Genomic DNA, 142,500 nt, shown 5'->3' on the forward strand with positions numbered 1-142,500 from the left:
ACTGTGACAATACATAGAAGGTTAACCCTTTTACTGCCACACAACAGCAGGTTAACCCTTTCACTGCGACAATACACAGAAGGTTAACCCTTTTACTGCCACAAAACAGCAGGTTAACCCTTTCACTGCGTCAATACACAGAAGGTTAACCCTTTCACTGCCACACGACAGCCGGTTAACCCTTTCACTGCCACACTACAGAAGGTTACCCCTTTACTATCACACTACCGACGGTTAACCATCGGTAGTGTGATAGTAAAGGGTTAACTTTCTGTAGTGTGGCAGTGAAAGGGTTAAGCTCTCTCCATCTCAGCAGGTCCCCAACCACTCTATATTAGAAAGTTTTAAGACCCCTTGATCAATAGTGTGTGTGTGTGTGTGTGTGTGGTTGTTTGGTTGTTTGTTTGGTTGTTTGTTTGTTTTACAGCCCAAAGCCCATGGACAGCTTCTTCCTCCACGACCCAGAGAATGGAGCGGAGGATTCTAATGTAGCGCTGGAGAAACTACGAGACGTCATCGCACAGTGTATACTACCACAGGCTGGTCAGTACACACACACACACACACACACACACACACACACACACACACACACACACACACACACACACACACACACACACACACACACAGTGTATACTACCACAGGCTGGTCAGTACACACACACACACACACACACACACACACACACACACACACGCGCAGTGTATACTACCACAGGCTGGTCAGTACACACACACACACACACACACACACACACACACACACACACACACACACGCAGTGTATACTACCACAGGCTGGTCAGTACACACACACACACATACACACACACACACACACACACACACACACACACACACACACACACACACACACACACACGCAGTGTATACTACCACAGGCTGGTCAGTACACACGCACACACACACACACACACACAGTGTATACTACCACAGGCTGGTCAGTACACACACACATACACACACACACACACACACACACACACACACACACACACACACACACACACACACACACACACACACACACACACACACACGCAGTGTATACTACCACAGGCTGGTCAGTACACACACACACACACACACACACACACACACACACACACACACACACACACAGTGTATACTACCACAGGCTGGTCAGGTCAGTACACACACACACACACACACACACACACACACACAGTGTATACTACCACAGGCTGGTCAGTACACACACACACACACACACACACACACACACACACACACACACACACACACACTGTATACTACCACAGGCTGGTCAGTACACACACACACACACACACACACACAATTTACACCATAAAACCACTAGTATATAGTCACCCAAATTTACACCATAAAACCACTAGTTAGTATATAGTTACCCAGTTTACACCATAAATAAACGGTGTTCCCCACTGGGCATTAGGTTATTTGTAGTGGTAAACTAGGGTTATGGTTTTCTACAGGTCTTAGGTTATTTGTGGGAATGGGGGGAAAAAAGAAGAAGCTAATTAAAAATTTTTAAGGAATATCCGGTTAATTGAAAACGAGTGTCTAAGCGGATATCCTGCACATTGCCAGTTTAAGTGGTTTGATGGGGAGCGTATATCTGTTCCCCGGGTCCTACTGTATGTTCCCCGCTCCCGATAAAAAGGGTCCTATCTTCCCCAAGGTCCTATGTTCTTGTCTTCCTCTACATCAAATATGTTGGTCACGTAGCAGTTTTCTCTCCCAACACCGCCACCAAATATTCTGTTGGTTGGTGCAGTGTTTACGGTATCTAAAATTATCTAGAACAAATTCTTCCTTATCATTATCATAGCCAATGTCATTGCCCCCCCGGATCCCGTAATAACAAGGTAGGCTAATGACAGTGTGACCCGGGGAACATGGGACCCTTTTTTTGGAAGGGAGATACAGTATCAGACTTTTTTTGGGAGGGGGAACATAGGGATGACCCCGTTTGATGACCCTGTGTGTCCAGGTGAGAACGAGGAGGAGAAGCTGAACGAGCTGATGCACGCGGCCTGGAGGTTCAACAGGGACTGCAAGCTGCTGAGAGACGGACTGCAGGGCCTCAGCTGGGACGGTCAGTAATCAAATCAAGATTCAAGAGGTTTATTTGTCACATACATTCCAGGGCATACAGTGAAATGCGGGTGGCCATGCCCTGCTTTGATTGTGCAATAATACTAAATAATAAAATAGACATCATAAACGGGTAATAAAATGGACATAAAATAGGCATGATAAAATAGACATGCTAAAGTCCTGAGATAGTGCAATACAATGTTAGCTACAGATTAAGGCACTGGGTCCTATGTACACTACTATACAATATACAGTTTTTACTCTATATCCTTATGCTATATCTAAACTATACTATACAAGAACCACATCAGTTCTTTCCTTAAAGTGACCTTTAGTTTCCTTGTTCCTTTAAAGTGTCCTTTCCATTTTGTTTAAAGTGACCGTTTGTGTGTGAGCGAATGCAGCATGTGTGTTGTGTGTGTGTATGTGTGTGCTCATGTGTACTTGTGTGTGGAGAGTTCAATGTTCTGATGGCCTCGGGGAAGAAGCTGAGCCTTAGTCTCTCTGTTCTTGCTGCATGTATGTGTAGGCGCTTGCCTGACCGCAGCAGCTTGAACTGTTGTTGGGGTGGTGGGGGTCTTTCATTATTTTGCAGGCTCTGGATTTGCACCTCCTGTTATATAAGTCCTGCAGGGGTGGTAGTGCAATACCCGTAGTACGCTCTGCTGAGCGCACCACTCTTTTTTTTTATCTACTTTTTCTCCCATTTTCTATTTTTCTCCCATCCCAATTTCGTATTGTCCAATTCTACCCTCCCCTGTCTCGAACGCTGTTAGGCCATGCCTCCCACAGGCCGGCTGCAATGTGGACAAAGCCTTGCATCACGTGTCCCCTCCAGTACACGAGGAGGCAGCCGTCGCATCTTTTCACCTGCACAGCGCGATCTCTCAGCGGCGAGGGTCTGCGTGGGAGGGTCACGCCGCCCCGTCACTTCCTGATTCTGCAGCGCAGGTGCACCAACCGACCTGTAGGAGTCGCTTTCCACAACGTCCGATCCCCACCCACCAGCTTCCCACCCCTAACACTGCCAATTGCGTTAGTATGAACGACCAGCCAAGCTGGTAGCAATGCAGAGAGCTGAGCTCGAACCCAGCATCTCCTGCATTAGTGGCGAGCGCCTTGCCCACTGCGCCACTTAGCCGCAGCGCACCACTCTCTGTAGGGCCTTCCTGTCCTGGGCCGTGCTGTTTCCAAACCAGGCAGTGATGTTTCCAGTCAGAATGCTCTCTACAGCCCCGGAAATCAAGGCCCGACAACACACGTTAATGTCCCCATGGGCCGGACACGTCTTCTTCAAGGCCTGACAATACACCTTAATGTCCCCATGGGCCGGACACATCTTCTTTAAGGCCTGACAACACACCTTAATGTCCCCATGGGCCGGACACATCTTCTTCAAGGCCTGACAACACACCTTAATGTCCCCATGGGCCGGACACGTCTTCTTTAACACATTGAGCGCCATAAGCTTCCCCCATCCTTCACTGTCTAGCGCCAGCTTTTCATGACCCTTTTCGCAATATTTCACGATCTTTGCGGACACTATTGTATATTCTATATTATAGCTATGGAGACAATAGTATGGCTCATTTGACAGACACTATTTCTAGTCCAACATGTAAAAAAGAGTTTGTTTCTACACACTGTAGTTTGTAGTTTATTTCACGCTAAACATCGTCCATTTCCATGATAATCCAGTCTTTTCCCATAGATCGCGAGATAAAACGCGTTATATGCAATACGCCCAAACCGTTCTGATTGATCACCTAAAACCCCAAATACTCTCAAATCAAAGGTATATACCATGTACATACCGGTATGTGCATTCACAAAATCATCAAAACTCAAACTCAAAACTGTGATCGTATTTGTCGAGCATGTTTTTCGTCTGGTGAAACACAGAACTGTGATCGTTAGAAAAACACGTTTCAGATTCAGTAAAATAGACATAGAATGTACCTTACCTTAGCCAGAAGGTATTCCAAGAAGAATAATTCCAAGTGATCGCATCGCCATCGCTATTACCAGTGTATATGTCTATACACGTTTCGATGGTCAAATACGCTTAGGCAATGGAATTTCGAGGCAATCGATGTGAATTTCTGTTCAAACGGGAGGAGGGGCCACTACCAAAAAAAAAAGAAGTGAGGCTGTGTATCAACACCAAGCCATTGCAGTTCAGACACGGACGATACTGCCACCTGGTGACAGTCGATCGGCATTGCAGTTCTAGTGTATGTGAATGTGCCACAGTGATGCAGATAGCTCCGGGCAAGTCTGTAGAGTGGGGATCAAAGTAAAAAGACCAAACAATCCAAAAACGTAATATCTCGTTTTTGGCACTCAACGCTTGTCGAGCATACACGTAATTTTCCGTTTTTGGCACAGAATGTGTTAATGTCCCCATGGGCCGGACACGTCTTATTTAACACATTGAGTGCCATAAGCTTCCCCCATCCTTCACTGTCTAGCGCCAGCTTTTCATGACCATTTTCGTGATATTTCACGATCTTTGCGGACACTATTGTATATTCTATATTATAGCTATGGAGACAATACTATGGCTCATTTGACAGTCACTATCTCTCGTCCAACATGTAAAAAAGAGAAAAAAAATTCATGTATACGTTTCGCGTGTTATCCCGTGGTGAATATTGTATAGTTTCAGAGTAGGGATGTTCGATATTGGCTATTTTACCGATATACCGATATTGTCCAACTCTTAATTTCTGATAGCGATATCAACCGATACTGATATATGCAGGGTTCCCCCCCCAAAAAACGGAATAATTTCAGGTAATTAACATTACATATCTCTTGTTGTGGAATTAACACAACATTATGCATACTTTTGACAATAAATAAAATAAGAATTTGTTATTACTTGCTTGCCTGGGTAAATAAAGGTTAAATAAATGTAAAACCGATATTTTCCCATATTACATTTTAATGCCAATATCGGCCGATAATATCTGTAGGCCGATAATATCGGACATCCCTATTTTAGAGTGATCCGGGCTAATTCCTGGAAGCTGAGTTATGGAGTGGTATGTGCATTTTGCGAAAGTCGTTCGCGTTGCTCGCCTGGACACGATACTATTTCCAAATCAAAGGTATATAATAGGTATTATGTTTCATCATGAAGGCATCAAAGGGGGGGGGTCGTTTTGTGATGCTCTGATCATCAGCAACGGCATACGTTGCGATCGATGTGAAATCATTGTAGGATCAAAGTAGGATTGATGTAATTATAGTCCTTACCTTTGCTAGGGGTTATTCCAAAATGAATAATCCAATTGTCTGATCGATTTCCAGTATTGATGTCCATCGGGTCCCTGACATGAAATTGCACAAACTATGCATCAAGTGTGCTGGACGCGTTTCAAGTGGCTCGAATGAAGCCTTTCACTTGCCCGGCGGGTACCATTTCTCCGCCTGGACCATATAAAATGTAACACACAGTGTGAAATAACGTTTCAAAGGGTAGGCGATACTGCCACCTAGCAGGATTCGGCCGGCATTGCATTCTCAAGGTCTCAGAATGAGTCCCAATGATACACGAGGTCCATGAGACTGTATAGAATATTAAAATTGAATAAAAGAAAAAACGATAAACGCTCAACCGTTGGCGAGATAACCCGAATTTTTACGTGATTGGCGCTGAAAGTGTTAATGTTGCACCCAAAACGACCAAAGCAAATTCCTTGTATGTGAAAACTACTTGGCAATAAAGACCTTTTTGATTCTGATTCTGACATGTTCCAATGAATTCCAGATTGTAGTTTTGATATAATCGTCTTTTCTTTCAGGTCGAACCTTCTCTGACAAAGTGGACCGTCTGAAGCTGGCTGAGATTGTGAAGCAGGCCATCGAAGAGAAGACCAACCTCCAAGAATCTCAGTAGCAAAAAAAAAAAAAAAACTGCTGTCTTTCTATCAATTTTTATATTGTTTATTATAACCCTTTTTAAGCCAATAACTGTAAAGAGGCTTTTTATAATGTCAATCGATTATATCAATTGAAATTGATTTTCCATGAATTCACTTGCAAAAACCTATTGTACAGCTGTAGATACAGTTCAAAGAGGACGCGTTGGTACTACTATACATTTTTTATGAACAACTACAAAGAACATCATGGAAGAAAAAATCTATATTTTAGTTTTTGCAGAAAAAAAAAGAAAAGAAAAAAAAAAGTAAGAGGAAAAAAATCTGCGAAAGAGAGGAAGTTATTTTCTGGGAGGGATTTTTTTCTAGCTGCTTGTCCAGGACATTGTTATCTCACTCGTTTTATTTCATTTTATTCGATTTTATTTTAATTTCTCTCTTTTAACAATTCTGAGAATTATATTTATTTAACAAAAAGAATTCCATTATTTTGTACCTATATCTCGTAGCCGGTCGACGGGCTCTAAAGTTGAGGAGACGTCTCCATTGTGACTTTGTTCTTCAATACTTTCATTTGAATTGTCTGAATGCTTCCCTCCCCCGTGACCCTCCCTGCTCGACCACCCCGTGACCCTCCCTGCTCGACCTCCCTGTGACCCTCCCTGCTCGACCTCCCCCGTGACCCTCCCTGCTCGACCACCCCGTGACCCTCCCTGCTCGACCACCCCGTGACCCTCCCTGCTCGACCTCCCTGTGACCCTCCCTGCTCGACCTCCCCGTGACCCTCCCTGCTCGACCACCCCGTGACCCTCCCTGCTCGACCTCCCCCGTGACCCTCCCTGCTCGACCTCCCCCGTGACCCTCCCTGCTCGACCTCCCTGTGACCCTCCCTGCTCGACCACCCCGTGACCCTCCCTGCTCGACCTCCCTGTGACCCTCCCTGCTCGACCTCCCTGTGACCCTCCCTGCTCGACCACCCCGTGACCCTCCCTGCTCGACCTCCCTGTGACCCTCCCTGCTCGACCTCCCCGTGACCCTCCCTGCTCGACCACCCCGTGACCCTCCCTGCTCGACCTCCCCGTGACCCTCCCTGCTCGACCACCCCGTGACCCTCCCTGCTCGACCTCCCCCGTGACCCTCCCTGCTCGACCTCCCTGTGACCCTCCCTGCTCGACCTCCCTGTGACCCTCCCTGCTCGACCTCCCCCGTGACCCTCCCTGCTCGACCTCCCTGTGACCTTCCCTGTTCGACCTTCCCTGCTGCGTCTCTACAATTCGTAGCCGCATTTCTGCAGACCCCTCTGATTGGTTGAGCTCCATTTCTGCAGACCCCTCTCTGATGGGTTGAGCGAAGCCCCTCTCTGATTGGAAATGTACTACGTTATTTCGCGTGACTTCGCGGTTTATTCATAACGTTATGCACATTTCACAACACAGCCAGCTGTCAGAAACTCTACATTGTAACGTTGTTATTTCGCGGCCTGCCCATTTGATGTTCCCAAATCATGTTCAGAAAGTATCACATCACAGAGACTTCTATTGACCAAGGAAGGAAGTAGTTATTATTAGTAAGACACAACATTTCCGTAGCAATTGACCACCAGACTCTCTCTTAAGGCATTAACTGGGTTAATTAATATAAATGTTATATTGTAACTGTCTAGTTACACATTGGTTCCGAAACATGTGTGTTTCTGGCTGCAATTAAAACTTTGAATCTGAGAGAGCTCTGGTCAGCGAAGCAGGCGAGCGAATATTATTAGTTTTTAATGACAAACCAATTACATAATCCTATCCAACATATGTGTAAAGGCACACACAACATATTCCAGTTAACGGTATATTTTTTTAATGATTCGTTATGGCGTAATCAATACTTCCATGCGTATAAATTGCGTTCGCGACCTCCATGTTTTGGGGCTATTCATCAGAAAACTCGAATCCGGGATTCGGCTCCCATCCGTCGGGCAACAACTGTGGGTTTTCAGCCTCTCTCTCTGGAGCTTAACGGAGTTTCGACTCCTGGCTAGAGGAGCTTGTCGCGGCTCATGCGCATGCGCGCGATCGGCCAATCAGAGAGGGGTCTGCAGAAATGGCCTCAACCAATCAGAGAGGGGTCTGCAGAAATGCGGATACGAATTGTAGAGACGCTTCCCTGCTCGACCGCCCCGTGACCCTCCCTGCTCGACCTCCCTGTGACCCACCCTGCTTGACCTCCCCGTGACCCTCCCTGTGACCCACCCTGCTCGACCTCCCCGTGACCTTCCCTGCTCGACCTCCCCGTGACCTTCCCTGCTCGACCTCCCTGTGACCTTCCCGTGACCTTCCCTGCTTGACCTCCCTGTGACCCTCCCTGCTCGACCTCCCTGTGACCTTCCCTGCTCGACCTTCCTGTAACCTTCCCTGCTCGACCTCTCTCTGACCCTCCCTGCTTGACCTCCCTGTGACCTTCCCTGCTCGACCTCCCCGTGACCTTCCCTGCTCGACCTCCCCGTGACCCTCCTTGCTCGACCTCCCTGTGACCTTCCCTGCTCGACCTCCCCGTGACCTTCCCTGCTCGACCTCTCCAACGAACAGGGAGGAGCCACAAGGATGGAGGAGCCACAAGGACGGAGGGGCCACGGGGAGGGAGGAGCCACAAGGAGGGAAGGGCCATGGGGATGGAGGGGTCACAGGGAGGGAGGGGCTATGGGGAGGGAGGAGCCATGGGAGGGAGGGGCCACGGGGAAAGGAAACAAAAGTTTACATTCGTTCCTGGTGCCCATCGTCTACCGTCTCGCGGCAAAGACATTAACATCCAAGAAGACCAGACGGACATAAAGACATTAACACCCAAGAAGACCAGATGGACATAAAGCAACATGGCGTTCTGTCCTCTCGGCTCAATGGAGGCTCGTATGGTTTCGGGTCAGGGGTCACAGAGGTCAGGGGTCACAGAGGTCGGGGGTCATTTTGGAATCGGAGAGTTTCCTGGTTCATTCTCGGCAGAGTGGTTCAGTGTCGGGGGAGAGGAAGCAGACCTGGCAAAACATAATGAAATTATTGTTCAATAGTTTTTAGAGAATGAGGTGACATCTATTGCAAGTCCACTTCTGGAGGGCCGTTCAAGTGTCTTGCGGCTTATAATCAAGTGCACCTTAATTAGTTGAATAATATATGAAATCGTTTTCAAATGTAGTTTTTGCCTGGTGCTGACGTGAGCCCGGAAGGTCTTAAGTTACTTTTCACTCACGGCATCGATGATGATCTGTGAAATGGCCACTGTTGTGGTCAGCCGATTTTGCTGCCGTTCAGTAACATTGGGAGTCTTGTGGAGAAGTGGGATGTGGGTCAGTTATCAAATTAAATACTCCTTTCCTTGTTTGAGTTTGCATACCGTGAGAGAGCTTGACCTGGGGGTCACGACCTTGGGAGCCTGTGACACCCCAAAGATTTATTTTCAAACCCGATCCGTAAAATTTGACACTACATTTCTGAATTCTCGCCGATCTTTAACCCTTTAAGCTATTAGGCGGGCTCTACTTGGCAAGATGTGTAGGGTTCACGCTGAGCTCCTCTACCATGCAAAATAAGGGGATATCGGAATAATAATTGAAACCTTTTCATTAAAAAATTCAAATCTAGGTCTCCTGGAATTGCAGCAGTATTTAGCCGGCTGTGATGCGGAAGGTGCCACAGTAAGACCACAGCTTATTTACGTGCAGCGAGCCCCATTAGCATCTGGACAGAAACCTGTTGATGTCTCAGTATCAATTTATTAATGTGGGATAATAAGTGGCACACTAATTTACGATGCTCACGGGCTCTAATTTGTCGGTGTTCTCAGTCACAGACATGAATGACTAACTGCGGTTGTTTCTCGCTATCAACTTCCCCATAGAGTTTAATCTGAATTATTTATTTATTATTATTATAATAACATTTTTATAAAGGCATTTCTGCTTCATTAGATACAGTAGTCACATGGCACATGAAGAGGGGAGGGCATCACAGAGTCAGACCCCCGGATGTCGCCATTGTTCCTAGCGTTCTTGTGTGTTTCGCCCTACACTGGTGCCACACCACAGCTCCTTGGCACATGGGTAGTCATTTAATGATGATAACCTGTTTTGCAAATTTGTTATTAACTAAACTAAATTGATATACGCTAGAGCTGGGAGGTATGCCATCATGGATCCATGCAAAGGCATGGATTTTTACTATACTATCAGCCACATATTGTTAAAAAAAAAAGAATCAACGTTTATTTTGTAATTGAAAAAAACATTTTTCATAATGAAAATATAGCATTTTGAATGAAATAGCACCATGACAATTATATGACACCAGACATATGATAAATTATATAAAGACATAAGTCATATCACATTGTAATTTGTACTGAAAAATGTAATGCCGTTCAAACCAGTCCGGTGGCTTTAAACCATGGGACCACAACATCCAACCTGTCCTGCTGCTTATGGAGTTCACTATATGACGTGTTGCATATTATATATACACATGTGGACGAGTTGTACCATCTCTCTGTGTTGTCCGTATTATGGTCTGGCAGAGGCCTCGCCGGATTCACTTCCTGCTTCGCTGTGGCGGCCATCACGGAGCGGCTCCCCGGTGGGATGAGAACACGACCTCCCTCCCTGCCTCTGAAGTGGTAACTGATCTGGAACATGTCGTCGACGCTCGGTCGGTTCCCGTCGTCACGTCTCGAAACCCTGCCCCCTTTTCTCGATCCTCCCCATCAAGAAAAGAGGGTGGGGTTTAATCGACCCATCAGTGATTTCTTCATAGAGGGTGAAAGGAAGGGGTTAGTTTGCAGGAATTTGAACGGGGCTACAACAGAGAACACTAAAATGCCTGTTAGGACATGACACGTTCTCTCCTTTTCATTACTTGATTAATCGTTGTATTTATGTTGATTTTTTTTCTGTTTTGTTTTGAAGAAAGAAAACGCTATCAAATGTATTTGTTTTCTAAGGTTAGCCGGAGTCGTAGCCTTACTGCGCGCGGAGGAGAAGCGGCTCGTTTTCATTCCTCCGCCTGAGCGTCTCTTCATGGAGTTCTACACATCGACCCCCTGTGCTTTTTTTTTTTATCTTGATGAGAATCCTGTCCTTTCAGACTGAGGAGCGCATTTGATGCAATATGTATGAACTGACATCAGGAACAATGTTGAAGCCTTCCTTTGTGCGTCTGTATGTTCTGGGTACGTTCAAAATAAAAGAAATGCAAAGCATGAAGCGTGAAGTTAAGAGATTATACTAGAGTCGAGACGGAAAGCGATGAGGTGGATCTGTTGATCCTTGTTCCACAGGTAGTGAATTCTCCAACCCACACATCAGACCAAAACTAAATATTTAAACAAAAAAGACAAAGCGGAGCACCAAGCAGAGCTTTTTTGCCTAGAGGTCCCTGCATTGTGAAGATCTTGGTATATATATGGCTGACATCCCTTATCCACCTCCAGCCTGGCAGGCTAGGGAGCGGTCAGTGGTCATCCACTGCTTCCTTTAAGTGAAATGCATCTTGGGAGGAAGGTAAACATTAGAAGCCTTACCCTGGGAGGAAGGTAAACATTAGAAGAGTTACCCTGGGAGGAAGGTAAACGTTAGAAGAGTTACCCTGGGAGGAAGGTAAACATTAGAAGAGTTACCCTGGGAGGAATGTAAACGTTAGAAGAGTTACCCTGGGGGGCGTCTACGTGGCGTAGTGGGCAAGGCGCTCGCCACGAATGCGGAGGCGCTGGGCTCGAACAAGCTCCACATTGCTTTCAGTTTAGCTGGTCGTTCATACTAATACACATTGGCCGTATTAGGGGGTGGGAAACTGATGGGTGGGGATCGGGCGTTGTGGAGGAAGATGAATGTTAGAAGCGTTACCCTGGGACAAAGGGAAGCGTTAGAAGAGTTACCCTGGGAGGAAGGTAAACATTAGAAGCGTTGCCCTGGGAGGAAGATGAACGTTAGAAGTGTTGCCCTGGGAGGAAGATGAACGTTAGAAGTGTTACACTGGGACGAAGGTAAACGTTAGAAGAGTTACCCTGGGAGGAAGGTAAACATTAGAAGAGTTACCCTGGGAGGAAGATGAACGTTAGAAGCGTTGCCCTGGGAGGAAGATGAACGTTAGAAGTGTTACACTGGGACGAAGGTAAACGTTAGAAGAGTTACCCTGGGAGGAAGGTAAACGTTAGAAGAGTTACCCTGGGAGGAAGGTAAACATTAGAAGAGTTACCCTGGGAGGAAGGTAAACGTTAGAAGAGTTACCCTGGGAGGAAGGTAAACGTTAGAAGAGTTACCCTGGGAGGAAGGTAAACGTTAGAAGAGTTACCCTGGGAGGAAGATGAACGTTAGAAGCGTTGCCCTGGGAGGAAGATGAACGTTAGAAGTGTTACACTGGGACGAAGGGAAGCGTTAGAAGAGTTACCCTGGGAGGAAGGTAAACAAGAGTTACCCTGGGAGGAAGGTAAACATTAGAAGAGTTACCCTGGGAGGATGGTAAACATTAGAAGACTTACCCTGGGAGGAAGGTAAACATTAGAGAGTTACCCTGGGAGGAAGATAAACGTTAGAAGCGTTACCCTGGGAGGAAGGTAAACGGAAGAGTTACCCTGGGAGGAAGGTAAACGTTAGAAGAGTTACCCTGGGAGGAAGGGAAGCGTTAGAAGAGTTACCCTGGGAGGAAGGGAAGCGTTAGAAGAGTTACCCTGGGAGGAAGGTAAACAGAAGAGTTACCCTGGGAGGAAGGTAAACGTTAGAAGAGTTACCCTGGGAGGAAGGTAAACATTAGAAGAGTTACCCTGGGAGGAAGATAAACGTTAGAAGCGTTACCCTGGGAGGAAGGTAAACGTTAGAAGCGTTACCCTGGGAGGAAGATAAACGTTAGAAGCGTTACCTTGGGAGGAAGGTACACGTTAGAAGCGTTACCCTGGGAGGAAGGTAAACGTTAGAAGCGTTACCCTGGGAGGAAGATAAACGTTAGAAGCGTTACCCTGGGAGGAAGGTAAACGTTAGAAGAGTTACAAAGGCGCCTCCCTCAAACTGAACAGTGACATCTCCTTAGCAAATGACCTCAATACCTTCTATGCGAGGTTTGATGCTGGTAATAACACCAGCCCACAAGCCACGGCAATGGGGGGGGGGGGGGGGGGGTCTGCTGCTGATGGAGACTCAGTGTTCAGGGTAACAGAGCATGAGGTGAGGCGGACCTTTAAAAAATTGAATATCAGGAAGGCAGCAGGTCCGGACGGCATCCCCGGCCGCGTCCTAAAAGTCTGTGCCGACCAACTGGCCCCGGTATTCACTGACATATTTAACCTGTCCTTAGAACAGGCTGTCATCCCCACCTGCCTGAAGAAGTCCACTATTATCCCTGTACCCAAAAAATCCAAGCCTGCTTGCCTCAACGACTACCGCCCTGTAGCTCTCACCTCCATAGCCATGAAGTGCTTTGAGAAGCTAGTAAAGGGCTACATCTGCTCCTCCCTCCCCATCAACATGGACCCCCTGCAATTTGCATACCGCCCCAACAGGTCCACGGAGGACGCCATAGCCCATGTGCTGCACACAGCAGCATCACACCTGGACAAGAGGCAGGGGAACTATGTGAGAATGCTATTCATCGACTACAGCTCGGCATTCAATACCATAGTCCCCTCCATACTCATAGCCAAGCTCAGGGACCTGGGCTTGAACTATGACCTCTGCCAGTGGGTCTTGGACTTCCTGACGGGCAGACCCCAGGTGGTGAGAGCAGGCAACTGCACCTCCTCATCCATCACCCTCAACATAGGGGCCTCCCAGGGCTGTGTTCTGAGTCCCCTCCTCTACTCCCTGTACACACACGACTGTGTGGCTCAGCGGAGTAGCAATACAATCATCAAATTTGCTGACGACACAGTGGTGGTGGGCCTGATCTCTGCCAACGACGAGAGGGCCTACCTGGAAGAGGTCAAGGTCCTGGCGGGATGGTGCCAGGAAAACAGCCTCTCCCTGAACGTCAGCAAAACAAAGGAGATGATTGTGGACTTCAGGAGGTCGGGGGTCAAGGACTACAGCCCCCTCAGCATCGACGGGGCACCGGTTGAGAGAGTCAACAGCTTTAAGTACCTCGGAGCCTACATATCCGAGGACTTGACATGGACCACACACATTGACAGTGTTGTGAAGAAGGCACGACAACGCCTCTACTTCCTCAGGCGCCTAAGGAAGTTCCAAGTCAGTCAGAAGATCCTTAAGAACTTCTACTCATGTACAATAGAGAGCATCTTGACTGGCAACATCACCTCCTGGTTTGGGAATAGCACTGCACAAGACCGAAGCAGACTACAAAGAGTGACACGTTCAGCCGAACGCACAATTGGAGGGGGGCTCCCCACCCTCCAGAACATTTACAACAAGCGTTGCAAGGGCAAGGCTAAGAGAATCATTAAAGACTCCAGTCACCCGAACAACTGCCTCTTTGAACTGCTGCGGTCAGGCAAGCGATACCGGAGTCTCAAGGCGAGCACAGAAAGACTCAGAAGAAGCTTCTATCCCCAGGCCATCAGGCTGCTAAACGAACAATGAACACTACACAACAACAACCATCAAACGCACATAGCACACACATCCACACGCACACACTCACTTTAAACAAACACACTGTAGCACCCACTCCACACACTTTATAGCACACACCCACTTTAAACAAACACACTGTAGCACCCACTCCCCACACTTTATATTTATTGATGAAGGATTGCACTACAACTCGTACACCTTACTGTAAATTGTACCTAAATTGTACCTCATCCCATTTCTGCTTTGCACTATATAGTACTGTACATTAGTACACTGCATAGTATTGTATATTATATGGTAACTCAGTTACGTCTATTCTGCATCGAACATTGTACATATGTCTATACTGAACACTGTGACCTCATTTTCTACTTCTAAATTACATGCTATACTATGTTATTTGATACTATCTTGTCTAGCACAGTCTCTGGAGCGTAACAGTAAGAAGCATTTTGTATGAAAGTATTCTGTACTTCTGTATGACAACTATTAAAGAAACTTGAAACTTGAACCCTTGGAGGATGGTAAACGTTAGAAGAGTTACCCTGGGAGGAAGGTAAACGTTAGAAGCGTTACCCTGGGAGGAAGGTAAGCGTTAGAAGAGTTACCCTGGGAGGAAGGTAAACGTTAGAAGAGTTACCCTGGGAGGAAGGTAAACGTTAGAAGTGTTACCCTGGGAGCAAGGTAAACGTTAGAAGAGTTACCCTGGGAGGAAGGTAAACATTAGAGAGTTACCCTGGGAGGAAGGTAAACATTAGAAGCGTTGCCCTGGGAGGAAGGTAAACATTAGAAGCGTTTACCTCTGAGGAAGGTAAACGTTAGAAGCGTTGCCCTGGGACGAAGGCACGTTAGAAGCGTTACCCTGGGAGGGAGGTAAACATTCGAAGAGTTACCCTGGGAGGAAGGTAAACATTAGAAGAGTTACCCTGTGAGGAAGATGAGCGTTAGAAGCGTTATCCTGGGAAGAAGATAAACGTTAGAAGCGTTACCCTGGGACGAAGGGAAGCGTTAGAAGAGTTACCCTGGGAGGAAGGGAAACGTTAGAAGCGTTACCCTGGGAGGAAGATAAACGTTAGAAGAGTTACCCTGGGAGGGAGGTAAACGGAACCGTTACCCTGGGAGGAAGATAAACGTTAGAAGCGTTACCCTGGGAGGAAGGTAAACATTAGAACTTGAAGAGTTACCCTGGGAGGAAGGTAAACATTAGAAGAGTTACCCTGGGATGAAGGGAAGCGTTAGAAGTGTTGCCCTGGGAGGAAGGTAAACGTTAGAAGCGTTGCCCTGGGACGAAGGTACACGTTAGAAGCATTACCCTGGGACGAAGGTAAACATTAGAAGAGTTACCCTGGGAGGAAGGTAAACATTAGAAGAGTTACACTGTGAGGAAGATAAACGTTAGAAGCGTTACCCTGGGAGGAAGATAAACGTTAGAAGCGTTACCCTGTGAGGAAGGTAAACATTAGAAGCGTTTACCTCTGAGGAAGGTAAACGTTAGAAGCGTTGCCCTGGGACGAAGGCACGTTAGAAGCGTTACCCTGGGAGGGAGGTAAACATTAGAAGAGTTACCCTGGGAGGAAGGTAAACATTAGAAGAGTTACCCTGTGAGGAAGATGAACGTTAGAAGCGTTATCCTGGGAAGAAGATAAACGTTAGAAGCGTTACCCTGGGACGAAGGGAAGCGTTAGAAGAGTTACCCTGGGAGGAAGGGAAACGTTAGAAGCGTTACCCTGGGACGAAGGGAAGCGTTAGAAGAGTTACCCTGGGAGGAAGGGAAACGTTAGAAGCGTTACCCTGGGAGGGAGGTAAACGGAACCGTTATCCTGGGAGGAAGATAAACGTTAGAAGCGTTACCCTGGGAGGAAGGTAAACATTAGAAGAGTTACCCTGGGACGAAGGGAAGCGTTAGAAGTGTTGCCCTGGGAGGAAGGTAAGTAAGTAAGTAAGTAAGTAAGTATTTATAAAGCACCTTTCATACATGTCATGTAGCTCAAAGTGCTGTACACAATTATAGGCATATATAACGATAAAAGCAATAAAGTCATAGTGATCAGTTAAGATCAATGTTTAAAAAAAAATAATAATAATAATAATAATAATAATAGTAACGTAAAAATAAAAATAACGTAAAAACAGTCATTTGCTTACCAGTTTGGGAGAACAGGTCCGCACAAACATTTCCGCTCAGTGGCAACCGGAAGTGCACTAAACCAATGCACTTGTATGGTAGGTAGCAATGTTTAGGTCTTATAATGCTAGTGTAGTTACGTTTTTATCAGTGGTCATAGTTGGGTCCATAGTGCTTTACCAAGTCCCATGGATCCATCAGTGGCCGTGTATTGTGTGCGTATGTACCCGTTCGCTCATGTGGTCAGTGGCCAGAGTTGGGTCCACAGGACTTATCCAAGTCCCATGGACCCATCAGTGGCCGCGTCTTGTGGTAGAAAGAAAGAAAAAGAAAAACGTATAAAGAAAACAGTCTAAAGTTTGAAAGTTTGGGAGGTCCGCAAAAACACGCCTTCAGCTCAGAAGCTGAGGCGTGTCAAAAACTTTTGAAAAACTGGAGGCGTGTCTCCTATAGTACCCATTCCTTCATCTAAAAAGTTTGAAAGTTTGGGAGGTCCGCAAAAACACGCCTTCAGCTCAGAAGCTGAGGCGTGTCAAAAACGTTTGAAAAACTGGAGGCGTGTCTCCTATTGTACCCATTCCTTCATCTAAAAGGTTTGAAAGTTTGGGAGGTCCGCAAAAACACGCCTTCAGCTCAGAAGCTGAGGCGTGTCAAAAACTTTTGAAAAACTGGAGGCGTGTCTCCTATGTACCCGTTCCTTCATCTAAAAAGTTGGGTCCACAAGGCTTATCCTAGCCTCATGGATCCATCAGGTTTTTCCAAGCCATAACTATTTGTAAGCTAGACTGTATAGGTACGTTTTTAATTTTCCTTTAAAAATGTGTATAGAGCTGGCGTTTCTGATGTGTGTTGGTAGTGTGTTCCATAGTTTTGGGGCATAGTTGGCAAATGCCATACTTCCTATCCTTTTTTGGTTTCTGGGCGTGTCTAGTAAACCTGTAGTGGATGACCGTAGCGTTCTTGAGGGCAGATAACTAACTAGGGAATTTGCTATGTATTTTGGGCCTTGCTCATTAAGAGCTTTATATGTTAGGAAAAGGACCTTAAAATCAATTCTATGAGTTATTGGAAGCCAGTGCAGAGTGGCCAGGACTGGAGTGATATGTTCTCTTCTCCTTGTATGAGTTAGTAATCGAGCTGCAGAGTTTTGGATAAGCTGAAGCTTCCCAATGGTTGCTTTGGGAAGACCAGTGAACAGTGCATTACAATAGTCAAGCCGACTTGATACAAAAGCATGAATAAGTTTCTCTGCATCCTTTTTATTTACGAAAGGTCTTACTTTCGCTATGTTTCTTAGGTGGAAGAATGACGTTTTCATGGCCTTATTTATATGAGACTTAAAGGTCAGGTCTGAGTCCAAGATGACACCTAGGCTTGTAACCTCAGTCTTTACATAGGATGACAGACTCCCCAGGTTTTTACAAAGCACTTCCCTTTTCGCTTTTGGGCCGATCAATAGGATTTCGGTCTTGCTTTCGTTTAATTTTAGGAAGTTATTGTTCATCCACTTGTTTATTGCTAACAGACAATTTGTAATGGACTGTATGGCTGTAGTGTTATTTGGTTCTGCGGAGATATATAGTTGTGTATCATCAGCATAACTATGGAAGCATACATTGTGGTCTCGAATGATGTAAACGTTAGAAGCGTTGCCCTGGGACGAAGGTACACGTTAGAAGCATTACCCTGGGACGAAGGTAAACATTAGAAGAGTTACCCTGGGAGGAAGGTAAACATTAGAAGAGTTACCCTGTGAGGAAGATAAATGTTAGAAGCGTTGCCCTGGGACGAAGGCACGTTAGAAGCGTTACCCTGGGAGGGAGGTAAACATTAGAAGAGTTACCCTGGGAGGAAGGTAAACATTAGAAGAGTTACCCTGTGAGGAAGATGAACGTTAGAAGCGTTATCCTGGGAAGAAGATAAACGTTAGAAGCGTTACCCTGGGACGAAGGGAAGCGTTAGAAGAGTTACCCTGGGAGGAAGGGAAACGTTAGAAGCGTTACCCTGGGACGAAGGGAAGCGTTAGAAGAGTTACCCTGGGAGGAAGGGAAACGTTAGAAGCGTTACCCTGGGAGGGAGGTAAACGGAACAGTTATCCTGGGAGGAAGATAAACGTTAGAAGCGTTACCCTGGGAGGAAGGTAAACATTAGAAGAGTTACCCTGGGACGAAGGGAAGCGTTAGAAGTGTTGCCCTGGGAGGAAGGTAAACGTTAGAAGCGTTGCCCTGGGACGAAGGTACACGTTAGAAGCATTACCCTGGGACGAAGGTAAACATTAGAAGAGTTACCCTGGGAGGAAGGTAAACATTAGAAGAGTTACCCTGTGAGGAAGATAAACGTTAGAAGCGTTACCCTGGGAGGAAGATAAACGTTAGAAGCGTTACCCTGGGAGGAAGGTAAACATTAGAAGAGTTACCCTGGGAGGAAGGTAAACATTAGAAGAGTTACCCTGGGAGGAAGATGAACATTAGAAGAGTTACCCTGGGAGGAAGGTAAACATTAGAAGAGTTACCCTGGGAGGAAGGTAAACATTAGAAGAGTTACCCTGGGAGGAAGGTAAACGTTAGAAGTGTTACCCTGGGAGGAAGGTAAACATTGGAAGAGTTACCCTGGGAGGAAGGTAAACGTTAGAAGAGTTACCCTGGGAGGAAGGTAAACGTTAGAAGCCTTACCCTGGGAGGAAGATTAGTTTAGGAGAGAAAGGAGACAAATATATTAGCAAATGGGGGAAATATTTGCAATTTCACTCACTATAAAAGGAGGGGGGGCACACTTGTCTAAGACAGCGACGATGCACATGAGTATATAATACCTGACAAATGCACCATGTTTATGTTGACAAGAATGGCTCTATGTTTTAAAGTAGATTTATTTTTTCGTTTGGTGTTTTCTTTTTGTTTTGGTATTTTTTTAATGGTAGTATTTTTCGTTTGTTTAGGTTTACTTATTCTTATGTCTTTATTTTTTATTTTTATTTAATTTTTTTCTTCTGTTTTCCGCCCCATATAGGTGTCTCAGGACTGACCCATGCTGATGCAAAATATGTAATTCATTGTATTGTCCTGAAGTACTGTGTGCAAAAAGAAAAAATATGCAATAAAGTATAAGTCATAAAAAAGAATACAGAGGCGCCTCGCCGAGGTGTTCTAAACGTAGTGAAAGTCAATTATTTTGCGACAATGACCGAGTATAGGCTATACATTATCCCGCTTATTACATGGCTAACTTACTAACAATATACCTAATTCATTTTACACCATCGACAAGACGAGATCAAATGCAGACGCAGTTCTGTTCTGTCGCTCCGTGCTGTCATCGCCGGCAGCTTCGCCGGCAGCCGGCAGGTGTGTGATTGCACTGATGCAGTGTGTGTCAGTGGGCTTGATTGCTTCAGCTGCGAACAGCGGTCATTATTGCTCGGCAGAGGTCCGTTATCGAGTAATAACGGACCTCTGCCGAGCGATATTGACCAATCACAATCAAGCATTTCGGCAAATGTTAAAACGCCATGTAATAATCTACTATATTCTTACCTGGCTGACGTGATGCCTCTCCCCTCCCTGCACGTTTTGTATGCGGACAAGCGAATCTCTTATATCCGATGTCTCCACACTCAAAACAATGCAATATGACAGCGCTTGTGTGCATTCACATGTTTTGGGATGTGTGAGATTAAAGTGCCCTTTTAATAAATCAAAGACTGTGTCACTTATTCTTTTTTTTATTCTATATAAAAAGTTTGCATTGATCATCCACCAGGCATCTTCCCCGTAGCCTTTTAATACACTCCGACAGTGATTGTTGTACCGTAGACGAGAGCTATTTTATTGCACTATTTTTTACTCTGTCTATCTCATGCTAATTGGTCTATTTATCTTATTCTGTCTATTTTATACTCACTTTATGCATTGCTTTTATTTAGTCAGAAACCTGCTAATAGTTTTAATTATTAATTTAATTAGATTTTAATGTCAGAAATCTAATACAATCTTTGTATGAAAGGTGCTATACAAATAAAAAGTGTATTATTATTATTATTATTATTATTATTATTATTATTATTATTATTAAGGTATTTCAAACTTAACAACAAAGTGAAGGATTAGAGCCCTTCTTCCACCACTGCTGTTTTGACTCATACAACCAGTGCTGGATCTTGTGCACCCCCTGCTGGTACATCCTGCTTACTACAACTGTACATGTGCTTAGCATAAAGCAATGACACATGATGGGACAATGAGGCAATTGAGAGATGAGCAAAATTGTCATTAAATGGGACATAATTTGGGATGAACTCAGCGAGGATGACAGTGGGGAACAAAAGAATATTGAAAAGACACCGCCATAATTGCCCAACCGTGTTGGGTCATGGGTCACGCCTGTGTCAAGGTCAAATGGTAAATGGCTGCATTTATATAGCAGCTTTTATCCAAAGCACTTTACAATTTGCTCCTCACATTATAATCATTCACTCACACATTCACACACCGATGGCAGAGTTCCAACTTGCACATCGGGAGCAATTAGGGGTTAAGTGTCTTGCTCAGGGACACTTTGACATGCTGCCCGGGAGGAGCGGGAATCAAACCGGGAACCTCCGGATTACTAGACGACTGCTCTACCTCTTGAGCCACTGTCGCCACCTTGAGACAAAGTCACCTTTATTTATATAGCACATTTAAAACCAACCGAAGTTGCACCAAAGTGCTTCACAGTACAAAGAAACAGACAAATTCAAAATACAATATAAAATGCACAAGCCAATGCAATACAATAAATACACTAAATAGTCACAACAGGACCAGGGATGTACGGCTTACCAAGCCTCAAAAAGCCCATGAAAACAAGTGCGATTTTAGCCGCAACTTAAAAACCTGAGGTCTGGGCAGACCGGATTTGTAGTGGCAGACTATTCCACAACTTGGGGACAGACACCGCATTATGGAACATGGACCTCAGATAGGGGGTGTTATGGAACATGGACCTCAGATAGGGGGTGTTATGGAACATGTACATCAGATAGGGGGTATTATGGAACATGGACCTCAGATAGGGGGTGTTAAAGGAACATGGACATCAGATAGGGGGTGTTATGGAACATGGACATCAGATAGGGGGTGTTATGGAACATGGACCTCAGATAGGGGGTGTTATGGAACATGGACCTCAGATAGGGGGTGTTATGGAACATGGACCTCAGATAGGGGGTGTTATGGAACATGGACCTCAGATAGGGGGTGTTATGGAACATGGACATCAGATAGGGGGTGTTATGGAACATGGACCTCAGATAGGGGGTGTTATGGAACATGGACATCAGATAGGGGGTGTTATGGAACATGGACCTCAGATAGGGGGTGTTATGGAACATGGACCTCAGATAGGGGGTGTTATGGAACATGGACCTCAGATAGGGGGTGTTATGGAACATGGACATCAGATAGGGGGCATTAAAGGAACATGGACATCAGATAGGGGGTTATGGAACATGGACCTCAGATAGGGGGTGTTATGGAACATGGACCTCAGATAGGGGGTGTTATGGAACATGGACCTCAGATAGGGGGTGTTATGGAACATGGACCTCAGATAGGGGGCGTTATGGAACATGGACATCAGATAGGGGGCATTAAAGGAACATGGACATCAGATAGGGGGTGTTATGGAACATGGACCTCAGATAGGGGGTGTTATGGAACATGGACATCAGATAGGGGGTGTTATGGAACATGGACATCAGATAGGGGGTGTTATGGAACATGGACCTCAGATAGGGGGTGTTATGGAACATGGACCTCAGATAGGGGGTGTTATGGAACATGGACATCAGATAGGGGGTGTTATGGAACATGGACATCAGATAGGGGGTGTTATGGAACATGGATGTCAGATAGGGGGTGTTAAAGGAACATGGACCTCAGATAGGGGGTGTTATGGAACATGGACCTCAGATAGGGGGTGTTATGGAACATGGACATCAGATAGGGGGCATTAAAGGAACATGGACATCATATAGGGGGTGTTAAAGGAACATGGACATCAGATAGGGGGAGTTATGGAACATGGACATTAGATAGGGGGTGTTATGGAACATGGACCTCAGATAGGGGGTGTTATGGAACATGGACCTCAGATAGGGGGTGTTATGGAACATGGACCTCAGATAGGGGGTGTTATGGAACATGGACCTCAGATAGGGGGCGTTATGGAACATGGACATCAGATAGGGGGCATTAAAGGAACATGGACATCAGATAGGGGGTGTTATGGAACATGGACCTCAGATAGGGGGTGCTATGGAACATGGACCTCAGATAGGGGGTGTTATGGAACATGGACATCAGATAGGGGGTGTTATGGAACATGGACATCAGATAGGGGGTGTTATGGAACATGGATGTCAGATAGGGGGTGTTAAAGGAACATGGATGTCAGATAGGGGGTGTTATGGAACATGGACATCAGATAGGGGGTGTTATGGAACATGGACCTCAGATAGGGGGCGTTATGGAACATGGACATCAGATAGGGGGCATTAAAGGAACATGGATGTCAGATAGGGGGTGTTAAAGGAACATGGATGTCAGATAGGGGGTGTTAAAGGAACATGGATGTCAGATAGGGGGCGTTAAAGGAACATGGATGTCAGATAGGGGGTGTTAAAGGAACATGGATGTCAGATAGGGGGTGTTATGGAACATGGACATCAGATAGGGGGTGTTATGGAACATGGATGTCAGATAGGGGGCGTTAAAGGAACATGGATGTCAGATAGGGGGTGTTAAAGGAACATGGATGTCAGATAGGGGGTGTTAAAGGAACATGGATGTCAGATAGGGGGTGTTATGGAACATGGATGTCAGATAGGGGGTGTTATGGAACATGGATGTCAGATAGGGGGTGTTAAAGGAACATGGATGTCAGATAGGGGGTGTTAAAGGAACATGGATGTCAGATAGGGGGGCGTTGACCCATAAAAGGTTGAGAATCACTGTTATAAATAAATAAAGGTGAAAATAAAACAGTCATCAATAGCAAGCATGCGAAACAGGAAGGGGTTGAACCACAATTGATCACAAATTATGTTGAATGGTTGACTTTTTATTAGTTTAGAAATAAAATATACACAACCAGAACTTCACCTCAACAGTGTTAACTGACCATAACATTTTATATAGATATTCATTCATTTAGCTAGCTATAAATAAACACATCTGTTATGTTCCAAATCATTGTCTCTTTCCAGATAACACACTTCATTCACTGTCACAATCCACAAATAAAAGAGTTCCATTCCTAAATTAGATATATCCTTCATATATATAAAAAAAAAAAAAAAACACATGTTTACAAAATGGTCACTAGATAGTAGGGGTGTAAAGGTACACATATCCGTACCGAACCGTTTCAGTACTGGACCCAAGGTTCAGTACAGCTGTGTACCGAATGAATACAACGGTATGTTAACCACTAACAACCGCCGACCGGGTGCTGTTTTTTTCACAATCCAATATAATTATTTAAAAAAAAATTATTTAACAAATCGATTATTAATTTCAATATAGAATATTCGTTGACAGCCCTACAAGTACAATTAGTTACTGCACACTACATCACCCCTGAGTGGAACATGGAAAGCCAAACTTTCCCCCACTGTACCGAAAACTCGTACCGAACCGTGACTTCAAAACCGAGGTACGTACCGAACCGTGGTTTTTGTGTACCATTACACCCCTACTAGATATGTAACCAAGCATATAATGGAAACTATTAATGAGCCATCTTGACACCTTTGTTTATAGAAATAGTGAGTGTCAGAGTGAACACTTTACAAAGTAGATATACAGTATACTTGAGAATTCTGGAATGACCCTTTATTTACTCACAACTTAACAGTCTTTTCTGCTTCAGCGGTTAAAGCCTTGGGGGAAAACAAAAGACGTGAAGAAGAGACGTGAGGAAGAGACATGAAGAGATATGAAGAAGATACGAGAGGAAGATCTAGTAAAATAAGCCTCACTGTGCAAACCCCGGAATGCCGTTTAGTCACATACTTAAACACCATTACTTTGAAATTACATTGAAAAGAGATTCATTCAATGTGGTTCTCTCTTCCAGAGTTGATTGAAAAAAAGAAAATACATCTTGCGAGTTAAAATTAAAATGATGGCTCCACTGAACTCAGGAAGTCAGAGATTAAAATACCATTCCGAACCCTAAATAGTAAAGCTGTGCCACTAACTCCACACAGCACAGCCCATTGAGTCCACGTGAGAGGATTCTGCAAAGTGTAACAAGTATTCCGATTTTATCCCGATTTTATCCCGAGGATAAAAGCGATGCCCAAAGTCACTTTGGATTCGGTTGACCAGATTCACAGGCACAGTGTGTACAGACTTGTTGGAGACTTTGGTGTAAGACTGTAGCCTGGTTCCTGCAGCGCAAGGGAAGTACTGTATGCCCCAACTACTATCGCTTTGGGCAAGGGGGTGAAGAGAGATGAGGAGCAGAGGAGAGGAGAGATGAGAAGAAAAGAGAGGAGGAAAGGAGATGAGGAGAGGAGAGGAGGGATGATGAGAGGAGAGGAGAAGAAAGGAGAGATTAATAGAGGAGAGGGATGGTGTTGGAAGGACAGTTCGTTTTTCCTCTGGAGCATCCTTTGGTTTTTGGTTGATGTTTAATCGTGTGGTTCAGGTGTAGAGAGGAGGATGTTTGACCGTGTGGTTCAGGCGTAGAGAGGGTGATGTTTGACCGTGTGGTTCAGGCGTAGAGAGGGTGATGTTTGACCGTGTGGTTCAGGCGTAGAGAGGGTGATGTTTGACCGTGTGGTTCAGGCGTAGAGAGGGTGATGTTTGACCGTGTGGTTCAGGCGTAGAGAGGGTGATGTTTGACCGTGTTGGTTCAGGTGTAGAGAGGAGGATGTTTGACCGTGTTGGTTCAGGTGTAGAGAGGAGGATGTTTGACCGTGTTGGTTCAGGTGTAGAGAGGGTGATGTTTGACCATGTGGTTCAGGCGTAGAGAGGGTGATGTTTGACCGTGTTGGTTCAGGTGTAGAGAGGAGGATGTTTGACCGTGTTGGTTCAGGTGTAGAGAGGGTGATGTTTGACCATGTGGTTCAGGCGTAGAGAGGGTGATGTTTGACCGTGTGGTTCAGGCGTAGAGAGGGTGATGTTTGACCGTGTTGGTTCAGGTGTAGAGAGGAGGATGTTTAACCGTTCAGGCGTAGAGAGGGTGATGTTTGACCGTTCAGGCGTAGAGAGATTGGTAGCCATTCCTCTTGACTCCTGTTTTGCAGGTGATCACACACACACTCAGCATGCCGAAGAACTGCAACAGGAAGAAACAAGCATGGCATTCAAATTGCGACCAATATTATGGTAATATTCTTACATTATTACAGTTACTTGGTGTCTTGACATGTGTACTTCAACCGTAGCACTATTATGTATGATCTGTACGCAGTTGTAGCTGTAGCTGTAGAACAAGGATATCTGGACATGTGTACAAAGTCAATCGGACTTACGATGTAGATGTTACCCCAGACCGATCTAAAATCATACTTATATTCCCCACGGTATAACGTGCAAATGTATGCATGGAAAAAGTATATTTTTTTTGCATCTTGACCGGAAGAAAGTCACTGTCAAATGACCATAGTATTGTATCCATAGCTATAATATAGAATATAGTTATAGCTCTACAAACAAGGTGGCGGACTCCTAGCTTTTAAAGCGTGGCAGTGAATAGATGGGGCCCGAAAAAGGCGTGGCACCCAAAGTGTTAAGGAGCCTTTCCATCCCACCAAGAGAGACTTCAGAGGCCAACAGCGTGCTAAAAGAGACTCTTCAGAGGCCAACAGAGTGCTAAAAGAGACTCTTCAGAGGCCAACAGAGTGTAAAAGAGAGGCTTCAGAGGCCAACAGAGTGCTAAAAGAGAGGCTTCAGAGGCCAACAGAGTGCTAAAAGGGGCCCTTTGTTCAGCTTGATGGCAGAGTGTGATAAGAGTCTGATAGGAGTGTTTACCTTGATGATGGCAAAGCCCAGGATGACCAGCAAGGCGTAACTCAACACGTCCTGCAGAAGCCGCTCCAGCCTGGCCTCACATCCCTGAAAGACACAGGAAAACACACGGTCACGCTTTCCCCACACATTTAGCTCTTATAAACAGAGCCGCATTCGCAGCCGCATGCACATACTATCAGCGCCTTTAAGCCCCGAATATACTCGAAAACTGACACGTACACGCACACGGCTGCAGACACGCAGCTGTTTTTCTCCTTATATACAAAGCACTAAATGGAACAGGACCAAGCTACATTGCAAATTCTCTAGTCAACTATGTGCCTCCTAGAACATTGGCATTGCGATCATCTACTACTGGTCTATCGAAGGTTCCAAGCCACAGTCTAAGGAACATCGGGGATGCAGCCTTTGCAAACTATGCACCAAAGTTATGGAACATACTACCTATGGACATTAACACATTGTAAGTCGTTATTGCCCGCCATGCGTTGAACCCCAACAACAGCGTAAATCGGTTTTGGGATCAATATAAAAAATGTTCGCCATGGCATTCATAATTCATCCAGCCTCCCTCCGGACTGCAGCGGCACCCTGTCTGAGATTGCAACGCCTCAATACCGCCACCTGGTGGATGGTCGGGCGAGTTACACTCATGCGAAACCGGAAGTGGCGATCGGTGCATCGAGGAAATTCCCCCGGCAGTAATATCTTGTTAGGTTGGTCCAGACAAACACTCGGGTGCATTTGGATCGCTTTCGAAACGCAATAATCGATATGATTTCGGCGTTTATTGCGCCATACAAACCAGAAATGGATCTTTTTCCTCCATGCTCATCGGCGAACGGTAAGAGGACACTAACGTTATTTTCTGCCCGATTGTCCATTTCTTTGTTTGCAATCAGTCTGATCAATATATCAACACATACTAAATAAAGCCGTTACTGATGATCAAGGAATTATAAACGACCCCCCCCCCCCCTTTCCTTCACGCATGATGAAGCATAATGTATACCGATCATATACATTTGAATTTTTTAATATAGCGTGTATAGGAAAGAAACGCCAATCGATCATATGCGTCAGGGCCTATAACTAGCATTTTTGGAATTACAGCAGAAAAGCTTAAAAACACTTATATTCTAGACCAGGGGTATTTTCAGGCCGGGACCCAGAAAATAAGGCGTCAGAGAGCCAACCCAATGCACATCGTCAGGCTTTTCTTTTTTTTTGCCATGCGATCGATTTTTTAAGCCAAATATCACTTCAATCCTATTAAGTTAGTTCAAGTTAGTTATTCATTTATATGTGCTATTTATGAGAGGGCTAACTTGTTGCAAAATAATAATGATAATAATAATATTAGCCTCATTAAAATACTATTGTTGCTTCGGTTGTTTTCAGCGTTTTATGTGCATAATCTGTTATTTAGTTTGAAATGTTCGTTGAAATAAGTAGATTTTTCGTTTTTGTTTATTTATTAAGTTAATATAAAACCATATAGTCACATTTTAGAATAAAATAGAATAGAATTTTATAATACAACTAGAAACACTGTCCTGGCCTGCTTCTAAGTTCAGTGGCCTGACAATTTATTTTTATTTTTTTTTATAAATCATCTCGCGGCCCTCCCGTGGCTGCTCGTGGCCCACCTTTGGGTCGCGACCACGACTTTGGGAACCACTGTTCTAGACGGTATTAACACAACAATGTATGAATGAAAAAATATAACGTTCCCACATCCGGAACGATAGATAATCGATGTTGAATGGGCCATAGTAATGCAGATATAGCTATAATATTTAAAAAGTTATAGCCCTGCAAAGAAGGTAAACATCTCCATAGGCTTACAGCGGTGGCAGACTGGGTATAATGATGGGCACAATGCCCGGCGCCCAATGTGTTAAGGAAGCTAGATCTCTTAATATTTTCAAAAATAAGCTAAAAACGTACCTCTTCACCATAGCCTTTTAATACACTCCGCTGTTGATTGTACTGTAGCACTATTTTACTCTGTCCATTCTATTGCATACTTTTACTATCTATTCTATTCTACTATTTTATTGCACTGTATTATCTTACTGTCTATTACTTTTTATTACAGGTTCAAAACTGTCAGGCTTTAAAACTGTGTAGGACCCAGGCCTAGAACTGCACGCTGAGAGAGGGAACTGACCCCTGAGAGAGGGAACTGACCCCTGAGAGAGAGAACTGCACCCTGAGAGAGGGAACTGAGCCCTGCGAGAGGGAACTGCACCCTGAGAGAGAGAACTGCACCCTGAGAGAGGGAACTGAGCCCTGCGAGAGGGAACTGCACCCTGAGAGAGAGAACTGCACCCTGAGAGAGAGAACTGCACCCTGAGAGAGAGAACTGCACCCTGAGAGAGGGAACTGTGCCCTGAGAGAGAGAACTGTGCCCTGAGAGAGAGAACTGTGCCCTGAGAGAGGGAACTGTGCCCTGAGAGAGAGAACTGCACCCTGAGAGAGGGAACTGCACTCTGAGAGAGGGAACTGTGCCCTGAGAGAGGGAACTGTGCCCTGAGAGAGGGAACTACGCCCTGAGAGAGGTAACTGTGCCCTGAGAGAGGGAACTACGCCCTGAGAGAGAGAACTGTGCCCTGAGAGAGGGAACTGCGCCCTGAGAGAGGGAACTGCACCCTGAGAGAGGGAACTGTGCCCTGAGAGAGGGAACTGCACCCTGAGAGAGGGAACTGCACCCTGAGAGGGAGGTTTGCCCTGAGAGAGGGAACTGTGCCCTGAGAGAGGGAACTGTGCCCTGAGAGAGAGAACTGCGCCCTGAGAGGGAGGTTTGCCCTGAGAGAGGGAACTGTGCCCTGAGAGAGGGAACTGCACCCTGAGAGAGAGAACTGCGCCCTGAGAGAGGGAACTGTGCCCTGAGAGAGAGAACTGCGCCCTGAGAGAGGGAACTGCGCCCTGAGAGAGGGAACTGTGCCCTGAGAGAGAGAACTGTGCCCTGAGAGATGGAACTGTGCCCTGAGAGATGGAACTGCGCCCTGAGAGATGGAACTGCGCCGTGAGAGAGAGAACTGCACCCTGAGAGAGGGAACTGCGCCCTGAGAGGGAGGTTTGCCCTGAGTGGGTAGTTCAAAGGGTCAAAGTGGGTATAAAACAGGAGGGAAGACTGTCAAGTTATAAACTGTGGATACCAAACAGAGAAGGTAAAGACGACTTTGAACTGTTGAACAGTAATCCAGAACTATTTTATTGCACTGTAATTATAATTTTTTTTATCTATTCTATTCTACTATTTTATTGCACTGCACTATTGCACTATTTTACTCTGTCTATTTTATCTCACTCTTTTTATTATTGTCTATTTAAAACTGAATCAAACCATAAACAAGGTGGCCTGTTGGGATGTTAGATCCTAATGTGAAAAACTGTGATTTTATATGTCTGCACTTTATGTGCTCATTTTATGCCTGTCTTTTTCTGTTGTGAAGCACTTTGAGCTGCAGTTTCTGTATGAAAGGTGCTATAAAAATTAAGTTTATTATTATTATATTATCTTACTTGCCTGGGTAAATAAAGGTTAAATAAATGTAAAAAGAAAATTATATATATATATATTTCTTTTTAAAACAGATAATTTTCGATATTACATTTTAATGCCAATATCGGCCGATAATATCGGACATCCCTAGAAAACACACAAGGTCTTCGTCACACATCCCTGAAACACAGGAAAACACACGAGGTCTTCGTCACACCGACGTCTGCTGCACACAGGCAGGTAAACAGCCTGTAAACAGGCTGGTTGTAATCGTGACCATTTCACAAACAGAACAGCAGGTCAAAGATGTGTTGTAATAACCAGGGTTGTTGTAGTACTCAAGTCCGAGTCCTGGACTGATTTTCAGGACTCGTGACTCGACTTGGACTTGAGCACTGATGACTCGGACTCGAGCATTGACTGCATTCGCACCCCGGACAGTGCAGACGAGGACTCGGGACTTGTTAATTGATAAATAAATATTATAATATTATTATTTTTTGGAATAGGCATAATCATCTGGCATAGGATATTGATGGCTAGTGCATTTGTTTGGCTATTGTGTCACAAAGTAAATAAACTCCCTTTGAAATGGTGACCGCTGTGTCATTTATGTTTAATGTAGACCTTTTTTTATTTGTATGTCCGCTCCGAGTGGAGGTGACTCAACCTTGATGACTTGGACTCGGACTCGGGTAATGGGGACTCGACTCGGACTCGACTCGACTCAGGCTCTTCTTTGGTGACTCAGACTCGAACACTGGGGACTCGAGACTCGACTCGGACTCGAGATTTAGTGACTCGACTAACACTGGTTGTAACACAAGGCTGGAGCTATGCAGTAGTCTAGATTCGATTAGATTCAGATGTATGGTCAACATACAGTGACAATACAATACAATAGTGCAGTACAAATTAAAAGAAGTCTGGCATCCAACCAGAGTGCAAATGTAACAGTAAAGTGCAATAGTAATATACAATGTACAGGTGATTAAACGAGAGAGAGAGAGTGTGTGTGAGTCCTATCAAGGACTTTGATCGCCCCAACCATGGACTGTTCCAGCTGATGCGGTCTGGAAAGCGCTACTGCAGTCACACAGCCAGACCCAACCAGCTGAAGAACTGTTTTTCCAGTTTTTTTTCCAGGGCAGAGGGTGAGGTAAGCCGTGCTCGGATGCAGCAATATGACTGACTTGTTCATAAGGGGATAATTCAATTTAATCCAATCCGCACATGATGCTGGGATCTGTTCTCCGGGGGCTCACATTGTAGTCTATACATTCTTTGGTTTAACAGGTCTGGCATTTATGAACTAGGCATACGAATTGGAGATTGGGGGGGCGGCTGGGTAGCGCAGTGGACTAAGCGCTCTCCTACCACCGCAGAGACTCTGGGATCTAATCCAGCTGTCAGCGGTACCTCCGGCTTGGTCAGTCGTCCCTACTAACACAATTGGCAGTGTTAGCGGGTGGGAAGCCGGTGGGGTATGTATCCTGGTGGCTGTAAACAGCAACTCCTACTGGTCGGTCGGGGCGCCTGTTCAGCAGGGAGGGGATCTGGGGGAGATAGTGTGATCCTCCCACGTGTTACACTCCCCCAGTGAGAGTCCTCGCTGTCAGGTGAAAAGAAGCGGCTGGCTGATGTGGTACCCTTGACTGAGATTTCATAATCAAAATGTTAGAACAACCCTGAAAACTGAAAATATCTGTGGTAATAGTAATTCATGCATTACATGGACTCTCAGAGCGCCATTCCAAACCCCCAAGAACCAAACACGTTCTAGAAATGTGACGGTTGAGCACAGCACAAGAGACCAAAAGCGGAGATGCCTCTGTGAGACAAGACCAATGTGGTTGAATCTATACAATAAGACCAATGTGGTTGAATCTATACAATAATAGATTACCATTTTAGGAATGCCAAAGCTGGTTCCTTTCATAGAGTAATACAAAGTGTCAGTTTGGTAGATGGGGTTTGGTGCTGGCTCTTGTGGACTGAATGGTATTAACCTAAGAAGCAATGACTGTACTGGGTTAATGCTAGATCAACACAAGCCCTATTAAGGGAATGTTAAAAGGTCTGAAGTCATCAGACCTCCTCGATGTTGAAAACTGGAAGAAGACACCAACAAGGAAGTCAGGGGGGGGGGGGCGGACCAGCCTCCCCCACACGGTCATCTAAGGAGAAAACGCCATGTATGGAAGCAAGGGGAAATAATGGGGTATAAAATAAGGTATTGGTGATAGAGAGAGCAGGCCAGCTCAGACCCGCCACGACCGTTCCCCAGGGGGTCTGGGGCTGCGTCTCCACCACTTCCACAGACCATGGTTCGACTTTGCCCTACGTGAGTAAACTGTATATGGAATCATCACTGTTTTGTGATAACTAGAGTAAAGATGCCTATCTTAGACCCAGGTTTAATCATGTGGTGACAAGGAGTACTATGGTCTTATTTCATAACATAACATGAATACTATTTATGTGCAAAACTGTCTTGATGTAGAGAGCCACCGTGTTAGGGATATTGGGATTTACCTCATCAATCCTTTTGTACAAATCATGTATTATGCTGAATACATTTCCTGTATGTAACCAATGCATTAACTCTTAGCCACGCTGCAAAATAAATGAGTTTGGACCAAAGCTCCTGGTTGTCTGGCTAATACAAGCTTATTTCTCAGCTGACTAAAGTCAGGTGAGGAGACCATTCTATCACTCTGTGATCTTTTCCTTCATCCAGTTAGCAACCTCATTGTGCTGTAATTAACCGTAGATATTCATTAGGAATATACGACACTGACTCCACTTGTATCGGAGGAGGCATGTGATAGTCTTCACCCTCCCTAGGCCGACAATAGGGGGCAAATGCGCGCAACAACCAGGAAGGGAATTGGCATAACGACTAAATTGGGATGGGAGAAAATACGGAAAAAATTGAGATTGGGAATTAAAATGTTTGGATGCTGGTTATGGCTGGTTGTGTGGATAGATCATGAGAATGAGCTGTACTTTTGGAGGGACTCTTTACTCAGGATATGCTACATCAGAAGGACCTGCCCCTTCCTGTCAGAAGGATCCTCCTGCAATCAACAGTCATGTCTCGCCTCGACTACTGCAATGCACTGCTAGCTGGCACAGCGGCCTGCCTGATCTCCAACCTACCAAAAGTCAGCCCACTTCTTAGAGAGTTGCACTGGCTTCCCATTCCTCGACCTGGCATACTGTGCAGCGAGGGGAACGGCTCCCTCCTACCTCCGGTCAATGGTCTCTAACTACGCTACTCTCTACATCTTATTATTGTTATTGAAAACCTTTATTTATCCCCGAGGGGAGATTCAGATGTCCATCACAGCATAACAGCAATTTAAAAACAGTTAATGGAAACAGTTAATACATAACATACACTTATTATTAGTATGTGTTAAAAACAAGATGGACAAATACATAGGGCTAAAAAGAAGAGCTAAAATAGGGCTAAAATAGAGCTAAAAGTGGTGAATGGAAGAAAAGAAAAGAAACAAGTCCAATCGTGATGTTAAATAATTAAATTAATTGGTTACAGTCCACAACCCAGCTCCTCCAGTCCACAGCAGTTGGCCCGTCCTGGCCCTGCCTGGTTGTGGAGCCTGATTGCCACCGGCACAAAGGACTGCCCAAAGCGCTTTGTGGTATGTCGGGGGGGGATAAGTCTGTGGCTAAACGTGGACCGCATTGCGGTCAGCTCATCATGGAGGGGGTGGCAGGGGTTCTCTAGGATAGCGTACAGCTTCATCCTCGTACTCCCCTCTGCCACCACCTCCAGACTGTCCAGGTCCGCTCCCACCACGGAGCTTGCTTTTTTTTTATTATTTTTTCCCCCCTTCTTTTTCCATTTTCTCCCCTCCCAATGTTAGTCGTTATGCCAATTCCCAATCCCCTTCCTGGTCATTGCGCACTCTACCCCCTACCGTCGGTCTGGGAGGGCGGAGACTATCACATGCTTCCTCCGACACATGTGTACCCAGCCCACCGCTTCTTTTCACCTGGCAGCGCGGACTCTCACTGGGAGAGTGTAACGTGTGGAAGGTCACACTACCTCCCTCCAGATCCTTCCCTTGCTGTGCAGGCGCCCCGACCGAACTGTAGGAGTCGCTGTTTACAACGACCAGATTACCACCCACCGGCTTCCCTCCCGCTGACTCTGCCAATTGAGCCAGTATGACGGCCGGCCAAGCCGGAGGCAACGCTGACAGCCGGATTCAATACCAGTGTCTCTCGTGTTGGTGACGAGCGCTTAGTCCGCTGCGCCACCCAGCCGCCAGAGCTTGCTTTTTTGACCAGTTTATTTATTTTGTCTGTGTTGGTGTTGCCCCCCCATACCACAGCGAAAAAGAGGGCACCAGCCACCACAGACTGGTAGAACATCTGCAGCAGTTTGACCTGAGCCCTCTCAGGAAGAACAGTCTGCTCTGTCCCTTCCTGTTCCTTCTGGCCGCCTCAGACCCACTCATATCCAAGCTCTGTGGCGTCATCAAAGAGAAGCAGGCTATCGCTCCACAATGGTGAAAAGAACTTCCCACCACAGTCAGGACAGCTGAAACTCTAAACACACGTCTTCAATCAATTATCTGAAATAAATGTTTTAAATAAAGAAAAACGACTAACCTTTGTACTGTATCTTTTACTAGTATGCACTCTGCTACTAAGTAATCTACCTTGCTTATATTATTACCTACTATGCTAATATGCACTCAAGACTAACACTGAAGTTCGACACTGTTTGATGAACAATGTTACTGCCCCTTAGCTGCCAGAGTTGTACCCTTCCTGCTGACTTGTTGGTCATCAGACAAATCATTTTTTTTTTTAATTATTATTATTATTTTATTTTTTCATTACCGAAATGTGGCACCGGTGGATCTCACGTGAATCAGTACTCTGTAGTACTACAGACGTGATTCGGTCGATACCCTTAAAAGTACCGGATCCGGTACCCATCCCTAGTGAACAGACACAATGCTGGATGTGAGAGGTGGTGTTACAGACACGATGCTGGATGTGTTACAGACCTCTGTGTTGAGCAGGTCCGGCTGGTCCACTCGACCGGTACACTCCATGCTGGTGCTGTTCTTGCAGCAGGACAGAGGAAGCGTGTTGTTATGGCTGAAGTACCAAGGAGTCATGGTCCAGTTGGTGTAGGTATGAACGCCACAACACTGAAGCTATAGGAGGGAGGGAGAGAGAGAGAGAGAGAGGGAGAGAGAGAGAGAGAGAGAGGGAGAGAGAGAGAGAGAGAGAGAGAGGGAGAGAGAGAGAGAGAGAGATAGTTTGGGTTTTGGGGACAGACAGTCCCCCCTGAGACATATTCAACCCTAGTTCCACCTAGTGTCTATAGTCCCCCTTGAGACGTATTCAACCCTAGTTCCACCTCATGTCTATAATCCCCCTGAGACGTATTCAACCCTACTGTAGTTCCACCTCGTGTCTATAGTCCCCCCTGAGACTTCATATGGCTGGACGTACCGAACCGTGACGTCAGTAGCACGAAGTAGAGAGAAAGAGAAAGAGAGAGAGCGAGAAAGAGAGCATGGCTCAGAAGAACAGTTGAGTTACTGAGAGGATTAAAAGAAAGGGCTTCAGCAGGTTTGATGACAAACTGAACTGAAGCCCAATCCTTGATCCAAATAGAAACCATGGTAACTAAGGATGTTCGATATTGGCTTTTTTTACAGATATCCGATATACCGATATTGTCCAACTCAGCGTTTCCGTTAGCCGGTAATTACCGGTATTTGGCCGGCAAAATCTGTTGAAGTCCGACAAATTTAATCTCTCCGGTCATAGTGTCCGGTGAAAATAGTTCCCTCTGGGCACAGTTTGATTATTTGAATTGTATTTGGATGGGCTGGAGTTGGGTGGCCTATGCGATGAACGAAACAATCATTGCGTTTGTTGTCGTTGCTTCGCCAAGCAGCCGGTCTGGTAATGACGACGCTGTGTCAGTGAGAGCTTGCTGCTGGATTTGCGGAAGGCATGCAGCTGCAGACCCACAGAACCCACCAGCTTTGCTGGCACAGTGCGGTCCCCAGACCTGGAAAGCTGCTCTGCGGGTCTGCAGCTGGATGCTTCTTGCAAACTAACTGCAGGCGGCTGGCCGGCTCGCGCTGATATTGTTGGACCGGCTGCTTGGTGGAGCAACGATGAAACGAATGTAATGAATCGTTCGTCGCATGGGCTATTTAATTTTGGCCTGTTTTGGTACGGTTCGGGTGGTCAAGTTGTGCTTGGAGGGAGTTGTTTTCACCGGACATTATGACCAGCACCAAGTCGTTGGGAGGTGGAGATATACATCACGCAAACCCACGATAATGTTGCCGTCTCTCTGCCAAATTTCTCAGTTCTTCGCTTGATATAATTAATACAAATGTCCAATATAACGGAATTCGTTAGCTCATAAAAATGTGATTATAACAGACTGCTGTTTAGTGTAGTGTTTAGTGTTACCCACATACGCGGTCTATTTTATTTCAAGTCAGCAGCAGCACGGAGTATCGAGGGACTTATTTTATTTGGAATATATTAATGACTGTATACGCAAAAGTAGTCTAGTTTTAAGTAATAATATTATAAATCTACATGCCTTGAGGATGACATTCTTTATATAGCCTGCCTATCAATCGTTTTAAAGCTCAATAAACTATGACCGGAATTAATCTCATTTGTCCGGTAGATTGAAATCTTGCAGGTCACGGAGACCGGCAACAATTTTTTCTAACGGAAACCCTGGTCCAACTCTTAATTTCCGATACCGATATATGCAGGGTTCCCCCCCCCGCCCAAAAACACAACATTATGCATACTTTTCACAATAAATAAAATAAGAATTTGTTCTTACTTGAATGGGTAAATAAAGGTTAAATAAATGTAAAAAAAAAAAAAAAACAGATATTTTTAATATTTTTAATGCCAATATCCGCCGATAATATCGGTAGGCCGATAATATCGGACATCCCTAATGGTAACCCATGTAAGACATGTTGCCCTTCTCAAGCCAATCAACTGAGCTCTTTATACAAGGACTAAATCCAAGGTAAATATGAGTATTGAAATTGTATCTGCTGTAGTATCTGCTGTATTTTGTGACTGTAAACAGTTTGTTTCCAGTAGTGATGTTTGTTAAGTTTGACTCATGACTCATGGTTACTTTTACATCAACACTTAAATAAAAAAAAAAATCTTAAATCAAAATAAAGGTTTAACATTTATTACTGTACATTTTACTGTATATTTTTGGCTGTATATTTTAGAATGTATATACATATTTTAGAATGTATATCCCCGACTGTATTTAGATTTTTATTTGTGATTTTAGATTTTTAACTACCTAAATGTTTATTGTGAGCTATCTGTAGTGCTGAATTTCCCCAGGAATCAATACAAGTACTTATATTCTATTCTAAAACAGATCGAAATTAAGAAATTACATGTTCCATCCACACATCAAATATAGACATAATGTGTCTATATGGTCCATTTATATCCCTAGGCAACATATTGACCTGAGTCTGCAGGTAGTCCACTGCATTGGTCTCAGAGCTTTCTCCATCGTACTTCATGAAGACGTTGTTCATAGAGTTCTCCAGGTCTCCCTTTATCTGGTGGGACAGACGGAACACACAGAAACCTTTATCTGGACGTGTGGGACAGACAGAGACACGTGGGACAGACGGAACACACAGAAACAAAGATCAATTTCAAACAATGCATCAAACTTGACCTGATGCCATTGTGCATCCCTTCCTTGGGAGGAATTGATCCATCTCAAATCCCGAGTTTGACATAGGTCCCAATTAGTTTAATTACATTTGGGATGCCAGGTGGCACATGAGAATGCACCCATACGCTCATTGATTTTAATTACCTTAATAAAACAAACTAGATTACAATTCGAAGGGCCACTTCATATCTCTGTCAAACGATAAATTCAGCTCAGGCAATTCAGGGGGGGTTGCTTGAATTGAACTTTGCGAGCGTCTAGTGGCTGCATCTTTCGCCGAACATATAAATTACAGTTAAAAAGATTTATTTATTGCCGTTCGAACGCCACCTCATTCGACCAAAGCCGTGCCTTGGTTCTCGAGTTACATGACAATATGTCAGGCGAGCGTGGAGCGTGTTTTTACACGCCGGGTGTCAGATGACCACCCCGGACTCCCGACGCTCCAGAACTGCCAATCTACGCTGCTGGCAAAAATGATTGGTCAGCGTTGTAGCCAATGAGTGTACCTTTCCAATGATACCCCACGTATGTGAATAAGGGATCTAGGTGAAAGTTGACAAGCTAAAACCAGAAGTGAAAAACACTTCAGAATGAACGGCCGTGGATGAGGAAATGGATTTTTGAGAGCTATTTTCTTTGTCGCACGGTTTACCCGGATAAGACCATGGCTTAGAGTAGACGACAGAGTACAGCAACTTGCAATGGGCCTGGTCTACAAGATACACTACACCACTAAGGTACCCATGTACATGTCGAAATACTTCCCAAAGGTCAGTGAATACCACGACCACAACACCAGAGGGAGTTCCACAAATCATGTTAAACCCAGATTCGGCTCAAACAAGGGTCTAAACACGTTTCGCAATTATGAATTGTGGAACGCCCTACCCACAGCTATAAAGGAATGTGAATCACTACCCACCTTCAAAACCACTCTCAAAGAGCACCTACGGGAGGGTGCAATTCAAAACTGGCCCCTGTAAATGTTTCTTGTGTTGTGGATGTGCAGTGGACGGCAGACTGGGACAAGCTCAGTCAGTCTGTGATTCATGTTGTTGACAACTTGATACATAATTGATGCGTTTTGGTGTCTTAATCAGAGTTTCCAACGCCAGGGTCTATGTGACAGGCATTGTACTCTTAAACAGTACTGTATATTTGTAGATCTGGTATGTCTGGATGTAACAGTACTGTTTATCTGTATGTCCTGTATGTCATAAATGTCATTGTGAATTGAAAATGGGGGACCCTGATGTAAACAAGACGAAAGTCTTTCTCTGGTCTGCATCCCCTTAACAATTGTGTGTATTGAGTCGTACTGTATTGTACCCATTCTGCAATCTGTTAATAAAGTTTTCAACCAATCAATCAATCAATCATCTCTCTCAAAGAGCCATTCCTGAACGTATTTTTCCAAAATGTTGACCTGTACTACATAAGACGTCAGGCTACGGAACCACAGTGTTTTCCAGCTTATACCTCTATGCTGGAATATTGGAATATGGAATCTTTCAACCACTACAGAAAAATGTGAGTACACAAGTTCAAGTTAAACTCAAGTTCAAACCTCTGTTACTCTATTTCATTAGCACTAAAAGTGATTTTCCTTTTTTGCACTAGTAACTTCAGAATGTTATCTTTCAAAAGAGACTAGGCTCATGCATGTGCTATACGTATAAAAAAGCAATGCTTTGCAAAAGTATGCAAGTTCAAGTAAAATAAAACTGCCGCTTTTCTGCCCGCCTGTTAACACATCCACCGCCATTCACGTTATACAGCGTTATTGCCCGCCATGCGTTGTCTGCCAAACCACGCTGTACAGCGAGATTGAGATCATATTTAATAATATGATAATATAATAACTAAGGCTGTCAAATATATCGCGTTAATATCGCGTTAACTCCCGATTCTATTAATGCCACTAATTTTTTTAACTCAAGATTAACTAAATTTTTTTTTTTTTTAACTAGACTTCACTCATTATTGATGCTCTCATTGATACTATGTTTGTTTCTGAAGTGTGTGTGTGTGTGTGTGTGTGTGAGATATAGAGAGAGAGGGGGGTGAGAGAGATGAGGAAGGGGCAAAAGAGAAAAAGAGCTGGGAGAGTGTGTGTGTGAGGGAGAGAGGGGGGTGTGTGATTAATCAGCCCTTGTGTGTGTGAATGTAACAAGTTCCTAACGTTTTCTTTCCCCTATTATTTCATGCACACTTTATTCATTGTTTTAAAATTATTTTCTTTTAAGTTATTTTGTGCATCACTCTGTTTTGAATTTGATGCAAATTTGCATCCTTTTGTGTTAAATGGCTGCACAAAGCAAGCATTTGTTGACTCGCATGTTGATAAGAGTATTAAAACTTGGAACTTGAAAAAGATCTGTTTAAGGTAAAAAAAAAAAATGCGATTAATTTGCGATTAATCGCGAGTTAACTATGGACAATCATGCGATTAATCGAGTTAAATATTTTAATCGTTTGACAGCACTAATAATAACATAATTCAGCCACCCAGTCTCTGGTGATACAGTGGGACTCTGCACAATATTGCAACGCCTCAATACCGCCGCATGGTGGATGATCGGGCAAGTTACAACCGGAAGTGGAAATCGGTGCATCTGGGAAATCCGTCCGGCAGTCACATATTGTTGCGGGACTCCAGACATACACTGGCGTGCATATGGATCGCTGCCATAACTCAATAATCGATATGATTTGGGCGTTTATTGCGCCATACAAACCGGAAATGGATCTAGGAGATCGACGTCAAATAAGTGGGGTCTTTTTCCTCCAGTCTCGTCGGCGAACGGTAAGAGGACGCTGACGTCATTTTCAGCCCAATTGTTCATTCATTTCACTGCAAACCGATCTGATCAATATATCACCCATACTGCATAAAGCATTTACTGACGATCATGCAATTATAAATGACCCCCCCCCCCTTTCCTCCGCGCATGATGACGCATAACGTATAGGATCATATACAGTCGAATTTTTTAATATAGCGTGTATCGGGAATAAACGGCAATCGATAATCTATATATGCATTTAGGCCTATAACTAGCGTTCTAGGAATTACTGCAGAAAACGATAAAAACATACTTATATTCTAGAAGGTATTTTTGTATGAATGTGTGAATGAAAAAGTATAACGTTCCTACATCCTGAACGATAGATAATCGATGTTGAATGGGCCATAGTAATGTCAATTTAGCAATACAATTTAAAAAGTTATAGCCCTGCAAAGAAGGTGAACATCTCCATAGGCTTAGAGTGGTGGCAGACTGGCTATATTGATGGATATAAGTTATGGCAGGGAATGTGTTAAGAGGTTATTGGATAAACCGATGGATGAATGAATGAATGAACGAACTAACGGATTAATGAACGGATGAATGAATGAACGGATTAATGAACGGATGAATGAATGAATGGATGATTGACTCACCCTGCTTTGGTAGATGAAGCCGAGGACCACAGCAGCCACCTCTGCTACAAATATGGCCATGATAATCATCAGGAACTGAAACAGACCAGAGTGACACATAATACCACTGAACACACTGGAAGAGTGATACATAATACCACAGAGACAGGAATAATAATAATAATAATAATAATGGATTGGATTTTATATAGCGCTCTTCTCTGACTCAGAGCGCTTCACAGAGTCCATTATTCGTTCATACACAGTCATCCCGGTGGTGGTAAGCTACAATTGCAGCCAGAGCTGCCCTGAGGCAGACTCACGGAAGCGTGGCGAATAATCATCGCCTACGGCCCCTCCGACCACCACCAACATTCATTCACATGCATACACATTCATACGAGGCGAGTAGGTTAAGTGTCTTGCCCAAGGACACAATGGCAATGGGATGTACATGGGCTTGAGCGGGATTCGAACCACCAACCCTTTGATCATTGGACGCCCCGCTCTACCCCTGAGCCATAGCCGCCCCACAAGGTGTCACTTCTGGAAGAGTGATACATAAGACCACTGAGACAGGAAGTAACACACTGGTAACACACTGGAAGAGTAATACATGAGATCACTGAGACAGGAAGTGACACACTGGAAGAGTGATACATACGACCACTGAGACAGGAAGTGACACACTGGAAGAGTGATACATAAGACCACGGAGACAAGAAGTGACACACTGGAAGAGTGATACATACGGCCACTGAGACAGGAAGTGACACACTGGAAGAGTGATACATAAGACCACGGATACAGGAAGTGACACACTGGAAGAGTGATATAAGACAGGAAGTGACACACTGGAAGAGTGATATAAGACCACTGAGACAGGAAGTGACACACTGGAAGAGTGATATAAGACAGGAAGTGACACACTGGAAGAGTGATATAAGACCACTGAGACAGGAAGTGACACACTGGAAGAGTGATATAAGACCACTGAGACAGGAAGTGACACACTGGAAGAGTGATATAAGACCACTGAGACAGGAAGTGACACACTGGAAGAGTGATACACACAACCACTGAGACAGGACGTGACGCACTGGAATAGTGATACATACGACTACTGAGACAGGAAGTGACACACTGGAAGAGTGATATAAGATCACTGAGACAGGAAGTGACACACTGTAAGAGTGATATAAGACCACTGAGACAGGAAGTGACACACTGGAATAGTGATATACGACCACTGAGACAGGAAGTGACACACTGGAAGAGTGATATAATACCACTGAGACAGGAAGTGACACACTGGAAGAGTGATACATATGACCACTGAGACAGGAAGTAACACACTGGAAGAGTGACATAAGACCACTGAGACAGGAAGTGACACACTGGAACAGTGACATAAGACAGGAAGTGACACACTGGAAGAGTGATACATACGACCACTGAGACAGGAAGTGACACACTGGAAGAGTGATATAAGACAGGAAGTGACACACTGGAAGAGTGAGATAAGACAGGAAGTGACACACTGGAAGAGTGATATAAGACCACTGAGACAGGAAGTGACACACTGGAAGAGTGACACATAAGACCACTGAGACAGGAAGTGACACACTGGAAGAGTGACACATAAAACCACTGAGCCAGGAAGTGACACACTGGAAGAGTGAGATAAGACATGAAGTGACACACTGGAAGAGTGATACATAAGATCACTGAGACAGGAAGTGACACACTGGAAGAGTGATATAAGACAGGAAGTGACACACTGGAAGAGTGACATAAGACAGGAAGTGACACACTGGAAGAGTGATATAAGACAGGCTTGAACTATGACCTCTGCCAGTGGGTCTTGGACTTCCTGACGGGCAAACCCCAGGTGGTGAGAGCAGGCAACTGCACCTCCTCATCCATCACTCTCAACATAGGGGCCCCCCAGGGCTGTGTTCTGAGTCCCCTCCTCTACTCCCTGTACACACATGACTGTGTGGCACAGCCAGCGGAACAACAACACAATCATCAAATTTTCTGATGACACAGTAGTAGTGGGCCTGATCTCTGCAAATGACGAGAGGGCCTACTTGGAGGAGGTCAAGGTTCTAGCGGGATGGTGTCAAGAGAACAGCCTCTCCCTGAACATCAGCTAAACAAAGGAGATGATTGTAGACTTTAGGAGGTCGGAGGTCAGGGACTACAGCCCCCTCAGCATCGACGGGCACCGGTGGAGAGAGTGAACAGTTTTAAGTACCTCGGAGTCCACATATCCGAGGACTTGACATGGACCTCACACATCGACAGTGTTGTGAAGAAGGCACGGCAACGCCTCTACTTCCTCAGGAAGAAACTAAGGAAGTTCCAAGTCAGTCAGAAGATCCTTAGAACTTCTACTCATGCACAATAGAGAGCATCCTTACTGGCAATATCACCTCCTGGTTTGGGAATAGCACCGCACAAGACCGTAGCAGACTACAGAGAGTGGCCCGCTCAGCCGAACGCACAATTGGAGGAGGGCTTCCCACTCTCCAGGGCATTTACAACATGGGCATGGGCTAAGAGAATTATCAAAGACTCCAGCCACCCAAACAACTGCCTCTTTGAACTGCTGCGGTCAGGCAAGCGATACCGGAGTCTCATGGCAAGCACAGAGAGACTCAAAAGAAGCTTCTATCCCCAGGCCATCAGGATGCTCAACGAACAATAACACTATGTAACAACCATCAAATGCACACACATCCACACGCACACACTCACTTTAAACATACAACTCACTGCAGCACCCACTTTAACCACTTTAGTACACCTAAGCACACTTTATATTTATCGGTAAAGAATTTGCACTACAACCCATACCTCATTACACCTTACTGTAAATTATATTGTACCTCATCCCACTTCTGCTTTGCACTGTATAGTATATTGTATGGTAACTCAGTTACTTCTACTCTACATAGAGCATTGTATGTATATATGTATATACTGAACATTTTGTCTACGTACTTGACTTCTATTTTATAGAGTGATATAAGACAGGAAGTGACACACTGGAAGAGTGATACATAAGATCAATGAGACAGGAAGTGCCACACTGGAAGAGTGATACATACGATCACTGAGACAGGAAGTGACACACTGTAATAGTGATACATAAGACCACTGAGACAGGAAGTGACACACTGGACGAGTGATACATAATACCACTGAGACAGGAAGTGACACACCGTAAGAGTGATACATAAGATCAATGAGAGAGGAAGTGCCACACTGGAAGAGTGATACATACAATCACTGAGACAGGAAGTGACACACTGTAATATTGATACATAAGACCACTGATACAGGAAGTGACACACTGGAAGAGTGATATAAGACAGGAAGTGACACACTGGAAGAGTGATACATAATACCACATATACAGGAAGTGACACACTGGAAGAGTGATACATAAGATCACTGAGACAGGAAGTGACACACTGGAAGAGTGATACATAAGACCACTGATACAGGAAGTGACACACTGGAAGAGTGATATAAGACAGGAAGTGACACACTGGAAGATTGATACATAATAACACAGAGACAGGAAGTGACACACTGGAAGAGTGATACATAAGATCACTGAGACAGGAAGTGACACACTGGAAGAGTGATACATAAGATCACAGAGACAGGAAGTGACACACTGGAAGAGTGATATAAGACCACTGATACAGGAAGTGACACACTGGAAGAGTGATATAAGATCACAGAGACAGGGCATGACACACTGGAATAGTGATATAAGACAGGAAGTGACACACTGGAAGAGTGATACATAAGATCACTGAGACAGGAAGTGACACACTGGAAGAGTGATACAAGATCACAGAGACAGGACGTGACACACTGTAAGAGTGATACATAATACCACTGAGACAGGAAGTGACACACTGGAAGAGTGATACATAATACCACAGAGACAGGAAGTGACACACTGGAAGAGTGATACAAGACAGGAAGTGACACACTGGAAGAGTGATACAAGACAGGAAGTGACACACTGGAAGAGTGATACAAGACAGGAAGTGACACACTGGAAGAGTGATACAAGACATATACGACAGGAAGTGACACACTGGAAGAGTGATATAAGACAGGAAGTGACACACTGGAAGAGTGATACGACAGGAAGTGACACACTTGAATAGTGATATAAGACAGGAAGTGACACACTGGAAGAGTGATATAAGACAGGAAGTGACACACTGGAAGAGTGATATAAGACAGGAAGTGACACGCTGGAAGAGTGATACAAGACATGAAGTGATACACTGGAAGAGTGATACAATACATATACGACAGGAAGTGACACACTGGAAGAGTGATATAATACAGGAAGTGACACACTGGAAGAGTGATGCAAGACATGAAGTGACACACTTGCATAGTGATATAAGACAGGAAGTGACACACTGGAATAGTGATATAAGACAGGAAGTGACACACTGGAATAGTGATATAAGACAGGAAGTGACACGCTGGAAGAGTGATACAAGACAGGAAGTGACACACTGGAAGAGTGATATAAGACAGGAAGTGACGCACTGGAAGAGTGATACAAGACAGGAAGTGACGCACTGGAAGAGTGATATAAGACAGGAAGTGACGCACTGGAAGAGTGATACAAGACAGGAAGTGACACACTGGAAGAGCCAGACAGGAAACCAAAATCCTCAAAAGGTTCTTTCATCACCACATTATACAACAGTGAACACTCGCTGACACACAGACACACAGACACACAGACACACAGACACACAGACACACTGACACACTTAGGGCTGGGCGATAAAACGATAACGATAACTATCGCGATAAATTATTTCCTCGAAATAAACATGAAACGTGGTCGCAAAGTTTCGATATATCGATTTTCCAAGCTTGGCTCCGTTCAGCCTCGGCTCAACACACTCACTAACAACAACCAGCGTTACGTGATGACGTACTTACGCACAACAGCTAACAACCAATCAGTGAAGGAGATGGCCGAGACCTGGAAGGAGGTAGGACTCACTCAACAACAAGGCTTGCTAGGCTAATTAGCTTGCACGGCATTGTTTTATATATTTACGTGCCGAGTATGTGTGTGTTTTGAATTCTGAGGCCACGTTTATGGTAGTGTGGGATATACAGTGGACGCCGTTTCAATATATTGTGGCGGAAGAGAGTATTTTAGTGTCATATTTAGCACATTGTCATGGAATACTCCGCTTAGAACCAACAGGCTGGCTAGGATAACTAGCTTGCACGGCACTGTTTTATATATTTACGTGCCGAGTATGTGTGTGTTTTGAATTCTGAGGCCACGTTTATGGTAGTGTGGGATATACAGTGGACGTCGTTTCAATATATTGTGGCGGAAGAGAGTATTTTAGTGTCATATTTATTGTCATGAGATACTCCGCTTGTCGGCTAACGTGCGCAGACTGATGACGACATCAACTCGACTTGAGACATTCGCAGCAGCATAAGAAGTTAATTAAACTTGACGGACATTATATCGACGATAATTATCGATATCGAATTATATGAAAATAATTTTATAATTTTATCGCGATAACGTTTTTGGTCATATCGCCCAGCCCTAGACACACTGACACACAGACACACACACACACACACAGACACACACACACACAACTTACACAGCTGAGGCCCACTCTGGACTCCTTGAGGGTGGCGCAGCAGCCCACCAGGCCGATGAGGAACATGGCCACGCCCACGGAGAAGATGATCGCCGCCGGGATCAGCGTGTACCTGTCCTCCAGGAAGTTGCCAAAGTTGTTGTAGCTTTTGATCACGTAGGCGCCCAGGCAGGCCAGGGCGGCTCCCGCAGCCTAGGGAACACAACCAGAGAGTACCTTAGAGACCGGCCTGGGGAACACAACCAGAGAGGACCTTAGAGACCGGCCTGGGGAACACAACCAGAGAGGACCTTAGAGACCGGCCTGGGGAACACAACCAGAGAGGACCTTAGAGACCGGTCTGAGAGCAGCTACCTACAGCCTGGGGAACACAACCAGAGAGGACCTTAGAGACCGGTCTGGGGAACACAACCAGAGAGGACCTTAGAGACCGGTCTGGGGAACACAACCAGAGAGGACCTTAGAGACCGGCCTGAGAGCAGCTCCCTGCAGCCTGGGGAACACAACCAGAGAGGACCTTAGAGACCGGCCTGGGGAACACAACCAGAGAGGACCTTAGAGACCGGTCTGAGAGAAGCTCCCCACAGCCTGGGGAACACAACCAGAGAGTACCTTAGAGACCGGTCTGGGGAACACAACCAGAGAGGACCTTAGAGACCGGTCTGAGAGAAGCTCCCTGCAGCCTGGGGAACACAACCAGAGAGTACCTTAGAGACCGGTCTGGGGAACACAACCAGAGAGTACCTTAGAGACCGGTCTGGGGAACACAACCAGAGAGGACCTTAGAGACCGGCCTGGGGAACACAACCAGAGAGGACTTTAGAAACCGGTCTGAAAGCAGTCTGAGATAGAACAAGAGAATACACCAAGCAGTAGTGGTGGTGGGAAATATCGATACAGTATAGTATCGCGATACTTTGCGTGGCGATACTGTATCGATACAAGCACACCAAGTAATCGATATTTTATTATTTATTTATCAAAAATAATAATAATAATTAACAAAAAATTGTATAAGGAAGTTGCATTGTTCATTTCAATACCTGTAATAGTACAGTAGTCCACACACACACATGCACACGTGTGCATTCAGTTAAGTTGGAATATTACTGTAATACAAACGGTTCAGTTTGTCAGGTACAAGCAACACAGATAGATTACAGTGTTTACATCTGTCTGCTTGAGAAAATACCATTTGCTTCAATAAAAATTATTGAAGTGAGATGAACAGACTGAAAACTTTATTCTATTAGATAAAACATGTTGACAGTTTTACCTTGCAGGTGAAAAAAGTTAATAAATCGCAATATATCGCAATATTAATATTGCAATACTCAGCATATCGCAATATATTTTGAATCGCAATACTATCGTATCGTGACTTAAGTATCGCGATAATATCGTATCGTGAGGCCTCTGGTGATTCCCACCCCTACCAAGCAGTGACTTAGAGACTGGTCTGAAATTTGCCTGAGATAGAACAAGAGAATACACCAAGCAGTGACTTATAATAATAATAATTCATTTATTTTATAAAGCGCGTCTCAATAACCCGAAGTCGCTGACAGTAGCAGAAAGAAAAACAAAGAAACAAAGAAACATAGAACCACGGGGAAACAGGGAACAATATGAATACACAGGAACATAGAGCCACAGTAACAGACAACAAAAATACATGAGCCAGTAGGGGAGGGGAGGCGGAGAGGGGAAAAGGGGGGGGCGACAGGTTGGAGGAGGGTGGTTATGGGTAGGGAAGGTTAAATGCTAGGGAGAACAGGTAGGTTTTGAGATGGGATTTGAAGGTGGAGAGTGAGGGAGAGTCTCTGATGGTCAGAGGGAGGGAGTTCCAGAGTCGGGGTGCAGCACGTGAGAAGGCCCGATCACCAAAACCTTTGACTTTGGATGACGGGACAGTGAGGGAAGCAGTGGAAGAGGACCGGAGGGATCGGGTGGGGTGGTAAGGGAGAAGGAGGTCACTCAGGTAGGGGGGGGGGGGGGGGGGGGCTATGGGGGGCTTTGAAGGTGAGGAGTAATAGTTTGAACTTGATACGTTGATCGGGAGCCAGTGGAGACTTAGAGACTGGTCTGAAATCAGCCTGAGATAGAACAAGAGAATACACCAAAGCAGAATACTATTCAATGGGGCTTAGCCTTCAAAGTGTTTTAGCCTTCAATTACCATAAATTTATTTATTTTTTGATCCACTTTTTCTCCTCTTTTTCTATTTTTCTCCCATCCCAATTTCGCTGTGCCAATTCTCCCCTACCCTGTCTTGAACGTTGCTCGCATATGCCCCCCACTGGCCGGTTGTAGGGAGGATAGAAGCCTTGCATCACGTGTCCCCTCCGATACACGAGGAGGCAGCCTGTCACATCTTTTCACCTGCCAGCGTGGACTCTCATTGGCGAGGTGTAACGTGTGGGAGGCTCACACTACCCCCGCCATTTCCTGTCTCTGCTGTGCAGGCGTCCCCCAACCGACCTGTAGGAGTCGCTGTCCACAACATCCAGATTACCACCCATCGACTTCCACCCGCTAACTCTGCTAATTGAGTTAGTATGACGGCTGGCCCAAGCCGGAGGCAACGCAGACAGCCGGAGTCGAACCCGGTGTCTCTTGCATTGGTGACGAGCGCAATGTCCGCTGCGCCACCCAGCCGCCATTACCATACATTTATGTTATTTTCCAAAACAGGAAGTTCACAGTATAATTAGATGTGTCTTTATATGTTCTAATTGGGAAACGCGTTGCAAACCGTACAGGGGGCGAAACTAGAGGCCGCCACCCGCCATTGGCGCTCAGTTTTTACGTTTGGCGCCTCCCACTGAGAGGTCTGCCCGCCGTGTGGCGGGCAATCAAATAGTCATGTGAAAACCGAAAATCATGATCCAATTCTTTAGCGGAGTTCTCACTCGCTGTCTCAGCACAGACACGCAGCGCATTGCTGCTCCTACCCCTCCCCACCTTGTTTCTGTATGCTGCATGTAAACAGAGGCTATTGCCTCCGACAGTCACCGGTGTCTGGTAAAATTCAAATACTTCTGGCTAGAGCTGCCGCGATTACCGCATTACCGCGGTATCGCGGTTACATCACGCCCACCGCAAGAGTAGGCTGAATACCGCATTACCGCTGTTTTTTTTATAATAATAATAAAGTACCCTCCTCTCGTTGGGCTTGCGGCTCTGCAGATATACCCTACTCCTCTATCGAGGTTCCAAGCGACCCTATTGGGTACCAGAAAAGTCACGTGAAACATTGCAGACCACTGATTGGTCAGAAGAGAGACGCGTCACACGTTTTTACGTCCTGAATGTCACCAATTGATCAGAGCTCATCACAACACGGCTAATAACGTTAGCTTTAGCTCCCCGCCGGAGTGGACTACCATCGCTCCTCAGGAGTACTAAACGAGACATAATGATTTTACTGTCTGCAACAAATGTTATAATAAAAGCCCTTCGTTCTATACACTTGTCTGATTGAAAACTTTATTAACAGACCGCAGAATGGGACAACTCAGCACGCTCTGAGCAAAGAAAGGAACTGAGATATGAATTGAGTATTGCTTGCCCTTGCTATGGTCCGGTAAATACGCTGATGTTATTGAACGTGTAACTATATAACGTTAATGCCACAAAACGAATGCCTTTATTATAAAGTAGTAACTTTATAATAATAATAAGAAGAAAGGGTCGGGGGGGGTAACCACCCCTGCCCGCGACACCGAGTGAACGGCGCACGACCAGAGGGGAAACTTCGAATCCGCGTTTCACTTTCAATAACGAATGCGTGCTTGCCGAATCCCAAACAATATTCATGCTGCAAAGTCATCCTCTAAAGATAGACATTTAGACTAGAGGCAGGCTATATGCTATAAAGAGTAGACTACAAAAAAAAAATGCATTCAAACTTTAAAAAAAAAAACAATGTGTGTGCGTGCGGTAATAACCGCGGCGGTAGGAAATATTTCGCAAATTTGTGCGGTAAGGAAAACATCAATACCGCGGCAGCTCTACTTCTGGCACTCATTTGCTTCCATAGACGTTAGTCTAGTCAGTGTGGGACCTTCGTGAGATAACGTTAGCTACCGTTACAAAATGACCCAGTCAACTATTCACTTAGTTTAATACATGAGGCATTGTGTAACGTTATCCAGCCGGCTAGCTACTGATAGCTCCCGACATCAACAAATGCTCCAGCAATAGTCCAGTGCATAATACCTCCGTTGGCTAGGTAGCTCACTAGTCACTACGAAATGTCGCAGTAAACTAAATAGTTCACTGAGGCGTTGTCCCAACGCCATCCAGCAGTAGCTATAGCTCCTGACATCAATGTCCTACAACAACATGCGTATTCGAGTCCCTGGCTTACATCGCATGAGGGCTGCTGAATAGGGTCCAGCGTTTAGGGTCCAGCTGCAGCGCCGGAGAATCCTTGCTGGAGCTGGAGGCCACTCGAGTATACACACAGACAGTGGAGCTGTTTGCAGACAGCGAGGTGGCGATGTCTCGCAGATAACACAATCACAAGTATGATTATATAATATATATATTTTATTAAAAAAAAATTATATAAAATAATAATACTTTTTTTTATCAAAAAAAAGTTGGCGGGTAAGAAATATGCTTGGCGGGTAGATTCTTCCCATCTACCCGCCACTGGCCGTTGAGTCAAAAAGTTAATTTCGCTCCCTGAAACGGTACATGGTATCAAATGTTATATTGAGTTTCATAGGCTTTGTGCTAAACGTTACCTACGTTTCCAGGTTCCATGCGTAACTGACCTGTGTAACTCCTTATACCGTTTGTTTTGTTGAATGGTTTGCAACCATTTCCTCAGTAGAACAAGTAGAACAAGAGATTCCTATTTTGAGAAATCGGTTCACATTTGAACCGATACGGTATCGGTACCTGTGAATCGATACCGGTACCCAACCTACCTACCTCAGTTGTGAGAAAAAAAAATCCACACTTTCGACCGTTTTCGGCTTGCCATTGCCCCGACTGCTTTGTTGTTGAATCAAGTCAAATCCTAGGTAAGCGTATATTGTGCGTGTGAACGTTGACATGAAAATAAAACGTTTTTTTTTTCCAGTACCGACAACGGTATCTCACGTGAATCGATACTCGGTAGTACTGACGTGTTTCGGTAAGTACCTTTAAAAGTACCGAATTCGGTACCCATCCCAAGTTAGAACACCTGCCCCCTGTTGGCAGTGTTGTAGTACTCGAGTCCGAGTCCTGGGCTGATTTTCAGGACTCGTGACTCGACTTGGACTTGAGCACTGATGACTGACTTGGACTCGAGCATTGACTGCATTCGGACTCAGACTTGTTAATTGATAAATAGTTATTATTATTTTAATTTTTTTTGTAATAGGCCCTAATCATTTGGCATAAGGTATTGATGGCTAGTGCATTTGTTTGGCTATAGGGAGGTGTAGTGGTTACGCCATTGCCGTTTCCGGCCGGTCCACTTCGCAAAATCGCAATGTATTTCCCCATTGCCCATTTCTAAATCGTCTCGTTTAAAACAAATAAAGCATGGACATTTGCATGGTGTACCTTTCTGTGCGTATTCATCCACAATCTATAGCTCAACATGAAAATATTTGCAATTAATCGTAAAAAAGAATCGCCAAATTTTATTTCAACCAAAAACAATAATGTTAGTGATAGAAGGGAACTCATTTTGTGAAAAAATTTAAAGCTTTTCCCAATGATAAATCCCTATGCGGGTGGACCTCGCGGGCGGTCCAAAGTGACGTCAGACTACACCTCCCTATTGTGTCACAGAGTAAATAAACTCCCTTTGAAATGGTGACCGCTGTGTCATTTATGTTTAATGTAGACCTTTTTTTATTTGTATGTCAGCTCTTTGACTGCCAGAGTGGAGTGGACTCAACCTTGATGACTTGGACTACTAGGGTAATGGGGACTCGACTCTGACTCTTAGATTAGATTCTTCAATGGAATTTGTTTTCAGTGCAGTTACAGCATTGTTCCAACATAGAACATATAACACCACTTACAATTAGTGCTCAGGCGATTAAAAAAAGTTATCTAATTAATTACAGGATTTGTAATTAATTAATTAATTAATTAATCTAATTAACACTTTGGGAGCCAGCCGTGTTTTCCTTTTTACCCCCTTGAATGCCCACATCCACTCCAATGTTAACGTTAATATCGCCTAATCTATGTTTTAAATTATGGCTATGTGTCTAATCTGCCCGTCGCTTATCAAAGAGTCATTTTCCAGTCAACATTAGGGATGGGAATCGAAAACGGTTCCTAATTGTTCGATGCCTGGAACCACGTGCCTCCCGCGACTTTCGATTCTCTTATCGCTGCCAGGTTTCAAAACAACGTTAGCGTTAGCATGTAGCCATGGCAGATTTATTTGATTCCTTAAATTGCCTGGGTTTTGGTCATATGCTCCCGAAATGCTCCCGCTGTTTGGCTACTTCTATGTGCAGTGAAAACTACTTGAATGCTTTAGAACCTAGTCATTGATTTAGTTCAGGGTAAGGTAATATTAGCCGCGGAGCTAACGCTAGCTAACGTGAGCTAACGCTAGCTAATCAAGCTCACAGAGAGAGATAAACAGCTGACAGCAGGTAGTGCAGGTACAAATACAATAAAACAGCAGGTGGGGGCTGTTGCGTAAACCTTGTACTCTGGCCAAAGGAACACTTGGCATATTTAAGAGTTTTCAGTTGTTGTTGTTCTTCAATTGACCATTAAAATACCCATAAAACAAATGTAATATATACAAAGTCATCATTATACTCTATAAACCATAGAATAAAGCCATCATAAGGAGATTTACGCTATTTTCCTTACAAAAAACTAGCTAGGCCTATTTCACTGTCAATGTCACACAATCATGTTCCTTCAGTCCAATCACTGTAAAGTACACTTTAGACCGCCATGATGACACCAATTCATACCAAAACCCGAAAAGGGTTCACTGTGTTTACCTGCAGTAACTACTAAAGACTCCTCTTTACAGGTACAGTACATATTGAATGTCCATGCAGGCTGTATAATGTAAAGCAGTGACATTTCACGGGGGGGGGGGGGTTGAAGAGGCAATATTGGTGTCATTGCTCTATTGATATGATTTATTCAATCATGATGTATTCGTTTGTAAACACCATGAGGATGAGTGAAGCTTTCCCCTCTGCATTTTGCTTATGCGTGTAATATTGTATTTCTAGTTTTCCGGAGAGGTTGGTAAGACAGAAGAATATATATATCAATTTAGGTGTTTACAAAATGTTTCATTTTATTAATTGGAAAGGTTTCATCTAGTCTTGATTTAAAGATGCTACAAAGAGAATTTTCGTTAAATATTCTTTAACTTAAATCAGACATTAAGTACCCCCCACAGCCCAAATGGAATTATCCCAAAAAATAAATAAAAATGTATTACATAGTCGACAAATTTTGGCCTATCAAAGTCGACAAAACAAATCCTTAGACAGACCTAAGGCACAGAAGGCTAAGTACCGTAACACTGTGGGAGAATCACTAGGCTACAAGACGTCCACCGTTTGATAAACACAAAGCCATCCTTTTGATCATGATAGTAACTCAGTTAGGTAAACACTTGTTTGTACAGCTCAATTCTTCCATACACATTCCATACAACATTAATGGACATAAATGACATAAAACGGCAGGCTACATTTATCTCATCTTTCTCTCTCTCTTTCATTTTCCCAAGCTCAGTGCAACGGTGTGACCACACTACCAATTAAAAAAAAATATATATATTATACAGTAACTACTAAAGACTCCTCTCTTTCACTGTTTACCTGCAGTAACTACCAGTGATGCCACAGATTACTTGTAAAAAATTATCTGATTACTCCTTTAAAAAGTAATCTAGTTACTTTACTGATTACTTGATTATCAAAGTAACTTAGTTACTTTGAAAGTAACTAGGTTACGAAGTCGTCGTCGCCCCCCCTGCTGCTGTCACAAGAATGACAACAGTTTTTTTTTCTTTCATTTTTTCATTTTTAAATCATGATTGGCTGCTCAGACAGGTCATCATGAGACGTCATCAGCCATCAGGCCATACTCCGGTCTAGCTGACTGTACCCCTGGCTCTCTTATCATCAGCATTATGAGATAGTAACTAAATAGTAACTCACAGCCACTTGGAAAAGTAACTGTAATCAGATTACTGGCTTGTAAAAAGTAACAAGTTAGATTACTATTTACTGAAAAAAGTAATCAGATTACAGTAACTAGTTACTTAGTAACTAGTTACTGGAATCACTGGTAACTACTAAAGACTCCTCTTTCACTGTGTTTACCTGCAGTAACTACTAAAGACTCCTCTCTTTCACTGTGTTGATCAGTTCTCGTGAGGTCTTTCTTTTGGTCCTTTAGACTGAGAATTATGAGATGCTTCACTTATCTGAACGTTTATTTTTCCTACCTCTCTTACTTTACATGGTATAAAGTGTTGTGGACTGATGAGTCCAAGTTTGAACAGTTTGGCAACAAGCTATCTGCAACAGAGGGAATCTGTTGGAACATTGAAAATGATGGACTGGCCCCCTCAAAGTTTGGACCTTAACCCCATCGAGCAAATTTGGGGCGAGTTGGACAATAAACTGTACGGATCTATTGTACATTCAAAGGAAAGCTGTAGCAGCCAATCAACTATAGATGTAGGCAAAGAAGTTTATGCCTGTATTTTTTACTGTTGTGAAGCACTTTGAACTGCAATTTCTGTATGAAAAGTGCTATACAAATAAAATTATTATTATTATATTATTATATTAATATGTAGCTCTCCACCTACACAAATCGTTTTTTTTGTCCATTGAGCACATTAACTGTACGTTATCTCTCCAAACAAACAAGCACACGTCGTTCAAGAACATGTCCTGACTTTTGCGCAAGCCCAGAGCTGCTTAAAAATATACTGAATTCTGTGGACCCCAGGTTTACCATCGCTCTACCCGCATTCGCCCATCCTCCACACAGGTGCAATTGACACACACCGGTCCCCATCAAGGCTATGCCCATCCCCCACTTAGCTTCACCTCGAGGCTGCAGTAACCTCGTTCCCAGCTTTATCGTGAGAAGGTGCTGTGAGCAGGTACTTTCAGTTCAGACTGGACTGAGAGGGCAGTAGCATGTACTCACAGAGACCGATATATGAAGATACATTATTGCTAAGGAATGCTAAGACAAGGTAAGCCAATTAAAAAAAAAGCGAAGTATGTTGGGCCAGTATATTGGTTGAATTGATTGGTTCATGACTTCATGGTTAAACAACGATTAGCATGCTAAGCTAGTTTCTGTTTAGACCAGGGGTGGGCAATTATTTTTCCCGGGGGGCCGAATGAGCAACTGAAAATATGTTGGAGGGCCGGGCCAAAATTCCAAACTCAATTATGCATAATATACATTTTATTCTATATAAAAAGCAGTAAATGGCATTGTTTTGACCCCTGGTAAGAGTGTATGTTATTATTTGGCAATTAAAAGGTGAGGTTAGCTTTCAAAAATATCATTTATTCAAATAGAATTTATTTCCAAAATGATAAACAAAATGTGAAACATTAATAACAAATGGCATGTATGAAAAAGTGCTATACAAATAAAGTTATTATTTTGAGTTTCATATACTATTGAAACAAGGATTTTCTTAGCTTTCTAAAGACATCACATCATCTTATAGCCAAAATAAACAAGACGTCACTGAACTGTGTAAAGAAGTGTCCCAGTAGCCTTTTTTACTTTACATGCCTATATTAAACATTTTATGTTTTCAGAACTGTGTCCCATTTCACTTGTTATATTTCCACATTTTAGTGTTCTTCAGCTCTTTTTTTTTCATTCAGTGTGCTAAATCCAGTCTCTGTTGAGCTTTAACAAGTCCATCAAAGTCAGGTTGCATGTCTGAGGTGGAGATGCGAAGCACAGCTGCCAGATGTTCATCAGTGAGAGAGGATCTGTACCTGGACTTGGTAAACGTCATGACTGAGAATGTCTGTTCACATAATATGTAGGTGGATCCAAAGAGAACCAACATCTTCTGAGCATGTCTCCTCATGTTTGGAAAGTTCTCCTCCTTGAGAGCAGAGTAGAACTCTAGCAGTGATGCTGACTTAAAGTGCTCTTTCAGTAGTGAATCAGACTGCAGGTCAATGAGTTCAAGCTGAACATCAGTGGGTGCACTATCAACACTGCAGGTAAATGGAGAGGAAACCAGCTGCATTTCATCCTCAACCTTTTTGAAATCTTGAAAACGCCTTGAAAATTCATCATGCAGTGCTCCCAACATGGATGAGTACCTGTGCCGGTGATCAGCTGATGGTTTGACTTCTTTCAGGGTTTTCATGTGTTTGAGATTGTTGCTGCCTAGTTGCCTTGAAATTAATTGCAACTTTGTTATGAAGGCTTTCACATGGCTATGCATTTCATGAGCAAAAATGCCCTTGCCCTGCAGTTGTGTGTTCAGTAGGGATGGGTACCGTTCACATTTGAACCGATACGGTACCGGTACCTGTGAATCGATACCGGTACCCAACGGTACCTTTTTTCTGTACTTTAGTCTCAAAAAATTTAATCTACCTACCTCAGTTATGAAAAAATAAATCCAAACTTCAAATAACCACACTTTCGACCGTTTTCGGCTTGCCCTGACTGCTTTGTTGTTGAATCAAGTCAAATCCTAGGTAAGCGTATATTGTGCGTGTGAACGTTGACATGAAAAGAAAAAAGTTAATTTTTTATTTTTTTATTATTATCATGTAATCTTTCGCGGGCCGGTCAGAATCATCCTGCGGGCCGTATCCGGCCCGTGGGCCGTACAATGCCCAGGTCTGGTTTAGACCATACTGAATTCGGCCGAATACGTTAGTTATAACTGGTAGCTAGCTAATGCGATCTAGCTTGCTAGCATGAGTTATCTTACTAACTACATAGTTAGCACAAGCTAGCTTGCTAACTAGCTAGCGCAAGCTAGCTTGCTAAACAGGAAGCTGACTTGCTAACTAGCTAGCGCGAGCTAGCTTGCTAAACAGGAAGCTAACTTGCAAACTAGGTTGCAAGCTAGCGACATAGCTATAACTTGTATGGTAGTAATACATAATGGTAGTAAGTAGTAAGACTAGATTACAGTAATAGCTTGCTAGATATACTGTTCAGGCTAAAGGATCATGCTAATCTGGCCAAAGGAACTAGCTATTTGCTAGACATCACAAGCATACTAACTATAGCTCTATGCAGTAACTAACTATACAAGCACAAGCACATCAAGTCCTTTAAGACTATAGAAACCCTAACTAACCCTAACCCTAACTCTAACCCTAGGGTGAAAGGTGTAATACATTTATGCAGTTTGCTCAGTGGTGGCCAAAATTATTAGAACACTTGGCATATTTAAGAGTTTTCAGTTGTTGTTGTTCTTCAATTGACCATTAAAATAGTATCACTGTTAGCTAGCCAAATTCGTTAGCTGCCATTAGCTTCTGCAGGGCAGTATTGTATCACTGGCAGTGTTAGGTATCCTAGCTAGCTAACTGTAAAGGACAGGAACACTCAATTATCATGTTTTTGTTTCATTTTGTGAAAAATGCACTTTGTAATATATTTGCTTTTCAAAAGCTCATAAACACTGTTGGTGACTTGAGCATAATTATTAACTTAGCTACTGTAGCTGTTCTTGTCATTTTAAGCTATCATGAATGCAATGCTTTTTACTAGTCTATAATTATATAATTTTCTTATCTCTCCTAGGGTCATTATTGAAGTATTTTGGCACCCCACCTCCTGCCTATAATGTGCAAGAGGATATACCAGCCCAGGTGGATATTGACCAAGCTCAGGAGGACACACTAGCCAAGGTACATGATCCCTTTCAAAGTGCTCATATTCATAACTGTTCTTAAAGTCTTACATATAATAATCACAATTTTGGGCCTTAAAAAGTCAGATAGGTCTTAAATGGTATTGGATTAGGAAATTACTTCTATGTTGCGATAACTTCTCTCTATCATGTTTAAATGTGTTTGGGGGGGGAAATGTCGGGGCTGCCTGAATACTTTAGACAACAAATGTTTGTTTTCGCATCTCTGATTGGCCAGGTCATTTCTGGTCATGTGACATGTACGCCCAATCGTGGGACCGCAAGTGTCTACACTGGTTAAGCTCAGGCGCTCTTTCGAAGTTGGTTAAGGTTAGAGTTTGTCTTAGAGCATGGCGATAGCACGCCTGCCCTTCTTTCGACGGTTAAGCTTAGGCACTATTTCGAAGTTGGTTAAGGTTAGAGTTTGTCTTAGAGCATGGCGATAGAATGCCAGGTAGTTTGCAGGCTGTTAGACCCGGAAATAGGCGCAGAACTTGCTGTCCCACGATTGGCGCACATGTCACATGACCTGGCCAATCAGAGCACAAAACTCGCACGCGGAAACAAACATTTGTTGTCGAAAGTATTCACGCGTCCGGGCTGCACAGTAAGCAGTATGGTAATAGCCTATCAGGCCAATACATATGGAATTACTTCTTAGTCATTTTCCTTAATAGTTCTTTAGATATTTATTAGATTCCATTGAAAGTGGTCTTAAAAAGGTCTTAAAAATTCTTAAATGTAACCTGTTGAAACTCGCAGGAACCCTGTCCGTTACCTTCAGTGAGACCATAACACCTGCCCATCATGAAGATGACGTGTCACCCACCTCTGCAAGCAGCAGTATCACCATCACCACTAAAGGTTTGACCTAGGGCTGGGCGATATGGCCTAAATATGATATCACGATATTTTCTGACCTTTCGGCGATACACGATACGCATCACGATGTTTTTCTTTTTTCCCCCAAACAATTCATTATGAGGCTTACCAAGACAGTATTTGAGTTTGCAAGCTAACATTAAAGACAAAATAAAATACCCATGCATTTAGTATTTTTATATTATATATTAGATTTAGATTATTAGATTATATATTGCATATATTTAGCAATGAGATATTATATGATTTAGATATGAAATATGATGAATTGAAAATGGGGGACCCTGATGTAAACAAGACGAAAGTCTTTCTCTGGTCTGCATCCTCCAGTCCACTGTTGTTGTATTGAGCTGTACTGTATTGTACCCATGCTGCAATCTGTTAATAACGTTTTCATTCATTCAGACGGCAAACAGAATCATTTTGATTGACAGTCGAGTCTGCCAATTACGTCACAACGCTTGCACCCGCCCTGCTGTTCTTAGCACCAATCGGCAAGCACGTATTAATTTTTTACTTCCGTCATTGGAGAGCTCAATGACAACAACAATAGCTCCCCGCAGCCGACGTTTAGCTTTTAGCTCCGCAGGAAGACTAAACGACTGGAGGCATAATGATTTTACTGCAACGGATGTTATAATAAAAGCCTTTCCATACATCTGTCTGATTGAAAACTTTATTAACAGACCGCAGAATGGGCACAACTGAGTCAGCACGGGCTGAGATATGAACGACTAATGCTTGCTATATCTAGGTCGACCTCGGACGTTGCTATGTAAATACGCTGATGTTATTGAACATGTAACTATATAACGTTAATGCCACAAAACGAATGCCTTTGTTATCATAAGTAGTAACTTTGATGCAGTAGTGTGTGTGTGGGGCGGCGCTGTTCAAAAGTTTCAACGTGTGGACCAGATTGACGCGACACAATCCTCTTGGGCAAAACATCACGATATCCACGATACGTTTAAAAAGTGTATCGTTAATGAACTGTACCCGATATTTATATAATATCGTCATATCGCCCAGCCCTAGTTTGACCTCACAAGACCCTGCACTATGGCCAAGTGTCATAGGCCATACCCAACAATGTGGTATCAAGGTGACCAATAGGGAGGTGTAGTCTGACGTCACTGGTTGTTCCACCCGTATAGGGATTTATCATTGGGAAAATGGATTATCGGCTATTGTAACAATTCTGCGGCATGAACATTGACAAGTTTTCAATTTTTGCACAAAATGAGTTCCCTTCTACCACTAACATGATTGTTTAAGCATTTTTGGTTGAAAAAAAGGTAGTTATAAGGTTTTTAATTTGTCGTAAAAAAATAACTACACTTACCACTAGGCAGCCTGTTGTTCAGTACACAGCCGCTATTGGTCTGTTAGGCTGTCGCCTTATCCCCGTCACAGGTCATAGTACCAAGCTAGCTAGCTAACGTTAACGTTAGCATTATGTCTACTGTCGTGAACCATTTTAAATCGGGGCATGTAGAGGAGTTTCGGGAACGAGTAAATGTGCAGGTCCTCTTCTCAGACTTGTGGGGCAAAGCACTGCACGCATCATGCCGGCTAGCAAGCTAGCTAGCTACACGGCCCGTTGATAGCACAATAGTAGCCCCTTTCGTGACTGTGATGCACTCGGTGCATCACAATCACGAAAGGAGCTACCACGATAGCTAACTAACGTTAACGTTACAAGCTCAAACACCTTATAACTACTACTACTGTCGTGTCCATAAGTTCCCTGGCAGAATACTTTGTTTGTGAGGACAAAGGTATACAAAGAGGAGAGAACCATTTTAAATCGGGGCATGTTAGGAGTTTCGAGAATGCCGGCTAGCAAGCTAGCTAGCTACTAACGTTATAAACTATACACAATATGTACAACGACACTGATTTACATGAGTATTTACAGTGATTTAATATGCAGCGAAATAACGTTATACGATTTACATTATAAATACAAATATGGTAACGTGGTTGTGGCTTTTATAAATAGTGGTTAGCTTTAGAGATAAATGGCTATGATCACAGAGCACTAGTGTTGGGTGAAACAGATACTAGCCACAAATTCAGGGTCAGTTATTTTCCCATTGTACGAATTGTTAAGCTTATGGAATGTAAGGGAAATCTGATCCTAGGTCTGTGACTAGTAGGCAGGAGGCTACGCTGTGGTGACGTCAGTTAGCAGCGCCAAATAGCAGTGTAGTTTCCCAGCGAACGAAAACAAACGTTATTTTGCTACCTTTACGATTAATTGCGAATATTTTCATCTTGAGCTATAGATTGTGGATAAATACGCACAGAAAGGTACACCATGCCAACGTTAATGCTTTATTGATCTAAAACGAGACGATTTAGAAATGGTCAATGGGGAAATACATTGCATTCCACAGAGGGTGGAATAGGAAAAAAACGAAAATGACGTAACCACTACACCTCCCTATAGGCCTACAGGTCAAAGATATTGTTTCCTCCCCAAAATACAGCGAACATGGCTTCTGTATTCGGTAGGGATGGGTACCGAATTCGGTACTTTTGAGGTACCGAACCGAAACACGTCGGTACTACCGAGTATCGAATCAAGTGAGAAACCGGAAAAAAAATAAAAAAATATATATTTTATAAATTTTTTTTTAATTTATTTTTTTTACTTTTTTCTTTTCATGTCAACGTTCACACGCACAATATATGCTTACCTAGGATTTGACTTGATTCAACAACAAAGCAGTCGGAGCAATGACAAGCCGAAAACTGTCGAAATTGAAGTTTGGATTTTTTTTTTACGACTGAGGTAGGTAAATTAAATTTATTGAGACTAAAGTACCGAAAAAAGGTACCGTTGGGTACCGGTATCGATTCACAGGTACCGGTACCGGTACCGGTTCAAATGTGAAAGGTACCCATCCCTAGTATTCGGTTAGCACAGACTCAGTCTTCTGTTTGATATTATAAAAAAAAATGAATAAATGCCTCGTAGTTAAAAAAAGCTTGAATTTCTGACTTCTTTATTACATTTATTTTTTTATCTCTCCCGTCCTCCCCAATTTTTTAACTAACCAGCCACCACTGACACACAGTGGGGGATGTTTTAAAAATATAATTGTCTACTGTCTAACTGTATCCATGCATGTTTGACTGTGCCTGCAGGTGAGAACTCATCAAGAAGGTGTGTCTCAAGTGTACCTACACAATCTACAGATGGACGACAGCACAGTCTGCAGCACGTGAGCCCACAAAGGCAGCATTTATTGACCCAGAGACCTCAGACAGCCACAGCTGAGAGCCCAATAGCAGAGGCCACTGGAGGCCAGAGCAACCATGTTCGTTCACCAGGTCAGAGCCGGTATCAAAGAGTCAATTATAGGCACAACTCCCAATATTATACGTGTACAAACACTGTGGGCTAGATCCACAAAGAATGGATTGCATGGTGCTAATTGCACCATTACTTACAATTCATCATGAATTGAAAATGGGGGACCCTGATGTAAACGAGACGAAAGTCTTTCTCTGGTCTGCATCCCCTTAACAATTGTGTGTATTGATCCGTACTGTATTGTACCCATTCTGCAATCTGTTAATAAAATGTCCAATCAATCACAGCGCAGGTGATTGATTGAATGAACATTTTATTAACAGATTGCAGAATGGGTACAATACAGTACAGATCAATACACACAATTCATTCTTTGTGGATCTAGCTAACTTTACAGTGTTTAATGCGAGATGGTAGATTCAATACACCAAGCTAACTTACTGTAGCCTACACAGTTGAGTGTTTAATGAGAGATAGTGGATCCAATACACCAAGCTAACTGTAACACAGTGTATAATGAGAGATGCTAGATTCAATACACCAAGCTAACATACTGTACACAGTTGAGTGTTTAATGAGATATAGTGGATTCAATACACCAAGCTAACTGTAACAGTGTTTAATGAGAGATGGTAGATTCAATACACCAAGCTTACATACTGTACACAGTTGAGTGTTTAATGAGAGATAGTGGATCCAATACACCAAGCTAACTGTAACAGTGTTTAATGAGAGATGGTAGATTCAATACACCAAGCTAACATACTGTACACAGTTGAGTGTTTAATGAGAGATAGTGGATTCAATACACCAAGCTAACTTTACAGTGTTTAATGAGAGATGGTAGATTCAATACACCAAGCTAACTTTACACAGTGTTTAATGAGAGATGGTAGATTCAATACACCAAGCTAACTGTAACAGTGTTTAATGAGAGATGGTAGATTCAATACACCAAGCTAACTTTACACAGTGTTTAATGGGAGATGGTAGATACAAAATTATGTTGCGATAACTTCTCTGGATCATGTATAAATGTGTTTGGGGGGGAAATGTCCAGGCTGCAAAGTAAGCAGTATGGTAATGGCCAATACATGGAATTACTTCTTAGTAATTGTCCTTAATAGTTCTTTGCTGGTATGGCAACATATTAGATTATATTGAAAGTGGTCTTAAAAGGTCTTAAATGTAACCTGTTGAAACTCGCAGGAACCCTGTCCGTCAACATCCACCTTCAGTGAGACCATAACACCTGCCCATCATGAAGATGACGTGTCACCCACCTCTACAAGCAGCAGTATCACCACCACCACTAAAGGTTTGACCTCACAAGACCCTGCACTATGGCCAAGTAGGCCATACCCAACAATGTGGTATCAAGGGGACCAATACAGGTCAAAGATATTGTTTTCCCCCAAAATCCAGCGAACATGGCTTCTGTATTCGGTGTACTCAGTCTTCGGTTTGATATTATAAACAAAAATTATATGATGAATAAATGCCTTGTAGTTAAAGAAAGCTTGAATTTCGGACTTCTTTATTACTTTTAATCTCTCCCGTCCTCCCCAATTTTTTAACGCACCAGCCACCAATGACACACACATTGTGGGATGTTTTAAAAATAAAATGTTTGCTTCACCAAAGAATTTGGTCAGCAGCCGCCACTGCACATCACATATACCATTTACCATTTATATACATAACGGACGCATAAACATGCAAGGGTGCCTTTTTGCTGAGTGTAGGTTAATTATAGTCCCTTTTGAGCCATGTCTTCAGGCTGGACTTGAATCTAACAGCATTGACTATGATTTTCAGGTCACTGGGCAGACTGTTCCAAAAGACAGCTGCAGAATACCAAAATTACTCCTTCCCCATACAACTCCTGTATCTGACTGGCACAAAGTTAGTTGAGCTACGCCTAGTTGGGTATGCATGGGTGTCCCTGATTCGGTTGAAGTAGTTGTTGAAGTACACTGGCACTACCCTGTGTATGATTCTGTGAACTAGGCACATCCCTATTTGGTTGACTCTGTCTTCCACCTTTAGCCATCTCATGTTCTCAAAGTGTGATGGGTCAAGGTGGGTTCAGGCAGGTAGCCTTAGTATTAGCTTGTTTTGTGATGTCTGTAGTTTTATTTTCTAACTTTTGGGGTCGCTGTTGTACCAGGAGCCACATGCATAGTCATAGTGACACTGTATGAGTGCTCCAGCAAGAATTTTCATCGCTGACTGATAAAAAAAAAAAGGGAGATTCTGGCTAGGTATCTAGTCCTGTTATTGATCTTTGTAAGTACTTGTTGAGCCATGCTTTCCCCTGATAAGCTGTTTTCCAGGACGCAACCAAGATATTTCACAGATGTTTTGTCGGTGAGAACAGTATCTCCTATTCTAATGTTAAAACCTGGCGATTTTCTGAGCCTGACCTTTGACCCGAATAGGATGGACTCTTCCCCACATGGAGGGACAGCTTGTTGTAGCCTAGCCAGTCACTAACCTTCTCTAGTTCTGCACTCAATATCTGCTCAACCACTTGTTTGTCTTTATGAGACACTAGTAAGACCTCTGTTTACTGTATTACATGGTCAACAATTGTAGTTATAATTTCATTTGAGACAGATGTTCTTCTGCCTCCTTGGCCACGACCCCGTCCATGACCCTGTCCTTCGTTGTGCAACCTCAGCTGCACCAACTTGCTCCATGTTGCTCCTTTCTTCAGATTTATAAGCAGCTTTTTATGTAGTGGTGAAGATATTATCAATTGTATTGCAATGCTACTCACCTGGGCAAGGCTGTTGAAGGTAATGAGACATTAGTACAAACACCTGTTGGAATTGATTTAGTGATCTGCCTGTGTAGCAATTGAACATTGATGTAGTATTAGGTGGCTGTATTCTGAGACTGGAGCATATGATTTAGAGTTTTGCACTTTGTATTAACAGTTTTGCACTTTATATGTAAGCATAGCATTTAGTATCTTAGAGTATGCATTTTTAAAGTCAGTTTAGCAATTCGCATTTTAAGTTTAGCACATTGAAACTCTGATGTGCAAAATGCGTCAAAGCAGTCGTAAAAAACTGTAACAAACAATGGAAGGTAGTGTATTGTTTTTAATTGATTGTATGTTATGTGCAGTGCCTAACAGTGGTGTTGATAGTATGGCAATGAACATAACATAGATCATTTTGTTTGGCCCCCCCTCTTCCACCAAAACACTCTCCAACAGCCTAGGACAACTCTCCACCCACCTCAAACCCCACGTCAAGAGCCTGGGTGTAATCTTTGACCCAGAGCTCAAATTCGACCGGCAGGTAAATGCCATAGTCAAGTCATGCTTCTTCCAACTCCGCAACACCAGTAAAATAAAAACAATCCTTTCACCAGTCAACCTGGAAACAGTAGTCAATGCATTCATCACATCACGCCTTGACTACTGCAATGCCCTCTACACCGGCATCAGTCAGGCAGCCATGTCCCGCCTCAAAATGGTCCAGCACTCTGCAGCTAGGTTCCTTACCAGCACCAGAAAGAAAGAGCACATCACACCACTCCTAGCCTCCCTACACTGGCTCCCAGTCCCACTTAGAATAGATTTCAAAATCCTCCTCCTCACCTTCAAGGCACTATCGGGTGCAGCACCCCTATACATCACCGAGCTCATCACCCCCTACGTAGCACCCAGGTCACTAAGATCCTCCAACCAGGCTCGGCTGGTCCCCCCCCCCCCCCCCCCCCCCGCACCAGACTAAAAAAGAGAGGCGATCGCTCCTTCAAGGCCGTAGCCCCCAAACTATGGAACCAGCTTCCCCTGGAGATTCGATCTGCCCCTACGCTGGAGACATTTAAGGCCCGTTTAAAAACCCACTTTTATTCCCTAGCCTTCGATTAATCCTGATTCTCGGACACCCTAACCCACACACTCCCATGCAATTTTATCCTGCCCCCTCCCTCTTGTATCTCTTCTTGTGCTCCTCTGTCCCCGGTGTGCTATACTGTACTTTGTGCTCCCCTATCCGCTTGTCCTTTTGTACTGTCCTGTCCTGTTGTGCCTTTTTGTATTTGTGTATTTTATAGGACATTGATTTTATGCTTTGACTGTACTGTACAGCACTTTGGTTGGCTCTCGAGCTTTTAAATGTGCTCTATAAATAAATTACTTGACTTGACTATAACCTGTATACAGCCTGATGGGATCCAGCCTTTCTAAAGGGTCTAGAGACATGATTTTAACTGCTAAAATCATTATATTTGTTTGTTAACACAAAAAATAAATAAACCTGAAATCGCTCCCCCCCATGGGGACCGGTCCCCATGGGGGGAGGGATTTCAGGTTTATTTTTTTTTGAGAGTTGGGAAAATGTCAAGTGGTTTTTGTGTTAACAAAAAAATATATAATGATTTTAGCAGTTAAAATCATGTCTCTAGACCCTTTAGAAAGGCTGGATCCCATCAGGCTGTATACAGTCATTGGTCCCCCCGATGTAGCATAAACCCGTAGGTGTGTGTGTGTGTGTGTGTGTGTGTGTGTGTGTGTGTGTGTGTGTGTGTGTGAGACAGAAGTCAGAGGAATAACGACCTGTTATTCAATAGATTAAATTAGTTTAAGAATAAAAAATAAATACATTTTAAGAGAATCTCAAATACATTATTTTATTTAAGTGTAGGCTATAGTTAATGTTTTATTTTTTACAGTTATTGTATTTTTCTGACATGGGGGCTCAACAATAAATGACAATCAGAAATGTCAAGTTGCATGTTGTTATTCTAACCAGCTTAGTTCTGTTGCATTTCCAATTTATTTATGTAAATTATAAATTGATCAGGTATCGATAAGGGAATCGATAAAGAATCGAATCGATAAGCAGAATCGATAATGGAATCGTATCGCTAAAATCCTATCAATTCCCATCCCTAGTCAACATTGTCATGGCAGATTGTTTTTTTATCGCTTCATTTCCGTTTTCTAGCATTTTGAAAATCACTCGTTTTAACGGAAAAAACAACACATTCTATGATAATCGCCTTTTACTGGAATATTCTAGAACGTTGTCATTTTTCTGCCTATTTATGAATCGTTTTCAAATAAACGCTAGATGATCGATAGTATATGTGTACGCCTGCACGCTCTTGCGGCGAGCCGAAAATCGAGTCTCCTATTTCCTGACGGCGCGCAGAGTCAAACAGCCTATCACCATAATCACATAAAAGCTTATATCTCTGTGAAAATGAGTCTGATTATCCTAATACTGATAACATAGATTCCTTACCTGAGATCAGATGGTATCCAAATGGTTTATTCCAATTCCCGATCGCCATTCAAAAAAATCGCTCATTTGATTGATCCATCGTGTACTGTATACAGTAAAACACATATTCGCCGCGGCTCCGAGGCTCCAGAGTGAACTCTGGTAGACCCCGGTTACATGAGTGAGAAGTAAAATGTGGAGTGCGGGTTTTTTTTCATTGAGTCCAATCCAAAAGGGTGATTTACCATCTGGGAGACGATAGGGGGCGCTTTTTTCACATCTGAGCACCTTAGACGGTGGGCCGAAGGTTGCTAGAGGCTTCCGTTAGTGAAATGATTGATCTGGTTTTAGAGAGTATATTATGTTATTGTAATATGAACTACATAATATACTATAATAACACATTTCCGTTTGTTGGCAACGGTTTTTGGGTCATATCTTTATGAAAATGAATGTGTTGATAAGCTAAAAACGAACTACGTTTGTGAAAAGGGGCATTGCTGCGGAACCAATCCAAACGCATTACAACGTCAGGTGACTTGATTTCTCCCAATGACATTCCTCAAGCTCCGGAACTAGGAAGTAAATATTGCGACTCGTCTGTTGACAACACTGGATTTAGCTCTGCATCGGTAAGCTCTCAATTCATATACATTACTATTGAAATGCATTTTTACTTAACTTTACAGCATTATTCAAACGTGATAGGAAGTTATGAGTCATCAGCAGTTTATATGCAGTCCGTTTTGACTTCCGATTACACATTGGAAAATGTTGTAGCCAGCTCACATAGACTAACGTTACGTTAGCATTTTAACTTTCTCAGATAGCAATCTAACATTACGTTAGTGTAAATCAAACAACTCTAACCCAATACTAATAATAGTAACTTGTTTCACATTCTTGCTGTGTGTTACACTATGGTATAGCGGTCTGTGTTGTTGCCTGTGACGTTAGAAGTTTGAGGTGACGTTGTCACAACCGTTACATATGTACAAAATATACTGTCTCATAAATATACTCTTCCAATATATAAATTAAATATACATATAAATATATTGTTTTAGATGCTGTTGTCACTATGAATTACAAATGGGGGGCCCTGATGTAAACAAGACCAACGTCTTTCTCTGGTCTGCATCCCCTTAACAATAGTTTGATATTGGATGGTCCCTGTGCTGTCGTTTACTGTCTATCTGTATGTCATGTATGTAATATGTTATGATGAATTGAAAATGTGGGACCCTGATGTAAACAAGATGAAAGTCTTTCTCTGGTCTGCATTCCATTAACAATTGTGTGTATTGTATTGTAACAATGTTCCAAAATGTATTGATTGTTTTTCTGTTTCCCCAGATGCTCAACCCTGGACCACACGACAGATATATTCTAGGCCTAATCTAACCCTAGCCTGAGGGTTCTATAGTAATCATGCAAGCTCAAAGATTGAGCTCTTGAGGTGACTGGCCCTGCTCTATATCAAGAACCATTATCAGAGTGGCAACTGCAGGACCTGTATTTCCCAAAACAATGAATATCATGATTGAATGAGAGGCCTTGGTAAACAGCACAGTGAATAAACAATGTGCAGTCCCCTTATATATATATATTGTTCTGGATAGAAGTGGGGCCAGGCTAATCTGCAAGAGCTCAACTTTTGAACAAGGATGGTCATCCTCTCACATAAGCTGTCCGGGGACGACTCACACAGCTCTCTACTCTCTGGGCCCTGGACTGGACACCCCTCCACTGTACTAGTTACACATTACACACATACAAATGACAATAACACTATGTAACAACCATCAAATGCACTCACAGCACACACATCCACACGCACACACTCACTTTAAACAAACAACTCACTGCAGCACCCACTTTAGAACACCTAAACACACTTTATATTTATTGGCAAAGAATTTGCACTACAACCCATACCTCATTACACCTTACTGTAAATTGTACCTAAATTGTACCTCATCCCATTTCTGCATTGTACTGTATAGTATATTGTATTGTAACTCAGTTACTTTTCTACTCTGCATTGTACATTGTATGTATATATTGAACACTTGTCTACGTACTTGACTTCTATTTTATACTTATCTATTTTTATCTAGCACAATCTCTGGAGCAAAACAGAAAGAAGCATTTTATATAAAAGTATTCTGTACTTCTGTATGACAACTAATAAAGAAACTTGAACATCAAAAAATCAACATTCTGTTCTCTATTCCAGGCTAGATCTGACCTTGACTCATGTTACAGGATTAATACACATTTTCTTACACCCATATTGCTAGTTTTCACCTGAAGGGCAAATTACAGGGCCAGTCCAGTAAAAAAATACATTAATCATGTACTATGTTTAAAATAAATTGCATTTTGGTACAAACCTTTTGTGGTGTTTGTCAACTTTGCCTTCCTGCGGGCTATGTTACGTATATTAGCAAATTGCATATAGCATTCTCTGTGGTAGCCTTTATTAGCTGGCACAGCTGGAATTGGGCTAGTCTCCTCAATGTCATATGCTTTAACAGCCAATTGTGCAATCTTGCTTTCTGGGCCATCTAAATTAGCCCTACTGGGGAATAATATTAATATTATTATGTCCTATTGGAGACATAATTTTAAATTCTGAGCAATTCAATCGTTTTTTTTATAGAGAGGACGTCTGACATTGATTGAAAACGGTTAACAGATTGCAGAATGGTTACAATACAGTACGGCTCAATACACACAATTGTTAAGGGGATGCAGACCAGAGAAAGACTTTCGTGAGAGACCAACAAAGTGAGGTATGTAATACATTTTGAATCAAATTGTGGTCGGTTAGATGGATCTAACGTTAATATCACGTTATCCATCTAATGGCTAGCAAGCTCACCTGACGTCGGTATGGCTTAATACAGTGCGAAATACAATCTTATAGTAAGAAACAAAACACAAGTTGAACATAGTTTTGAAAGTTTTATTACAATAGTATTTAGGTCGGATAGATCTAACGTTAATATCACGTTAACCATCTAAAGCTCATCTGTGACGTCGGCATGGCTTAATACAGTGCAAAATACAGTCTTATAGTAACAAAACAATACACAAGTTGAACATAGTTTTGAACGTTTTATTACAATAGTATTTACTGTCTCATGTTGCAATGTATAATCCAGCTAGCGTTCCAGTCAGATCCATTCTCCATTGTTGTTGACAATGTTGGCAATGTTGGGGTCCCTAATTCCCGTTTCTGTATCCTGATTGGTTTATCAGCTAGAGGTGTCCAAAGATATGCATGAGCAAACATTTAATTTAAATGTAAGATTATGAACACCGATGACCACCAGACGGCTGGCCAACAAACGTATTTTGACTCAACATAATAACTAGATATCACACACAAAGAATTGTGTAGTCTCCCAACATAGATCAATCAAGTTCACTTTAGACACACTCGGCCTGCCATCTACCTGGGGTGACTGGATCTCCAACGGTAGGGACGCTTGATGCAATATGATTTCAGATCGCTAATAAAAAAAACACACGAATAAAACGAATATTCTCGTGAGTGGGCATTCAACCCGCGGGGGGTAAACACGAGAAAACTCGTGTATGGCATTCAAAGTGTTAATCGCATTTTAATCGCATAACCATTTTAGGCCTGATATTCTATATTCTATAATCATATTTCAAATAGCATGTGTCCGGATGGCAGAATGCAGTACTGTATCTACAAAACCTTCTGTTTAATCATCTTCCATTTATTAATATGCTTAGATTTTTCAGGTCTGGTAAATTTTAGCATGGTGTTATTCACAGTCAAAGATAAAACATATTTTAATATTATATATATATATATATATATATATATATATATATATATATATATATATATATATATATATAATATAAAATATGTTTTTATCTCTTCATTCCATAAGAACGTAGAATACACATTTACAGATTTTTTTTTAATATGGCCCATTTGCATGTTCTTGGTATCTGATTCTAGGGACATCTATGGATCTCAGAGAATGTATTCCCAGTGTCAGAAATACTGTCTGTTACTAGGCTTGAGTCAATTGTAATGAACCAAATGAGAATATCAATTAATTTTTTTTATCTTTGACTGTGAATAACACCATGCTAAAATTTATATATATTTTTTAATACATTTTGAGTTAATTTTCATAACGCGATAACGCGATAATTTGCTGTGTAATTAATTGATAATTTGCTGTGTAATTAATTAATCTAACAGCCCTACTTACAATACATACATACATACTACATGCAGTTAAATACATAGATACATAATTACAAAGACCACAATATCACAGTTTATGTCCATGTCCATAGCAACAGAGGTAGGGGGGGGTTGCTACAGGGAGTTCAGTGTCCGTATGGCAGTGGGGAAGAAGCTGTTTTTAAAGCGGGATGTTTTGGTGGTCAGGGATGCGTGAATATTAAAGGCAACCAACTTGTGTTCAGCCTTTCGTTCAGCATTTCTCCGTGACCGCGCTGCCGCGTGGCAGAGAGTTGCACCGCCCGCGGCAGCGGCCGTCTTCCGTTGTAGAATTGTTTACATCAGGGTGAACGCTGTTGTATTCGCAAATATGAGAGCCAGCAATACGCAGCTCCAGTTAACCTAATTTATACCGTAATGAATCATTAATTATTAATATTAATTAATTATTATCATAGATTCAGAACTGAACTTCAATTCTCATATTAGCAAAGTAACGAAAACATCGTTCTTCCATCTCAGAAATATAGCAAAAGTACGACCATTTATTAATCAGAACGATGCTGAGAAGCTAATTCATGCATTCATATCTAGCCGGTTAGACTACTGTAATGCACTTTTCACAGGTCTCCCTAAGAAAACCACAGAGAGGCTTCAGCTAATCCAAAACTCCGCAGCCCGACTGCTAACTAGAACCAAAAGGAGAGAGCACATTAGTCCAGTCTTAGCTGCTTTACACTGGCTTCCTGTAACATTTAGAATTGACTTTAAGGTCCTTCTCCTTACATACAAAGCTCTAAATGGACAGGGACCTAGCTACATCACCAACACTAATAAATTACACGCCAGCAAGAACACTGCGATCATCAGCTGCTGGACTACTAGAGGCTCCCAGAAACAGTCAAAAGAGGATCGGTAATGCAGCCTTTATCAACTATGCCCCAAAACTGTGGAACAAACTACCCCAAAACATCAGGGAAGCCAACTCGCTAGACATCTTCAAAAGACAGCTTAAAACCTATCTCTTTGCTCAGGCATTTCAATGACTTACCTGCACTATTCTTACCCTGCCTACTTTACTATGCTAATTTTATCTTATTTTACACTGCCTATCAAATTCATGTGTCGGTTATCACACTTTTTACTTCTTACTGATGACTATTTTTAAACTGAATCATTTTAAACAATTTTTCACACTTTTTACTGTAACCTTGCTATTTACATTTTTTACTGTTGTTGTATGTCCGTTCTATTTTATAGTTTTTAGACTATTTTTAAACTTAATCATTTTAAACTACTTTATTATTTGTATTACTGAATAGAGAGCCTATTAGGATGCTAGATCCTAATGTGAAACACTGTGATTTACCATACCCTGCCTATCAAATTCATGGGTCGGTTATTGCACTTTTTACTTCTTACTGAAACACTGTGATTATTTGTATTACTGAATAGAGAGCCTATTAGGATGCTATATCCTAATGTGAAACACTGTGATTTACCATACCTTGCTATGCTCGCTCATGCCTGTATTTTTTATGTCTGTTCTATTTTATAATTCTTTGACTATTTTTAAACTGAATCATTTTAAACTATTTTTATTATTTGTGTTACTGAAAACTGTAAGCGGAGAGCCTATTGGGATGCTAGATCCTAATGTGAAACACTGTGATTTGCCATACCTTGCTACCTGTCTATCTTTTTATGCCCGCTTATGCCTATTTTTTACTGTTGTGAAGCACTTTGAACTGCAACCTCTGTATGAAAAGTGCTATACAAATAAAGTTATTATTATTATTATTAAAAAAATATACCGTTAACTGGAATATGTTGTTTCTTTACACATATGTTGGGATTATGTAATTGGTTTGTCATGACAAAACAATAAAAATCGCTACTTTACATCAGGGTGAACGCTGTTACGCTGCCACCACCCACTTCAATGACAGAGCTCTCATATTTGCGAATGCATAAACTATATCTTAAATTATGGCTATGTGTCTAATATGGCTGTCGCGAAGTCATTGATAAGCGACGGCCATATTAGACACATAGCCATAATTTAAGATATAGTTTATGCATTCGCAAAATATGAGAGCTCTGTCATTGAAAGGGCTGGACCGAGTCAAGCCGGCGGCGGCGCACGGAAGCCGGGGAGAAACCACTGCATCGCCCCGCTGGCGCTTCAGCAGCCTCCACTGATGTACAGTGACGAGTGAATCTGGTAGTTGGTTTATGACGTTAAAAACGTGAAATAACATATAACGTTACAGCGTACAGTTTCTAGTTAATCAGTCAGGCGTCAGCCTCCACACTGATGTACAGTGACTGACGTTAAAAACGCGAAATAACATATAACGTTACAGCGTACAGTTTCTAGTTAATCAGTCAGGCGTCAGCCTCCACACTGATGTACAGTGACACCCAGAGTTTCTAGTTACAGTAGTGACGCGTGAATCGAGATAGTCCTAACAGTGTTTATTATTAAGAGTCAGATAGTCCTAACAGTGTTTATAGTCCTAACAGTGTTTATTAGTAAGAGTCAGATAGTCCTAACAGTGTTTATTATTAAGAGTCCTAACAGTGTTTATTCATAATTTATTCATAATTAACGTCATAAACCAACTACCAGATTTATTTTGCACCAGGGAACTTGAAGGTTCCTGCCGCGCTCGCGGCAAAAGGGGGCGGGCTAGCGGCGTGGGGTCGTGGCCAATCAGAGAAAAGCTGAACACAAGTTGGTTGCCTTTAATATTCACGCAGCCAGCAATACGCAGCTCCAGTTAACCTAATTTATACCGTAATGAATCATTAATTATTAATATTAATTAATTATTATCATAGATTCAGAACTGAACTTCAATTCTCATATTAGCAAAGTAACGAAAACATCGTTCTTCCATCTCAGAAATATAGCAAAAGTACGACCATTTATTAATCAGAACGATGCTGAGAAGCTAATTCATGCATTCATATCTAGCCGGTTAGACTACTGTAATGCACTTTTCACAGGTCTCCCTAAGAAAACCACAGCGAGGCTTCAGCTAATCCAAAACTCCGCAGCCCGACTGCTAACTAGAACCAAAAGGAGAGAGCACATTAGTCCAGTCTTAGCTGCTTTACACTGGCTTCCTGTAACATTTAGAATTGACTTTAAGGTCCTTCTCCTTACATACAAAGCTCTAAATGGACAGGGACCTAGCTACATCACCAACACTAATAAATTACACGCCAGCAAGAACACTGCGATCATCAGCTGCTGGACTACTAGAGGCTCCCAGAAACAGTCAAAAGAGGATCGGTAATGCAGCCTTTATCAACTATGCCCCAAAACTGTGGAACAAACTACCCCAAAATATCAGGGAAGCCAACTCGCTAGACATCTTCAAAAGACAGCTTAAAACCTATCTCTTTGCTCAGGCATTTCAATGACTTACCTGCACTATTCTTACCCTGCCTACTTTACTATGCTAATTTTATCTTATTTTACACTGCCTATCAAATTCATGTGTCGGTTATCACACTTTTTACTTCTTACTGATGACTATTTTTAAACTGAATCATTTTAAACTATTTTTCACACTTTTTACTGTAACCTTGCTATTTACATTTTTTACTGTTGTATGTCCGTTCTATTTTATAGTTTTTAGACTATTTTTAAACTTAATCATTTTAAACTACTTTATTATTTGTATTACTGAATAGAGAGGATCTGTAGTGTCTCCCGGAGGGCAGCCGCTGGAAGACATGGTGTGCTGGGTGAGTGGGGTCAGAGATAATTTGTCTTGCTCTTCTTATTGTACTTTGGTGGTGGAGTGATTCAAGTGACGGGAGGGGGGGGTGCGGATTATTTTGGAGGATTTATTGATTATTCTTTGCAGTTTGTTTTTGGAGTGAATGTGCAGAGCAGACTGCTGTACCAAACTGTTATGGAGAAGGTGAGGATGCTTTGAATGATGGCCTGGTAAAAACGGAGCAGGAGATGTTTTCTGATTCTGTATTTTTTTTTGCTGGCGGAGGAAGAAGAGTCTTTGATTGGCTTTTTTGTGGATGTGGTCTGTGTTGGTTTTCCATTTGAGGTTGTTGCTTATGTGGGTGCCAAGAAATTTGAAGGAGTCTGTGGTGATTATGGGTTCGCCGGAGATGGATACAGGGGTTTTGGGGTTTGGCTGGCGTCTGAAGTCGATGATGAGTTCTTGGGTTTTTTGATGAGTTGAGGAGGAGGTTATTGTCTGTGCACCAGGTGACTGTATGGTTGATCTTCTTGAGATTTAGTGACTCGACTACAACACTGCCTGTTGGATTGTAGTGGAGCCTGATGGGAGGATGAAGCACAGCGCTGAAACCATCTGTGAGGTGATGGAGACATCATGCAAGACAATGTTTAAATAGGGCCTCGGTTAACCCTCTCACTACCACACTAATAAAGGGTTAACCCTTTCACTACCACACTACCAAAGGGTTAACCCTTTCACTGCGACACGACAAAGTCTTAACCCTTTCACTACCACACTACCAAAGGGTTAACCCTTTCACTACCACACTACCAAAGGGTTAACCCTCTCACTACCACACTACCAAAGGGTTAACCCTTTCACTACCAAAGGGTTAACTTAACCCTTTCACTGCGACACGACAAATGATTAACCCTTTCACTACCACACTACCAAAGGGTTAACCCCTTCACTACCACACTACCAAAGGGTTAACCCTTTCACTGCGACAATACAGAACCCTTTCACTGCGAGACGACAAAGGGTTAACCCTTGCACTACCACACTATGAAAGGGTTAACCCTTTCACTGCCACACTACCAAAGGGTTAACCCTTTCACTACCACACTACCAAGTGTCCCCCACCCACCCCTCCTACCCAACCCCTCCCCACCCCACCCACCCAACCTCCTCCAATGTACAGTTTCTACGTCAAATGTATATACTCTCTTTTCTGGACTCTTTTTGTATCACAAACAGTACTGTATTTGCAAATCTGGTATGTCATAAATGTATAGATGTAGCAGTACTGTCTATCTGTATGTCGTGTATGTCATATATGTTATGATGAATTGAAAATGGGGGACCCTGATGTAAACAAGACGAAAGTCTTTCTCTGGTCTGCATCCCCTTAACAATTGTATGTATTGAGCTGTACTGTAACTATTCTGCAATCTGTTAATAAAGTTTTCAATCAATCAATCAATCAATCAATGGTTAACCCTTTCACTGCAACAATACAGAAGGTTAACCCTTTCACTACTACACGACAAAGGGTTAACCCTTTCACAACCACACTACAGAAGGTTAACCCTTTCACTTGTGGTAGTGAAAGGTTAACCTTCTGTAGTGTGATAGTGAAAGGGTTAAAGAAATGTGAACCCCTTCCTTTAACCATTGTCTTACAAAGCTTGTAAATTATGTCTTACTGTACATACAAGACATTAGTCTCCGTTTGGCTAATCTGTAGGATTTAGTGAGCTGATGAATGATATGTAGCCTAATTCTTAGGTCATGAGAAAGTTGAAACCATATCACAAGACTGAAAGAGAAAAAATTAGATTAGAGAATGGAATTTGTGAATCGACTTTTAAGATGGTAGAATCAAGATTCCTAACCCCCCCCTGCCCCTAGTATGCAGTATGGTCAGTATGCATACTATTCACTATGCATACTATTGTGCCTTCTGTAATGCTGTAATGCGACAGTAGGTTCAGTCCATAGTGGTAGAGATGACAGTAAAACCATAACATACCTACCTCATACTATAGTCGACCCATATAACTCTGTATGATAGCATGTACAATAGTGCTGTATATAAATATATATATATATTTTTTAATTATATTTATTCTTACATATACGTATCTATCCACCTGTCTGTACATACCTGCATATAATCCTTTTTACATATCTGTAGATACTACATTAGATCTATATCTGTACATATCCCTTACCTACTCTTACTAGTTACGTTGCTGGCCAGTATGACTTACTACCATAGTGTCTTTATACCTGTATCACTGTACATATTAATACTACAACTCTGTACATACATCTGATTCACACTATTATTCAGTACTACTACGTTATATATTTTATACCAAGTTTAATCAGCTGTACATTGTATAATACTAATCAAATCAGTGTCATGGTTTCTCCATAGAGCTCCATTATACTTTTAGTCAGAGGAGTGTCATGGTTTCTCCATAGAGCTCCATTATACTTTTAGTCAGGGGAGTGCCATGGTTTCTCCATAGAGCTCCATTATACTTTTTGTCAGGAGAGTGCCATGGTTTCTCCATAGAGCTCCATTATACTTTTAGTCAGGGGAGTGCCATGGTTTCTCTATAGAGCTCCATTATACTTTTAGTCAGGGGAGTGCCATGGTTTCTCTATAGAGCTCCATTATACTTTTAGTCAGGGGAGTGCCATGGGATTGCCAATGTTACAGTTAGTAAATTGGTATGATGCCCATATGTAATTTTTTTGTTGGGCTTTTTTTCTTCTTTTTTACAATGCAGTTTGCACATCTTAGTTACTTGGAAGATTCTGGACAGTATTTCTCATTGTGGCAATAAATAAACATGCATTTTATGCATAAAGCAAGCATTTGTCGACTCATGTTGATAAGAGTATTAAAACTTAGCAAAAATGTTAACACATTCAGCGCCAATCACGATTATAGTCGGGTTATCTTGCCATGCGTTGAGCGCCATAACCCCTGAAAACCAGAGTATACTCGGGTTTTCATAGTTTTTTCTTTTATTTGATTTTAATATTCTATACAGTCTCACGGACCTCTGTGTATCATTGGGACTCATTCTGAGACCTCGAGATTGCAATGCCGGCCGAATCCTGCTTGGTGGCAGTATCGCCTACCCTTTGAAACCTTATTTCACACTGTGTGTTACATTTGATATGGTCCGGGCGGAGAAATGGGACCCGGGCAAGTGAAATGCTTCATTCGAGCCACTTGGAACGCGTCCAGCACACTTGATGCATAGTTTGTCCCATTTCATGTCAGGGGCCCGATGGACATCAATACTGGAAATCGCGATCAGACAATTGGAATATTCATTTTGGAATACCTCCTAGCAAAGGTATACACCAGGGGTGGCCAACCCGCGGCTCGCGAGCCGCATGCGGCTCTTTGCCCGTCAATGTGCGGCTCTTCCATCCAAAAAAAAAAAAAAAAAAAAAAAATTACTTTTACTTTTTTTTTTTTTTTTTTTACTTTTTTTTTTTTTTGTCACTCATTCCATAAGGACGTAGAATAAACATTTAAATTTTTTTTTAAATGGTCCATTTGCATGTTCTTGGTATCTGAATCTAGGGACATATATGGATCAGTGTCAGAAATAGTGTGTCTGTTACTAGGCTTGAGTAAATTGTAATGAACCAAAGGAGAATATCAATTCTATTTAAAAAAAAAATTATCTTTGACTGTAAATAACACCATGCTAAAATTTACCAGACCTGAAAAATCTAAGCAAATGAATAAAGGGAAGATGATTAAACAGAAGGTTTTGTAGATACAGTACTGAATTCTGCCATCTTTTTTATAATGTAAATTTCTCCACCATTTTTCATCATATTGCAACACCGTTTTTTGCAAGACGTTCACAGAAAGGTAGAGAAACTAACTAACTGCGTTCTGTTTTATGGCAATAACGTTCAGGTTTGTGGGAGATAATCCCAAAAAATAAGAGAAATTAAAAAGTAAATCCAGAAGTCAGATGATTGACAGGGGCTGGTGTGAGCTGGGTAGGGTAGTTTTTCAAAATTTGAAAGCCCTGAGTCTCTTCCTTCAAAAGACTACACTCACTTTTGGCTGTGCCACTTCCTCCTGTCAATATGCGCCGGTTTCCGACTCAATGCCCTGAGATTTCTATAATCTTATATTTCACTAATAACAGTTCAAATAATTGGTAAACAAACATGATGCTGAAAATATACACTTTTACTGTATATCTCGGGCTTAAGAGGTTAACCCTGTGAGGCCCAAATTAAAATGAAATTAGCAACTTCAGAGGCCAGAGGGTGGGACATATAAACACATTTACTATCAAATAGCATTGTGAGGCTGAACAACAGGACCAATTGACTATACATGTGCTTAAAGGGGAACTATCTTATAAATGGCTTTTTTCAGTGTTTACCATTGTTTCTTAGCTATGTGGACTTATATTAATAGGATATAATATGTCTCTAATTCTCATATTGGCGAATTCTTCCAATTCTCCTCTCACAATATTCACCCTCACTGAACTGAGTCATCTGAAAATGTGCATATCTGTGATGTCAGAGATTTCTCAGCTGCATAATAATGTGGCAGTTGATGTGGCAGTTGGCACCAGGCCACACAGTGGTTGGAGCCCAGCCTCAAAACGGTTTAAGATCTTAAGGTAGAAAAATGCGGTTTTTAGTACTTGATTAGAAATACAAAACAATGCATTTTTTTTGAAAAAAACCTAGGTGTTCCATAGACTCACAGGAATTGTGTAAAAGTGCCCAAATAGTGAAAGAAATAGTAAAATAGTTCCCCTTTAACATTTTTTAAATAAACATTATTTTTTTAAATGGCTAAAAGTGATTTTGTAATTTTGAAACCGTGGGTCTCACAGGGTACTTTTAACCCTGTGAGGCCCAAATAAAAAAGACATTAGCAACTTCAGAGGCCAGAGGGTGAGACCTATAAACACATGAAGGGTGCCGTGACTGAAAAAAAAGGTTGAGAAACGCTGGTATATGGTGTGGACTTGACCTGACTCCTAGAACCCACCTCACCCCTGCCCACTTTGACAACCTAGGATGGCTTAGAGTAGACGACGGAGTACAGCAACTTGCAATGGGCCTGGTCTACAAGATACACTACGCGACCAAGGTACCCATGTACATGTCAAAATACTTCCCAAAGGTCAGTGAATACCACGATCACAACACCAGAGGGAGCTCCACAAATCATGTAAAACCCAGATTCGGCTCAAACAAGGGACTAAACACGTTTCGCAATTATGCCACATCAATGTGGAACGCCCTGCCTAAAGCTGTAAAGGAATGTGAATCACTACCCACCTTCAAAAACACTCTCAAAAAACACCTACGTGAGACTGCAATTCGAAACTGGCCCCTACAAATGTCCTAACCTAGTTGTACAGTAAATGACCAAGTAAGGCTTTGTCAATATTCCAATGTACAGTGTAAAATGTGTGTGTGTCCCCTACCCAACCCCCCCCCCCCCCACCTCCAATGTACAGCCCTCACCCAACCCACCCAACCCCACCCCACCAACCTCCTCCAATGTACAGTTTCTACGCCAAATGTATATACACTCCTTTTCTGGACACTTTTGTATCACAAACAGTACTGTATTTGCAAATCTGATATGTCATAAATGTATAGATGTAGCAGTACTGTCTATCTGTATGTCATGTATGTCATATATGTTATGATGAATTGAAAATGGGGGACCCTGGTGGAAACAAGACGAAAGTCTTTCTCTGGTCTGCATCCCCTTAACAATTGTATGTATTGAGATGTACTGTACTGTACCCATTCTGCAATCTGTTAATAAACTTTTCAATCAATTCAATCAATCAATCAATGGCTCTTTGTGGTACCACAGTAATTTTTTTGTGGCTCTTAGTCTCTGACTGGTTGGCCACCCCTGGTATACACTATATGATGTCAACCCTACTTTGATCCTACAATGATTTCACATCGATCTAGTGTTGTCACGATACTGGAATTTCGACTTCGATACGATACCTTGAAAAGTATCGATACTTCGATACCATTTCGATACAAAAAAAAAAAAAAAATATATATATATATATATATATATATTTTTTTTTAACAAATTTAGCTTTTGTTGCTGGTTGATTCTCCTCAGCTTCTCTCTGGTACTATAAGAGAAGATAAATATAACACTTTTAAAACCCTTTGTTTATCTTTAGATCAGAGAGAGAGAGAGAGAGAGAGAGAGAGAGAGAGAGAGAGAGAGAGTGGCTGCTGGAGATTTGAGGTCTACTGAGCGCACCATTCTAGTTATGACCCGAAAACAAGGGTACTTGAGAGAGAGAGAGGGAGATTTCTCCGGAGCTATGCTCGGAGCATTTATTAACGTTACATTTTCAACAACATTGCTGCTAATTGGACACTTCATGGAAACGGGGTAGTTGTGTCGAGTTCATGCGTGTACTGGTGTAGTGTGGGTGGGCTCGGCTTGACGTTACTCCGTTTCCATGAAGTAATTATAAATGTGGCCAGCTAGCTAGCATAAGCTAACAGAGGAACGACAGCTAACGTTAGCTAATAATAGCTTTGTTTACAAACTGAACACTCCCGGCTGTGAGGGGGAGGAGGCTGCAGCAGCAGCTTGTGTCTGTTGCCGGTCTCTGAGGAGGAGGAGGAGGAGGAGGAGGAGGAGGCGGAAGGGCAAGCGTGCTCTGGCAGCGCGTCTGTCTGTCAACAACTTGCTGGTATCGGTACTGCAGAAAGTATCGGTATTTCGGGAAATGAGTATCGAAACCTTTTTAAATATTCAGTATCGATATGTATCGATACTTCGATATTTTTGACAACACTACATCGATCGCAACAATCATATGTCACATACTCCAAAACGTATGCCGTTGCTGACGATCAGAGCATCACAAAACGACCCCCTCCCCTTTGATGCCTTCATGATGAAACATAATACCTATCATATACCTTTGATTTGGAAATAGTATCGTGTTCAGGCGAATGACTTTTGCAAAATGCACATAGCACTCCATAACTCAGCTTCCAGGAATTAGCCCGGATCACTCTGAAACTATACAATATTCCCCACGGTATAACATGCAAACGTATACATAAAAGCAGGGCTCGAAATTGCTACCGAATTGGTCCCATATGCGACTGAAATTGTATCTGTGCAACCTCAATATATAATTGGGAGCATTTGTGCAACCTCCTCCTCTCCTCCCTCCCCGAACATCCCTTTCTCTGTCCATTCGCTAGTTTGTCACTCAGTATGTGCCTTGTGAGTTGACAGTGACCATTCTAACCAATCAAACGTGAGCTTGACGTTCTTACCTTTAATGCCGATTTTAGATTGGTTAAGTTGACGCACACACACGCTCACACACCCTCATTGCCCCTCCCCGCCTCATTCGCACCGAAGATAGCAAGCGTGCAGGTCCTCTTTTAACATCACTGAAGCAACAATTAAACAATGGCCCAGTAAACTGTTCATTTTAGTTTAATACACAAGGCGATGTCTAACGTTATCTAGCTGGCTAGTAGCTACTGATAGCTCATAACATAATTGAAATTCGTTTTGCAGCTGTGGCTAACGTTAGCTAGCTACCGTTATTCGGGTGGCTAACATTAGCTACCTAGCAACTGTAGCTTGCTAATACGGGCTGTGCTGGCTGGCTAGTGGCTACCTTTTAATTCGCAATGGAGTGGAGTTAACTAACTGTAGAAATCGATGTGATTGGCTGACACTGTATTTTGTATGGTTGGCTGCCTGGCTGTTGTGGATTCGGGTAGCCAGCTAGCAGCTAACATCATCTCAACGTCAACACTCTGTTGACACTGAGCTTGTTTGCCGACAGCAATGTAACAATCAATATGGTCCGTGCGGAACCCTTATCACCAACACAGTTCCGTGTGTGAATTATGTTGAGCCACCACAAAAGATGAATCCAAAGTTTAATCCAGTAAGAATAGTACTAGGCTATAACACATCTTTGCAAGTAGATTACATTAGCAAAATGCCCTTTTGACATGTAGCCTACATATTCATAATCATGAAAGTTTATTTGGAAGTATACTTAGTTTTAAAGTGGTCAGACAGTTCCCTCTGTGTGTAATACAGGCAGTCTTCACACATTCATAAATAAAACGTACAGAAAAGCTTATTGTGCACTGTAATACGTTTTGTTCAATGGGGTATTTTTTTATGTACCGAATACCGTGAAACCGCGGTATTTTTGCCCAAGGTCCTACCCTCAAAATGTCATATCGGCACATGCCTAGTCTACACTATAGGCTACACTACTAGGTCTACACTATACTATAGTTTAAGGCTACTTTCACTGTTTTACTGCATTACAGTACTGTTATATAGTTGTTTTTTTTATCAAGAAAAAAATATATTACATATATATTGTTGGTGCTCCTTACATTTTGGTGGGTGCTCCTAAATTTTAGCTGGTGCTCCCAACTTTCTGAAGTTGGGAGCACCAGTGCTACCAAGTAAAAATGTAAATTTCGAGCCCTGGAAAGAATTAACTCTTTTTTACATGTTGGACGAGAGATAGTGACTGTCAAATGAGCCATAGTATTGTTTCCATAGCTATAATATTATAGAATATAGATATAGATCTGCAAACATCATGACACACCGTGAAATGACCATCTTTTAAAGCGTGGCGCAGAGACAGCAGGGATAGGGGTACACGCTGGCACTGAATGAGTTAAGGTAGATTTAGAACAGATAAAAAAGATGCGATTAATTTGCGATTAACACTTTGAGTGCCACTCACGAGATTTCTCGTTTTTTTTTATAGGTGGTTGCTAGCCACTCACGAGATTTCTCTGATTTTTTTTTTTTTTTAGCGATCTGAAAAATGATTGCATCACCCGAGCCTACCCGAGTATAGCCGAGCGGCGCCGGCGATCACTGTGGAAAAAAGCGCCCCCTGTCGTCTCCCAGATGACATAAGTGATTTTGGAATGGACTCAATGAAAATTGGGGAAAAAAATCCGGTACTCCACATTTCCAGTTCACTGATCCAGCCGGGGTTACCACAGTTCATTCTGGAACCTCAGATCCCCGCTGATCATGGAGATCTACAGTATCGCGTTGGATCCATACACGTATCGATTTTTTCGAATGGTGATCAGGAATTGGAATATACCAGTTGGATACCATCTGATGTCAGGTAAGGACTCTATGTTATCAGTGTTAGGATAATCAGAGTAAGTTTGATGAAGTTATAAGCTGTTTTGTGAAATGTCTTCTTTCGGTTTCACTGTAAAACTCTGTGAGGAAATCAACGGAGCGATTATCCGTGCGCGGCCGTAATGTGCTTGCGTGCACGTATAATATTGATCATCTAGCGTTTATTTGAAAACGATTCATAAAAAGGCAGACGAATATCAACGTTGTGGAATATTCCACTAAAAGACGAATCGACGCAGCGCGTAAAGACATCTGTTCTCCTCGCTGAAACAGTCTGATCAGAAGGTCCAATGGGAAGCCAGCCATTCGCCGAGGCCGTTTACCGTAGCGTCCAATCCCCACGCCACACACAAGCCCCGGTGAGAGCATTCAGTCACGCTGTCATCATCGTGACCCGCTCTGCCGGATCATTCAGAAGTCATGCTTCTCAACAACAGACCCCATTTGTCAATGAAAGACTATGTGATGAAGAACAGTCAGACTTCATTGTGTTTCTACTGTCCTCTTAACCATTTCACTGCCACACTACAGAAGGTTAACCCTTTACTATCACACTACCGACGGTTAACCTGCTGTGTGGCAGTGAAAAGGATTAACCGTTTGGTAGTGCAGCGGTGAAAAGGTTAAGGCAGTAGAACAGACATGGGGCGAACCTTATGGGAAGCGAAACAATTATTATTACTGTAGATTTCTGTATATTTTATATTAGAATGTATATACATAACATAGTACATTTAAATCCCGGACCGTATTTTATTCTTAGGCTTATTTTTTTTTACTTTGTTTTGTCTACCTAAATGTTTACTGGATGATTAAAGTATTTCTATTCTATTATCACTTGGTCAAAGGGTCTCTCTCTCTCTCTCTCTCGCTCTCTCGTTTCCTGGAGCCAAAACAAAGCTGCTAGTCAAAGACACAGCAGTCTGCTGAGGCCTGTGCGTGTGAGCATCTGTTGTGTAAATGATGTGTGTGTTTCGGTGTCTGTGTGCTACAGTGTATTGAAATTTAAAAGCGTATCTAACGATCCTTCTTCTCTTCCCTAGGTCTCTCCTTTTCATCATCTAAACCAGGTAATTCGAGCTCTGTAGTATGAATACATTTGAATACGTAAAGATAACCGAAATACAGCGAATACAAACCTCAGACTTGGAATTTGTACTATTGAATCGGAACACATGTGTGTACCGGTTACATCGTTATCCGTGTTGTGTGTGTGTGTGTGTGTGTGTGTGTATAGAGCCCCCTCTACCCCCCCCCCCCCTTAAACACATGACTTTCCTCTCTTCTAATCACTCTATAGTCACGGGATACCCCCGCAGCAGTCACCCCCCCCCCCCCCCCTCTCTAATCCTTATTCCAGTACATTTGATCTCACCTCAGAGACCTCAGTATCTCAAGAGTCAGGGGGAAAGAGAGGGGCTTAAAGAGGACGTATGTAGCGTGACGTCTTAAGTCAGGGGGGAAAAGAGGGGCTTAAAGTAGGGCTGGGCGATTCATCGATTTTATGTGCGCTACGTTATATGCATAAATGTGCGCTAAGACTCTACAGTAAACCAGATACATTCTTTTGCATGATTAAAAACGATGGTTCGAACGTCCGTTCGAAAAACCCTGGTGAATGTTCGAATCCCAAAAACATGGCTTGGGGACAGCCCTAATGTAGTGTGACATCTCCGTCAGGGGGGGAAGAGAGGGGCTTAATATATATATATATATATATATATATATATATATATATATATATATATATATATATATATATTAGTGCTGTCAGGCGATTAAAATAATTAATCTAATTAATTACAGGATTTGTAATTAATTAATCTAAATTAATCGCATTTTAATCGCATTACCATTTTATGCCTCATATTCTATATTCTATAATCATATTTCAAATAGCATGTGTCCGGATGGCAGAATTCAGTACTGTATCTACAAAACCTTCTGTTTAATCATCTTCCATCTATTAATTTGCTTAGATTTTTCAGGTCTGGTCAATTTGAGCATGGTGTTATTCACAGTCAAAGATAAAAAAAAAATGTATTGATATTCTCATTTGGTTCATTACAATTTACTCAAAATAAAATGTTCATTCAATCAATCACCGCGCAGATTGATTGATTGAATGAAAATGTTATTATCAGATTGCAGAATGGGTACAATACAGTACGGCTCAATACACACAATTGTTAAGGGAATGCAGACCAGAGAAAGACTTTCGTCTTGTTTACATCAGGGTCCCCCATTTTCAATTCATAATGAATTGTAAGTAAGAGTGCAACTTGCACCGTGCAATCCATTCTTTGTGGATCTAGCCCACAGTATTTCTGACACTGGGAATACATTCCCTGAGATTCATAGATGTCCCTAGAATCAGATACCAATAAAATGCAAATGGACCATATTAAAAAAAAATGTAAATGTGTATTCTACATGCTTATGGAATGAATGAGATACAAAAAAAAATATTATTATAAAAAAAAAAAAAAAAAAAAAAAAAACATTTTTTTTGTAATTAATTTTGAGTTAATTTTCATAATGCGATTATTTGCTGTGTAATTAATTAATCTAATTAACGCGATAAACTGACAGCCCTAATATATATATTAACAGCAAAGAAACTGGCCTTAGAATGCCAGACCCATGGCCCAACGATGTGTGTAGGCGCTGCCAGTTGGTGGTATCATTGTTAAACTAAGTGATTACACTTGCTAGCTAATTCCAGAAGGCCTGCAGTCTTTAACTATGAGTGAACACAACACTAACTTACTATCTCTTTAGATAATAAAGTACTCAACCTCTACTGTCTTTAACTATGAATGAACACAACACTAACTTACCATCTTTAGATAATAAAGTACTCAACCTCTAATGTCTTTAACTATGAATGAACACAACACTAACTTACCGTCTTTAGATAATAAAGTACTCAGCCTCTACTGTCTTTAACTATGAGTGAACACAACACATCTTTAACACAGCAAATGATGCCATTAACTTATGAACTTAGATAATAACAACTGGCTAGTGAACAGAAAGTAGTCCACATCACCTAGGGTAGTGGACTTTGACCATGCAGGTTTTAGAATTGACACTGCAGAATAAGGCCGAGACAATATGCCATTTGGAAGAATCAATAAATCGGGACAAAATGATTGATTTCTATTAGTATTTAAAAAGTTCTTATTTTTTTTTTATTATTATTATTTAAACAACAAATTTATGTTTATTTTGCAGCAATTCTTTGTTGTTGCCGCCATCTTTAGTGTTACAGATTTCCCCATTCAAAACCACCACAGTGATCCTTCTCATGTTATAGTCGGTGGTCTCTGGATGTGATGGAGGAGTGCACTGCATATTGAATGCACAGTGCAGATTTGCAATTCAACTTAATTTACATGAAATGGGGATGTTTTAACTAAAACATGCCACAAGACCTAGTATTTTAGTATAAAAAAAAAATATATATATATATTTTTTTACACATGCAAAGAAATCGATAAGTGGTCTCAGCCTTACTGCAAAATAGTATACTGGAAGAGATCTGATGTGGTCAGGAAGGATTTAAATGTATATGTGTGTGTGTGTGTGTGTGTGTGTGTGTGTGTGTGTGTGTGTGTGTGTGTGTGTGTGTGTGTGTGTGTGTGTGTGTGTGTCAAGTCAAGTCAAGTCAGCTTTATTTATATAGCACATTTACAATGACTAAAAGCCAACCAAAGTGCTTTACAGGTAGGACATGATAAAAAAAAACACATACAATGCAGTAACAAATAAAATACACTAAAACTACAGAAAAAGAGCAAAGTGCAATATAAAAGAGACAAGAAAATAGATAAAAAGTCCAGAGTAACAGCTAACGTAATGCACAGGTGGCAGGCTAACTCTGGTCAAAGGCCAGGGGAAAAGAGGTGCATTTTAAGCAGCGATTTTAAAGGTGTGTGTGTTAGCTTGTGTTGTATAAAGTGGATACTGAGTGAGGTCATGCATCACACACCCTACACATGTCTGTAGTTTAACCCTTTCACTACCACACTACAGAAGATTAACCTTTCACTACCACACTACAGAAGGTTAACCTTTCACTACCACACTACAGAAGGTTAACCTTTCACTACCACACTACAGAAGGTTAACCTTTCACTACCACACTACAGCAGGTTATAGATCGTATAGCTACCGCTCTGCGTCCTTCTGTGAGCCAAGGCCGTCTCCTGTGAGATGGCCTAGTTCCAGCTCTAGTACCCCCTCTAGTGGACGGTCGGCCGATAGGCTGACGGCTCCTCTGGGGGCGGAGGATCTGAGACGCAAGCTCTTCGCCTCTGCTCGCTCCCGTCGTAAGATGGTGTGCTGCAGGGGCGAACGACCTGGCTTTGGGGAGTTGCTGGAGCCAGACGAGGGTGTTCCTGCTCGGTCTCCTTGTCCGATGGAAACGGAGGATTTTATGGAGGGAGCGGGAGTGCTCTTGTTTGACGCCCCAGTGGAGACGTATCACTCTCCCCCTCAGGGTGTGATATGTCTCCTTGGGGTCCCTCGTCATCTGGTGTTGGGTTAAAACCTCCGACTCCGAGACGGGATGCCCTGCCATCAACCTCGTCGGATGGTGGCACCACACAGAGTGGCCGCCTCCCGTACCTGAGGGACGCGGGCTGCGCGGAGGGAGGTACGCATGGGGAATTACGTGCCTTGTTCCCGGAGCTCATGACGGCCGCCGCAGCCGCTAATGGCGTGGCGTTGCCGCAGCCACTGCCTGCACCTGTCCCTGATGACTTGATAGGTCATCTCTGGCAACGTCGTCCTGTGAGGGAGACGGACGTTGTCTGCCCATTTTTTCCCTCAATGGAGGCCTACGTGCGTCAGGGACAGGTAATCTCCCGCATCACTGGCCAGAGCCGACTCTACTTCCTCAGAAGGCTGAGATCCTTCAATGTCTGTACAAGGATGTTGAGGATGTTCTATGAGTCGGTGGTGGCGGGCGCCTTCTTGTACGCTGTGACCTGCTGGGGCAGCGGACTGAGAGCAGTGGACACAACCAGGCTGGATAAGCTGGTCAGGAAGGCCAGTAGCGTGGTTGGGGTGGAGTTGGACTCCCTAGCGAGGGTGGCGGAGAGGAGGAGCCTCGCTAAGCTCCAGGCCATCAGGGAAAACCCCACCCACTATACACAGACTTGGCTGACAGGAGGAGCATGTTCAGTGCTAGGCTCACACTACCCAAATGCAGCACTGAACGGCACAGGAAGTCCTTCATTCCAACAGCCATCAGACTATATAATGCATCACTGTGCCTCACTGCATCACTGAGCACAGAGCGGCAGCTCAATAGTGGCAGGAGGACGCGACTAGCGGCCTCCAGTCTCCACAACAGGGGGCAGCGACGGCGGCCAGACATTGATCTAGGTCTTATTGGAACCCAAGGAGGACAATACACTACCTAAAGCATACTGCACCTTGTGACACTGTGAATACTGGAATATATATTTCATATTTCATTTAGTTAGATTTAAATTATAATTATATTGACCAAATTGTTTACCCCATGCTCAGTATGCTCAGTATATTCTTACTGTATTTATTTCTGTATATTTAATTTCATTTCATTTTATCCTATTTTATTTGACTCTACTCTTATCCTAGGCAACTTGATTTGATTTGTGTTATTATTCTAATTTGTGACCGGTCCTGTCTAAATGTTTAAATGTTGAGCGATTTGCAGTGTCTAATTTCCCACGGGATAATAAAAGTATTTCTATTCTATTCTATTCTATTACCCCCGCCTACGTGCCAGTCACGCGGGTGGCGGGTTTGGTCCAGGGATTGAAGGAAGGGGTGCCTCGGCTTGATAGCCCGATGGCGTCTATCCTTTGTCCCGAGGTGGTGTGAGAGCCGTTGCGGAAGCCGGTTCCCCATGGGAAATCGGCTAGGCAGTTGGCCAACTGGAGTGACCAGTCATTCATCGCCGCGACACAGAGCCTGGCTGCGATGTCAAACATTGCGCAGCTGGCGCGCTTCATGTCGGGGATGATGGCGGGCGGGTCGGTGTTGGACGAGCACCATCAAGTTCTACACGCCCAGGCGGCTAGAGCCATCCTGCACCCGATACAGCTGCAGGGAATCGCCGCCGGGAACATACGCGCCCTGGCCACTCTGACCCAGCGCCACCTTTGGCTGGAGCAAGCAAGGGTCCCAGAGCAGAAGAGGCTTCCCCTGCTCACGGCCCCCCTCTCCGAAGCTGGGCTGTTCGGGTCTGCCATGCAGCAAATGACGGCTGCATGCAGGGACATGGAGGAGGAGCGAGCAGTGCTCCAGCCCCATTTTCCCCCACCCGACGCTGCCGGTGCTGTTCGACGGAGGCCACGCCGTCGGGGATCCGCGACCGCCGCCGCTACTGGGCCCTTGGCCAAGAAGGCCAGGAGTGGAGGGAGTGCCTCGTCCGCCGCAGCCAGCCGACCCATGCCCGGAGGTGACGTAGGGATCGTCGTGTACAGGCACCCCAGAACCGTCCCTCCGGGCCCGCTCCCCGTGGGGGCAAGCACCGGGCTGCACGCGGCAGACGCCGCTAGTGACTTTTCCCCCTGTTTCCCCCTGTTCCCTTCCCCGCCCCAACCATATGATTTGTTCACATTAAATAAAGGGTCCCTCCTGGTGAGGGACTATTTTTTGTTACAAACTGTGTGTTTATTCTAGGGCTGACCTTCGAAGCTTTTTTTGGCAATCGAAGCTTCGGGGCCGAGCTTCGATTTTAATTCAAAGCTTCAAATTTTTTATTTTATTTATAATAATATATATATTCGTTTTATCTTATGTTGTGAGACTTGTACAGCACTTTGGTAAACTTTGTTGTTTTTAAATGTGCTCTATAAATAAAGTGGATTGGATTAATTAATTAAGTAGCCCCTTTCGTGACTGTGACGCAGCCAACAAGGTTTCACTCGGCTGCGCTGCCTGGGTGCAGTGGGGCTGCTCTCACAGCCAACGACATGACATTACATAATTATGTTGCAACCTTCGTCTATCAAGCAAACAATTATATTATATTTAATTTATAATTTATAATTATATCAGACAATGCACCTACAAAAGCAGATGATTACAATTAAATTAGCCAACTTGGTAACACATTAGTCATAGCAGCATAGGCATAGCCTTATTAATGTTTTGTGTGGCGTCGCCGTCGTGTACAACGATACTTACGTTTTTTAGGTGATTTGACAAAGTTGTTGTAGAGTTGTGATATGCCATTTTCTTCTGGCATATCTGGCACTCAGCTTTTTGGGCATTGTCTTTGCATATTTTAAAGTGTAACCACACGTCTGATGACTTCTTCGTCGACATGTCTGCTGCACATGTCCTTGTTGTTTTCAACACAGATAATCTCCACGTGCTTGTTGTAGAGAGGTGGAGTCGAGGCGCCGCTTACTTTCGATTCATTGGAATGGAGGTGCACCGTGCACGATTTTGGAGGCAAAAAAAAATAATTACATTTTTTTTATGTTCTAAACTTGTGCCATCGAACGAAGCTTCGAAGCTTCGAAGTATTTAAGACAGCCCTAGTTTATTCACTGTATATGTTGGGGATACGATGTGTGAACCCTCGCCTAGTTGTGGGGTTGTTAGGAGAGCAGGACTTTTAGTCATTCTGGTCGCTACATATGTAACGGTTGTGACGTCACCTCAAACTTCGATGCCCCGAGTGGGAGTCGAACCCTGGTCTCCCACACCGCAGGCAGCAACACAGACCGCTATACCAAGAGGTGAATCCACTTCCAAGTACTGGGTCTATGCGTCTTTTGAGGATGTGAGAGTGAGTTTAACCCATAGCACCGCTACTCACCCCCGCCCTTCTTGACTGCGCTTCACGATAACATCCGTTACACTCACCCTCTCAAACTCACTCCACTCCACCCAAGGCATCCGGGTCAATCGGCACCATTGTAACGGTTGTGACGTCACCTCAAACTTCAATGCCCCGAGTGGGAGTCGAACCCTGGTCTCCCACACCGCAGGCAGCAACACAGACCGCTATACCAAGAGGTGAATCCACTTCTAAGTACTGGGTCTATGCGTCTTTTGAGGATGTGAAAGTGAGTTTAACCCATAGCACCGCTACTCACCCCAGCCCTTCTTGACTGCGCTTCACGATACCATCCGTTACACATATATATGTGCTTAGCAAGGCCTGTAGCTAGCACTCGGTCGAAAGGCTTTTTCTTTCCTCATCCTGAAGAAATATGTTTCTTCTTATAGTGGTACATTTTTACCGTTGTCTGAGGGGGTTGTGTGTGTTCTGTTACATTGGTAAACAATGGCATTGAGTCCACAGCTTTGGAGTGTAACCTACGGAAGTGCTCGTGTGTATAGCTTGTACTAGGGATGCACCGAAAATTCGGCTACCGAAAATGGTTAAAACGGCTCTTTCGGCTTTCGGCCAAAAGGGTTTTAGCACCGAAAATATATCACCGAAAGTCAAATAAGAGTGTTGTTGTGATGACGTCATCAAAACGCGACTACAGACATACCGGTAGCATGCGCAACATGTAACGTGAGCAGCTTGGCAGCTCTTCCTGCATTCTACAGCCTGTGATAACTAACTCCTCTTGGGAGTAGGGATGCCCCCCGAAACCCGGTTCTAAACTAAATTAGTTTGTATTGATCAGCTCCGACGTTAACGGTACTGCTATCAGTAGTCTAGGAGCGGATTACCTACGGAGCTAACAGTGTACCATCCATCTGCGACGCAACGGTGGCAGCAACAGTGGACACTGAGTAATGTTAACGTTATGACGAGTTCATACTACACTACACGTATGAACTCGACATAACGTTAACGTTACTCCGTTTAAATGAAGTGTTTAATCAGCAGCAATCTGTTGTTGAAAATGTATCGTTAAACCGGAAATGGAAATGCGAGGACAGGAAGTCGTCATCAATCGTTGTAGTCTTTTAGTCTTAACAGTCTGGAATTAATGTATGCATTCAAAAGTGCTGAATAAATGTTTTATGGGCCCATAATAGTGATTATTAATATTATTTAAGTTAAGTTTAGCCATAATCATGTCTTTTGCCATAATCAGGTAGCTAAAAAAAAAATAAACATATATTTATATATTTATATTAATCATTTTCGGCCTTTCGGCATTCGGTTTTCGGCCAACTGTTTCCTATTTTCGGTATCGGTTTCGGCCAAGAATTCCCCATTCGGTGCATCCCTAGCTTGTACCGAGGTCTTTTAGACCCTCTCTCAACCTTTGTGTTTTTTTCTTGAAACATGAAACACAGGTGTCGTGTTCACACATAAGCTTTCGGCCTTGTTTATAAACCCTGTTCGCAGACGAGTTGTCGTCTGTGACTAGCGTGCGTTGGGTTAGCTTATCCTGGTAGGATATACGCTTCTCCATTAGCATGCTGGCTAGGTATCGCCTCTAAACGGCTTGTTTTCTATCGTATCCGGGGTGTGGGGTAGAGCCATATGAAATCAGTGTTCACGGAATCGCGGACGGAATCACGGAATTGACCAATAAAAATGTAATCAACTGCAAAACGTGGAATATTGCAGAATTTGGCCTAATCTGAACTGAAATTCCGTTTTTGGGTGGAACGTTTTGTTGCAAAGCAAACATGAACGGGGAGGCGGGGACCGCTGCGTGTTACACACAACACAGCAGTGTCCAAGCGTCTCGCTGCTTTCGGTGTTAACGCTGTCAAGAAGCTAAGAAACTCCGCAATAAAGCCCTAAATTCAGAGCAGAGCAGTATCCTAATTACTTTTATGCCTCCGGCGATAAGGAGTTTTGCTAATTCTGTCAACTGGACCCGCAAAAATCATTATTGTGATTAAATAGCTATGTAACGTTACAGTACATAGGACTATAGATGGAAATGATAGCTTCTAGCTAAATCTAGTGCACCCATCTATTTGTTTAATGCAAACGATTGTCTTTCATTACACACTGTCCTTTATAAACGAAATAAACTTAAATAGCTATGTAACGTTACAGTACATAGGACTATAGATGGAAATGATAGCTTCTAGCTAAATCTGGTGCACCCATCCATTTGTTTAATGCAAACGATTGTCTTTCATTACACACCGTCCTTTATAAACTAAATAAACTTAAATAGCTATGTAACGTTACAGTACATAGGACTATAGATGGAAATGATAGCTTCTAGCTAAATCTGGTGCACCCATCCATTTGTTTAATGCAAATGATTGTCAGTACACACGGTCCTTTATAAACTAAATAAATTAAACTAAAGGTGCCTAAATTATGCATTACTATATTTCATCACAATATAATAGATATAGCTAGGCTACTGACATTGTCATTGTGATAATGTCAGTAGTAGCTGTATCTATTGTTTACACTTGAAATGTAAAAAAACTGAATTTGGGAAAAAATATAATGGAATTTGGAAAATAATAAAACTGATTTCATATGGCTCTAGTGTGGGGTCATGAGGGGGTGAACTGATAAACCCCTCCTTCCCTCTTTTCTGATTGGTCAGGGGGTTGGGCCTTCTATCCTTCAGGTTCCCTGCCGCACTGATTGGTCAGCACGGCACGGGAGAGGGGGGGGGGGGGTAGGGAGTTCCCTGACTCCTTGCCTGTTGGTCGGTTGAGTCATGGGATTCCCCCCGCCATAGAGTACGTCACTGGGCGCGTTTCTATTGGTTGCCGACTTACGTGAGTTCTTTACAGGCTCCATATGTGGACCTCTGTTGTTGTCAAGTTGGTGTTGCGGTGCATAGGAACTCAAGAGTTCTGCTGCGCTCTGTATATATGTGTCTTGAGCTTTTGGTCACGTGGCTCAATGTTACATAAACTTTTCAATTTATTTCTCACGTGGGAAGTCTCTCTGGGGGTTCCCCGTCCCCTCTATTATGGAGCAGGTTGACGGGGTGTTGTTTTCCCTCAGCCGCGTCATATGGGACCCATGTCCGTATTTTATTCTGTAAAAAAAGCGGCTTCTTGTCGTTCTCCCAGGCGGCTTGGAGGAACGGTATCTGGGTTCTTGTTAGAATTACCATTGATATGTTTTGGGTGTCGACGTGTACGTAGGACCAGGTCGGTTAACCCGTTCTGCTGTTCTGGTACCCTGAGGGACTTGTGCTTTTTCGGGGGGAAAATGCCGGGTCGCCCTGGGCGTTGCAGGGTTTGATGTTATGGAGGTGTTCGTGGTTATGTTACTGCGTGTTATCCCTCACTGTTGCTTGGTCCATATTGTGTTGTACCTTGCGCTGTGCTAAGGAGCCTGGTTTTTCTCCATTCTTTTTTTGCCCCTCTCTTCTCCTGCTTGGCGGGGCTGGGAGGGGGCTGTCGAGGTGGTTCTTGTAGAACCCCTCTGGCATCCCTGTGTATGTCCCGGTCCGCCGGGCCCAGGTCCGAATTTGTTTTCGTCTACCTGTTGGCCTGGGTTAACCCCTTCTTGAAAACTGAAACACTTGTACTGCTGTATAGCCAGTGTATACCCGCAGTTGTGTTTGAGTTTGAGTTTTTTCTTGGGGGGGTTATAGGAACAACCGCCTCATGCTAGAACCAAGGTGGTGGTTGGTTTCCTGGTGTGTTGGTAGCGGAGTCGACTCTCGGGGTAGGCCGGGCTTGGCCCCGTCTGCCTGTGAGTGTGCCCCCGCATCTTTTCATGACGTCTGCCAATCATGTCAGCCTTCTCTGCCTCTGCCCCTCTAGAGGGTCGGGTTATTTTGTGGAGGCTGCGACATGGTGCACAGCATACCAGCATACGCCCCTGCCGCCGGGGTGCTGTTTTCAGCAGACCCCTTTGGCGCCTGTCTAGTCCGCAGTGCTCCAGGCTCAGGTCGAGTGGCCTGTTGCCTGGATTGAGGGATCGCCCTCTTTGAGGGTTGTCTCCCCAGTGTGCTGCCTGGTCCCGCTGTGGGTGTAGCCTCTTTGAGTGCTTCAGGGCGGCGTGCTGTGGGGGGAAGGGCCTGCTCTTGGATTGGCCCTGTCCGAATACGCTGGCGATGTGGGGGGTTGTGTCACTAGTGACCGCCTGGTGGGGTCTCAATGCTGCGGCATCGTTGACCTCACCAGGCCCTCTTTTTCCGGGGGGTCCCTTCCTGGGACTGGGTAGTGCTCCGCTTCTACGGCCTTGCCACAGGGTTGGGTTTTTGCCCTTGACCCCGTGATGTTAGGGGTTGTAACGGGGGTTTTATTTCTTCCCGTTCGTTCCCTAGTGGCATCTGGGTTGGGCGTTTGTGTAGTCGTGGGTTCTTCTGTGGGAAGGTAAGTCCCACGGTCTGCTCACCCTGTGCGTTTGAGTTGCTATACCCCTCTTCGCACAGTCGGATCCGATTCCCTCCCGTCCTCCACTAGGGGGTCCGGGGGCTCGGGTCCTCCCCGGTTCTGATGGTTGTGGGGGGCCTCAGCGGGTACATTTGTCGAGCTTCCGCTCTGCTCAGCTCCTGTGTTCCAGAAAGACGCAGAGCAGTAGCTATACGATCTATGACGTACGGTTATATCTATAACCATAGTTATATGAGTATAGCGGACGCTCTGCGTCGGACTCACTGAGGACCCCGTGGTCTTCGCCCTGGTGGTGAAAGGCTTGGGAAGGAGCTGTTAGTATGGCCACACCCCTGATTATGTAGAGGAGCGGATGGGGGTGTGGCCAGGCGAATAGGTGTATAAAGGTGCATGTGGAGATTTTATTCAGTATTATACTGGCGTAAGGATGTGTTCCAGAAGGACGCAGAGCGTCCGCTATACTCGTATAACTATGGTTATAGATATAACCGTACGTTAACCTTTCACTACCACACTACAGAAGGTTAACCTTTCACTACCACACTACAGAAGGTTAACCTTTCACTACCACACTAGATGGTTAACCTTTCACTACCACACTACAGACGGTTAACAGACGGTTTACAATACAGACTGTTAACTTACAACAAGAATGGTAAGCTCAAATTCTAGTATCACCATCATAGCAAGTAACCAAAAGAAGATGTACTGAGGTCGTATCACAGAGAGAAAAGACTTCAGAGTCTAGATTAGGGGTGGGCGTGAGTAATCGATTGAGTTTTCTCATAGCCGTGAGTAATCGATCAATCTTAAATTTGTGTTTTAGACTTCGCTCTTTTATTTTGAAACCCCCCGACCGGAAGTATTATTGTTGACAACTTGAGTCGTCAATGCTTTGAGCTAGCGCTAGTTAAGCTAGCTAATATTTGTCTTCCTTTGACTTGTTGAAAATGTCTAGGATACAAATGTTGAGGTTCCGTGCGCGTGGACGAAACGTGCATACGATCAAATACTTTGGCGGATACACCCAAACTCGTCTCTTTGTGGACATGGAAAAGTGGGGTCGGGACACACACACTGTCGAGTCTTGACTTTAGGCACATAGCGGACATTTACGCAAATAACGTAGAACATTTGGGCATATTTCTGCGGTCAAAAATAGTTAATAAAAGTTAAGACGTATGTAGTAACCTACTTAGTGGTCACAGGAGTCTTCAATAACATTTGGATGGTAATCCATTTTGCGAATACATTTGTTGAAACAACATATTTGTTGGCAGACGACTTTTTCTAAACACTGCTCTCTAACGTTAGCAAGCTAAGCGTGCATAGCTCGACCTGTGTAACGTTAAGTAACTTGTGTTCCTCCACGAGTAATCGATCACTACTCGAGTATATCATGCGATCTGGATTTTTATTTTTATTTTTTAAATGCCCCTCCCTAGTCTATATGTACTGAGGTCATGTCACTGAGAGAAAAGACTTCAGAGTCTAGATGTACTGACGTCGTATCACTGAGAAAAAATACTTCAGAGTCTAGATGTACTGAGGTCATGTCACTGAGAGAAAAGACTTCACAGAGTCTAGTCTCTAGATGTACTGAGGTCGTATCACAGAGAAAAGACTTCACAGAGTCTAGATGTACTGAGGTCGTATCACTGAGAGAAAAGACTTCACAGAGTCTAGATGTACTGAGGTCGTATCACTGAGAGAAAAGACTTCACAGAGTCTAGATGTACTGAGGTCGTATCACTGAGAGAAAATACTTCACAGAGTCTAGATGTACTGAGGTCGTATCACTGAGAGAAAAGACTTCACAGAGTCTAGATGTACTGAGGTCGTATCACTGAGAGAAAAGACTTCACAGAGTCTACTAGACTCTAGATCAGGGCTCTACGCTAACCTTTTTCCCCAAGGAGCACATGTGCTCCTAAATGAAAAAATGTAGGAGCACACAAAGAAATTTAGGAGCACCCAAAAATATTTAGGAGCACAGTGAAAATATTTCAAGTAACAGTTTTTTTTCTTTTTTCAAAAATAAATGTATATTTGTACTGTGCGTGCATGGGTGTAAATTAGCTCTTGCTACAACCCTGCATGTCTACATTTTGTATTTTGTCCTTGATGTTCATTAACATGTGCTGTCCCTATCAAATAAACTATCAAATCAAACTACTGCTACAAAAGGTTCAGTCACTTAACTTTAGCCCCTTTTATGCATACAATGCTTATGTTTTGGCTGTGTTGCTCTTCTAGAAAAATAATCCTTTCAGGGTTGCCTATTGAAATACTGTACACCTCCAGTACAGAAACATTGTTTTATGAGTTTGCGTGTCAGGTAGACCATTGATTGACAGTCGAGTCTGCCAATTACATCACACCGCTTGCACTCCGGCCGTCCGGCGCTGCAGCTGGACCCTATTGCCCATCTCTGCTGTTGATAACGCTAGCCAAGTTATTATACACACAGATACACAGTGGGCCAGTGACTTTGGTGTAGGGGTGTAACAATGCATCGATCCTAAGGGGGAAATTCAACTGCATCGATTTGAAAATGTTAGAATAGATTATCGCAATTTTAATGTGTACACGTTATGTTATTGTCATGTCCGTTACAGCCAACACACCGACATACGCTACTGCATCAACGTTATGATTAACAAAGCAAGGCATTCGTTTTGTTTAGGGATGCCCCGATCACGTTTTTTGCCACCGATACCGATCACCGAGAGCCATATCGGCCGATACCGATCCGATACTGATCGTTTTTGATTAAAAAAAAATTAAAGTTTATTTTATATACATTTTTTTAAATTTTTTTTTATAAAATATATATATTATATAATTAGACTTGTACTTGTATTATCTGCGAGACATCGCCACCACGCAACAAGCTCCACTGTCTGTGTGTACTCTAGTAGCCTCCAGCTACAGCCAGGATTCTCCGGAGCTGCAGCTGGACCTATACTCGAGTAGCCTCGAGCTACGGCCAGGATTCTCTGGCGCTGCACCTGGACCCTATTGGTATAACATTACTTAACTGTGCTCAGCAAGCCCTCAGCTCGAATATACGCATCGAATCAGTGTTATAAGACATTGATATCAGAAGCTATCTGTAGCTACTGCTAGCCAGATATATAACGTTAATACAACGCCTCAGTGAATTATTTAGTTCAATGGGACATTTAGTTTTTAACAGTGAACTAACTTGCGCTAACGTGAGCTAACAGCTAACAGCTAACAGGTATCATACCTACCTACTAGACTTTGTGGAGCATTTGTTGATGTCAGGAGCTATCGGTAGCTGGCCGGCTAGATACCGTTCGGTTAGACAATGCCTCATCATGTATTAAACTAAAAGTGAATAGTTGACTGGGTCATTTTGTAACGGTAGCTAAGCTAACGTTAGCTCAGGGAGACGCCGACACGCCGTCCTCCCGTGTCTCACTAGACTAGACCCGTGTTTACATGCGTGCGGGAGGGGCTGGACTCGAGAGCAGATGCCGCACCACCGGTGTCTGAGACAGAACTCAGCGACAGCGAGTGAGTCAGTGAGATCGGGTTTGACGATCTGTGAAAATAAAACATTATCACCGATCACCGATCGCATATTTATACTGATTATCGGCCGATAACGATCGGTGGCCGATCGATCGGGGCATCCCTAGTTTTGTTGCATTAACGTTATATTACTATTGCTATCGATAAATCTAGGTGTTCTAAAATCTATTGCTATTGGTAAGAGAGAGACTATAATAAGTTAGTGTCTCGGAAAACGAGAGCCCTGATCGCAATGGCGAAGTTTCAGGAAGTAGACAAGCAAAATGAGAGCTTCCGATTGGTCATTTGCTTTATTTCCCATGAAACCAGTCACTTCACTCTACTGTGATTGGACCGTTGGCTTGAGTGCAATGTGGGACTTGTAGTTGTTTAACGATTCTCAGCGGAGGAAAAAAAAAGTACGACTTAGGCTGTCATCAGCAGTTCGCACACCGTGCGCGTAATTGACTTTTGAGGTTCGCACACACATATTTTTAGGGGCATATGCGAGCAATATGGTCGCACTGTAGAGCCCTGTAGATGTACTGAGGTCATGTCACTGAGAGAAAAGACTTCAGAGTCTAGATGTACTGAGGTCGTATCACTGAGAGAAAAGACTTCACAGAGTCTAGATGTACTGAGGTCGTATCGCTGAGAGAAAATACTTCACAGAGTCTAGATGTACTGAGGTCGTATCACTGAGAGAAAAGACTTCACAGAGTCTAGATGTACTGAGGTCGTATCACAGAGAAAAGACTTCACAGAGTCTACTAGACTCTAGATGTACTGAGGTCATGTCACTGAGAGAAAAGACTTCACAGAGTCTACTAGAGTCTAGATGTACTGAGGTCATGTCACTGAGAGAAAAGACTTCACAGAGTCTAGATGTACTGAGGTCGTATCACTGAGAGAAAAGACTTCACAGAGTCTAGATGTACTGAGGTTGTATGACTGAGAGAAAAGACTTCACAGAGTCTAGATCAGGGGTCTCAAACTCAATTTACCTGGGGGCCGCTGGAGGTAGAGTCTGGGTGAGGCTGGGGCTGGGCCGCATCAAATATTCCACAAAAAAAGGGTTTCAAGTATTCAAAAAAAAAGTACAACTGAACTGATCCAATCTTCTCAATCTTTAGCAATAACATTTCAGAACATGAACAGTTCTTCAGACATGAACGGTTCTTCAGGCTTCTTAGTGGTGTCAGTGGACTCATCCACTCACACTCATCCACAGCTATCATTAACTGCACACTCCCCACCCTGGACTCCATACACAAACATCACACCATCACACGCGCACACAAAATCATCAGTGACCCCCTGCACCCAGCTCATCACCTCTTCCAACTCCTCCCCTCTGGTAGAAGGTTTAGGTCACTAGGTAGTCGCACGGTTAGGTTCAACAACAGCTTCTTCCCCAAGGCCATACAATTACTCAACTCCAACTCATCCTAATTTCACCCCCTGCTGTTATGTTATGTATGGTATGTTATGTTATGTTATGTTGGTGTTGATGTTATGTTGTGTTCCATGTGGTGTATTGTCGCAGCTACCACCTGCACCGTGCTCAAATTCCACCGGCCTGGCCGTGTGGCAATAAAAGAAACTTGAACTTGAACTTGAATGCACTGTGCATTTTTTTTATTCTATCACAAAGCTGTTTAATCAAATCACCAGCCAGTATTTCAGTTATTCTGGTTGCTGTGCGATCTGAGGGGGATTTGCTTTTGTTTGCCTTCAAACATGGTCTCCATCACTTCAGTCATACATTATTTTCAAATAGCTACCGTTTCTTGGCATATAGTCACATAATTGGTTTGATGCTGGGACCAGGGGAGTAGCTGGGGGGGGGGGGGGGGGGGGTAGGTTAGGATGATTCCAAGGGCCCAGCACTGGGGGGGGGGGGGCCCAGAGAACACTATTATCTTTTTATTAATATGGTTTTATTATTATCCTAAAGTAAGTTAATGTAGATGACTCAAAAGTATAATTGCCTGTATTATAAAAAAATAGGTAAAAACCATATTATGCGTTTATCAATAAATAAATGCCCCAACTTTTTTTATAGATTGGGGGCCCACAAATTGATTCTTTCATGGGGCCCAGAATCTCCAGCTACGCCCCTGGCTGGGACTCAGGATGAACGCATATTTTTCCGTCCATTCACCTTTGAATTGCAGTCGACTTTTCTTTTACTGACCATCTTTGAAAATGCCATATTTTTCTGCTGGCTGCCTGCTGGCGAAAATAGGCTAATAGCTACATTTATCTCACAGAGATAAACCTGGGAGCGAGTTTACTGTAGATGCGCTGCCAACTCTGCTCCGACTTGAACTGAAAGAGAGAGACGACATGTAGTCCGTGAAGACCCGCCCTACTCCCTTACTCTGCCTCTGATTCGCAGACTGTGGGTGAGGGGGAAAAACGCTGACGGGACGCGTGTGTGATTGGACCAGACTCGTACACAGACAGACAGTGGCAGTGCAGCCGGACATGCAGAGCACTGCTCGCAGAGGAGAGAGATAGCGAGGATGCATTTGCTTCCACTTTACTTGATATCACTCCGGAATCACGTTTCAACCAAGTCACTAACATAACGTTGCTGTCATGAGCCTGCGCTATGGTAGCCTACAAGTGATAAAATAAATAAAACGTCCAACTCTCACGCAACGACTCAGCAAACAGTTGCGCGCGGGCCGCATTAACAATAAAATGTGATGTCCAGTAGGGGGCCGCAAAATATCATCCGGCGGGCCGCAATTGGCCCGCGAGTTTGAGACCCCTGGTCTAGATGTACTGAGGTCATGTCACTGAGAGAAAAGACTTCACAGAGTCTAGATGTACTGAGGTCGTATCACTGAGAGAAAAGACTTCACAGAGTCTAGATGTACTGAGGTCGTATCACAGAGAAAAGACTTCACAGAGTCTACTAGAGTCTAGATGTACTGAGGTCATGTCACTGAGAGAAAAGACTTCACAGAGTCTAGATGTACTGAGGTCGTATCACTGAGAGAAAAGACTTCACAGAGTCTAGATGTACTGAGGTCGTATCACTGAGAGAAAAGACTTCAGAGTCTAGATGTGCTGAGGTCGTATCACTGAGAGAAAATACTTCAGAGTCTAGATGTACTGAGGTCGTATCACTGAGAGAAAAGACTTCACAGAGTCTAGATGTACTGAGGTCGTATCACTGAGAGAAAAGACTTCAGAGTCTAGATGTGCTGAGGTCGTATCACTGAGAGAAAAGACTTCAGAGTCTAGATGTACTGAGGTCGTATCACTGAGAGAAAAGACTTCACAGAGTCTAGATGTGCTGAGGTCGTATCGCTGAGAGAAAAGACTTCACAGAGTCTAGATGTACTGAGGTCGTATCGCTGAGAGAAAAGACTTCACAGAGTCTAGATGTACTGAGGTCGTATCGCTGAGAGAAAAGACTTCACAGAGTCTAGATGTACTGAGGTCGTATCGCTGAGAGAAAAGACTTCACAGAGTCTAGATGTACTGATGTCGTATCACTGAGAGAAAAGACTTCACAGAGTCTAGATGTACTGAGGTCGTATCGCTGAGAGAAAAGACTTCACAGAGTCTAGATGTACTGAGGTCGTATCACTGAGAGAAAAGACTTCACAGAGTCTAGATGTACTGAGGTCGTATCACAGAGAAAAGACTTCAGAGTCTAAATGAAGGGGATAAGGGGGTGTCCTTGTTATACATTATTATTGTACCGTTCCTGTTTCATTATTTAAACTATTTCAGGGTAAATAATTTTTTTTTATCTACCTTTTCTCCCCATTTTCTATATTTGTCCCTTCCCCAATTTCATATTGTCCAATTCTACCCTCCCCTGTCTCGAACGTTGGTAGGCCATGCCTCCCACAAGCCGGCTGCAATGTGGACGAAGCCTTGCATCACGTGTCCCCTCCGGTACTCGAGGAGGCAGCCGTCGCATCTTTTCACCTGCACAGCGCAATCTCTCAGCGGCGAGGGTCTGCGTGGGAGGGACACGCCGCCCCCGTTGCTTCCTGATTCTACTGCGCAGGCGCACCAACCGACCTGTAGGAGTCGCTGTCCACAACGTCCGATTCCCACCCACCAGCTTCCCACCCCCTAATACTGTCAATTGTATTAGTATGAACGACCAGCCAAGCTGGTAGCAACGCCGAGAGTTGGGCTCGAACCCAGCATCTCCTGCATTGGTGGCAAGCGCCTTGCCCACTGCGCCACCTAGCTGCCCCATTTCAGGGTAAATCTAAAGGAAAACCACAATCTGTCTCCATTGCCATGTTCACACTGCAGGCCTTAGTGCTCAATTGTGATTTAATGCTCAGATCTTGGCTGTGGCCAAGATCAGATTCCAGTGTGAACTGGTCACGCTCCTGAACTGACCCGCATACTTGTGCAAATGAACAATAACGACGATGGGCTTAACATGGAGGAAACCTCTACTGCATAGGTGTCAAACTCATGGCCCGCGGGCCAAATGCGGCCCGCCACGTCATTTGATGTGGCCCCCCAAGAGTTCTGGTAAAAAAAAAAAAAAAAAAAAAAAAATTTTTTACATTAATCTTGGGTTAAAAAATAGCGGCGTTAAAATAATTGTGGGTTAATGCGTTAATAAAGCTTTGACAGCTTTAGTTATTACACATTCTTACACATACATGTGTGTTGAACATCTGAGGTATTGATGAAGTAACAAAGGAAAAAAGCCAAAAGCACTTACTCCTCAGACATTCTTTGACAATTTTACAGCCCAAAATACAAAAAAGATCCAGGCGGAATAGGTAACAAAGGGTTGAAGAAATATTGTCTGAACTGTCAGATGCATGCTGGCTGTGTGACATAACCGAGCATCTCGCTCAATTGAATAAGAAGCTGTAGGGACGTAAACAAGTCCCACCCAAAACTTGACCAATATAGTTGTGAACTGAGACAACCCTTATTTTGTTATTTTTGAGTACAGTTACAGTTGTGTGTTCATGCAGACACATAATAGCAATTTCATTACGAATTGAAAATGGGGGACCCTGATGTAAACAAGTCGAAAGTCTTTCTCTGGTCTGCATCCCCTTAACAATTGTGTATATTGAGCTGTACTGTACTGTACCCATTCTGCAATCTGTTAATTAAAGTTAATTAAACTATCTTCCATTAGTTGGATGTATGGCCTCTGCAAGGTTGTGTGCAGCCATTTGTTTTTGTAACATCTGCTACATCTGTCCCACGCGTTCTTTGCAGCTCACAGTTGTTAGTTCTGCCCCTCTTGACTGTGACAAAAAGGTTTTGAACAAACTTAATGTCATAGCTTGTATTTGATGATATTCTTCTTTGTTATTTACTTGAATGGTTTGATCATTGATTGATGGAGTAATATGGGGTTCTGATAAACTAAAATTATTTGTTAAAATAACATAAGCTAACATATATTTTTACATCTATACACTCTCAAAGAACACATACGGGAGACTGCAATTTAAAACTGGCCCCTACAAATGTCCCAACCCAGTTGTACAGTAAATGACCAAGTATGGCTTTGTCAGTATTCCAATGAACAGTGTACAGTGTCCCCCACCAACCCCCCCCCCCCCACCCCCCACCCCTCCAATGTACAGTGTCCCCCACCAACCCCCCCACCCCTCCAATGTACAGTCCCCCCCCCCCTATCCCCACCCCACCTACCCAACCTCCTCCAATGTACAGTTTCTACGTCAAATGTATATACACTCTTTTCTGGACACTTTTTGTATCACAAACAGTACTGTAAGGAACGGAAGATTGGAGATGATGATTGATGACAACACCGCGCACAGTATCATGAATTGATCAAGCTACTATGTGACTGAGATAAAAAAAAAAAAAAAAAAAAAAAAAAGATGAACAGTCTTAAGTTATCATACTGGCCAAACAGTAAAACGAAGCAATGCCATGATTCATAATAACATCGCCTACACTATCATAGCAGACAGCCCTACACAGCTCATGTTGTTTACATCAATATCCAAAGTCACAGGCCACTTTAAACCCCATTATAGGACACATTTCTGCCTGGAGTTTCAAACAGATTCATTGCACGTTTCAACTCACCCAAAAGATCAAACTTAGGAGCAGGAGGACCGACTTCGACGTGATTAATCCGCAATCCATGTCGTCTGACGGCTGAGTGGAGATGTGCGGGAGCTGCTGCTGTTGTTACTTTGTGCGGTGAAGGATAGTTGCGTTGCGGTGCGTGCTCCGCCAGATCTGAGGTGACTGGGTGTGTAGTCCAGTGTGAGTGTGTAGTACTGTGTGTGTGAGAGTGTGTAGTAGTGTGTGTGTGTGTGTGTGTGTGTGGGGGGCGGGGCTAGGGGGTGGCTACTTCAATAGTATGCAGCTGCAGAACCCCAGAACCAACACAGTAGCAGCGCTTAGAGGCCCCGCGCTTAGAGGCCCCGCGCTTAGAGACCCCTCGCTTACATTGGCTGATTTGGGTCACGTGACCGTCCCACCCAATGGCTGAATTGGAGTGTTTGCACTGCGGGCATTGGCTGATTTGGGTCACGTTGCACTGCGGGATTGATTGATTGATTGACTGATTGATTGAAAACTTTATTAACAGATTGCCGAATGGGTACACGTGACCACCACAGGCCCTGATTGATTGATTGAAAACTTTATTAACAGATTGTAGAATGGGTACACGTGCAGTGGTGCAGTCGTAATATGGGAACTGGTAACACGCCACGCCACGTGCATGCGCACGCTCGCGCGGGTACGTGCATGCGCACAGAACTGATTTATACACACACACACGCACGCACACACACACGCACACACACACAAGCGCATATACGCAAGTGCAATCTTTCTATCATACAAGCTCTTCTTGCTCTCTATTTGTGTGAATGTGCACGTGGAAAGCTGGCGCGCAGCACAGACGCTTGATTCAATATCATAAGCAGGTAGACCCCCATCACGAATTCCGAGCCACATTAGTATTCACCTCCACTGCCTGTGTCACACAGAATGAAGGGGGAGATGCATTCAGATAGCCAACACCCAGACACTTAGTCTACCTGCGCTTTTTGTTATGTAAAACGGTGGCCGGGTACTAGTCACAACGAATGGATACAGCGCATTTTTGTGTGCGCGTACACGCGAGTACACATCCGTGCGCGATCGCGCGTACTTCTGCCTCAGTGATCTGGTAACACGGCGTGTAACCGGGTGTGACCACGACTGCACCACTGTACACGTGACCGCCACAGGCCCTGATTGATTGATTGATTGATTGAAAACTTTATTAACAGATTGTAGAATGGGTACAGTGACCTGACCGATTGATTGATTGATTGATTGATTGATTGATTGATTGATTGAAAACTTTATTAACAGATTGCAGAATGGGTACAGTGACCGATTGATTGATTGATTGATTGATTGATTGAGAACTTTATTAACAGATTGTAGAATGGGTACAGTGACCGATTGATTGATTGATTGATTAATTGATTGATTGATTGAAAACTTTATTAACAGATTGTAGAATGGGTACTTGATTTATTGATTGATTGATTGATTGATTGATTGATTGATTGAAAACTTTATTAACAGATTGTAGAATGGGTACAGTGACCGATTGATTGCTTGATTGATTGATTGATTGATTGAAAACTTTATTAACAGATTGCAGAATGCAGTACAGCTCAATACACACAATTGTTAAGGGGATGCAGACCATGTAGTACTGTTACATTTGTGACATACAGTAAATATATACAAGGGGGAGGGAACTGTACATTTATGATGAATTGAAAATGGGGGACCCTGATGTAAACAAGACGGAAGTCTTTCTCTGGTCTGCATCCCCTTAACAATTGTGTGTATTGAGCTGTACTGCAGATATATTTCAATTGCCTTACTTATTTACATAAGTATTATAGGCCTACAGCAGTATTGTACAGACAGTAACTATAGAGAGTGTGCTGACCTACGGTGTGTCTGTGTGGTTCTCCAGCTGCACAAAGGCAGAGCAAGAGGCTCTACAGAGGGTGGTGAAGGCGGCAGGCAGGATTGTCGGGACTCCTCTATCAAACATCACCTCCGTCTTCACCTCCCGCTGCCTCCACCGCTCCAAGTGTATCATCAAGGACCAGTCTCACCCAGCACATCACCTCTTTCAGCTCCTTCCCCCAGGGAGGAGATACCGGTCCATACATGCCAAGAGTTCAAGATTTAAGAACAGCTTTTTCCCCCAAGCAGTCAGACTGTTAAACGCTCATTGACTGTCCCCTCACGTGCACCATGCACTTACCTGGACTTGATAATCACTGTTACCACTCATCATGCACTTTATTTAAAATATTCTGTTATGTACAGTGTTATATGTGTTATGTGTTTCATGTATGTAAATATTGTACTACGGTCTGTGGGAGCTCCCCTGAAATTTCACTCACGGTCATATAAGAGTTTTAATGTAGATGGTTTTATTAATGAAATGTTGGGTATAAACTGGGAGGAGGTATGTTGTGAGGATGACCCAGAGGTTGCACTGGACTTATTTATGTTGAGGTACATGAGTGTAGCAGATAAACATGCTCCTTTAAAAAAGTTCACAGTCAGAAACAAATCAGCCCCATGGATAGATAGTAGCTTTTAATGAATTTTAATGAATGAGAGAGACATAGCCAAAAAAGCATCAGTGTGTTCCAGTTCTGCAGATGACAGACAAAAGTACCGTTCCTTACGTAATCAAGTCACAAAGTTAAATAAGGTGAGAAAAAGGGAATAATAATTAATTAAGAATATCATAATGAAAGATAAAGGTTGTACATTTGATTTTAAACAGGTTGAGGTTAGTGATATTGAAAGGTTACTCCAGGCTCTACCTGACAGCAAGTTAGCTGGCACAGACAACTTGGATAGTAAATTATTGAGAATTACTGCTACGATCATAGCAAGTCCAGTGTGTCATATTATTAATAGATGTATACAAGTGGGACTATGTCCAAAGAGATGGGAGGCTAAGGTTACTCCTTTACCCAAAGACTCCAAATCAGTTTTTAATGAGGGCAACTCCAGACCTAATATAGAAAAGATAGAAAGGCTGACAAAGAGAAGAAGAGTGGAGCAGAAGCTGGAGAAATAAAAAGATGGAAATATTTGAGCATTCTCAGTTTTTTAGAGCCACACTTGCAAGACAGGGAGACCAGCAGCAATTTCAGGGAGATGGAGAGCCAGCAGACTGTGGACTCCTTGCTTGCCTCCATGTCTCCATGATCCATCATATATGTCAGAGGTAATAATTGACTTTAGGGCCTGATCACTTCAGTGCAAGCAGGGAGTAGGAGATGAAGGTTGTTGTGGAATATTCCAATGAGCCAAACAGTGAAGCTGTAGGAATTCAGATAGAGTCAATTTGTATAAAAAATATAGAACATAGTTTATTTGTTTCCATGCCCACAGAAAAGTGCTCAGTTCATCATCAGAGACACACCAGCGTTTGACCAGAATGTCATATCTCCTCAACCTTGGCTGTTGTTTATAAGAACGCCGTCCGACTGTAATCTAGTGTCTTTGCCTAGTATTATACTAGTTGATCATATATGAACTAGTCAAAAGCTGTACAGAGATTTAACACAGATGGACATAGATGACATTTCCAGTCACAAGGTTTTTATTGTTAAACATTCTCAGAATGTGTGTGAGATACCACTGATGTAATCAGGTTTGTTTACATAAATGGCAAACTATATATATATATATAGCTTTGGCATTTTGTGGAAAACTGGAAAAAGTGGAAACTTAATTTAATTATTCTAGTCATTTATCTCCAAAACTGAAATATTCTGTCGTCTGTCACCCAGACGACCCAAGGTTTGAGCAGTGAGGAGGAGGGCCCTGGTCCATCCACAACACTGCCCCGCTCTGCACCACCAGCGGAGATAGCTGCTCCACCACCTGCTGCACAGAGGGAGGTCCCTGGCACCTCCATCGTCCGTCGGGGACATAACAGCTCTGCACCACCAGCGGAGATAGCTGCTCCACCACCTGCTGCACAGAGGGAGGTCCCTGGCACCTCCATCGTCCATCGGGGACATAACAGCTCTGCACCACCAGCGGAGATAGCTGCTCCACCACCTGCTGCACAGAGGGAGGTCCCTGGCACCTCCATCGTCCGTCGGGGACATAACAGCTCTGCACCACCAGCGGAGATAGCTGCTCCACCACCTGCTCCACAGAGGGAGGTCCCTGGCACCTCCATCGTCCGTCGGGGACATAACAGCTCTGCACCACCAGCGGAGATAGCTGCTCCACCACCTGCTGCACACGGGGACATAACCGCAGGGCATGGGCTCCTCCTCCACCACCACCACCCGCCTGACTACCTACCAGCAGGAAACAGCAATGAACATTTTTTATTGAGCCTGCTGCCAGCTTTGGACACACTTGATGGTGAAAAGAATTCACTTTTAGTAGAAAAAGGGGGTAACCACTGCGCTCAGACAGGTGCGTAGTCCAACATTAATTAAGTTGCAAAAAAGGAGGTAGGGACCGCACTCAGAATATCGTTGTTTTTATTTTCAAGTTGTTATAGCGCACAAAACGTTTTTCAGCCATCCGGCCTTCATCAGTGTGCACAGCAGTGCGCTATAACAACTTGAAAATAAAAACAACGATATTCTGAGTGCGGTCCCTACCTCCTTTTTTGAAAAGAATTCACTTGTCAGAATGAAAATCCAGCAGGTTTTGCATGAGGCTCAGTTTCCAGTTGAGTTGTAGGTTCTTTGTTTTATTGTAATCAGTTCAATTGTTTTTAGATTTACTTGTTTTTTATTTATTTTTTTGGTCTTTTTCCCCCTCCATTTTCCTCCAATTTTCTCCCATCCCAATGTTAGTCGTATGCCAATTCCCAGTCCCTTCCTGGTCGCTGCGCACTTACCCCCCACAGTCAGATCATCTGGGAGAGTGGAGGCTACCACGTGCTTCCTCCGACACACGTCCAGCCAATCACCGCTTCTTTTCACCTGGCAGCGCGGATTCTCATCGAGAGGGCGTAGCGTGTGGGAGGATCACACTATCCCCCTCAAGTCCTATCCGCGCTTAGCAGGCACCCCGACCGAACTGTAGGAGTCGCTGTTTACAACGACCCGGACCCACCCCGCCAGCTTCTCCCACCCTCTAATACAGCCAATTGTATTAGTGCAGATGGCCAGCCAAGCTGGTGACAACCCCGGAGCTGTGAGCTGGATTCAAACACGCAATAGGTTTACTTGTTTTTAATGATTTAATTGAATTGTAATCAGTTTAATTTACCTGTGCCTTTGATGATCTGTAAATAAAATAAATATGCACTGTTCTAATAATCAATTCAATGTCTAAATGTATCTGTGCCCATATTGTAATATGTATATATGCATTGGTCAAAGTTTAATCTTGATTTGCATCGTAATAGCCAAAACATTATGCTAGTTATGAATAACATTTATACAAAATTGTTGGTAATAAATAGTTATTGTACAAGGACAATCTTGGTTGAGCATGGGAACAACTCTCTCAACACAAAGTAGGTGGCTCTGAAAAGAGCCTTTGGGTGGCTCTGAAAAGAGCCTTTGGGTGAATACGGGAGGTACACTGTAAAAATTAACCAGCATTTCACAACATTTAACAGTATTATCTTACAGTAACATATTGTAATTAAGGCCTCCTGTAATATCCCAACAAATACATGTAAAAAAGACAGTATCTTTTGATTTCACATTATATTATTCTTATTTCACAATAAAATACCGCAATCAAAATCCTCTGTAATATCACATCAGATGTTGTAATCTCACAATAGCATATCAACATATCACATTATATTATTCTTATTTCACAATAAGATACCGCAATCAAAATCCTCTGTAATATCACATCAGATGTTGTAATCTCACAGTAGCATATGAATATTTCACATAATTTATTTATTATTTCACAATAAAATATTGCAATCAAAATCCTCTGTAATATCACATCAGATGTTGTAATCTCACAGTAGCATATCAACATATCACATTATATTATTCTTATTTCACAATAAAATATTGTAATTTTATACAAAACAAGACGAAAGTCTTTCTCTGTAATATCACATCAGATGTTGTAATCTCACAATAGCATATCAATTTATCACATTATATTATTCTTATTTCACAATAAAATATTGTAATTTTATACAAAACAAGACGAAAGTCTTTCTCTGTAATATCACATCAGATGTTGTAATCTCACAATAGCATATCAACATATCACATTATATTATTCTTATTTCACAATAAGATACCACAATCAAAATCCTCTGTAATATCACATCAGATGTTGTAATCTCACAGTAGCATATGAATATTTCACATAATTTATTTATTATTTCACAATAAAATATTGCAATCAAAATCCTCTGTAATATCACATCAGATGTTGTAATCTCACAGTAGCATATCAACATATCACATTATATTATTCTTATTTCACAATAAAATATTGTAATTTTATACAAAACAAGACGAAAGTCTTTCTCTGTAATATCACATCAGATGTTGTAATCTCACAATAGCATATCAACATATCACATTATATTATTCTTATTTCACAATAAAATATTGTAATTTTATACAAAACTAGACGAAAGTCTTTCTCTGTAATATCACATCAGATGTTGTAATCTCACAATAGCATATCAACATATCACATTATATTATTCTTATTTCACAATAAGATACAGCAATCAAAATCCTCTGTAATATCACATCAGATGTTGTAATCTCACAGTAGCATATGAATATTTCACATAATTTATTTATTATTTCACAATAAAATATTGCAATCAAAATCCTCTGTAATATCACATCAGATGTTGTAATCTCACAGTAGCATATCAACATATCACATTATATTATTCTTATTTCACAATAAAATATTGTAATTTTATACAAAACAAGACGAAAGTCTTTCTCTGTAATATCACATCAGATGTTGTAATCTCACAATAGCATATCAATTTACCACATTATATTATTCTTATTTTACAATAAAATATTGTAATTGTATACAAAACAAGACGAAAGTCTGTCTCTGTAATATCACATCAGATGTTGTAATCTCACAATAGCATATCAACATATCACATTATATTATTCTTATTTCACAATTACCGCAATCAAAATCCTCTGTAATATCACATCAGATGTTGTAATCTCACAGTAGCATATGAATATTTCACATAATTTATTTATTATTTCACAATAAAATATTGCAATCAAAATCCTCTGTAATATCACATCACATTTTGTAATCTCACAGTAGCATATGAATATTTCACATAATTTATTTATTATTTCACAATAATATATTGTAATTTTATTTAAAAAAAACAAGACAAAAGTCTTTCTCTGTAATATCACATCAGATGTTGTAATCTCACAATAGCATATCAACATATCACATTATATTATTCTTATTTCACAATAAGGTGTTATAAGTGGTTGCTAGGGTGTTTCTAGGTGGTTGCTAGGGTGTTATAGCTGGTTGCTAGGGTGTTTCTAGGTGGTTGCTAGGGTGTTATATGTGGTTGCTAGGGTGTTTCTAGGTGGTTGCTAGGATGTTATAAGTGGTTGCTAGGGTGTTTCTAGGTGGTTGCTAGGGTGTTATATGTGGTTGCTAGGGTGTTTCTAGGTGGTTGCTAGGGTGTTATAAGTGGTTGCTATAGGGTGTTTCTAGGTGGTTGCTAGGGTGTTATATGTGGTTGCTAGGGTGTTTCTAGGTGGTTGCTAGGGTGTTTCTAGGTGGTTGCTAGGGTGTTATGGGTGGTTGCTAGGGTGTTTCTAGGTGGTTGCTAGGGTGTTATAAGTGGTTGCTAGGGTGTTTCTAGGTGGTTGCTAGGGTGTTATATGTGGTTGCTAGGGTGTTTCTAGGTGGTTGCTAGGGTGTTATAAGTGGTTGCTAGGGTGTTTCTAGATGGTTGCTAGGGTGTTATATGTGGTTGCTAGGGTGTTTCTAGGTGGTTGCTAGGGTGTTATAAGTGGTTGCTAGGGTGTTATATGTGGTTGCTAGGGTGTTTCTAGGTGGTTGCTAGGGTGTTTCTAGGTGGTTGCTAGGGTGTTATGGGTGGTTGCTAGGGTGTTTCTAGGTGGTTGCTAGGGTGTTATAAGTGGTTGCTAGGGTGTTTCTAGGTGGTTGCTAGGGTGTTTCTAGGTGGTTGCTAGGGTGTTATGGGTGGTTGCTAGGGTGTTTCTAGGTGGTTGCTAGGGTGTTATAAGTGGTTGCTAGGGTGTTTCTAGGTGGTTGCTAGGGTGTTATATGTGGTTGCTAGGGTGTTTCTAGGTGGTTGCTAGGGTGTTATAAGTGTTTGCAAGGGTGTTTCTAGGTGGTTGCTAGGGTGTTATAAGTGGTTGCTAGGGTGTTTCTAGGTGGTTGCTAGGGTGTTATATGTGGTTGCTAGGGTGTTTCTAGGTGGTTGCTAGGGTGTTTCTAGGTGGTTGCTAGGGTGTTTCTAGGTGGTTGCTAGGGTGTTATAAGTGGTTGCTAGGGTGTTTCTAGGTGGTTGCTAGGGTGTTTCTAGGTGGTTGCTAGGGTGTTATATGTGGTTGCTAGGGTGTTTCTAGGTGGTTGCTAGGGTGTTTCTAGGTGGTTGCTAGGGTGTTATATGTGGTTGCTAGGGTGTTTCTAGGTGGTTGCTAGGGTGTTATAAGTGGTTGCTAGGGTGTTTCTAGGTGGTTGCTAGGGTGTTATAAGTGGTTGCTAGGGTGTTTCTAGGTGGTTGCTAGGGTGTTATATATGGTTGCTAGGGTGTTTCTAGGTGGTTGCTAGGGTGTTATATGTGGTTGCTAGGGTGTTTCTAGGTGGTTGCTAGGGTGTTATATGTGGTTGCTAGGGTGTTTCTAGATGGTTGCTAGGGTGTTATAAGTGTTTGCTAGGGTGTTTCTAGGTGGTTGCTAGGGTGTTATATGTGGTTGCTAGGGTGTTTCTAGGTGGTTGCTAGGGTGTTTCTAGGTGGTTGCTAGGGTGTTATATGTGGTTGCTAGGGTGTTTCTAGGTGGTTGCTAGGGTGTTATAAGTGGTTGCTAGGGTGTTTCTAGGTCGTTGCTAGGGTGTTATATGTGGTTGCTAGGGTGTTTCTAAGTGGTTGCTAGGGTGTTTCTAGGTGGTTGCTAGGGTGTTATGGGTGGTTGCTAGGGTGTTTCTAGGTGGTTGCTAGGGTGTTATAAGTGGTTGCTAGGGTGTTTCTAGGAGGTTGCTAGGGTGTTATATGTGGTTGCTAGGGTGTTTCTAGGTGGTTGCTAGGGTGTTATAAGTGGTTGCTAGGGTGTTTCTAGGTGGTTGCTAGGGTACAAGTGGTTGCTAGGGTGTTTCTAGGTGGTTGCTAGGGTGTTATATATGGTTGCTAGGGTGTTTCTAGGTGGTTGCTAGGGTGTTATATGTGGTTGTAGGGTGTTTCTAGGTGGTTGCTAGGGTGTTATAAGTGGTTGCTAGGGTGTTTCTAGGTGGTTGCTAGGGTGTTATATGTGGTTGCTAGGGTGTTTCTAGGTGGTTGCTAGGGTGAAAAGCATGGTGAATAGGTCGTGACCCGGGTGGGCGGGGTCTGCCATGATCTTCCTCGCCTTCCCGAGGCCCTGGAGGAATGTAGGGACTCGAGGGAGGGAAGGGGGCAGCCGATCACACTCTCCGCTGATCGTATCCCCCGCTGCAGCTTGGCCTTGTCCCTGACCGTGGCTGCAGGGAACCAGGTGATGATGGAGAGGGTGAGCATGGACTGGATGATGGCAGTGTAGAACTGGACCATCATAGTCCTCTGCAGCCTAAACTTCCCTAACAGGGGAGCCTAGGCATCATTGGGACAGGTCTCTGCTCATCAGCAAGGAAAGGTACTGCTTTGGGCAGAAAGTATATCATCTATCACTACTGCCACCGGGTGTGGGAGGGTGCGGGTAGTATTAGGAGAAGTGTGGGTGTGTGGGGAATTACTGCGAGTCGCCCTGGAGGGCAAGAAGGACCAGCGCACTACCCCTAGGTTAGTAAATCCTATAGGCCCCATCCACTCCCTCTGCTAAAGCTCCACTCTACTCCTGCACTAAAGTCAGGGATTCAGTTGGACTCAGATCTGCATGCTGCGTTCCCCCTACCTGGTGAAAGTGTACATCTACTCTCATAAAGTAGGGATAATCCACCCTGCTACACAAACATCTCAAAACAAACTGGTCAGACTACATGCTTGACCTTACTCCTAGAACCCACCTCACCCCTGCCCACTTTGACAACCTAGGATGGCTTAGAGTAGACGACAGAGTACAGCAACTTGCAATGGGCCTGGTACCCAGATTCAGCTCAATCAGGGACTAAACACGTTTCGCAATTATGCCACATCAATGTGGAACGCCCTACCCAAAGCTGTAAAGGAATGTGAATCACTACCCACTTTCAAAACCACTCTCAAAGAACACCTATACGGGAGACTGCAATTCGAAACTGGCCCCTGTAAATGTCCTAACCCAACCCCCTCCAATGTACAGTAAATTACCAAACATGGTTTTGTCAATATTCCAATGTGCTTGTACAGTTGTACAGTGTCCACCCACCCCTCCTATACCCAACCCCCCCACCCCACCCACCCAACCACCTCCAATGTACAGCCCCCCCCCCCCACCCCACCCCACCTAATGTACGGTTTCATAAATGTATAGATGTAGCAGTACTGTCTATCTGTATGTCATGTGTGTGTGTGTGTGTGTGTGTGTGTGTGTGTGTGTGTGTGTGTGTGTGTGTGTGTGTGTGTGTGTGTAAATGAATGAACCGAAATATGTAGTTTGCTGATAGATACACAAAATGGGTTTATTTATGTTGATTTAATTTGGTTGTGTTGATGTTTCCATTTTTGCAAAATGGGTATATTCTGTTTGGTTTTACACAATAAGTCTATTGGTGTGTTGTGTGTGTGTAGGGGCAGGTATATATAAGATTTTTTCTTCTTCCTGTTCCTTTCGGCCATGGTATTTGGTGAATTATATGAATATGTACTGTTGGACTGTGGTAATTCCATGTACGAATAAATAAATGATGATGACGATGTATGTCATATATCCTGATGAATTGAAAATGGGGGACCCTGATGTAAACAAGACGAAAGTCTTTCTCTGGTCTGTATCCCCTTAACAATTGTGTGTATTGAGCTGTACTGTATTGTACCCATTCTGCAATCTGTTAATAAAGTTTTCAATCAATCAATCAATCAGTACCCGTTCTGCACCTGCGTATTGGGGCCACTATAGTAGAGTAGAAACATGTTCAGACTTGTCCAGACCTCACACGTGCAGCGTATCAGCTTCCTGGGCGCCTCCCAGAATGCGCACTACCTGTGCCCCGCCTCCCAGAATGGACCTCGCTGTGCTGCAACTAACTTCCTGGATTGCCGTATCCTCGTGTCTCTCTGCATTGTTAAGACCAATAATACGTGAGTAGTGCATGAACAGAACTTGTAAGTCGCTTTGGATAAAAGCGTCAGCTAAGGCCCCGTTTAGACGGAAACGCTAGCAGGTGAATCCGCAAAAATATTTTTACGGATGTGCCTTTCGTTTATACGGAAACCGCAAAAAAGTGAGACTACCTTTCAGGGTGGAATTCCTAGAAACGCAAATCCTTTGCGCTCTCGTCTAAACTATCAAACCGTATAAATCTGTTAAAACGATGACGAAAGGGTTGTCACGGCTCTGGTCGCGCGTACTGCTTACGTCACAGGTAGCAGGTAAGCGCCAGTAGCCGAGACGTAAACAAAGCAAGTATGTCTGACTATATCAACGGAGATCACTTGAAGGCTACATTGGCAGTACTTTTAAAGACACAAGAATCAGTCCAGTTTTAAGATACGCTATTGGAGCTGGAATTACCGCGGCTGCTGGCACCAGACTTGCCCTCCAATGGATCCTCGTTAAAGGATTTAAAGTGTACTCATTCCAATTACAGGGCCAGCAGGTGCCTCGACTGGCCCGCGCCGTTCTGTGTTCTGAACGTAGCGTTATAGCAGTACTTTTAACCCTTTCACTGCCACACGACAGAAGGTTAACCCTTTACTATCACACAACCGGCTGTCGTGTGGCAGTGAAAGGGTTAAATACACAAGAATCTGTCCCGCGGCGTGAGTTGACCCACTGTCTGTGAGTGACTCTGCTTTGGTCCAATCACATTCCCCATCCACAGTCTGCGAATCAGAGGCAGAGTAGGGCGGGTCTTCACAGCACGTCATGTGACATATGCGCCAATCGTGTGACAGCGGTGCTCCGTCGTTACAGCCTCGTCTGCACAGAGAATTCCACCCCAAAACGCTTGTCTAAACGCAAAATTAAAAGTGAAACCGCAAGACGACTTTTGCGGTTTCTGTTCACAAAACGCTCGTCTAAACGTAGCCTAAATGACTAAATGTAAATGTATCGTTGGGAGCTAATGGTAGTAGCTGGCTGACGCTAACTAACGTGGCTATCGTTGGGAGCTAACTGTAGTAGTAGGCCCAAGCCTACTTAGCATTGCTATACCATATATGCTTGCTTGCTAAAATGTGCTTGGGGGGGGGGGGGGGGTATAATCGTAGTTTATAGACTATTGTTTTCTGTGCAGTACACCTGAGATTAATCACCTCATCCAGTACTGTTTGACATGAATTTTTCGAAAATGTGCCTACATACCCAAGTAAAAGGGAAGATTGCTCCAGTTCTACAAGGACCATTTGCATGTTCTTGGTATCTAGGAACATCTATGGAACTCAGGGAATGTATTCCCAGTGTTATAAATATTGTGTCTGGTAATATGCTATGAGTAAATTGTGATGAAACAAAGGAGAATATGAATTATGATTTTTCTTTGCATCTTTGACAGTGAATAACACCATGATAATAATGGTAAAAAAAAACTGACACTGACCTCGTTCAGTACCCTCTTGAGATCATGTGTACAAAAAAATCTAAGGAAATTAATAAAGGGAAGATGATAAAACCGAAGGTTCTGTAGATGCAGTACTGAATTCTCCCATCCGGACCAATGCTATTTTAAATATTATTATAGAATATATGCTTATACATGACCTTATTATAGCCAATTCGCACATTTATATATATACATATAGTATCTTTCAAATGCCCGAGTTCAATTTGGATTTAGTATCACCAGGGCAGGCGTGCATAATAACAGATACTGATATCTACTGTAATCGACTGTACTTTTTTATTTCTCCCACAGTGCAACCGTTTTGAAACTAATTTCAGATCTAATTGTTTCTACATGTTAACAATAGGGAAGAGAAACTAACTGCGTTTTCAAATTTGTCAAAAACGTTACCTTTTGTGGCTTATTATCCCGAATAATAACAGTTATTGAAATAATTTATACAGAACTCTGAACCCCATTATAATCTTCCAGGAAGTGTAGTTCAGAAAGATTCCCAGGTAAAATGTTTTCAAAATGGTCGCCCTCTCAGAATATACTTCAGCAAATCGAAAAGTTAAATCTATCTAATGGCACTTTTAACCTATTGCTAAACTAACGTATTGATGATAATATACATTCTACATGCTTTTGTGACATGTTGGTGATGTTAATACTTGAATACGTTTGATATTAAAAATGCAAATTTTATGCAACACTCGGGTGGAACAGGTTAAACTGCTGGTTGTGTGTCCTATTCACAGCTCAGTAAAAGAGAAGTGCTGCATCCATCTCGACTCCTGTGTCCGTTATTCACACAGGACAGAAACACAGTGGTCACATTTGCTTCACTGATTCTAATTTTTTTTTTCTTTTCTTTAATAGGTTGAAGGTTCATCATCCTTACACAGCTTGCACAGGGAGAGATCTTATGCCCCATAGGTGATGAACAGAAGTAAGCTCAACACTGCAGTGATGAGTGAAATTATTGGTTCTGTGTTTCTGGTTCATGGTAGAGGGGTCTACAGTCAAATTGTGAACTCATTTAACAGCATCATAATTTTTTTTTTGCTGTTTAGTGTTAGTCTCCTTGTATTTAAAGAAGGCTAGACGCAGCAGAGAGGGAAGACGACACACTGGAGTGGCAGGAGAGTCCAGACTGACGAGAGGTCCTGTTAACCAATACGGGTATGTGTAGGGGTGGCAAAACAGCGCCAGTGTCCTCTCCATTCACACTCCATTGGGAGCAATTAGGGGTTACAGGGGCACTGCCATGCTAGACTAACTTAGGTTATTTGGATTGAATGTTTAAATTATGTATAGATTTTGTAAAATATAATTTCCCCAATAGTATTGAGTTAACGATAGGTTATGTAGATAACCTAGTTATATTAGTATAGGCTAAGCGTCCCGCTCTGAGCCTTACGAGATACTTCCATCTCCTGTGATACCTAATGTATCTCCCACGAACAAAAAACACATGCACCCCACCTGTATGGGGCCCCGCCCCTTATGGTGGTACCACCCATATAACCATGACTCTGGTCATGAAACACCCTTCCTCGCCAAAAACCCGTCCCAGGAAAAGACCCCTCAAGAGGGAACTCAGGGCGCGCAGAGCGGGACGCTTAGCCTATACTAATATAACTAGGTTATCTACATAACCTATCGTTATATTTCGTATAGCATCGCGTCCCGCTCTGAGCCTTACGAGATAATGGGGAAGAGCGGGCGCGAGACCCGACAGATGTACCCCCTGAGGACCCGTAAGCCCACATCAAGGGGTGCGGGGAGCCCTGTCACCCCATCCTTCCTAACGAAGGGGGGGCGCAGTCAACTCCACCTGAATGCGAACAAGAGGGAGCCAGAACCCCTTGAACACACCGTACAGGCGGAACCACGTGTGACTCAACACACTGCGGCCCATACCCATACACTCCTGCTACCCGACCAAAGGACGGGAAGCAGGAAAGGCCACAGACCCCAGAACCGCCTGGGAGACAGAACCCCCGGTCATGTCCATGAGGTAAAACCTTACAAAGGGGCCCGGTGAGGACCATGAAGCTGCAGCACAGATGTCCTCCACCGAGGCCCCACCCAGGAGAGCGGCAGAGGCAGCCACCCCACGAGTGGAGTGCGCCCTGACGCCCCCAGGGGGATCCTGCCCAGCCAACGTGTAGCAGAGGGCAATACCCTCGCACAACCAATGGGACAGGCGCTGCTTCGACAGTGCCTTACCAGCACGAGCCCCACCGTAACAGACAAAAAGCTGGTCGGTAACCCTGAAGTCCTGAGTACGGCTGAGGTAAAACCCCAAAGCACGGACTGGACATGACAGGTGAAGGCCCGCATCTAACTCACTAGTGTGAGGAGGAGGACGAAAAGCCTGAACCACAATATCCCGGGAGCGGAAGGAACTCCGGATATTCTTAGGCACGAAAGCAGGATTAGGTCGCAGAGTGGCACCGCAATCGGTCCGAAAAGACAGGCACTCTGGACGTACCGAGAGAGCACAGAGCTCACCCACGCGTTTAGCGGAAGTGACAGCCAGTAGGAACGCGGTCTTGAAAGACAGCCGTCCCAACGGCGCCTGCTCGAGCGGCTCAAACGGGGCCAAGGACAACCGACCGAGGACCAATTGAAGATCCCAAGTCGGAGCCAAGGAGCGTTGCACCGGCTTAACGCGTCGAGCGCCAAGCAGGAAACGCTTCACAAGAGGGTGGCTGAACAAGACATCCCCCTCAAATCCCTCATGATAGGAGGATATAGCTGCTGCATATACCCTCACTGTCGAAGCCGACAGACTATCAAGGAGAGACTGGAGATAACCCAGAACAGCATCCAGGGGGCAGGAGACTGGGTCCCAGCCCCCCCCCCTTACACCATTCTTGGAACGCACGCCACCTGCCCGCGTAAACCGCGACAGTGGAGGGAGCATGCGCACACCGGATGGTATCAACCACTGCGGGATCCATCCACTCCAGACTCACCCTCCCACCAGCCACACCACCAGGCGTGGACCCAACACCGGAGGCTGGACAAGCACTCCGTTGTGCTGCGAGAGGGCCGTCGCTGACCACGGAATGACCCAAGGAGGAGCGACCAGAAGCTGGATTAAGACCGGGAACCACACTGACGTGCCCCGGTCCGGCGCGACCAGGATCACCGTCCTGCGCTCCCTCCGTATCCGCTCCAACAGCTGACTCAACAGCTGTACAGGAGGGAAGGCGTACAGAAGACCGGGCGGCCACGGAAAGGTCGAGAAGGCATCCACCCCCAAGGGGGGATGATCCGCTCGACTGAGCGAGAACCACAAGGGGCACTTGTGAGAACGTCGGCACGCAAACAGATCTACCGAGGCCTCCCCGAACCGATCCCAGATCTGTCTGACTATGTCGGGGCGGAGTTCCCACTCGTCGCGACGAGGACCGCCCGAGACATTATATCCGCCGCCACATTTTCCGTACCAGGAACGTGGAGCGCCCGCAGACTGCGCAGCCTGCGGGATGCCCATAGCAACAGTTCGCGCGCCACCCGGAGCAGGCGAGCGGAACGAGTCCCACCCTGCCTGTTGATATACGCCGCCGCCGTCACATTGTCCGTCCTGATCAAAACATGTTCGCCTACCACCAGGTGGCCGAGCCGTTTGAGGACCAGGAGGACCGCCTTCAACTCCAACACATTGATATGCAGGACAGCTGGGTCGGCATGACCCGTCCAGCTGCCCCCCACTGCGTGGGTCCGAAACGCCCCTCCCCAACCTGTGAGAGAGGCGTCGGTGAAAACCGTGACGTGGGAGCCACTGCTGCCCATGGGGACCCCAGCGGAGAGGATACCCAGCCTCCCCCAGTGGGCGAGATCCCCCCATATCGACAAAGGAACCGTCAACCGTCTCCCTTTGCCCCACACCGGATCTATTCTCAAAGAGAGAAACCACCTCTGTATCCGCCTCATAAAGAGGAGGCCAAGAGGAACCACCGTGTGGGCCGCCGACATAAGGCCCAGCAGACGCATCACCTGCAGCGCCGTAACCGTCCCTCCCAGACGGAAACCCCCGAGCGCGTGACGGAGATCCCCCCGACGCTGCTCCGAGAGGGTCGCAAGCATGGGCTTCGACCTCAATGTCAAGCCCAAGTACTCCACCTGTTGACTGGGAAGAGGGGTACTCTTCTTCCAATTCACAGCAAAACCCAGGCTGGTGAGGAATTCCACCACCAGTCGAGTATGAGACCTGGCAACCTCCTCTGAACGGCTGAGGAGCAGAATGTCGTCGAGACAGAACAGAACTCGTATCCCCCGACGACGTAAAGGCCCCAGAGCAGCCGCCACGCACTTGGTGAATGTGCGGGGAGCCAGAGAATAACCGAACGGCATTCTGTGGTACTCGTACGCTACGCCCTGAAACAGGAACCGTAGGAACTTCCTGTGAGGAGGGAAAATGGGTATGTGAAAATACGCATCCTTCAGGTCTATGGAGGTGAACCAGTCCCCCCTCCTGACAGCAAGCAGAAGGAGTCGGACGGTCAACATCCTGAATGGTCTCACTACAATCAACCGATTGAACATGGACAGATTCAGTATAGGTCTGACCCCCCCAGTTTTCTTGGGCACCAGAAAATAACGGGAGTAGACGCCTGACATTGCGTCCTCTCTCGGGACCACAACGACGGCCTGCTTCGCCAACAGAGATTGAATCTCGTCGGCCAGGGCTGTCACCGCGCCCGACCCTAACAATAGGGTCGGCACCAAACCTGAGAACGGAGGATGGGGCCGCGCAAACTGCAAAACCAGCCCCGCCTCTAACGTTCCCCTCATCCACCGATTCAAGGGACATTCCCGTCGCCATATGTGAATATAATCCCACAGCGCCCCCGCCGTCAACTGACGCTGGGCCGCAAGGAACAGCAGATAATTGGCCCGGTCCCCCCCGTCGTGCAAAGCACCCAAGGGGGGACCCCGACAGAAAGGGCCGGTTTGATACGGGAGGAGCGGTCATCAAACTTGTGGACACACACTCACCCCCTGAACACCCCTCCAGCACACGCTGAGGAGCCGTTCCGCAGCCAGACACGCAAGGCCTGAGGACCCCATGGGCTCCTACACGCCGAAGCCCTGCAGTGATATTGCTACCACTCAAATCACGCCAGCCTCTCCTTTGCAGACCACTGCCGGTTTGACGGGAGTGGGAGGCAACAGCGCGATACCCCGCCTGGCGAGGGCGAAGCCGGGGTAACCCCTGCTGAGCATTCAACAGAAGAGGCACCGAGTCCCCCTGCTGACCACTGGAGCTAGTGGCAGCTGCAACACCAGGTTCCACCCACCCACAACCTACGGTGTAGGAACCACGCGACGACGGAACATTCTCACGGACAGACCCAGGCTCAGCCATCAACTGGGTGTCAGCCCCTGTCTCCATGAGAAGTGAAGAATGGGGCCGCATACGCTTCAAAGAAGGTTCGCGGCCCGCAGCCAAAGGAGAACGCTCAAAGCCCCGCTTCTGGGGATACCAGAGAGAGGACTGAACGGGGAGCGGGCTGCTCGCGGCAAAATGACGACGGGGTGGTTTACCAACCCCGAAATCACCCAAAATGGCCGATCCCTCGGCCGCCAAGACTGTCGGCCTTGCGAAACCCTGTCGATTCTCCAACCAGGGCACCACTGGCGGGGGAAACATGGCCGCCTGTCGAGGATCTCGCCACAGTCGTTGACGAGACCGTGCTCCCACCCCTGGCTGCACAGCGTGAGGCGGTGTAGGACCCGAATCAAAAACCGCCTGCGCCTCCACAGAACGCCCAAAAAGACTCTGTGGAAAAAGGAGTCGTGAGGAGAGAAAACCTATCCTCTTCCCCAAGAGGAGACTGCTCCAACCAAAGATGCCTAACAACCAAAGTCGATAGCATCCGAATCCTCCCCGCAGTTATAGCTTGCGACTGAGTCAAGATCTCTATAACACCACAAACATGAATCACGTTCATAGTGTCGGTTGGACCCAAAGACCTACAACCCGACGCCATCTTGGATAGGAAAGTAGCCAGCTGAGCCACAACACTGGCCGCCGCTAAATGCCATCCTGCAGCAGTATACCACTCATTCGTCCATACTGCCACCCTCCGAGCCGACATGCTATCAAGCAACGGCCGGGCGGAACGTCGTTCATCCCCGCCTGGGCACAAAAAAGAAGCTACCTGGCTACTTAGCCAAGGTACCCCCGGGCTGCACCCCGTCGTCAGCCCCTTCACCCACAAAAAAGGTAAATAGAGCTCAGCGAACCCCCCCACACCCACCACCGACTGACCTTCATCAATGAAGGTGGCAAGAGGAGGGAAAAGCGGAATCCCGCGGCGGGGATTATTAGACATTCCAGCGTCAACATCAGCGTTAGCAGAAGAAGCAGCAGTAGCATTAGCATTAGCAGTAGCAGTAGCATTAGCGTCAACAGCATGTTCCAGGATCGCCAAGACATCGCCCACTACAGTGGAACGATCGCCAAGCCGCCCCGGCCCTGGTGCCGAAACATACTCCACAGCACGACCAACACCGACATTGACGCCTACTGACACAGACCTCACCTTTGTACAAGCCGACCCGTTAGCCAAACCTTGTACGCTGCCCCTCGGTCCGTCGCCGTCAGCCGAGGAACCACCAGCATAGGTCTGCGTCGTCGAAACAAGCTCCGGAGAATCCAGGGAAACACAATCCTCCGGTAAGCCCTCAACATTATTAATCTTCCTTAATCTTTTCATTCCGCTAGCTCGTATGGTGCAAGCATCCAGTACGCTGGGACGAAAATAGAGGAAGGGTGTTTCATGACCAGAGTCATGGTTATATGGGTGGTACCACCATAAGGGGCGGGGCCCCATACAGGTGGGGTGCATGTGTTTTTTGTTCGTGGGAGATACATTAGGTATCACAGGAGATGGAAGTATCTCGTAAGGCTCAGAGCGGGACGCGATGCTATACGAAATATAACCTATGATTCCCTATAGGTGTGTGAGGTGGGGCCCAGCAGACATACCGGATGGGGAGACAGAGGAAGCCTTGGGGGCTTCTGTGGAACATCTACTCAGGCATGCAATCTACTTGACTTTTGGTGAATTGACACATGAATAAACATCCCACATTAAGCAAAAAGGCCACCTTAATATTCAGAATGAGTAATGATGAGAGAGCATGAAATTAAAGGTTTGCCACTCAATTTCCCAGAGGTGGCGACATCAAATTTAATTGTTGTTACTTGGGTACTCATTACATGTATTTGTATGTCTGTACACAGAGGACGGGATGGGTGGGGCAGAGAGCAGAAGTTCTGATGGAGAGGACCTACGTCATCCTGCAGTGGTTCTTGAACAAAATGCCTGCACCAACGATGGTGGAGCTCAAAGAAGAATGGCCTTTTCTCTTCGCTCAGATGGGGCTTTTCTCCCACTTTGGCCTCCTGACAGACACCGATGCCCTTCAAAAGATCCAAGATGCCCTGGGTCAGAGAGGACGGACCATCCTGCAGTTCTGCCAGAAACTGGACAACCCGGAGATTAGGGAAGTTCTGGCCAGATATGATCCAGAGGCTTCGGAGAAGACTCCTTATGGCTTATGGTGTACTTCAAGGAGCCTACGGAGAAACTGCTGCTCGGAGTTGATGTAAGTTTTATTTATTTAACTATTAAAATATTTGAAATGCTAAACGAGTGATTACAAACCCTACAAACACTGTGATAGACCCTCTAAACCAGGAGTCTCAAACTCGCGGCCCGCGAGCCAATTGCGGCCCGCTGGATGATATTTTGCGGCCCCCCAGATGATTTAAAAAAATAATAATAATAATAAAATCCCATTTTTTTTTTTTTTTTTTGCAGTCATGTCATCACAAACACTGGCATTCAAAGGGTACAAATAAAACAATTCCTGCACCAGAATGCAGGAAATGAAGTCTTTGTAACACAAAATCTCCTGGTGGGGGACCCCCCGCTTAAAAAGTGGCCTGACTGGGGCTATAATTCGCACTATATTTCCTGGCCTGAATGATTTCCCCAGTCTGGCCCTGGTTAAAAGCCTCCAATGCTTATTAGTGTGTGTGCGTTTGAACGTTTGCATGTTTCAACCATACATTTCCATAAAAAAATTTAAACCCTTTTTGTGTGGAATATTTGATGCGGCCCAGCCTCACCCAGACTCTACCTCCAGCGGCCCCCAGGTAAATTGAGTTTGAGACCCCTGCTCTAAACACTGATAGACCGTTTGTAGGGTATATCAGTGTTTAGAGGGTCTATCACAGTGTTTAGAGGGTATATCAGTGTTTAGAGGGTCTATCAGTATCAGAGTACCACACACTTCCGATTAATTCATTATTTATTTATGGTATACTATACCATGGTATTGTATGGTATGGCATTGTAGTATGGGCTACCATACCAATCTTAAGGTAGGGGTAGTAAGTCTGAATGAGGTCCCAGGATGTAGACAAGCAGCCATATATATGAAAATGTGATTTTGGTGGAAATGGTGGAAATCCGCCAAAAAAAAAGCTAATTTTCAATCGAAAAACGGGGTAGGTAAATAAAGTCTAACCCACTTTTTGGCTTTTGATTATGGTTTATTATATCGTAATTAGAGGTGGGCATAGATTAATTTTTTTAATCTAGATTAATCTATCTGCAATCCTGGATTTAATCTAGATTAATCTAGATTAAAATGGCTAAAAAAGAAGAAAAAAAAACCTGCCGAAGGCATTCAAAATATGTGTGTTCTACCCAAATAATGACCAGAAGTAAGTCCTTACTTTTTCTTTCCTCCTTATGTTTCTCAGGCCAGGTGGCCCATTACACCATGAGCCCATCTCCCGTTTCCAAAATGCATTACAGACTGTTTGAAAAAGCTGTTTTGCTATGATAATTGGTAATGAAATATCAAAATAATGTTCAATAAGATGTACTTGTGTTTAATAAGTTGTTTTATTCAGAAGTTAACACAAATAAATAATATTACCAGTACAGTACAGTATCTAGCACTCTCAGGAGCAAAACAGAAAGAATCATTTCAAACTTGAACTATGTGACATGGCTTGAATCAACTGCTCCAGTGGAGTTGCTCAGTGGCCAATGGTGTCAACTGTGGTTGTACTGGGCAGCTCCCAGGTGTGAATGGAACTGTGTGAATGTGAAGCAGGGCGTTCCTGAAAAAGAGCATCTGTGCTCAGCGAACCTACCCTGGGTAAATAAAGGTAAAAAAAAAAAATGTAAAAAAAAAAAAAAATTGTATTATCGCGCGATACTAGTATAGCGTTAACGCAGCACGTTAACGCCGTTAACGGCCCAGCTCTAATCGTAATACAACTTGAAAGCATAGGGCCACATCTCTTTTCTCTATTTTCCATTTCTTGACACACCCTAGGAACCTTTTTTTTTTTTGTACATTTTAAAGTTAAATGCATCAATCTGGTGCACTTTGAGAGCAAAATAAAGAGGCTAGATCTATGATGAACTTTGTGCTCAAAACACAAAATCGACTAGACTAGTGCTTCCAAATCATCTCCTCGAAGCACCCCAGCCGTTCAATGTATTTGTTAAATTCCACCACCAGCACACCTGATTTAACTTAACTAGCCCTTTATTAGTTGAATCAGGTGTGCTGGTGGTGGAATTTAACAAATACATGGAACGGCTGGGGTGTCTCGGGGAGAGGTTTGGGAACCACTGGACTAGAGCAGGGGTTCCCAAAGTGGGGTTTGCGACCCCTAGGGGGCTCGCGAGCCGCCTAGGGGCCACTGAACTTAGTCAAGCCAGGCCAATAGTTAGATAACCTAGGTGGGGTACAACCAGAATCGTTGACTGCAACCCACACAAGTTTTTTTTTTTTTTCCACTTTTTTGTTTATTATACTTTTTTGAGGACATAGACATTATAAGTATATGTCTGTATATATACATTGTTGTATTGTCATTGTCCACATAGAACAGATAACAACATTAAACAGAAGAAAATAAAATAAAAAAATAAAAAACAAGAGAAAATAAAACAGAGTTCAAAAGTAAATAATAATACAAACAAACACTGACTTGGTCGCTCGACAGTCGTCTCAAACGTATATACATAGTATATCAAATATATAGCACATGTTTAGGTACCCAAATATGCTTCTCCAATGTATACAACCCACACAAGTTGGAGAACTGTCTCTCTCTATCACTCTTGCTCACACACACACATACACACACACACAGGGAGCCGCATGTGATTGGTGGAGGCGGGACCCTTACAAAAAACTAAAGATCCATCAAAATCAGTGTTGTTATATGCTAGCCTGTTTTTTTAACAATAATTTGTGATGCCATCACAAACACTGGCATTTAAAGGGTACAAATAAAAAAAAATGCCTACACCAGAATGCAGGAAATGAAGTCTTTGTAACAAAATGTCCTGGTGGGGACCCCCAGACCGCCGCTTAAAAAGTGGCCTGACTGGGGCTATATTTCGCACTATATTTCCTGGCCTGAATGATTTCCCCAGTCCGGCCCTGGTTAAAAGCCTCCAATGCTTATTAGTGTGTGTGCGTTTGAACGTTTGCATGTTTCAACCATACATTTCCATTTATAAAAAAAATTATACATTTAAAAAATAATTTTTTACCTCCTGTAATAGTGGCTGTCGCGGCTCTCTGACACTGTTATTTCGGGGGTCGCGGCCTGAAAAGTTTGGGAACCCCTGGACTAGAGCAGACCCAGGGGGACCCAGAAAATAAGGCGTCAGAGAGCCGCGGCCCAATGCACATCGTCAGGCTTTATATGTGCTTATGAGAGGGCTAACTTGTTGCAAAATAATAATGATAATAATAATAGCCTCATTAAAATACTATTGTTGCTTCGGTTGTTTTCAGCATTTTATGTGCATAATCTGTTATTTAGTTTGAAATGTTCGTTGAAATAAGTAGATTTTTCATTTTTGTTTATTTATTAAGTTAATATAAAACCATACAGTCACATTTTAGAATACAATAGAATAGAATTTTAGAATACAACTAGAAACACTGTCCTGGCCTGCTTCTAAGTTCAGTGACCTGACAAAAAAAAAAAATTGATTTTTTGGAAATCATCTCGCGGCCCTCCCGTGGCTGCTCGCGGCCCACCTTTGGGTCGCGACCCCGACTTTGGGAACCACTGGACTAGAGCATACATTTGAGCCATCAAAGAAATTAAGCAAAAGTGTTGAACTGGTTTATTTTTTAGAAAATAAAAAAATATAGTGGATTACTATTATGACTACTACCACTGCCAATACTACTGATACATCCCTATTGGCAAACTTTATATTTAAAAAAAATTGAAAAAAATTATAATAATAAATAAATACATATTTTTTTTTTTATAAAAAAAAAAAAGTTGGTTCATTATACAACTGTGGCGGGACTAATTAGACTGTGGTGGGCCGCCACAGTCTAGGTAATTAATGGGAAACTCTCTAGCAAAACATGACACAATGTGATCCTATCTCCGATAGAGCGGCTGGTCGCAGAGACGCGAGTTGAACGAACACATCGGGAGGAGAATGAATGAATGAATGAGAACTTTATTTAACAGATTGCAGAATGGGTACAATACAGTACGGCTCAATACACACACTTGTTAAGGGGATTCAGACCAGAGAAAGACTTTTGTCTTGTTTACATCAGGTTCATTCATTCTCGGAGAATATAATAAAGTTCTCATTCATTCATTCATTCTCCTCCCGATGTGTTCGTTCAACTCGCGTCTCTGCGACCAGCCGCTCTATCGGAGATAGGATCACATTGTGTCATGTTTTGCTAGAGGGTGGCGATGTTTATTATTCCGAATAGATCTACATGGGCTTATAGCCTATAATACATGACATTTGAAGCAGGCACCACTGCTGTTGTAATTGTCTGGTAATAGCTGTTTCGAGTGTTTATTATTGGGTTGTTGTCGCAGTCAATTTGCGGCTTGTATGGTACTCTCTTCCTATACCCAGTTAAATCTGTCTTCATATCTCACGCCCCAAAGGCGATAGCAAGGGGGGCGTACTCGTGTAGGTCAGTGGCCAATCAGAGCGCAAAACGGGAACCCGGAAACACAACTGCATTGGGTAAAGCATACACGCGACCTGCGTGGCTATATACTCTGCTATAGACTCTGCTCCACTATCAATGAGGTATAGGATACTAAAAAAGAGCTTATGTGTTCCTTTGCATCGAGGGGGAAATCTGACAGAAGGCATTGCATCTCTCGCACTCCTATCAAGTCCAGTTTGTGATACGGCACACATATGACGCTTATAAATAATATCCTGAGCTGGCATGTCTCCATTCCATCTGCGCTTGTAACCGGAGGGCTAGGAGTTGCTTTGTCCTTTAGCCGGATTTTCCTATCTGCACAGGGACTCTGAAGCTTTTACAGGCTGATAAGTATAGCCTATACCCATCTGATGGTGGAGTAGAAAAGTGCTGTCCACCTGAACTGCAGGGTTCTGTGTCATGTCCTTGCAGGAATGCACTTGATGTTGATGTGCTATCTTGTTAAGAAATTTACATAATGGTTTAATTCACATTATAGTATGGCTTCAAAATTAAACATTATGTTAGAGGTACCATGAGGCACTCTGCTAGGCTAAACAAATATTTGTATTGTGAGGATGATCCAACAAGTTTGAACTAGTAGCAGTCTTCATCAGGGTGTGGTGTGGGAAAAAACACAGGTGAGCACCTTGATAAATGCTGAGTCTATTTAAAACTGAAACATATCTTTGCTTATTAACAGGTGCTTCTTGGGCATCAACCCGGAGAAAGGCTCCAGGGCAAAGAAGCGAAGCGCCATCAACCCTCAAGTGACCACCTTCTTCCTAAGCTCACTTTGAATGGTCTGCATAGCAGGGCTGTACGTTAACTTTTTTTGCACATAGCACTGGTGCTACAGAGGTTGATAGTTTTGTAGCACAGGCCAAAATCTTGTAGCACGAGTATAAAACGTCTCTAAAATCTCTAAAAACAACCACAAGTAGTGCAGTTCATTACTTAAATGGGTATGTGACTGGCAAGGGACATGAATCTTGCATACAGGGCACACAAAATCCAAACTTTAACAAGAAATGCTTTTAGACAAATTCTTTCTTTATTTGCCCATAATGTAAAACAAAAAGAACAAGGACATAACCATATAACCGATATGAAGCAGTCCGAGACCAGGCAGCGCTGGTGTGGACTCAGATTACAGGGAAAGCTAGAAACCAACCTAGAAACACCTAGAAACCAACATAACAAATAGATATAATGCATACAAACACCTGTACATATTTGTGGAACCAAATAAATAAATGTATTATTATTATTATTATTATTATTATTATTATTATTATTATTATTATAATTATTCGTGTGTGTGTGTGTGCGTGCGTGTGTGTGTGTGTGTGCACTGCACACGTGTCACAGTTCCAGCATCATGTCTGCTGGCCACTTTTTCAGATCCACACACACACACACACACACACACACACACACACACACACACACACACACTATTGCATTAATCAGAACTAAGTACAAGGAACTCTGCATGAATGAAAAGGGCTTTATAAATAAAATGAATTATTATTATTATTACCTTATTTGCATATTGTCTCGTTATTAGATAGATAGATAGATTGATTGATAGATAATTAATACTTTATTGATCCCGGAGGGGAATTTAAGTAGCCATACGATGGAGTTCTTTTTACAGAGTAAAATTAGCGGCTTAAATTTAGTGAACAGCATTTCTTCCTTGGCGATGCAATATGCCACATTCATCTTAAACTTTACCTCACGGAGATCAGCATCATCCGCTCTGGTCGTCTGTTTACTCAGCGAGTGCAAGAGGGTGCCGGCCCGCGCTCAGGAGTTTGTTTAGCGTTGAAGGCATCCCGGGCAAGAATGTGTCGATGGGACGTATTGTGTTTATTAATGTTATCCCTTTTTAGGATATTGTTACCCGCGAGTCAAGGGATTCTCTGATCGGATCTTTTCCGGAGTCTCCCGGCACCAGTGACAGAATAATAATAGCTGTGCTTCCTCATTAAAAAATATCCACGGAAAATCATTTTCCCACTCTGCGTTATATCTGTACATCTTGTTAATCTTCTCCTTTTGTCTCGTTTCTATTAACGGTGGTCCCTCTCGGGCTCGTTTGGGGTTTTGATCTTGTACTTCTTTTGTTGGATTTAATACCTTAAAAAAGCTCTTCATCTTGTCGAAGTCACCCAGTCAGTGTACATTGAGCTCGCAACTTAGTCGCGGGGATATTGTTCGCTAGGGATTATGGGATTTGGTGTTTGATTATGGACTCTACGCGAGACGGGACATTGTTTTTAATCGCACGAGACTACAAGTACCAAGTGGATAGCGTGGCGCTGTGGTCCATTCAATTTACCGTCACACTTTATTTTTTTTTGCTTGCTCCACGGGCCATCGCACCAGTGCTACTGAAGTCAATTCATTCATCGCACAGACTGACGTCAGTGTCGCACGTGCGACATATATGTCGCAATGTACAGGCCTGCTGCATAGACAATCGTCCTTCTCCTGTCGTCCCCTGACGTGAACACCCTTCTTCGTAAGTAAGCTCATAGACTTTGAATGGTCTGCAAAGACAATTGTACTTCTCCTGTCGTCCCCTGACGTGAACACCCTTCTTCGGAAGCTCATAGACTTTGAATGGTCTGCAAAGACAATTGTCATGCTCCTGTCGTCTCCTCACGTGAACACCCTTCTTCGGAAGCTCATAGACTTTCAATGGTCTGCAAAGACAATTGTCATGCTCCTGTCGTCCCCTCACATGAACACCCTTCTTCGGAAGCTCATAGACTTTGAATGGTCTGCAAAGACAATTGTCATGCTCCTGTCGTCCCTGCGCCTCTTTTGTTCTTTTGAATGCCTCTTTTGTTCTTATGAGTGAGTGCATAAAGTGTATTCATTAGTTCCATTTTCGGGTAAGACCTGGAAGTACTAGTTTCATGGCGAAAGTGATCGGGAGGTAGAGCAGTCGTCTGGCAATCCGGAGATTCCCGCTCCTCCCCGAGCAGCGTGTCGATGTGTCCTTGAGCAAGACACTTAACCCCTACATGCTCCCGATGGCATGGTTGCCACTGCCGTCGGTGTGTGAATGGGTAAAATGTGCACAAATTGTTAAAAAAAAAAACAAAAAAAAACAGCCATTTACCATTTTACTTACGAATATTATTACTTTGTCTTAGTTTTGCCGTTTTGAGCAGTGTTGACCAGCAGTTTATAAAATAATATTTAAAAATGTTATTAGCAACGCCGAGCTTTCAAACCATTGCGTTTCTCTGTCCGAAACTCTCGTGCAACTGTGTACCTTTGAATTTTCTCTGATACTTGTACAACGAGCGTTTCGCAGAGGACCAGTTCTTCAGAGTTAATATGGGATTTTCCTATGGGTCAAATGTGCACAAATTGTAAAAAAGAAAACAGCCATTTACCACTTCAAGAATAAGAATATAATTCTTTGTAATATAATTCTTTGTAATAATTCTGTCTTTTGACAATAAAATCCCATAATTAACTCTGAAGAACTGGCGAAACGCTTGTCATACAAGGCGCATCAGTCAGCTAAAGCCGTTTTGAGCAGTGTTGACCAGAAGTTTATAAAATGATATTTAAAATGTTTATTAGCAATGCCGAGCTTTCAAACCATTGCGTTTCTCTGTCCGAAACCCTCATGCAACTGTGAGTACCTTTGAATTTTCTCTGCGATACTTGTACAACGAGCGGGATTTTCCTATGGGTAAAATGTGCACAAATTGTAAAAAAGAAAACAGCCATTTACCATTTCAAGAATAAGAATATAATTCTTTGTAATATAATTCTTTGTAATAATTCTGTCTTTTGACAATAAAATCCCATAATTAACTCTGAAGAACTGGCGAAACGCTCGATGTACAAGGCGCATCAGTCAGCTAAAGCCGTTTTGAGCAGTGTTGACCAGCAGTTTATAAAATAATATTTTAAATGTTTATTAGCAACGCAGAGCTTTCAAACCATTGCGTTTCTCTGTTCGAACCTCTCGTGCAACTGTGAGTACCTTTGAATTTTCTCTGCGATACTTGTACAACGAGCGTTTCGCTGAGGACCAGTTCTTCAGAGTTAATATGGGATTTTCCTATGGGTAAAATGTGCACAAATTGTATAAATAAAAGAAAGAAAACAGCCATTTACCATTTCAAGAATAAGAATCGCTCGTTGTACAAGTATCGCAGAGAAAATTCAAAGGTACTCACAGTTGCACGAGAGTTTCGAACAGAGACACGCAATGGTTTGAAAGCTCTGCGTTGCTAATAAACATTTAAAATATTATTTTATAAACTGCTGGTCAACACTGCTCAAAACGGCTTTAGCTGACTGATGCGCCTTGTACATCGAGCGTTTCGCCAGTTCTTCAGAGTTAATTATGGGATTTTATTGTCAAAAGACAGAATTATATTACAAAGAATTATATTCTTATTCTTGAAATGGTAAATGGCTGTTTTCTTTCATTTTTTTTAATACAATTTGTGCACATTTTACCCATAGGAAAATCCCATATTAACTCTGAAGAACTGGTCCTCTGCGAAACGCTCGTTGTACAAGTATCGCCGAGAAAATTCAAAGGTACTCACAGTTGCACGAGAGTTTCGAACAGAGAAACGCAATGGTTTGAAAGCTCTGCGTTGCTAATAAACATTTAAAATATTATTTTATAAACTGCTGGTCAACACTGCTCAAAACGGCTTTAGCTGACTGATGCGCCTTGTACATTGAGCGTTTCGCCAGTTCTTCAGAGTTAATTATGGGATTTTATTGTCAAAAGACAGAATTATATTACAAAGAATTATATTCTTATTCTTGAAAGGGTAAATGGCTGTTTTCTTTCTTTTTTTTCTTTTTTACAATTTGTGCACATTTTACCCATAGGAAAATCCCATATTAACTCTGAAGAACTGGTCCTCTGCGAAACGCTCGTTGTACAAGTATCGCAGAGAAAATTCAAAGGTACACAGTTGCACAAGAGTTTCGAACAGAGAAACGCAATGGTTTGAAAGCTCGGCGTTGCTAATAAACATTTTAAATATTATTTTATAAACTGCTGGTCAACACTGCTCAAAACGGCAAAACTAAGACAAAGTAATCATATTCGTAAGTAAAATGGTAAATGGCTGTTTTTATTTAATTTTTTTTACAATTTGTGCACATTTTACCCATAGGAAAATCCCATATTAACTGTGAAGAACTGGTCCTCTGCGAAACGCTCGTTGTACAAGTATCGCAGAGAAAATTCAAAGGTACTCACAGTTGCATGAGGGTTTCGGACAGAGAAACGCAATGGTTTGAAAGCTCGGCATTGCTAATAAACATTTTAAATATTATTTTATAAACTGCTGGTCAACACTGCTCAAAACGCTTTAGCTGACTGATGCGCCATGTACGACGAGCGTTTCGCCAGTTCTTCAGAGTTAATTATGGGATTTTATTGTCAAAAGACAGAATTATTACAAAGAATTATATTACAAAGAATTATATTCTTATTCTTGAAATGGTAAATAGCTGTTTTCTTTTTGACAATTTGTGCACATTTTACCCATAGGAAAATCCCGCTCGTTGTACAAGTATCGCAGAGAAAATTCAAAGGTACTCACAGTTGCACGAGGGTTTCGGACAGAGAAACGCAATGGTTTGAAAGCTTGGCATTGCTAATAAACATTTTAAATATTATTTTATAAACTGCTGGTCAACACTGCTCAAAACGGCTTTAGCTGACTAATGCGCCTTGTACAACGAGCGTTTCGCCAGTTCTTCAGAGTTAATTATGGGATTTTATTGTCAAAAGACAGAATTATTACAAAGAATTATATTACAAAGAATTATATTCTTATTCTTGAAATGGTAAATGGCTGTTTTCTTTTTGACAATTTGTGCACATTTTACCCATAGGAAAATCATGTTTGGTCACAATATATTGTGTCACTGTGTTTGTGGGGATACGATGTAACCCTCAGCTTAAGTTGCTGGGGTTGTGCTTTCCGCTTGAGAAAAATTTTTTCCTAAAGAAAAGGTTGTTTGGTCACTTATCATGTGTGCTTAGCAAGGTCTGTGGCCATTACATAATCGAGGACTTCTGTCTTCTCTCGTTATGAAAAACGGCGTTCCTCTGTAGTAAGAGTGTACTTTTGCCATTTTTTGTTGTGATGAAGGGTTGTGTGTGTCGTTGTGATCTACAACTGGGTTAGGTTTGGCCCACAGAAGCACATGTGTAAGTCTGGACCGGGGCTCTTAAAGGGGCCCTCTCTGTTATTTTTTTTTAATCTTTTTTCCCCTCCATTTTTCCTCCGATTTTCTCCCATCCCAATGTTAGTCGTATGCCAATTCCCAATCCCTTCCTGGTCGCTGCGCACTTACCCCCCACAGTCAGATCATCTGGGAGAGTGGAGGCTATCACGTGCTTCCTCCGACACACGTCCAGCCAATCAACCGCTTCTTTTCACCTGGCAGCGTGGATCCTCCCTGAGAGGGCGTAGCGTGTGGAAGGATCACACTATCCCACTCAGGTCCTATCCGCGCTTAGTAGGCGCCCCGACCGAACTGTAGGAGTCGCTGTTTACAACGACCCGGACCCACCCCGCCAGCTTCTCCCACCCTCTAATACAGCCAATTGTATTAGTGTGAACGGCCAGCCAAGCTGGTGACAACCCCGGAGCTGTGAGCTGGATTCGAACAGGCGAATCCAGCTCACAGCTTCGGGGTTGGTGACGAACGCAATCTCCGCTACGCCACCTAACCGCCCTGGGGCCCTCTCTGTTCTGTGTTTTTTCCTTAGTAAAACTCAGGTAGCAGGTTAGCACATGAGCTATGTGAAGCTGTTAGATGCTTCATGTAGCATGCTATGACTGTGTCATGCTCTACTTGTCATTACATCGTATCAGGGGTGAGGGGTCGTAAAGGGGTGAACTGGTAATCCTTTCCTCCCCTTTTCTGATTTGTCAGGGGTTAAAACCCCCTGTCCTTCAAGGTTCCTGTCACGTTGCTGTTCGGCACGTTACAGGGTAAGGGGGGGGGGTTTCCTGGTCCCACGCCCTGAAAGATTGGGCGTGTGCACCGCGGAAATTCCCCCGCCATAGAGTACGTCACTGAGCGCGTCTCTATTGGTAAGACTTCTGTGGGTTGTTCAGGTCCATGTTATGGATCTGTTTCAGGGAGTTGTCAGACCTCCTCCTCACGAAGCTCCTCCTCAGGGAGAAGTGCCTTCTGTGAGTTCGGACTCTCCTTCCCAGTGAGGGAGCCTCCTCAGAGTTTCAGAGCCTCCTCCTCAGATTGTCAAGGTGAGTAGAACTTCAAAAAAGGAGTTCTGCTCTATTGTGTGTGTATTTGATTAAATTCGATTATTGAGTGTGTATTGGTTCAGTGCCTCTTCCTTGGAGAGCCCTAACCCAAGTGTTACATAGCTCAATGTTGCAATATTTCTTTTCAATCTATACAGCTCGCGTGGGAAGTCTCTCTGGGGATTCCCGTCTCCTCCCTGTGGCAAGGGTGGCGTGATGTAAAAATTAAAAAGATTTTACCCTCAGCTTCGTCACGTGGGATTCATGTCAGTCTGTGTTTCTTTCTTTCTTTTTTTTTTTTTATTGGTCTTTTTCCCCCTCCATTTTCCTCCGATTTTTCTCCCATCCCAATGTTAGTCGTATGCCAATTCCCAGTCCCTTCCTGGTCGCTGCGCACTTACCCCCCACAGTCAGATCATCTGGGAGAGTGGAGGCTACCACGTGCTTCCTCCGACACACGTCCAGCCAATCACCGCTTCTTTTCACCTGGCAGCGCGGATTCTCATCGAGAGGGCGTAGCGTGTGGGAGGACCACACTATCCCCCTCAAGTCCTATCCGCGCTTAGCAGGCGCCCCGACCGAACTGTAGGAGTCGCTGTTTACAACGACCCGGACCCACCCCGCCAGCTTCTCCCACCCTCTAATACAGCCAATTGTATTAGTGCAGACGGCCAGCCAAGCTGGTGACAACCCCGGAGCTGTGAGCTGGATTCGAACAGGCGAATCCAGCTCACAGCTCCGGGGTTGGTGACGAACGCAATCTCCGCTCGGCCACCTAACCGCCCTTGTTTCTTTCTTTTTTAAATAAAAAGAGGAAAGAACGTGAAGCACGACGGCTCCTTGTCGTTCTCCCAGGCGACTTGGAGGAACAATGTCTGGTGTCTTGTTAGACTATCCATTGATGTGTTTGGGTCTCGACGCGTACATAGTGCTGGCTCGGGGTGTTTCTGATAAGAATCACGCAGGAGGCTAGTACGCCTTGGTTGCTCGTTATTAAAACAGCGTTTTTATAGGGCAACTGGGATGGAGTTTGTCTCTTCCGAGCGCCAGTTTACTAGGTTGTCTCGATGAATTCTCGTTCATATCTGGGGGATGTTAATGGAATAGATCAGGACATAGGTAGAGGGGTTTCACGCCCTTGGGGTGGGCCACTGAGCGCGGTACAAATGGGAGCGTCTGGGTGGCGCCCTCTTTTCATGTTTTAGATCGACACGCATACCTACCCCCTCTCCTGGAGTGGGCATGTCGGCGTGGTTAGGGCATGGGACTGGTTCTGGTTGCGCTGGTCCAGGTCAGTTATCCCGTTGTCCACCGGGGACGCAGATCTGCTGTTCTGGTACCCTGAGGGACTTGTGCTTTTTTCGGGGGGAAAAATGCCGGGTCGGCCCGGGTGTCACAGGGTTAGGCGTTATGGAGACCCTTTGTTGGGTACACGTTGTACCTGGCACTATCATAAAGGGGCTGGTTCTCCTTTCTTTCGCTCCTCTCTCACGCATGGCGAAGAGGGGACTGTTGGGGTGGTCTTCTGGACCTCCTCTGGTAACCCTGTGTGCTTCCCGAGCCGCCGGGCCCGGTCCGAAGTAATGTTTCGTTGAACCGTAGGCCTGGAATAACCCTTTTTGGAAACTGAAACACTTGTACTGCGGTATAGCTGGTGTGTTTTGGAGTTTTTTCTTGAGGGGTTATAGGAACAACCACCGTATGTGGTACCAAGGGTGGTTGATTCCCTGGTGTGTTGGAGCAGAGTCAACTCCCGGGTTACCCGGTTGAGTGTGCAGCTGCACGTTCATGACGTCTGCCAATCGTGTCAGCCTTCTCTGCCTCGACCCCTCTGGGTGTTTTTTTTTTGATGGAGGCTTTGTCATGGTGCGCAACAATGCCAGCATACGCCCCTTCCGCCGGGGTGCTGTTTTCAGTTGACCCCTTTGGCGCCTGTCTCGTCCGCAGTGCTCCAGGCTCGGGTCTACAGCCTGCTGCCTGGTTTCCCCGGTGCGCTGCCTGCTTCCGTTATGGTTAACCTTTTGAGTGCTTCAAAGTTACGGCCATGCTGACTGCCTGTGTTGCAGGGTCAGTGTGCCAGGCGGCGTACTAGTGGGGGGAAGGGCCCACTCTTGGAGGGGCCCTGTCCGAATACGCTGGCGATGTGGGGGGCGGTGTCACTAAGTGACCGCCTGGTGAGGTTTTGATGCTTGGCGTCATTGACCTCTCCGGGCCCCCTTTTTCCAGGGGATCCAGTCCCTTCAGGGGGTCTGGGTCTTCCTTCGCGCTCCGCTGCTACGGCCTTGCCACGGGGTTGAGTTTGCTCTTGACTCCGTGATTTTGGGGGCAGTAACGAGGGTTGTTCCTTCCGTTCGTTCCCTGGTGGCATGCGGGTTGTGCGTGTGCGTAGTCGTGGGGTCAAGCCACGGTCTGCTCACCCTGTGCGTTGAGTTGCTCGAGTTCCTCTTCGCACGGTCGGATCCGTCTCCCTCCCGTCCTCCAATAGGGAGGGTATCTCTCCATTAGGGAGGGTCGGGGGGCTCGGTCCTCTCCGGTCTGATGGTTGTGGGGGGCCTCAGCGGGGTACATTTGTCGAGCTTCTGGCTTCCGCTCAGCTCCTGTTGTGCAGAATGACGCTGAGCGGAAACCAGAATGAAATAGAACGTAAGGTTATGTATATAACCAAGTTCTATGAATACTGGTGACGCTCAGCGTCAGGACGCCACTGCGGCCCTTGACCCCGCCTTGTGGTGAAAGTTTGGGAAGGAGGCGAGTAGGTGACCACACACCTGCTTATGAAGGTAAGCGGATAGGGGTGTGGCCAGATGGATG

The 142,500-nt window shown here is 43.6% G+C and overlaps 2 protein-coding genes across 2 annotated transcripts in view; one reads left to right on the top strand and one right to left on the bottom strand.

Annotated features, from left to right (window-relative positions):
* Nucleotides 1-6,765, top strand: part of mapkapk5 (MAPK activated protein kinase 5) — a 115,646-nt gene extending 108,881 nt beyond the window's left edge. Inside the window, exons 13-15 of the mRNA XM_084323232.1 lie at nucleotides 428-543; nucleotides 2,021-2,125; nucleotides 5,937-6,765. Coding sequence (XP_084179358.1) covers nucleotides 428-543; nucleotides 2,021-2,125; nucleotides 5,937-6,031 — 316 coding nt within the window. The 3' untranslated portion in view covers nucleotides 6,032-6,765. The remainder of the gene's footprint in view (nucleotides 1-427; nucleotides 544-2,020; nucleotides 2,126-5,936) is intronic.
* A 17,127-nt stretch (nucleotides 6,766-23,892) lies between these two features.
* tspan36 (tetraspanin 36) lies at nucleotides 23,893-107,649 on the bottom strand. The gene is made up of 7 exons (XM_084322878.1): nucleotides 107,504-107,649; nucleotides 47,103-47,294; nucleotides 41,431-41,505; nucleotides 37,765-37,860; nucleotides 35,275-35,427; nucleotides 26,716-26,799; nucleotides 23,893-26,020 (listed from the first exon to the last, which is right to left on the bottom strand). Exons 1-7 carry the CDS (start codon nucleotides 107,561-107,563, stop codon nucleotides 25,940-25,942), a joined length of 741 nt encoding a protein of 246 aa, XP_084179004.1. The 5' UTR covers nucleotides 107,564-107,649; the 3' UTR covers nucleotides 23,893-25,939.
* Nucleotides 107,650-142,500: the final 34,851 nt, after the last annotated feature.

Source organism: Notolepis coatsorum, assembly GCF_963971535.1.
Source record: "Notolepis coatsorum genome assembly, chromosome: 10".
In the NCBI taxonomy this organism is placed as follows: Eukaryota; Metazoa; Chordata; class Actinopteri; order Aulopiformes; family Paralepididae; genus Notolepis; species Notolepis coatsorum.

What these genes read in the sequence shown, in the direction of transcription:
- tspan36 (XM_084322878.1), bottom strand. Translation starts at nt 107,563, where the DNA reads ATGGATTGCGGATTAATCACGTCGAAGTCGGTCCTCCTGCTCCTAAGT. An exon ending in GCTTCATCTACCAAAGCAGG is followed by an intron (nt 37,861 to 41,430) that starts GTGAGTCAATCA and finishes CTGTCCCACCAG; the next exon opens with ATAAAGGGAGACCTGGAGAA. An exon ending in TGGGCTTTGCCATCATCAAG is followed by an intron (nt 26,021 to 26,715) that starts GTAAACACTCCT and finishes TTCCTGTTGCAG; the next exon opens with TTCTTCGGCATGCTGAGTGT.